Here is a 144,179-nt window from a genome sequence, read left to right as displayed (position 1 = left end):
TATCAGTTGTCTAGTACCCATAACACAAGCTTTAGCTAGCTTAACTTGGGACTAGATGGCGCTGTGTGAATTGTCCTGAGATTATTATTATTATCAGTTGTCTAGTACCCATAACACAAGCTTTAGATAGCTTAACTTGGGTCTAGATGGCGTTGTGTGAATTGTTCTGAGTTTATTATTATTATCAGTTGTCTAGTACCCATAACACAAGCTTTAGCTAGGTTAACTTGGGTCTAGATGGCGCTGTGTGAATTGTCCTGAGATTATTATTATTATCAGTTGTCTAGTACCCATAACACAAGCTTTAGCTAGGTTAACTTGGGTCTAGATGGCGCTGTGTGAATTGTCCTGAGATTATTATTATTACAAATTCCTGGTGAATTTGTCACGATGTGCTAACTGACCTGACCTCATGTTCTGATCATCCTCCACTAGTGCTGCCAGCGTATACCGTTAGCGCAGGCGGGTGCACCATTACATTATCTTTACTAATCTATACATACTTATAGTTGCAGTTTTTATTGTTTATTATTTTTAATTTTTTTCTTCTTTTTATGACCTTATTGTTATCACTAGTATTATTATTAATGTATGTATTGCATACGTTTTATTCCTTGGTGAGTGCATTGGTATTGTACTGTAATACTCACTGAGAGCATGTAATTTTATAAATAAATAAATAAATATAAATAAAATTGGAGTGTCTGTTTGTAATATTGATATAACCATTTTTTACTACATGCATATGAATAAAAATACGGTACATACACAAAAAACCTACTTTCAAAAATTTTTGTCTGTCTGTCTGTCGGTCTGTTTGTTCCGGCTAATATCTGAAATGGCTGGGCCGATTTTAACGGGACTTTTTTGGCAGGTAGCTGATGTAATAGGGAGTAACTTAGGCTAGTTTTATTTTAGAAAAAATAAAGTTAAATTCCACGCGGACGATGTCGCGGGAACAGCTAGTATTATAAATATGATAGGAATGTTTACCTTTTGTTACGCTTTCATGCAAAAACTACTGAACCGATCATCATGAAATTTTGTACACATGTTCTTCGAGGTATTATAATGAACATAGGATACTTTTGATTCAACGCGAGCGAAGCCGCGGGTAAAATTTAGTTGTCCTTTAAAAAAAACTTTATTCCTAAAAAAAGATTAGGTTAGGTTCATATTATATCATATCATATATTTTTTGTGTCTTACCGTCGTTTGCACGTAACGCCGCACCCATATACTAGTTTTAGAGGTCAAACACGAGTTCAAGGACCATAACGTTTATATATAGAATTATTTTAGTAATGTATCACTTGTTTATGGTGTTTGGGAATTAAAAATCATGGATAATAATGTAGAAATGGTAATTAAGAAATCCATATATATAAAAATGAATTGCTGTTCGTTAGTATCGCTAAAATATATACTAAAATTAGCCAAATCTATTATTATAGATTTGGCTAATTTTAGTCTTGAAATATTCGTGGAAGTCCCGGTAAGGTAAAATATAAAGAAATTGCATGTAAAATAGTAAAAACAACAATTATATTTTCCCATACAATGAAATGAAATGAAATGAAATAAATATTTATTGCTTAAAATGTAATACATATGTGGTTTTTAAGGTCTTTAGAATTAGTTTCACACATTTTGTCATTTCTGACATGCAACAGACAAAACAGATGTCAATGTTGGTTATTCTTAGTTAGTTTATATTAAGTACGTACATTATTTATAATATGATTATGTCAATTTCGTATTAATGAAATATTTATAGATTTCGTTAGATTTGCAGTTTGGATATCGTTAGTAGCTGTATATGATCTGGGGGGAGGGCAATGCAGTCTGAGATATACGCTTGGCCTAGTTTAATTGCATTATATATTTTACTAGCTACTTGCCCCGGCTTCGCTCGGGTGTACATGTATTATACATATAAACCTTCCTCTTGAATCACTCTATCTATTAAAAAAACCGCTTCAAAATCCGTTGCGTAGTTTTAAAGATTTAAGCATACATAGGGACAGACAACGACAGTGACTTTGTTTTACAATAATATAGCTTATACATCTGAATAAGGCTATAAATTTCAAGCGGGTTCCGATAGTCGCGGGTTCGATTCCTCGCGCGGCACAATCGTACTCATGAATACCATGTATACAATACCAGATTCATGAGTATGATTGTTTGTATCGGTCTGGGTGTGTTCTATGTATATTATGTATGTATTTACGCAAAAAAAATCTATGTATTTGTATCAGTTATCTAGTACCCATAACACAAGCTTTAGAAAGCTTAACTTAGGTCTAGATGGCGCTTTGTGATTTGTACTTCCTGACAAAAAAAAACTATTTTTTATGTGTATATTTATATATTACTGGCTACTCGCCCCGGCTTCGCCCGGGTGTACATGTATTATTCACATAAACCTTCCTCTTGAATCACTCTATCTATTAAAAAACCGCTTCAAAATCCGTTGCGTAGTTTTAAAGATTTAAGCATACATAAGGACAGACAGACAGCGACAGCGACTTTGTTTTATACGATGTAATGAAATATGTTTGTAAAACAATTGAAATTGCGTTTTTTTTTTAAGAAAGAAATACAAAAACGTTACGGATGGCCCGGACACTGCAATATGTAACTTTTCTTTATCATTATACATAGGATCTCAATTATACAATACCACAATATCTAATAAATGTTTCCGTAATAGAAATATATCATTCTTTAGTATAAAAGACGCCACAAACTGTGGTAAAAAAAAACAATCGTCAAATTCGTGCCTACAAACTGACAATACACTTTATAACCTACTACCTGTCGTACAATACAAAATGGCGTTGGATATTATTAAAAAAAAATATACCGCAGACTTACATTATTTCACTCACGGCTTTTGTAAATAAATCATCGATTAAATAGAAAAATGACACATTTCTAAATCAAAAGCTAGAATTGCCTCCATTTATATAAGTCAATTAAATTAACCACGCCGTCTTAATCATTATCTAAATTTTAAAATGATATATAATACTAGCTTTTGCCCGCGGCTTCGCTCGCGTTATTTTATCCCTTTAGGGGTGGAATTTATCAAAATCCTTTCTTAAGGGATGCCTACGTCATTGTAGCTTTATGCATGCAAAGTCTCAGCCCGATCAGTTTAGGGGATAGGGGAAAAAAGTTTGTATGAAACTTTGTCAATTTTAAACCGATCGGGCTGAGACTTTGCATGCATAAAGCTACAATGACGTCGCCATTCTCTAAGAAGGATTTTGATAAATTCCACCCCTAAGGGGATAAAATAGGGGATGAAAGTTTGTATAAATCTTCTTAGATATTTTGTAGGCACTAATTTTTTACACACGCTAAACAAAAGTAAAGCCGCAAAAACGACACCTAAGTAATAATAATACTTACTACTACGCGAGCGAAGCAAAAGCAAAAGCTAGTAAATAATATTTTTTAAGAACTAACAAAATTAATCGACGGCAAAGAGGGTAATCTGTACAGCCAAACATTACTGCTTCTAGGAAATCTGCTTATTATTTTTTTTAAAAGAAATTCGACAAGAATTTTCATGTATATTGGCGTCACATACAATCAGGTGGACTGTTTGCTCGTTTAATTACATAATGCATAAAATGAATTGATTGATAGCAAAGACATCAAAGCTGTACAGCCTAACGTTACTGCTTCTACGAAATCGTTGTTCTTGAAAAGGATAACGTCTATTGCAATCATAATGTTTTTTTTTTGTTTTATTTAAACATTATTCCTTAGTATAAAAGCTTGGCTCCCGAGGGAAAGTTGAATATATTGAAGCCATTGTCTACACTTCCGTCGGTCGGTCGGCGCCTAACCAACTTTGCATTGACAACTTGATATTTTAAAACCATGTTGCACTTTTGTTATGGCCGTGTCTTGTCCACTTGTGGACTCAACAATGACGTCTATTATCGTAGAAGGTTATTTCACTCACGGCTACTTACCGCGCTTTTGTAAATAAAGATTGTACACTATAGACTTCTGCTTTTATTCCTAATCCTTTTGATTGTAATCTCTATACATTATTATTAAACAATCATGGTATTATGGCCGCACCATAGACAAGAAAAATTGGAGGTACTCTGTGCAAATTTCCCTCTAATATTTTTTTTATTTATAAGATACTAGAAGTGCCCTCGGTTTCAAATCTCAGAGAAATCTATAGTCTATGTATTATTCTGATGTATAAACTATATTACTGTAAAGTTTCAACATAATCCGTTCAAAACTTTTTGCGTTTAAGAGTAAAAACACCTATTCATCGACACTCACTTTCGCGTTTATAATAAAGATTCCGTTTTTTTTTTCGGACTACTCTAATGCTGTTGGCCGCAGATGGCCTTTACAGCTTCACCGGACGAGTGCAGATGGCACTCCAAACCAAAGAAAGGACTTATGGAGCGGCTGAAGGCCAACTCCCGCCTGACCGATATGACTTTAGTCTGAGGGCACCGCTAGAATAGAATAGAATAGAAAATCATTTATTCAAATAAACTTACATTGAAGCACTTTTGAATAGTCATAACATTTTTTTTTTAATCTACCGCTCATTCGGAATGCTGTCTCATCACAAGAAGAACAAGCAAGAAACTTGTGTGTTGCTCTTTTAAATAATTTATTCTTACTTACAATTTAAGTTTAAGTGTGTGAATACAAACCACCGATTAGCACTAATTCAATGAAATAATAAAATAGAAAAAAAACATTCAATATTAGGAGTTCGAACCTCGGCTCAGGCCGTCGTAATTTCGATCCCCGTTTGAATTGGACGGGGGATCGATCGGAGGGGAACAATTCCGTCTTTATATTAATATCGTCTCAGTTCGTGGTTGTCACTCGACTTTATTGTCCCAACAGCCATCTGTCCTACGAGCTGTGCCAACTCATGAATAACCATTCCCGCCAAAAATCCACCATTTTGACATAGTGCTGTCAATATTTTGGCGCCAAACGTGACGCTGTGTAATATTATCTAATCTGTGGTGGAACTGACAAATAAACGAGTCGAATTACCAAATCATGAATGGCCATTCCCGCCAAAAATACACCATATTGTTATAGAGCTGTCAATATTTTGGCGCCAAACGTGACGCTATGTAATGTTATGTTATCTGTGGTGAATAAACGAGTCGAATTACCAAATCATGAATGGCCTCTCGATCGCATTGTATAGTTGTCTATGGAATCCTTTTTATTGTGAATTTGTGAGAATTCCATGTACTTCTGCTTATTGTGGAGTGTTGTAACTCGCGTGCGTTTACCGGAATGCGTTTACGGTTTTTTTTATATTGAATGAACATCCGGTGCGCATGCGTGATTGCCCAATATAAACAGTCAAATGAGCAACTAGTTTAAAAAATACCACCTACTGTTAATTGTTGGAATGAAAAGGAAAACATGCGAAGACATATTTCTAATGAACTAGCTGTACCCGCGACTTCGCCCGCGTGGAATTTAAAAAAGTAGTCTATGTTACTCCTCATTACAGCTACCTGCAATAAAAGACCCGTCAAAATCGGTCCACCCATTTCAGAGATTGGTCGGAACAAACAAACAGACAGACAGACAAAAATTGTAAAAAATACAATAACAGACTCTTATATAACTTTACTGCATACAGAGTATATTTATTATTATACTAGCTGTTCCCGCGACTTCGTCCGCGTGGAATTTAACTATATTTTTCTAAAATAAAAGTAGCCTATGTTACTCCTCATTACAGCTATCTGCAATAAAAGACCCGTCAAAATCGGTCCACCCATTTCAGAAATTGGTCGGAACAGACAAACAGACAGACAGACAAAAATTGTAAAAAATACAATAACAGACTCTTACATAACTTTACTGCATACAGAGTATATTTATATATTATACTAGCTGTTCCCGCGACTTCGTCCGCGTGGAATTTAACTATAATTTTCTAAAATAAAAGTAGCCTATGTTTCTCCTTATTACAGCTACCTGCAATAAAAGTCCCGTCAAAATCGGTTCACCCATTTCAGAGATTGGCCGAAACAAACAAACAGACAGACAGACAAAAATTGTAAAAAATGTTATTTTGGTGTATATACCGTATTTATATTCATATGCATGTAGTATAAAACGGTTATTTCAATATTACAAACAGACACTGCAATTTTATTTATATGTATAGATGTATAGATAACGAAAGGCCTCATATGGTAACATTATAAATGTTTGAATTTCTAGCCTTGTTCTATACTATAACACGTATGTACTATACATATAAACCTTCCTCTTGAATCACTCTATCTATTGTTGGAAACTGCATTAAAATCCGTTGCGCAATTTAAAATATATACATAAGCTAACACATTTCTGAGCACAATATCAGTCTTAGAAATTATATAACAAATATTTCCAACGACTGAATACATGTGATTTTTGAAGCAACTTCAAAAACAAAGTTAAATATTATTTAATGTAGAGTAGCTTTTACTCGATTGAGTTTTTTAATCAATTGCAATGTAATATTAAAATTGAAATAAAAAATAAAACATTTGTCTGTCTGTTTGTTTTCGCCAATATTTCGCCTATCTAATTCGCCAAGTAATAATAAAGTTATTTAAAAGAGCAACACACAAGTTTCTTGCTCATTCTTCTTGTGATGAGACAGCTTTCCGAAAGAGCGGTAGATTAAAAAAAATGTGATGACTATTCAAAAGTGTTTCAAGTTTATTTGAATAAATGATTTTCTATTCTATTCTAATCTATTCTACGGATCCTTTGCAGATAGCTTTACTAATACATAAATGAGGTATAACTTAGGCTAAACTTTTTTTTATTTATTCAATATCTCCATATACAGAGCTTTTCCAAGATCTTCTTTTTGTCTTTATGTCTGTATTACTGTTCTTTCTACATGTGATTTTTGAAAGCAACTTCAAAAACAAAGTTAAATATTATTTAATGTAGAGTGGCTTTTACTCGCTTAATGAGATTTTTAATCAATGGTCAGGTAATATTAAAACAACAGTGAAAATAAACAAATAAATAAATAACCCTGGACAATTAACAAAGCGCCATCTAGTCCCACGGTAAGCAGAGCTTGTGTTACGGGTACTAGACAACTGATATAAATAGTTAATTTTTTTTGTTAAATCCATGGATATTATACATAGAAAACACCCAGACCGATACAAACATACTGAAGAATAAGTTTCGCACCACGCGAGGAATCGAATCTGCGACCTTCGGTGAAAGCACCTATATTTTTTATAGGTTTCCTCCGCCTACATGGTGACTTACTTTTGTAAAATTTCAGTGTAATTCCTCCATTCGATTTACCTGAAACATTAGACAAATTTATAAATAGCTGTGCCCGTGACTTTGTCCGCGTTGGATAATGACCTCGAATAGCATTTTTAATTATTTAGGCTAATTATTTTACATAAAGACATACGTAGAAATACTTTAACAAGCTTTAAGAATAAGTTTAATCAAAAATAACGAATTTCTGTAAACTTTCATTCCCTATTTCATTTTACCCCCTTAAGGGTAAACTTTTTACAAGCTTTAAATGACATGTTTATTTATGTTTAACTAGCTACTCACCCTGGCTTCGACCGGGTGTACATGTATTATACATATAAACCTTCCTCTTGAGTCACGCTATCAATTAAAAAAAATCGCTTCAAAATCCGTTGCGAAGTTTTGAAGATTTAAGCATACATAGGGACGGGCAGACAGCGACAGCGACTTTGTTTTACACTATGTTCAAATTCAAATTCAAATTCAAAATATCTTTATTCATGTAGGTCTATTACAGACTCTTATGATATGTCAAATCTACCGTCAGTTCGTAATGATATCGAGATGAGAAGAACTGACAAGAAACTCAGCTCGTATTTTTTTCAAATAATAGTGGAACATGTTTATGATAAATACAGTTATTAAAATTCAAATTTGGGAGAATAGAGTGACCACCAGCATATGCTATCGCAAAGAACAAAAAATTTAATCAGTGTTCACAACCTGAACAGACCAGTCCCCACAAGCAGCACCCGTTCACGAGTATGACGTATGAGCCAGCCATCATTGTACTCAACCATATTAGAGGGAGCACATCAACCCGGCCCACCACGCCGCCACAAGTTTGAACTTTATAGCGAGCATGACTGTTTCAAGTTACTCCACTACGTCAATTATATTATTTACAGCATAGGCTGTACCGATCACAGTTTTCACCCATTACAATATTAAATTTACATTATTTAAATTACAATATGTCATTACAAAATTTATAATAAGTTTCTTGTAACTATTGTAACTGTACTATCTGATTAACAACCTATAACATAATATACAGTTAGGTATGAAACTTTATTATTTTGTTTCCATGAAACGGACCTTGTTAACAATTTTATGATACTGTTTCTTTTGTGCTACCTGCTCTTTATCGCACCATTTTTACAGGCAGTGGTCCTGTCTGGAAGTAATTGTATAGCTACTTTCAAACCCATTTTAACTCACTTCATAAAGCTTTTTTTTTTCAAAAACCGAAGTTAAACACTCTTCTAATAGTTGAAAAATATATTTATTAGAAAATATCATTACATAGTATAAAACAAAGTCGCTGTCGCTGTCTGTCCGTCCCTATGTATGCTTAAATCTTTAAAACTACGCAACGGATTTAGAAGCTGTTTTATTAATAGATAGAGTGATTCAAGAGGAAGGTTTATATGTATAGTACGTGTACACCCGGGCGAGTAGCCGGAGTTAGTAGCTAGTTATAGTATAAATGAATTTCTGAATGATGAACATTAGTTATTTACATATTGTTTATTATGGAATCTTCTATTCTAACAATGAAAACTGTAATCACTAAACATATATCTTTATTTTGTTGCCTTAAATATATTTGTACTGTACTTCCAACCATTACATAACTTTGAAAACTGTTATAATGTATTTATGTAATAAATATGACAATATATATATATATTCTCTACAGTTCCCTTCTGATCTCTATAATGTTATGTTTTTTACATTTTGGCGCCAAAGTTATTTCACCTTTTTAAAATGGACTACAGGCAACAGAATTATAATTTTGTACGCCTAAATGCAGAAAATTAAAATTTTTTTTATCGCAAAAGGGACAAATTATCACACTCATGTAATAGTAAGTGATTACCACCGCTCATGAACACTCGCAACACCAGGGAATTGCAAGTAGGCTGTCAGCTATTTAAAAAAGAACAAGCTCTTTTCTTGAAGGTTTCAATATCGTATCGGTTCGGAAATACCATTGCTGGAAGGTGATTCCACAATGTGGTTGTGCGGAGCAAAAGGTTTCTAGAAAACTGCACTGTGGAGGACCGCCATTCATCCAGATGATCAGGATGGTATTTCAGTTTCTGGCGGGTGGTACGGTGGTGAAACTCGGCAGCTGGTATTAATCCGAATAATTCCTCAGAACACTCCCCGTGATATATGCGGTAGAAAATGCACAGAGATGCAATATCTCGCCGCAGAACCAACGGGTCGAGTCTGTCACTTAGACGTTGATTACCAATGATTCTGGCTGCTCGGTTCTGAATGCGGTCAAATGGAAGTAGCTGGTCTTGTGGTAGATACACCAATTATATGTTTAGTAGATAGGGCGTCCCGTGTGCAATAGGGGAAGGTTTGCGTTAACTGTAACAGCGCAACCAAAGCTGTATGCTAAACCCGTAGACTACGACGTCGGAAATAAAAAAGTATCATTTTGAAATTACTTTACTTTGTTTATTTATTTATTTACTTATTTGCAGAATACAATGTAACAAGTAGGTCTTACAATATGAATATTCGTTCAATGTATTCAGCCTGTTAACAGGCGTGCAAAATTGATATACATTATTACTTTTATAAATTTAATTAATTTTTAAAATACTGTTTGATAATCTTGAAACCGATTAGGTGTGCGACGTAGCCTGGTGGAACGACGTGAAGATATATTTGCCTCAGCAGGAGATGAAAGTGCAGGAAATTGATCTGTAAGAGATTGATTAGTAGGAGATTCTTCTGCGGGAGATTGGTCTGTTAGAAATTGGTCAGCAGTAGATTGATCCGCATTAAATGATTCAGTTTCTGCGTTCGGGTTCTGTTCTCCTACAGGTTCATTTAACAAAGGAGGATTAGCAGGAGCCAAGTGCCTATTTGAAATTGTAGTTTCTCGACCATTCTGCAAACGCACTTGAGAATAATGCGGGTTTACATTAAGTAGCTCTACTTCTTCTACAAACGGATCGTACTTACTCTTCCTCACAAGATTTTTCATGAATACTGATACTTTTTCTTGATATACTTTTTCATGATTGGTCATTGGATGACCTTCGTGGATGAGAAAACATTCTCTCGTGGGGTGTGCACCCAGTACTGGTGCATAATAATGAACGAATGCAATGTAATGTCTGGGTAATAACTGACTCCCAAGCACTTATAGGTAGCTCAAGAGACATAAGTGATAGTTGAATAGTTTTCCATTCCAATAATCCCATTATAACGCTCTCTAATAAGTAATTAAATGTTTATATATTAAAATATGTCTCTTTGCGCCTGTATACCAATTTTCCTTTCCTTACGTCCTCTCCACATCTATCTCTTTCCTTGGCAAGGAATCTGAAAAGGACAGAGATGTTTCACTCGAGCCCGATCGGCTAGACTCGGGCTGTCGCACACGTAGTCACTCGGAGATCGTTGAATGATGGCTATCATAGTTTTTTCATCGGCATTAAAATTAGTATTTTGGACAATATATAGACTGATTTAGTATATTTTTGCATATAGACAATATTTGTGTTTTGTGAAGTGTCATAGTATGCTGGTGCAGCATCGTACAAGAACGAGAGGACGGCCGGCCTCACATCGGGAAGACATCGAGTAATCCAGGTACCTTGCCTCCTTTCATCCTAAAAATCAAATGTACAGTCCACTTTCCTATTTCCAATTTCATTTGCGCATTTAGACACCAATGTCAACAATTAATATTATTTTCTATGTCAAAAAAATTCTTAATACTATAAAAACAATTTTCTAATAGCCTAAAATTTTGCATTTTGACGTCAGTTGGTAATTTATTGTTAATTTTGATCATAATGTTGTAACTATTTTTTTCAAAGAATGCACTTCTATATATTGGTTTTAACAATTTGCTGAAATACCCTATAAATATTAGTTTTTAGAACATCTTCCTTGTCCGTATAACTAGAGTGTTGATTTATAATAACATTATGTCTTTAAATATTAAATCTTCTCCTGAAATTAAACTTCTGCCTCGATTCTGCCATGGCGTTATAAAGATTTGATTTCAAATCTTGTTCATCATCGATATAACTTGATTCTTCTCTTATTATATGAGTTTTTGCTTTAAATTCAACATTATTTGAATATATTTTGAATCTTTTCATTGAATTACCATTATTTAATTCATTTATATTCATTTTTGTAGTTTGTTCAACCGCTCTAAACTTCCACATTTCTTTATTAACATTCTTTAAATTGATATGGTTTGTAAATTTTACTTTCTTAGATTTAATATCGTTGAACTTATCAGATATTTTATTATGATTACGTACAGTATGTACAAGTTGGAATATTTTAGTTTTTGCAGTAGTTTTAGTAGTTGTAGTTGATTCTTCTGTATGTTCATTGATAGAATTAAGATTGTCTAGATTTTCGTTATTTGTTACAGTGTTTGCATGATTGCTAACAGTTATATGCTCTAATACATTGTTCTTATATTTACGATATTTTTTCTTACGTTTATGTTGTTTTTTCCTCTTCTTAAGTACATATTTATGTGTTTTGTGAGTTTTCTTTCTGTGATGTTTGTTGCTCGTGTGGCGTTTGAAATATTTCTGATATGCTTCAGGATGATTGTACTTCAAATGTTTCAGACGTTTTATGTACAATTTTTGTTTTCTTAACTGTTTTTCTAGTACTTTCCAAAATTTCTCTGCTCCTGTATCATAATTTCTTAATGGATTGGTTATTTCTTGTGTATTTCCTGAAAATAAACTTATTTATATAATTTGTATTCATGAGTATTCAATCAAATTTGCATTTTTCAGCAATAGATAGAGTGATTCAAGAGGAGGGTTTATATATAATGTAAGTCAAAGATTTGTAATGCAAACCCGGGACCGGCTGCAATTGTTTAGTACCCATATATAAACTCTGTATAATTTGGAACTAGACGATGGTAACCCAGGATAATCCATACCATTATCATGGGTGACCATTCTTATTGTGCTATTAATCTCATGAATGAATGAATATTTTTTAATTCAGATCAGTACTGAATTAAAAAATATTACTGTTGAATAGTCCACTTATATGTATAATTAGTATCTTATCTTATCACTTCTTTTATTTTTATTGAATTCCCGACATTTCTAATAATTTCTAATTTTTAGTTTAAAAATAAAACGTGGTAAGATCCCGAGAATTTCACTACCATAGTCCACTTGCCAAAGTAGACTGTAACAACAAGTTCAATAGAAGAGAAGCCTGAATGAAATGCAGACGTTTCTAATATTATAGGAAGAATAAGTTTTAAGTAAAATTTACCTGAATTCAAAAGCATTTCTTTACGATGTTTCAATTTATCTCTACGTAATTTAGGTTCATATTTGTTGTCAGTTGTATGTCCAGGATGTTTATCTGCAGTATTTTTATTATAACCAGATCTGGGTTTACGGTTTCTATTAAATGATTTAACAGTATCTGTAGTTGTGATTCTGTTATAATTGATAATATTTTTGTATTTTCTGTATACCTTTTCAGACCTTATATTGTTTCCATCTGAAGGTTTCAAAAAACTCCTCATATTATTAATATTACTTTCAAATCTTTCAGAATAACGAATAGTCTCTGTTCCATCTAAAAAAGGTTTCGAGTACCTTCTCATAGAATTATCACTTTCAGATCTATTATAAGTATGACTGGCCTCATTTAAGAGTGTTTTATTTATTATTAATGACTCATTACCTACACTTTTATTCGTATTATTGCTTATATCATTATATACTTCAATATTTTTTGTTTTGTTTCCTTCAGTAACGTTATTAACAGTAATAAGACCCGTCCTTGCACCTATATTCTTCTTAAATCTTCTCCCTGGCACTTCATTGCCATAGAAATGACTTTTAATGATTATATTCAAAGAATCTACCAGTACTTGTGCCGTTATAGTACCAGACAATCTGATATAAGGCTGCAACATTGCACGAAAAGCTTTAGACATCACTTGATATGCAGAATCAGCTGTTTCAGGATATTTGTCGATTTGTTCAAGAGCTGAAAGAAGGTTATCCGCTTCTTTAGGTTCGTATAAGCTGTCTATATAATCTACTATTGCGTTAAAGTCTTTTCCAAATAGTTCACGCCTGTTTATCATTCCATAGTGAAGTAGGATGGCTTGACCTGTGAAATTATCAAGTTATTAATTTTTTTTATAGCATATATATATAACACGACTCCATCGTGTTGTATTAATTTATAGACGACCTCGGTGGTCTAGCGGCCAAGCACACCGCTTTACGAACGATGGTCGCGGGTTCGCTTCCTCGCACGGCACAAACATTTATATTCATGAGTATGATTGTTTGTATCGGTCTGGGTGTTTTCTATGTATAATGTGTATGTATTTACAAAAAAAATATATATCTATGTATATGTATCAGTTATCTAGTACCCATAACACAAGCTTTAGCTAGCTTAACTTGGGGTCTAGATGGCGCTTTTTGAATTGTCCTGAGATTATGATTATTATTATTATTATGTATGACTATTATTATTATATACATACTCTTTAGATAATCTTTGGGCATGCCAGCTACGTTGTCGGATACTTTGATGAGAGCATCATTCATTGGTTGACGGAATCCCAACAGCACATTATCGTTGCTATGTCTGAAAACAAAAAGAAAAACACATATACCATCACGATCAGTCCCCTGTCCAATTCAAACGGGGATCGAAATTAAGATGGCCTGGACCACTAGCGGTGCCCTCAGACTGGCGTAGTATCTGTCAGGCGGGATTTGTCCTTCAGCCGCTCCATAAGTCCTTTGGTTTGGAGTGCCATCTGCACTCGCAGGTGCAGCTGTAAAGGCCAGCTGCGGTCAACAGCATTAGAATAGTCCGAAAAAAACTTAACGTCACGATTGTTGTGATAGATAATAATAATTATTATTCAAATTAACTCAATACAAGCACTTTTGCATAGTCATTTTTGGTTATACCACTCGGAACGCAGATTCGTCACTAAATGTGTTCGTCACAAAAGAATGAGCAAGAAACTTGTGTGTTGCTCTTTTTAATAAATGTTTTACTAGAGTCTTCAGAGTCATTGTGAACGCAGATTCATCACAAGAAGAATGAGCAAGAAACTTGTGTGTTGCTCTTTTTAATAAATGTTTTACTCGAGTCTTCAGAGTCATTGTCAACGCAGATTCATCACAAGAAGAATGAGCAAGAAACTTGTGTGTTTCTCTTTTTAATAAATGTTTTACTCGAATCTTCAGAGTCATTGTCAACGCAGATTCATCACAAGAAGAATGAGCAAGAAACTTGTGTGTTGCTCTTTTTAATAAATGTTTTACTCGAGTCTTCAGAGTCATTGTCAACTGTGGCTGCGGTGAATGCAACACTTGACCGGTCCACATTATTTCCCATATATTTGAATACAACGTAGCATGGAGCGAGTCCTCTAAGTCTACTGGTAGGGACTGATCTGCTCTGATAACTATAACTGATTAATTTTGTTATGTTAATTCAGAACCATGTAGGTCTATTACAAATTCAAATTTAAAAATCATTTATTCATGTAGGACATATCAGCCGCTTATGAACGTCAAATTTTTTACATTATAATTTTAAATTTTTCCCTACCGTCCAGTTCAGCATATGGATCCAATTGAGAAGAACTGGCAAGAAACTCAATTGAATATATTATTTTATTTGTTTCAAAGCCAGTTTATTTACAATGTATATATATAGGTGTCTATGTCTAACATTAAATGAAAATCCCGTGCATGAACAACGATTGCCATGCACGCTCATCATTCAAGTAATCGTTTAGTGAGTGGCTTTGCTCAGTAAATATGATTTAACAGATGTTTTGAATTTATTTAAGGGCAATTCCAGTATATCCTTTGGTACACCTTACAGACTCTTACGAAATGTTAAGTCTACCATCAGTTCAAAATGATTTCGAGACGAGACTAGATGGCGCTGTGTGAATGACGACCTCGGTGGTCTAGCGGTCTAGCACACCGCTGTACGTCCGATGGTCGCGGGTTCGATTCCTCGCACGGCACAAACATTTGTATTCATGAGTATGATTGTTTGTATCGGTCTGGGTATTTTCTATATATAATATGTATGTATTTACAAAAAAAAATATCTATGTATTTGTATCAGTTGTTTAGTACCCATAACACAAGCTTTAGCTAGCTTAACTTGGGTCTAGATGGCGCTGTGTGAATTGTCAAAAAAAAAAAGAGAAAAAGAATTGTCCAGAATTATTTATTCAAAATACTTACTCTCGTATCACTCGAGCGAAGTTGTTGCAAAGCCCGTAGAGATGTTTATCTTCCTTCCAAGCAGTTATATGGAACATCTTGATGATGAACGCAGAAAACACACCAATGTGCAATACCTTCATGTCGCTCTTTATTTTGGTCACGAAGGACGTTGCTGGTGCTGAAATGAGAAATAGAACAGTCATTCTCTTTATTTCGTAGGTGGCAAACAAGCATACGGTCCATCTGTCTGGGGTGCTGGGAACATAAACCTATTAAATATTTTAATTATTTTTTGTTCTGTAATCTAAATATATATAACTCAAAGGTGACTGACATAGTGATCTATCAACGCACAGCCCAAACCACTGGACGGATCGGGCTGAAATTTGGCATGCAGGTAGATGTTATGACGTAGGCATTCGCTAAGAAAGGATTTTGATTAATTCTACCGCCAAGGGGATAAAATAGGGGATGGAAGTTTGTATGAAACTTTGTCAATTTTAAACCGATCAGGCTGAAACTTTGCATGCATAAAGCTACTATGACGTAGGCGTCCCCTCAGAAAGGATTTTGATAAATTCTACCTCTAAGGGAATAACGCAAGCGAAGCCGCGGGCAAAAGCTAGATAGTGTATTTATACTCTAAATAAATAAGTAGTACCAATCTAAATTATTAATAGTATTTATAAATAAATGATGATGATTATTATTACTAGCTGTTTCCGCGACTTCGTCTGCGTGATATTTAACTTTATTTTTCTAAAATAAAAGTAGCCTAACTAAAAATTATTTTGTTCGTCTTAATTTATTCGTTCCAATAGGTACTGACCAGTTCAAATTAATACATTTACATTCTGCATCATCCCTTATTTTATCCCCATGGGGGTTGAATTTATCAAAATCCTTTTTAGGCGAACATCTTCATCATAGAAGCTCCAATCTTTAATTTCAGTTCAATCAGTTGAAAATCTAAGAAGATTTATACTAACTTTCATCCCCCATTTCATCCCCTTAGGGGTGGGATTTATGAAAATCCTTTATTAGGGGATGCCTACGTCATAGTAGCTTTATGCATGCCAAATTTCAGCCCGATCCGTCTAGTAGTTTGGGCTGTGCGTTGATAGATCTACGTCAGTCAGTCAGTCACCTTTGAGTTGTATATATTTAGATTAAATGACAGTTACGGTTTATCATCAGGAGGACAATTAGCAAATTTATTATTGCAGTTAAATTAAAAATCGTTTTATGTACCTGTTACCTGACTTGGCTCAGTCGGAGATGGAGGTATACCGTCACCTGGCATGTACACCACTCCTGGACCCATTGGCACTGTGTGATCAGCTATAAGACCACCTCCAGGTCCACCAGCTCCTGATCCCCAACCGGTTCCACCAAGCAGCAATCCTCCAGGACTTATTGTTGCGTATTCAGACACATTCGTTGTTAAAGTCTCAAATGTGCTAACTGTCGGAAATTCTAGATTCGGAAGTTCTTCAAAATCTTCATCACCAGATTTTGATGAAGTAATATTATTAATTGAAATATTATTTAGTGTGGTTTCGTCTATGTTAGCAGTATGTGTTGTTACATTGTTGCCTACTGTATTTGTTTCAACAGTGGGAGTCATATCAGTAGATTTAGCAATGTTTTTCAATATATTTATTAAATCATTGTCTACAGTCGACGCGTTTCTTTTATCAGGCATAACTTCAAAATCATATCCATAGTCAAAACCTTCATTCCTTTTATTTTTTGGTGTAGTTACCATAGAATTTAATTTATCAAACTGCGCAGAGAAATCATGATTTTCATGTTTAGTTATGTTGTTTTTAATTATATTATCAAACCCAAGTTCGAATTGTTTGAAAAATGTTTCTTCATATCCTATTGTATTATTATTAAAACGTTTAGCATGTTTTATTTTATCTGCATCTACATTATTGTTAGTTTTATTATTATTAATATTACTATCCTTAATGTCAATTTCTTGAGTCTTCTTATAACTAGCTATTTCTGATGTATGTTCTTTTACTTCAAGGCCTTTTATAAGAGAATAGTTTGTATAGTCATTGCTAGTTTTCTTATCAACGTATGCTGTATTATTTAGATCTATCCATTCTTCTCTATTAGCTGTTATGTTTTGGACAAGTGTTGTAGCATTGTTAATTTTATTTTCTTCTGTCTGTTGTCCATCTTCAACATTAACATGGTATTGTACATTATTGAATGTTACCGATTGTGTTATATTACCTGTTTCTTGTTCTATGTCTGTTAGAAATAATTCGTTAAAATTACTGGCAACCTTTATTGAGACCTTGTTTAAGTCAACTTTATTGTTGACTTAAACATATACCAATACTTAAAGAACTACCTATGAAGCCCTTTAAGTTAGCATTTAAGAAATGGTTAATTGATAAATGCTTTTATAATGTGCAGGAGTATTTTCAACGATGATCGACTACTACAACATATCCTCAGCGCTGTATAGAAGAAGCTCAACTTCAAACAGGGATTATTTCCTATAAATGACAACCATAAATAATAATAATAATCTCGGGACAATTCACACAGCGCCATCTAGACCCAAGTTAAGCTAGCTAAAGCTTGTGTTATGGGTACTAGATAACTGATACAAATACATAGATTTTTTTTTCGTAAATAGAGAAGAGCTGGCAGCTACCTCGGACAAAGAATTAGTCTAGCCATTTAAAGAGCGAACGCTGCCAGTATCTCCGGAACCTTGCCTACAGAGTTTTTGGCTTTTTGATAATATATTTTAGTAATTATATTATATTTATAAGAATTTTAATTTTAGATTCTTAGTTAGTTAGTTAGTTACACAATTAGTTGTACAATTAAGTTATATAAATAAATTTTCGTTCGTATATTAAAAAAAAAATTATGAACGAATGAAAATTTGTTGTTAACACTTGTTAAATTTAATACTAACGTGAATTTAAATTTCATTCTCAAAATGTAGCTGAATATAGAACTGTAAATTAATTTGTAAGAACATTGTAACCTATTAAAATCCTAAGTCTATTATTAACCTAAATCAGAAACAAAACCGAGATATACATAATTATAACACATAAAATAAAGACAAAATTGTCATTCCGAAAACAATAGACTAGCAAAATCTTTATATATTAATCAGGTACAGCTATTGAAGACAATAATGTACAATAAATTGCCATTAAGAAGTAGCCGATTTACCAATTTTAAAATTTAGAAGAACTATGAAGTAATTTTTTGAAATTAACCATTTTATTAACATCTGTGAATTTATGTTAAATTAAATAATAATAATAACTTAATAACAATGAAAATAAATGTTTTACAAAAGGCGGTCTTATCGCTATCAGCAATCTCTTGCAGACAACCCGGTGCTAACAGAGAGTATTTACATAAAGAGAGAAGGTAGGAGCCGCACTAAACACTCTATTTATTAAACAATTATAGATAAACATACATTTTATAAACGTAAATAAATAAACTTACACACCAATACATACATAGAGACATATAATAGGCTAATAGGCAGACAATCAGCTCTAAGCCTGGAAAATAAGATTTGTTAGGGAACCTACTCTCTGCTACCAAAATGTTAGGGAAAATACTATGTATATATTCATTCATTCATTCATAATTTAAGAGCTACGCTCTTGTCGGTGGAGCTCTTGCCACTTTCCACGATCTTCCATCATGCTCTTTAATCTTTAATTCTTGATACGACACGACTCCCATTTTGTCCTCAATTTGTTTGATGTAGCTATTCCTTGGTCTTCCCCTCCCCCTCTTTCCTTCTATTCTATTTTCCCCTCAATAATAATTTTCATGAAATCATCGTCCCGTATCTATATATATATATAGGGAAAAATATGTGTGGAAACGTCTGTCACGTACCTGTATGGTTCTGCGGATTTTTCCAGTTTCACAGTAGGTTTAACACAGTTCTAATTTATTTTAATTCACAACAAAATGAGCGCGCGCGTCAAGGCCGCTGTACGGTCAGTTCAGTACTAGGTAAGGGAGGGGAAGGAAAGATGCGGGAACACAAAACTAACGGACTCTAATATAATAATCTGTGCTTACGATGGTACAGGGTAGATTTTGAACAAGGTTCTTATATTCAAATCCATCTTAAGGCCTATATGGACATATGGTATAGAGCTATGGGGATCGGCAAGTCATTCCAATATCGAAATAATTCAGCGTTACCAAAGTAAGGTGTTAAAGACCATAACCAATGCACCTTGGTTGTAAAAAACCGGGAGGTGCATGACTACACAGAGATCCCAACGGTGCACAAAGAGATAAAACGCTTCTGTAAGGCTTACCGGTAAAGACTTCAACACCATACCAACCCTTTAGCAACAACTCTCTTGGACTCTAGGAATTACGTATGCAGGCTGAAAAGGTCACATCTGGCTACGATTTAAAACAGCAGATGTATATATAAAGAGGACCAAATTATTGGATGTCGTAACTCAAAGCGACAGATAACGAAAGCTATAAAATCTGATAAAAGCTAATCGCAGATAGATAAATGAGAAAAAAAAACCAATACATACAATATACATACATATACTACATAATAATGGACGAGAGGACGTGATATTATTCTATTATAAGGATAGATAATGCGATTTTAATAATGTTTGAAAAATGGCATATGATTGTGCTGATCGAATGGGAAATGGTAAGGAGTTCCAGAGACAAATAGCTTGTATAGTAAAAGAATCAGTGTAATATTTAGAAGAATGAGATGAGAAGGTAAGATAGAGGCTTCTTTAAATTTATTTATGTTAATCATTACTATTGAATTATAATTTTGTAACTGACCAGTTTTACATGCCAAATCTTATATATAAAATCCTCGTGTCACAGTTTTCGTTCCCATACTCCTCCGGAACGGCTTGACCGATTCTCATGAAATTTTGTGAGCGTATTGAGTAGGTCTGATAATCGGACATCTATTTTTCATCCCCCTAAATGTTCGGGGTAGTCCCCACTAATTTTTTTTTATTTTAAGGCAAAACAAAGTTTGCCGGGACAGCTAGTAAATAAATATGAATCTATTTAAAGCAAATATATAAATAAATAAAAATCACACCTTTTTCAGTACATGAAATAAACTGAAATATAAACTTTATCGAAACTATTGTAACGAGTTTCAGAATCATTGGATAAATACATAATACATGTAACTTTATAGTTTAAATTCAATTTTATAGCTTTTTATACTACATTTTATATTAAATCTTGAAAATGTGTTTCCTTTCAAATAATATATTTATTACAACAATATGTTTTGAATAAAATGAATTTCATTTTGATTTTAATATTTTATACAGTGTCAGGTACTTTTTTGAAGTTATCAAACTAATTGGGAAAGGAATATAAACAAACGTGTCGTGGCTGAGTAGTTATGTGTTTAATACTTACTTAGGTTGCGAATTCGAACCTGGTGGGAAAAAACAGTGTGACAAACTCTCCGGTGACGGATCACTGACGTCATAAAATACCTATAAGCCGTCGCTATATGTTATATACTACGATGTTGGCAAACAAGCATAATGCCTTTCTGGTGGTAAATGGTTACCGTAGCCTATAAACACCTAACTGTGTTACTTGGTCGTTGCCGACCCTAAGAAACCTTAATATACCCTTCTTGAAAAACCCCATGCTGTAGTTCTTAGCTCTTAGCTTAGCAGCTTCTTAGTTCTTAGTTCTTAGCTCTTATGTTTGCTACTAATTTGTCATGTAAATTAACTCATTTATAATTTTATTATTATATCTCAGAACCTAGGTTAGAAAGCAAGCTGATGGAGTCAGGCTCATCTGATGGTACCATAGTTTATAGAAACCTGAAACAACAGGGCTGTCGTTGCTGCTGCTGGTTTAAGAAACCTTCCTGAAAAACCCCATGCTGTAGTTCTTAGCTCTTAGCTTAGCAGCTTCTTAGTTCTTAGCTCTTATGTTTGCTACTAATTTGTCATGTAAATTAACTCATCTATAATTCTACTAATATATCTCAGAACCCAGGTTAGAAAGCAAGCTGATGGAGCCAGGCTCATCTGATTGTACCGTAGTTTATAGAAGCCTGAAACACCAGGGCTGTCGTTTGCTGGTTTAAGAAACCTTCCTGAAAAACCCCATGCTGTAGTCTCTCTTATTCCCACTACAATTATTTATTATATATATTATTATATATTATTTATAATTTTACTATCTTATCTCAGCTTCATACCTGAACACAGCTTAATAAGTAAGCTGCTGGAGAAAAAATAATTAAGAGAGATAGAGGTTCCCAAATAAACGACATTGAAAACCTCTTCTTTTGTAATGAGACAGTAAATACCGGCTACGGTAACCGTTTACCATCAGATGGGCCGTATGCTTGTATGCCACCTACGTGGTATAAAAAAAAGTAAAGGTCTAAGTGACAAAATTTACCTATATATTTTTTTTTCAGCGCAAGCCGAATCGCCCAAGCATAGAAGCGTGAACCTAGCTCTTGAAACTGTATTGGAGTTCAACAACAAACACGATAACGGCGATGTTAAAATTATAGACAAAATCAGAGGATTTCTAGACAGACTAAAAACCATGATAACCAATAACGAAGATTCCAGACGCAATTTGCAAATCGAACATATGAAATTTACTGATTTCATTAAAAATGCTATAGCCATTATAAGTGGGTATGAAGATGAGGATATAGAGGATACAGTGGCTGTTTTGAATGATGAAATTAGGAGATATCATTACAAGGGATGCAAATTTTACGAATTAATAGAAAATGGTAATGTCCGGAGATTTATAGCAAAAAAATTGGACAACATAAATGATATACCAGGCAATGTATTAAGAGACAAATTAAGTGACATTTCAATTGTATTCGACGATGATTCAATGAATGAGAAACAGAACAACATGTTAGATTTCATTAATTCATTATATGGTAAAGATTCAACACCAAAACTTAAGAATTTCCTTGAACATTTAAAACTATATAAAAGTAAATCGAAACGTGCAAATTTAGACCTAATTAGAATCATACGAGATGGATTAAGATCTGTTTTATTTGATCATTACACTAATCTCAATCGGAATGTAAAAAGGGAGCTGATAGTAAGACTTGATCTGTTTTGGAAAGATTATTCCAACGCTAGAGCACATAATATGTGGAATGCTAAAAATGCTAAAAATAAACGTGATGAACTTTCGAAAACAAGCAGTAAAATCAATATCAAAGATACTAAAGGTCTAAATAATAAACAGGCAAGTATAGTGACAAATAAGAAAATAAATCATTATATAAGTCTGTATCCTGAAACAATAACCAAAACAGAGAAACAAAAACTTTTGAAAAAGAAAACGACGTCTATAACGAAAATATACACATATTTTAAAAATAAAAAGAAGAAACATAAAAATGAAGTTAAATTTAAAGCACCGAAATTAGTAAAAGATATGGTTGAGGAGTTTGATGCTGTTGTTGATGTTAAAAGTGCAAGGAAAGAGAGAGAAAGATATTTAGACACCGATTCAAACAAGAGAACTACATTTACAGATATATGGAAATATAAGTGAGTAGAACTACATCTATACTATAGAAAATCTTTTGAAACAGCTACGAGATTTCTCAATTAGTCAAGCAGTTCAAATAGTCAAAATTTTTTTTATTTAAAAACCGTTATGTTTGATGAAAAATAATTGTCAATAATCCAATACTAGTATTATAAATGCAAAGAGTTTTTTTTGTACATTTGTACATAGACAAAATTAATCATACTCATGAATACAAATATTTGTAACGTGCGAGGAATCGAACCGGAAGTAAAGAGGTGCTAAAGCTCGAGGTCATCTGTATAGGTTGGTATAGGTTATATTTTATCTCAAATAAATGGACGAAGTGATATATTTAGTGATAGTATGTAATATTATGTTATCTGTGGTGATACGGTGAGGTTAACCAGGAAGGTTCCTAATGGAAACAATTGTGGTTAATCCTTGGCGAATTTGCCACCATGTGCGCTAATATTACTAGATTCCATGAAAGTAACATATGTAATTTTTCCACAGACTCGACAGAAAACCCAAAACACACAAATCTGCAAACAGTAAACAGAGTAATAAAGTAAGATTCAGAGCAACCACGCCATCTAGTGAGGGCATATCCATAGAAGTTACCAATCGTTACAAAGAGAAATCGTTTAGAAAAAGCAATGATAATATAACAGATGATAATATCACACTTGATAATGCTAAAACTAAAACACAAATCCCTAACAATTATGTTAGACGAATTGAAGAATTAGAAAAGGAATTAAACGCAGTTAAGAAACAAATGCTTGATAAGAATATTAATGACCTGATAACAACTAAGAATAATACATCACTGGAGTACTGGGTTAGTACAACAGAAACTCATAATAAAGATGCAATAGTCACTAAGAAATTAGCAACTGATAAATCAACCAACACAAATACTACAGATAGTATAAAAATGACTGAAAATACAACTATTCTACGAAACAACGAAATTGGGAATGTTATAGCTGCAAATAACACTAATGAAGATAAATCAAGTCCAGTATTACGAAGTAATTTAAATTTGAAATCTGATTTTGAAAGTAACGAAATTAAAATAGACAATGAAAAAGTTTCTACTAAAGACAGTGTGGCCATTACGAAAAATGAAACTACTACCATAACGTCATCTAAAGATTTAGGAAAGACAAATTTAAATGAGAGTTTTGAAGAAAACAAATTGTATGATGTTGATAAAATTCTAGAAACTGGTGTTGGTGATGACGATATAAATTCTAATTTAACGCCGTTCAATTTTGATTACAACAAGATGTTTAATGATTCGAAAGCACTGGATTTTGAAGATCCCGCCAAAAAGAGATTGGTACAGGAGTTAATTAAAAAAGATTTCAGTAGAATGTTTTCAAAGACAACGCCAGTCGGTGTGGAAAGTTTTACAAATGTATCTCTTATGTTCACAGATCCATTCGAAGATTTGGACAGAGATATCGACATTTAAAGTGATTAAAAAAAATATAATTTTATTTTTTTTATTTATACTATGCTCCGATCGAACTTTCGTTTTCGTTTTAGACCTAAAAATAGGGTTTGGCTAGGAAAAAAGAAAGGTTTTTTCGGTTAAAATTATACTGAAATAAGTTTATTTTTATTTTTAACTATTTTGTGCTGTATGTATATATTATTCTAGATTAAAAGTTTGCATAAATTTATCTATACATATAAATAAAATTGGAACGTCTGTTTGTAATTGAAATAACCGTTTTTCACTATATGCATATGAATATAAATACGGTACATACACTAAATTAACATTTTTGTCTGTCTGTCTGTCTGTTTGTTCCGGCTAATCTCTGAAACGGTTTGACCGATTTTGACGGAACTTTTTTTAGTAGGTAGCTGATGTAATAACGAGTAACATAGGCTACATTTATTTTAGAAAAAATCTTTTATTTTAGAAATATAAAGTTAAATTCCATGCGGACGAAGTCGCAGGAACAGCTAGTAATAAACATAGCAGCTAGTATAAATAAATATTTATTGCATTATTTATTTTATTTTATAATGTAATAAGGAGTAACTTAGACTACTTTTAGTTTAGAAAATGAATTTAAACTCCACGCAGACGAAATGTTTAGTTAGTTAAAAATATATTATTAAGAGGCCTTTCACATTTTTTGGCCTAAAAGCAGTGTCTTTGGGGTTCTGGTTCTAAGAAATTAAGAGTCGGATATACATTTTGATTCCTGAATTATATAGATAGATATCTAATCTTAAAAACAACATCTTTGAAATGTTAATTTTCTCTTTGTTAGTCTTCCTAATTTCTAAAATAGTTTATTCAAAAACGCTAAATGACAAAAGTTAGGGGTCGTCGTTCATTAATAAACAAACATAAATTGATATGATATCTTTACTAAAACTTGATAATTACTTTATAAATTGAGACAGCATCGTCTTTTTTTTTCATTTTCAACTTAAATATCTAAAAAATTGATCATAATTAAACCCGAAATTTCAACAAAACTTTGCCATAATCATTTCTAATTTTCTCATAAATACAACGAAATTTTTGCATAAAAAAAACATAATAATAAAGTTAATATACTTGTAAATTAGAAATATGAAAAAAAAATATAAGTTTCTAAGAAAAAAATAAAAAATAATAATAATTTAAAGTTGTATAAATTCCGTTGCGCCAAAAGTAAATTCTCAGTGCTGCGCTAGCGCTCGTCGAGGTAGGACCTATGCCATTTTTTACAACACCGCTAAGATAAGACATTCGTCAGTGAACATTAGTATAGAGCGACTAAACCATTTTGATAATTTAAGTAATATTTAATTATTTTTGCTAATATATACTTATTTCTACGAATATTAATTTAAAGTTGTTGTTAAATATATATATATAATATTTATTTTAGCATGCCAAGACAAAAGTACAGTTATGCTACAAATAAAACCTACCTACCCTGCTGGACTATGAAAAGCACAAGAGCATGGTATTTCGTCACACTAATGGCAATTAATTGTTAAAATTAAAAAAGATAACATTTTAGTATTTTTAAAAATAACGCTTATCTGAGAGAAAAATGTAAGAAAATGTAAACCAATTTTACTCTATGTTTATTTTGTAGTTTTTTTCTAAATTAAAATAGGGTTATTGTTTATAAAAATACCATTATTATTTTTACGTACATTTGTCTTGTGTTATATAGTGTATATCATCTAGTATGCAATGTGGATTGTAAATAAATTACCAAATTATATATAAATTATATTCCTTAATGTTTAGAGATATTTTATCCAATTTTATTTTATTTTACACAATACAGATATTTCTAAATTGCAGCTATTCTGTTATTATACTCGTTGGACTTTCATTACTGTACAGTTATGTCAAATAATTATGCGTGTTTGGGTGAAAAGTCAACAACATTATAAATGTTTTTATTTAGAGACTAGCTTTTAGCTCGCGGCTTCGCCCGCGTGAATATGGGATATATAGGTTATCGCGCGTTTAAAGATCCGTGTACAGTATTGGGACGTTATATATAAACCTTCCTCTTGAGTCTATCTATTCTGTCTATTAAATAACAACGAATCAAAATCTGCGTAGTTTTTTAAGATCAAAACATACATAGATCTATTACATGTGTAGATGATATTTTAACCGGAAATCTCCATTGAAGCCGTTAAAATGGTATTGGCAGATCAGTTGGAATCATCGGTATTCTTGGTATATAAGCTGGTTGCCCAGCTAACGTACCGGTTATAATGGTCTACAATTAAATTGTCTTTCAATTCTTTAGTAAGCAACATATCCAATGGGACGCCATTGCACATGTTCGGCGGGCTTAAATTTCATGACTGGATCAAGCTTTTGAGAAATTCCTTCCTCAAGTTTGAGCATTTAGTGTGGGAAATCACTATCTGTGCTTCCATAAAAATGAGCTCTCAAATTTGTCAGTAGTTTTAAACTTTCAATTAAAGTCCATAAGGGAGACGACGTTAATGACACAGAGAGTCTTTCAGAAATCTCCAGCAAAAGTAAGTCGCCTATATACATGAGCAGTACCTGCCATGTTCATATCAGCACATTGTTTCCCTCATGCGTTGCCATTCCTGAAAATTCGGGTATTATTCCCCTGTACCTTGTAAATTCACTACCATATATATACACAGGTAGTCTATATAGATAGATATACATATACACAGATAGTATACCCTGAGAAAGGTCATAGACTACTTTATAGTGCGAAAAAAGTATTGTAAGGGATTAAAAGCGGAGATGAAAGGTTGTATAAAAGTATCGTCATTGTTTAATTGAAACAAAGAAACTTTTTTAGGTTATAATCTAAATATATTTCCTTTATTTGGTCAATTTCATTATACCACGCTGACGAAGTCGCGGACACACCTAATATACATATAAGGATGGGACCTTTAAATCAAAACAAAGCCTTGAAAACACAACTATTATATATAAATAAAATAATTATTTGCTAAGTATAATATTTAGAACAAGTGAATATGGCAATAATGTATCCGACTCTTATAATAAATTATATTGTATCTATTAATAAATAAACTGAATTAATATGTAAGAAGAATTAATTAGTAAATTTATGTTATAGTAATTTCATCTTCCTGTCCTTATCCCAATTATTTGTTACTCATATTACTTAAGGTTTTGGCTTTTAGTTGTACAATCGGCCAGCATCCTGACATCAACCCTCTAGGAATAATATAATAAAAAAATATGGTCATTATTAGCACTTTGATAATTAAGATAAATCACGTTATTTAAAAAAATCCAATAAGTAGTCTCAGTTAAGTAGAAACATATCACATTATTAATTAAAATATTACAAGGATCAAAATGGTTCATACTAAATCCACACCGATTGCGCTACACGTTTATTTGCGTCTGTGTGCGTGTATTACTGTATGTGTGCGTAAATCCATGCGATTAAACCTAAAGTTGAGCGGCATCGTTTTGTAATAGGCCTCTTAAGGCCCTTTAAATAAAATTGATAACTCTACCTAATCAAATCAAATCAAAATATTTTTATTTGGGAAGGTCTATTACAGACTCTTATGTGTTAAGTGTACCGTTAGTTCTGAGCGCTTTCGAATTGAGACGAACTGACAAGAAAGTCAGCTCTTATTCTTTTGATATGATATTGTACATGTTCACAAAAATATAGATTCATTTTTTAAATCAATTAGAGAAATACAGTAACCACCAGTATATACTATTGCAATTTTGTGAAAAAGAAATTCTGAATGAAGTCTGTATCGACATCTGTAGGAAATATTTTAAAATCTAAATATAATCTACCTGCGCTATAGACTAGATGTCGCTAAGCGTCAATGTTAAACTGTTACATTTTATTAACAAAAAGTACTCCATATACCGCTTCAAAATTTAAAAATAAGTATTTACGGATATTTTATTTAAATACACTAAGTAACTCTTGAGATAAATAAATTTATAATAATTTCGTTATTCTTCTACAAAAGTAAAACACACTGAATAAATATTTTAATATTTTACTATGGCAACACGTTACCGAGCAATTAATGTTTTTGACACGCCTTCCATAACATAGTGTGCGATTTTAGTGATTATTTCATTTAAATTGTGTTTTAAAATCGATTTGATCAACTTATTTTAGTGCATTGTGACTTTTTCTATATTGTGGATATATTTACTGCCTAAATAGCCATTGTATTTCCGGAAATAATAAGGTAAAAGTACAACAATAAAGTTGTCAACGCATTATACTAGCAAATTAAGAAGTCCATATCTCTCATTAAGTGATAAACATAAAATAGGTTCATATAATTTTTTATCTTAATCGATAACCGTCCTACATAAAAAATTGTTTATTTACATGAGTTTTCTTATTTTTTAAGAAATTCTAATATGTTATTTGCCTTTTAGATTACAGTATAATATCATTTTAATTCCTATCTGTGATATTGTATTCTTTATTTGTCGATATTTCATAAATACTGTTAGGCATGAGTCATTCCAAAGGGAATTAAGTGTTTCCTAAGTATTTCTGAATAAGTACTATCTATATTCACGTTTTACTTTGTATTTGAGATGCTATACAAAGTCTGGACATGTCTATCGCGCGAAATTCTATCGGCAGAAACTTTATAAGTCGTGTTCCGATTTAAAAATTATATTAGTGCACCGTCAACAATCTTTCTCTGCACCACTCATGGTTGCCTAGTACATAACGGCGCGAGGTGATGTTTTTATGAATGATAATGGAATGGTGCACCCGCCTGAGCTAACGGTTTACGCTGGCGGGGCACCAGTGGAGGATGATAAGATGAGCATCAGGTCAGGTCAGTTAGCACATCGTGATGAATTCACCAAGAATTTATCATGGATTCCAGGGTACTGTGTGGAGTCAATCTGACATGGTACATTGCTAGCAATAAGATCATCAACATTACTAACAATCCCCTTCCCCCCTATGCACTATGTTTGTTGTATCTAAACTTTATAAGACGTGTTTCGGTTTAAAGATTATATTTGTGCACCGTCAACAATCTTTCTCTACACCACTCATGGTTGCCTGGTACATAACGCGGCAAGGTTAAGTTAGTTTAAGTAGTTAGTATACATACATATGTATACATTATTTTTGTGCTTTGAAGTTAAAGAAATAATTAAGTATGCCTGGAATATTACAGCGTATATAGGCACGAGAGATTAGACCTCTGAAATGACAGCAATTTAGAGGTTTTCAGCATATTCGTAACATGTTTTTAGCCATCTATATTGGCATTCAAGGTATATTATAGTTATCTATGACAACCTATGTGATCTAGGGGTTTAGCACAGCAACTTACTTCTGATGGTTGCGGGTTTGATTGCTCATACTGCACAAATATTTGTATTCATGAGTATGATTGTTTGTATGTGTTTTATATGTATAATATGTATGTATTTAGGAAAAGAAAAATATATCTATATATGTATCAGTTATCTAGTACCTGTAACACAAGCTTTAGCTAACTTAACTTGAGTCTAGATGGCTCTGTGTGATTTGTCCTAAGATTATTATCTATTGAAAAGCTTAAATCTTCAGTGTTGCCTCGCAGTTGGTTGTTGGAGCTAAGGGGTGGTGGTGGTGTGGATAATCCATCTTACATCAAGGTCATCAATTAACAGCCACCACTTTAAATCATTTGAGACCACTTTGTTTGCCATTTGAAATGTTAAAAAAGTGAAGTCCAAGGTGGGCAGAGATGATGAAAAATTGCATCCCCTATTTTATTTTATCCTCTTAAGGGAATTTTGTTTACAAACATTGAATGTCATATTTATTTACATATAATCAACTGCCTCAAAAATAAGTTTCAAGCTTCTAGCTTCAAAAATCACGAATTTACATAAAAACTTGCATCCCCTTCATTTTACACCCTTAATGGTACATTTTTTACAAACATTGAATGCCACATTTATTTATATTTAATCAACTGCCTCAAAAATAAGTTTCAAGCGTCTAACTTTAAAAATGACGATACTTCCATACAATCTTTCATCCCCCCTTTCAACCCCTTACAACCCTTTTTTAATCAACAGCCTCAAAAATAAGTTACAAGCTTCTAACTTTAAAAATGACGATACTTCCATACAATCTTTCATCCCCCCTTTCAACCCCTTACAACCCTTTTTTAATCAACAGCCTCAAAAATAAGTTACAAGCTTCTAACTTTAAAAATGACGATACTTCCATACAATCTTTCATCCCCCCTTTCAACCCCTTACAACCCTTTTTTACAACACATTAAAAAGTAGCCTATGTCCGTTTTCAGGGTCTAGAGTATCTGTATACCAAATTTCATTTAAATCGGGTCAGTAGTTTTGATGTGAAAGCGAGACAGACAGACAGACAGAGTTACTTTCGCATTTTTATATTAGTAACCACATAGTTATTTTGATGACTATTATTACTAATAATACTTTATTTATATTATAACTGGACAGACATTGTCCTGTCTTAACTATGAGTATTGAATTCACATTGATATAGTTAAAAAAAATACAGAACGCTTTCTTAATTTTGTTCTATCATAAAAATCTTCTGACAATTCCTCAGGTCCATAGGCTAGGGTCACCATTTACCATTAGATGGACCATATGCTATTTTACTACCAGTGTATAAAAAAATTAACTCAACAGAAAGTGAAATAGCAATATTGGCCAGCTGTTCATGAGTGATGCTGAGGGAAATAGAGTTTCATTTATGTATAGATTTAAGTACCTTAGTTTTGAAAGGAATTTCTTTTTTTATTTTATTTATGACTTGCTGTTCCTGTGACTTCGTCCACGTGGAATTTAACCATTAAAAATATTTTTCCTAAAATAAAAGTAGCCTAAGTCACTCCTTATTACATCAGCTACCTGCCAAAAAACTCCCGTCAAAATCGGTCCAGCGATTTCAGAGATTAACCGGAACAAACAGACAGAAAGACAGACTGACAATAATTGTAAAAAATATTATTTTGGTGTATGTACCGTATTTATATTCACATACAATCATACAATTTATTTACTTTAATACTTAAATATATTCATACCTTGAACAGTTGGCCGCTCTTCAAGTGTTGGCAGATATTGATGATATATCAAAAAACAGATTCAGCAGTAGATATCACTAGAGAGTTTACAGTTTATATTCCAAATGAAGAGACACTACTCACTAGCTCATACACATATCACTCACATATCACCATCCAATAGAAACGGGGACAGAAATTACAACAGCCTAAAGTTCAAATCTGTTGCTCTAGCCCTCAGACTGAAGTCACATCTGTCAGGCAGGAGTTGTCCTTCAGCCGCTCCATAAGTTCTTCCTTTGGGAATGCCATCTGCACTCGCCCCCTATCGTCCCGTGAAGCTGTAAAGGCCAGCTAACAATGCGGATAAATATTAGATAAGTTTGAAAAAGCACTGACACAGAAGTTCACATTATTTATAACAAGTTATGAGTATTTTATAATTAATTTATATTGACAACAATTGCAAAACGACACTTAATTAGCTGTCACGCTGAATCATATTATTTAATAAAAGGTTTAAACAAAAAGTTTCTAACCATTTTGTTATTTAATATCAACATCATTCATCTAAATATATATAACTCAAAGGTGACTGACATAGTGATCTATCAACGCACAGCCCAAACCACTGGACGGATCGGGCTGAAATTTGGCATGCAGGTAGATGTTATGACGTAGGCATCCGCTAAGAAAGGATTTTGATTAATTCTACCCCCAAGGGGATAAAATAGGGGATGAAAGTTTGTATGAAACTTTGTCAATTTTAAACCGATCGGACTGAGACTTTGCATGCATAAAGCTATTATGACGTAGGCATCCCCTAAGAAAGGATTTTGATAAATTCCATCCCTAAGCGGATAAATTAACGCGAGCGAAGCCGTGGGCAAAAGCTAGTTCATTCATAATTTAAGAGCTGTGCTCTTGTCGGGCCCCCGCCAACGTCCACGATCTTCTAGAAATAGAAATAGAAATTGGTCATCACAAGAACGAGCAAGAAACTTGCGTGTTGCTCTTTTAAATAATTTTATTCTTACTTTACATTTTTAAGTTTAAGTGTGTGAATATAAACTAAATAATGCAAATTAAATATTGTAATGGGTGAAAACTGTGATCGGTACAGCCTATGCTGTAAATAATGTAATTGACGTAGTGGAGTAACTTGAAACAGTCATGCTCGCTATAAAGTTCAAACTTGAGGCGGCGTGGTGGGCCGGGTCGATATGCTCCCTCTAATATTGTTGAGTGCAATGATGGCTGGCTCATCCGTCATTCTCGTGAACGGGTGCTGCTTGTGGGGACTGGTCTGTTCAGGTTGCGAACACTGATTAGATTTTTTGTTTTTTGCAATATCATATGCTAGTGGTCACACCTCCTAAATCTGAATTTAAATGACAAGTGAGTGACAAGAAAGTGTATTATTGTAAACATGTACAATATTTATTTGAAAAGAATACGAGCTGAATTTCTTGTCAGTTCTTCTCATCTCGAAATCATTCCGAACTGACGGTAGATTTGACATATCATACGAGTCTGTAATAGACCTACATGAATAAAGATATTTTGAATTTGAATTTGAATACTTTCTCACAAACGGCTGCTTACGTATTCGTCCTATTTCGGAGCGGCTCGTCTCGATCCGTTCCGTGCGAGCTTCGTACAGTGTGCTAGTCGCACGCACACGAACACCATGCCGAAGTTTGCCGAAGTCTGCCGAAGTCTGCCGAACTGAAACGACGTTAGACGATGCACGGCTTTTTATTATTTACTTATTTAATTAACAGAATATAAACTTACAGCTAATTGCCAACACGTTTATATTTTTGTTATACGTTGTTATATGTTATACGTGCTTTCAACGTCGCAGCGCTGCCGATCGGGGTGATGGGTGTTAGGTTTATTTTCGTTACGGAATTTCTTGAATCGCTCGCCGCGCTCAAAGCTCGCGATGAAAGCTATGCAATAGCTTGATATATAGAATAGCTTAGCAAGAAATTATGAATGAATGTAAAGTCGCCATAGACTTAAGTAAATAAAGATAGTTTTATCTTTATTTCCTCAAGTCTATGGCGACTTTACATTCATTCATCATTTATTTACATTCATTTCATTCATTCATTCAAGTCGTCATAGACTTAAGTAAATAAAGATATTTTTATCTTTATTTCCTCAAGTCTATGGCGACTTTACATTCATTCATCATTTATTTACATTCATTTCATTCATTCATTCAAGTCGCCATAGACTTAAGTAAATAAAGATATTTTTATCTTTATTTCCTCAAGTCTATGGCGACTTTACATTCATTCATCATTTATTTACATTCATTTCATCCATTCATTCAAGTCGCCATAGACTTAAGTAAATAAAGATATTATCTAAATTGGTTTTTGTACTAAGCTTTCGGGGAAACCTGCAAGTAATTGAAAAGAGTTTGCAGCATCACTCCGCAATATAAAGATGTTATGAGTGCAGCTAAAGCTATCCCTGTTAGCGTTAGAACACAAATTAGTTTTCTATTTTTATCTTTATTTACTTAAGTCTATGCTGACTTGCAATATCTTTATTTACTTAAGTCTATGGCGACATTACATTTGTGGCAAAACGCGGCAACACCGTTGCCTAGCTACGACAGAGCAATAAAATAACAGGCCTGTCATTCAAGACCGAATCGCCTTCTTGTACATACCTATATATTAATTGTAAATATTTCGTAATTATAAATATGTACATAACAACAATCTGGACTCATCATTTCACCTCCTTCTTTCCCGCTGTTGCTACAAGAACACAAATAATAGCGGTAACAACAAAGACGCTAAACATTCATTCATCATTTCTTTACATTCATTTCATTCATTCATTTCATTCATTCATTTCACGCGGCAACACCGTTGCCTAGTTACAATGTGAACAAGGAAAATCACAGCCTTGTCATTAGAATTATGTCATTTCTATTTCTAGTACAGTATTATCTTCTTCAGCATATACTAGTCCAGTTCTAGATGTATGCCTCTTGCTTAATTTTCCGGCTTCTTCAGTCTGCCACGCATCAGTTCCGCATCTTGTCCAGGTCGGATCTGCTGTCTTTTATGTCGTCCGACTTTCTGGCAGCTGGTATACCTACTCTTCTGTTTCCCATCCTAGATTTTCAATAAATAGGGGTTTTTCAAGAAGGGTATATTAAGTATTAAGTATATTAAGTTTCGGCAACGCGTGATACCCCTGGTGATTCAGGTGTACATAGGCTACGGTAACCGTTTACCATCAGATGGGCCGTATGTTTGCCGCGATGTGCTAAACATCTAGACTACTAAGTTATGATTTGCTAAAATATTTTAAATCTTTCAGACAATGGCGACTATGACAGACCCCTACGGTACTACGGGGACTCTCACGCTCAAGTGGGACCCCAAGAACCTGGAGATCCGGACCACCTCCGTAGAGAGGACCCTGGAGCCTCTCGTCCTGCAGGTCACCACGTTGGTGAACAGCAAAGACAGAGCTGCTAAGAAAAAGAGACGTAAGTATTGTAGAAATCTCCTTAAGAAGGAGAAATGAAGTTATTTGCAAAACATTGGTGCAGTAAATATTATGTTATCTATACATGTATATATATAAATAAAATTGGAATGTTTGTTTGTAATATTGAGATAACAAATTTTACTACATGCATATGAATATAAATATGGTACATACACCAAAATAACATATTTTTAAATTTTTGTCTGTCTGTTTGTTTCGGCTATTATCTGAAATGGCTGGACCGATTTTGACGGGACTTTTATTGGCACGTTGCTAATGTAATAAAGAGTAACGTAGGCTACTTTTATTTTAGAAATATTCGCTAATTAACTTTTTTGTTAAATTCCACGCGGACGAAGTCCCTACAGCAGTAAGAAATATTATTGATCAGCAATATTTACGATATAGGCATGCAAATCATGTAAAAGTGTTCGTTTTAGTCAAATATTCTTGGGCACTATAAATGACCAAGTGACAGCCAATTCTTTAGTTTGCATCTGAACAGTGAGATCTCAGTTCTCTAATCTCTCTTGGAAGATTGTTGTACACTTTGATTGCTATACAGTGTACATTTCTCTTATATAAGTCGTTCTGAGGAATTGTTCGGATTAATACCAGCTGCTGAGTTTCATCACCGAACCACCCACCAGAAACTAAAGTACCATCCTGATCATCTGGATGAATGGCGGTCCTCCACAGTGCGGTTTTCTAGAAACATTTTGCCACGCATAACCACATTGTGGAATCACCTTCCAGCAATGGTATTTCCGAACCGACACGATATTGAAACCTTCAAGAAAAGAGCTTATTCCTTTTTAAAAGGCCGACAACTTACTTGCAATTCCCCTGGTGTTGCGGGTGCTCATGGGCGGCGGTAATCACTTACCATCAGGTCAGCCGCATGCTCGTTTGTCGCAATGTTGTGTCTGTTAATTTCTTTAAATAGTCCGGATGTTCTCTTCCAAATGTCTAATATACATGACAATGGAAACAGATGAAAATTGAAGTCTATTTTTTGCATTGATCCCAGCCACGGATCTAGGACCAGCGATCTATGGACCCGTGTTGTCCCGGGTCCATAGGTCGCTGGTTCATATCCGGCCCGAAGGACCATAAAGATGAGCCTGCTGTGACACACACAATCTGGATGCTATGATGTAGAAATGATAACTCAGGACTGCTTTTCAACTTGATTTATTGAGTACACGATGATTGAGTGTGGACTGATGCTTGCTCGTGAGTATTTGGCGTAGTGAAGGGAGAATGGTTTTTTTTTTGTTTATGATAATGGAGTGGTGCACCCGCCTGCGCTAACGGTTTACGCTGGGCACCAGTGGAGGATGATAAGATGGGCATGAGGTCAGGTCAGTTAGCGCATCGTGACAAATTCACCAAGAATTTATCACGATGGTTTCCAGGGGGTACCACGTGGAGGTGGACGTAACATGGTACATTGCTAGAGGGAGAATGGCACATGTGGGTGTTATATGGACGCGGAGCGCTGTAAAATGCTGGCGGCTGTACGGTGACGTACCATACAGTCCATGCCCCAGGCGTCCAGTTCTCACCATTTTTGATGCATCTTTGACAACTTCACCAGTGATAGACGGACGTCAAGTAAATTGTGTTCAATGCATTTGAAAATGAAGACATCACTGTTAAAAAGCCACGATAATAAACAGAAATACTGATTGGCAAATTGTATATTAATATGTATATTGTAAGAATGTTGGCCTGAGAGGGGAAAAGATTTTGTCCCGCCTCGAAAGGAATGATGATCTGGGCAGTGACGTAGTTAGATAACCAAGGCCGCTGGTGCAAATAAAAGAATGGGCAGTTTTATTAAAACACACATATCGCTATCCATCAAATTGACAACACTGCCAACCCACAGATAGAATTTAGGGGAGTTCCGAAGGTATAACTTTAGAATTTCTCTCAACTGAGTTGCCATGATTAAAATCGGGTTGCAACCATATTTATTTCGAAAATGGGAGAAATTATCAAAAGTTCAGTTCGATCGAGATTTTCTGGTAAGGGTTCGAGGGTCCCCTGAGCTTGAGGGCCCCGGGACACTGCCCTGCCTAGCCCCTAGGTAGCTACGCCACTGGATCTGGCGCTAATTGATCCTTGCATTTAATCTATTGTGCATGTAGAGTGGAGACTACTAAAGTCGCCATAAAAGCTTCTCCCACAAGCACAGAAGTTAACTTTATATTTTTTTTATTGTGGCACAATGTTGGCAAACAAGCTTATGGTTTTTTTTTCGGACTACTCTAATGCTGTTGGCCGCAGCTGGCCTTTACAGCTTCAGCGAACGATAGGCGAGAAGCCCTCGGAAGGACTTACGGAGCGGCTGAAGGACAACTCCCGCCTGACGGGTACGACTTTAATCTGAGGCCACAGTTAGGGGTTCGAACCTCGGCTAAGGCAGTAATTTCGATCCCCGTTTGTTTTGGACGGACTCCATTATATATTGTGAACAATTGTGAATAAAGTTTACAAAGGTATCATTTGTGGTTTTTTTTTATAATTTTTTTTTTATTTCCACAGACAGCGGTCCGTGCCGTTGTTGATTTTATCTATCTCCATTAAAATTAATTATAATTTTCATTTATTAACGTTTTATGGTTTACCGCCCTATCTTATATATAAAATTCTCGTGTCACAGTTTTCGTTCCCATACTCCTCCGAAACGGCTTGACCGATTTTCATGAAATTTTGTGAGCGTATTGAGTAGGTCTGAGAATAGGCCAACATCTATTTTTCATCCCCCTAAATGTTAGGGGTAGTCCACCCCTAATTTTTATTTTTTATTTTAAGGCAAAACAACGTTTGCCGGGACAGCTAGTATTTATATATATATATAACAATTAGAAATTACATTATATATTATATGTAAATTACAATTAGAATCCGATCCAAAAACTATCAATAAACAAAATTAAAGCAACATTATATATTAATTCAAGTAATCTAAAATATATTGATTACAAAACATTTGTGGTTTGATAAAGAAGTATGATAAATTTAACTTTCATAAAAGTCAGTAATAAGTCGCAAATTTTTGTATTACATGACTTTAATAGTGGAAAAGGAGCGGGGTAAATATTATTCAGTATTATTTATAGACAATTAAATGATGAATGTTCATCAAGTCATCATAATCAGGATGATGAAAGCAGATTTTATCCTATCATCACTGTCAGGATATTTCTCTGGGAAGAGATGTTCCCTGTAATCCTTACTTAATATTATAAAAGTTAATGTTACGCTTTCACGCAAAATCTACTGAACCGATAATCGTGAAATTTTGTACACATGTTCTGGGAGGTATTAGAATGAACGTTGGATACGTTATATTAAAAAAAAAATGTATTCAATGCATGCGAAACCGGGTAAAAGCTAGTAATATTATAAAGAGGTAAAGCTTGTGAGTTTGGATGTCCAGGATTTTCTCCGGAACTATTGAACCGATTTTGACTATTCTTATAGTGTTTGATAGCCCATTTATCGAGGAATCTTATGAGCTATATCACATTACGCTACGACCAATAGGAGTCGAGCTGAGATAGGATATTGTTGCAGAAACGGGAAAATACTATGCAGAAGATGCGTGAGTTTAGCAAGTATATCTACTTGCTAACAAATTGCTCTTTTAGCATTCAATAGATATCTCAGGACTGTTCACACAGCGCCATTTAGGCCTAAGCTAAGCAGAGCTTGTATTATAGGTACTCAATTCTTCGCACATTACAAACATTTGTATTCATGAGTATGATTGTTTGTATCGATCTGGATGTTTTCTACCTATATTATGTATGTACTAAAAAAAAGTATCTAAGTATTAATATCAGTTGTCCAGTACCCATAACACAAGCTCTGCTTATCTTGGGCCTAGATGGCGCTGTGTAATTAACACAGCGCCATCTAGCCCCAAGATAAGTCTAGGGATATTATTAAATAAATAAATTATAAATAACCCTGGACAATTCATACAGCGCCTTCTAGACCCAAGTTAAGCTAGCTAAAGCTTGTATTATGGGCACTAGATAACTGATACAAATACATAGATATATATTTCGTAAATACATACATAGAAAACACCCAGACCGATACAAACAATCATACTCATGAATGTTTGTGCCGTGAATCGAACCCGCGACCTTCGGAAAAAAAGCTGTGTACTTTACCGTTAGTCGGCCGTTACTTAATTCAATTGTTTATCTTTCCAGCGGGCAAGTCCAAACGTGCCAGTGCTTTGGTGGCGACCGTGGAGAGAGCTACGGAGATCTTCATAGAACGAGGGCAGACCATCGCCTATGAGAACCCTGATATAACTGACGAGATGATGGCAGCAGTGGAGGAAGTCAGGAAAGCTGGTGAGTTTTATAATGAAATGGTACACCCTGGTATACGCTGGAGGCACCAGTGGAGGATGATACGATGAGCATGAGGTAAGCACGTCGTGAAAAATTGACCAGATATTTATCAGGATGATTTTCAAAGGACACAACTTGGAGGTCTACCTGATATGGTACAATTATTGTCAGCAATGGGGTCATCAGTACACAGTGGAGGAAGTCAGGAACGTTGATACATTTTGTAATGGATGATAACGGAGTGGTGCACCAGTCTGCCGTCCAGGGCCGCCGAAGACCAGACGCCGTGTTCATGGCTAAACAATTTAAGACAGTGGTTCGGGATTAGCACTGGATCCCTATTCAGAACAGTGGTGGATAAAATTAAGATCGCCAGGATGATCATCAATCTCCAGTAGGAGACTGCACATACAGAAGAAGAAGCTTCTGTCTGTGCTAACGGTATACGCTGGTAGGGTACTAGTGGAGGATTATAGGATGAGCATGATGTTAGGTCTATTAGCAGGTTGTGACAATCTAAGGATGTTTTCCAAAGGGGACCACTTGGAGGGCAACCTGATATGGTACATTGCTAGCAACGAGATCATCAGTCCACAGTGGAGAAAGTCAGGAAGGTTGATGAGTTTTTTATGACTTGTAGGAATGGTGTACTAGCCTGTGCTAACGGTATACGCTGGCGAGGCACCAGTGGAGGATGATAAGATGAGTATGATGTCAGGTCTATTAGCAGGTTGTGACAATCTAAGGATGTTACCCAGAAGGGGACCACTTGGAGGGCAACCTGACATGGTACATTGCTAGCAACGAGATCATCAGTCCACAGTGGAGAAAGTCAGGAAGGTTGATGATTTTTTTATGACTTGTAGGAATGGTGCACTAGCCTGTGCTAACGGTATACGCTGGCGAGGCACCAGTGGAGGATGATAAGATGAGCATGAGGTCAGGTCACTTAGCCAATCGTGACAAATTCACCAAGAATATATCACGATGGTTTCCAGGGCGAACCGCATGGAGCTCAACCTGACATGGTACATACATTGCTGGCAAGGAGGACGATAGTCCACATTACGAACAATCTGCTACCTCGGCGCGTGTAAACTTTGCTCTTCAGCACTTTTCTATAGAGCTGTGCACTGCATATGTGAAATGCGGGATCAATTTGTCGTTAGTAATATGTTACAATATTAACGGCTGAATGTACCATTAATATTATTTTATATCCAGATGGCCGATTATTTTTTTTTAATCTTTTGAAGGCGCGGCAATGAGCCTGGCCGCTCGCGAGTTCTCCGAGGAGCCGTGCGCGTCGGCCGTGCGGTCCGGCATGGTGCGGGCGGCGCGCGCGCTGCTGTCGGCCGTCACTCGGCTGCTCATCCTGGCCGACATGGTGGACGTGCACCTGCTGCTCTCCAAGCTGCGCACGGTCACTACACTACACCACAACACTCCACACCACTACACACCACACCACACCACACTACACCACACCACACCACACCACTACATACCACACCACACCACACTACACCGCACCACACCACACCACACCACTACATACCACACCACACCACACCACTACATACCACACCACACCACACTACACCGCACCACACCACACCACACCACTACATACCACACCACACCACACCACACCACTACATACCACACCACACCACACTACACCGCACCACACCACACCACACCACTACATACCACACCACACCACACCACACCACTACATACCACACCACACCACACTACACCGCACCACACCACACCACACCACTACATACCACACCACACCACACCGCACCGCACCACACCACTACACACCACACCACACCACAACACAACACACCACACTACTACACTACACACCACACCACACTACACCACTACACTCCACACCACATCACATATACTTCAAATTATATGTATAAACAAAATCCTATCACATTGTCTTTACACTCTCACACCCGGCAAACGTCGTTTAACCATGTATATAAAAAAATAAGAGTTTTACTACTAACACCCAAACCGATACAAGTAATCATACTCGTGAATACAAATATTTGCAACGAGTGAGGAATCGAACCCTCGACCATCGAATGTAAAACAGTGTTTTTAACCGCTAGATCACCAAGGCCGTGAATATTCTAGAAAAAGAATTAACATATCTGACCGTTATAATTGAATTGCAGGTAGAAACAGACCTAGATAAGCTGAAATCAGCATCATCCCAATCTGAACTAGTGGAGTCAGCTCGTCAGTTTGGAAGGTCAGCCAATGAGCTGGCGGCGCAGGCTGCCAAACGTCAGCAGGAGCTGAAGGAGCCCCGCATGAAGGATGAACTGGCAGCAGCCAGAGCAGTCCTCAAGAAACATTCCACTATGCTGCTCACAGCTTCCAAGGTATAGATGACTTCAAATGAAATTAAATCAAAAATCATGTAGGACATTTCAGCCGCTTATGAAAGTATTTTTTTTTGTATTAAATATTTTTCCCTACCGTCCAGTTCAGTATGTGGATGCAATTGAGAAGAACTGGCAAGAAACTCAACTGATTTTTTTAAAGCCAGTTCATTTACATTATATATTTAGGTGTCTATGTCTAACATTAAATGAAAACCCCGTGCATGAACAACTATTGCCATGCACGCTCGTCATTCAAGTAATCGTTTAGTGAGTAATAGGCTTTGCTCAGTAAATATGATTGAACAGATGTTTTGAATTTATTTAACGGTAATTTTAGTATATAAATTACTACTCGCCTCGGCTTCGCCCGAGTGTACATAAATTATATATATAAACCTTTCTTTTCTTTTTCTTTCTTAAAAAACCACTTCAGAATCCGTTGCTTAGTTTTAAAGATTTAAGCATACATAGGGACGGAAAAACAGCGACGGCGATTTTGTTTTATACTGTGTGATGATAATAACAATTTTTAATAATAATATAAATAAATATATACATACACTAGCTGTCCCGTCAAACGTTGTTTTGCCTTAAAATATAATAAAAATGTAGGGGTGGACTACCCCTAACGTTTAGGGGGATGAAAAATAGTTGTTGGCCGATTCTCAGACCTACTCAATACGCTCACAAAACTTCATGAGAATCGGTCAAGCCGTTTCGGAGGAGTATGGGAACGAAAACTGTGTCACGAGAATTTTATATATTAATTAATTAATACTAGTTGGTGTTGAACTTAGATCATAAAAAAATAGAATAGAATAAATATTTTTCGCAACATTTTAAAAGTTAAGTACCATCATCGATAAATTTAGTAATGGGTACATCACTACTGACTTTGTCGATGATGCTAACGATTGTGTCGACGATGGTGGTGATGACGAAGGCGGTGGCGATGATGATGCTGCTAATGATGATGAGTAATGTAGTCGCCTGTGGTAGGTGTACGTGGTGATAACGAAGGCGGTGGCGATGATGATGATGCTAATGATGATGAGTAATGTAGTCGCCTGTGGTAGGTGTACGTGGTGATAACGAAGGCGGTGGCGATGATGATGATGCTAATGATGATGAGTAATGTAGTCGCCTGTGTAGGTGTACGTGGTGATAACGAAGGCGGTGGCGATGATGATGATGCTAATGATGATGAGTAATGTAGTCGCCTGTGGTAGGTGTACGTGGTGATAACGAAGGCGGTGGCGATGATGATGCTGCTAATGATGATGAGTAATGTAGTCGCCTGTGGTAGGTGTACGTGCGTCACCCGGAGCTGGCGGCTGCGAAGGCCAACCGTGACTTCGTGCTGCGAGCAGTCTGCGGCGCCGTCGACACCATCTCCAGCGTCGCACAGGGCCGTCCGCTACCCAACGGTGACCACCACCTACCGCCGCGGTGGTAACACCGCACGGTATCGCTAAAAAGAATCCATTTATCGTATCTCCTCAGTTTCAAGACACTCTCCTTGATGTGAAGCCAAATCTCGAGGTCCTTGGCGTTGATATATCCAGTGACGTTCAGTTTTGCGGTCATTTGGAGGACGAGGCTAAAATAGCCTCAAAAAAGCTTGGTGTGCTCAGTAGAGTGGGACAGTATTTCACGGCGGCCCATCGCTTGCAATTATACAAGGCGCAGATCCGGCCGCACATGGAATACTGTTCTCATCTCTGGGCCGGAACACCACAATACCAGCTACTTCCATTTGACCGCATTCAGAACCGAGCAGCCAGAATCATTGGTAATCAACGTCTAAGTGACAGACTCGACCCATTGGCTTTGCGGCGTGATATTGCATCTCTGTGCATTTTCTACCGCATACATCACGGGGAGTGTTCTGAGGAATTGTTCGGATTAATACCAGCTGCTGAGTTTCACCACCGTACCACCCGCCAGAAACTGAAACACCATCCTGATCATCTGGGTGAATGGCGGTCCTCCACACTGCAGTTTTCTAGATTTTTTTGCCACGCACAACCACATTGTGGAATCACCTTCCAGCAATGGTATTTCCGAACCGATACGATATTGAAACCTTCAAGAAAAGAGCTTATTCCTTTTTAAAAGGCCGACAACGTACTTGCAATTCCGCTGGTGTTGCGGGTGCTCATGGGCCGCGGTAATCACTTACCATCAGGTGAGCCGCATGCTCGTTTGTCCCCTGTGTTATAAAAAAAAAATCCTGTCGGCCCGACACTACCGCAGATCGCCCCAAACATACCCATTCACAGATAACTTCATTAGAATATAGGATCATATACTGTTATTCTAACAGTTTTAGTGCCATACATTTTGTCGTAATTTATGTGAAAAACACCAAGAATAATTACCCTCTTTTTTGTGATTTCTCATCAGTACTATTCATGAAGACTTGCGCGTGATAGTGTGTAGTACAAGCAAGTTATTGTACTAACAATAAATAGTTCAATAAAATTCAAATCAAAATATCTTTATTCATGTAGGTCTATTACAGACTCTTATGATATGTCAAATCTACCGTTAGTTCGGAATGATTTCGAGATGAGAACTGACAAGAAACTCAGCTCGTATTCTTTTCAAATAAATGTTGTACATGTTTACAATAATACAGATTCATTTTTAAATTCAAACTTGGTAGACTAGAGTGACCACGAGCATATGCTATTGCAAATCAAATAGTCTTAAGTGTTCATTACCCGAACAGACCAGTCCGGACAAGCAGCTTTTTTAAAACCACTTTATCTACAGTGTACTCTATAATGACACTCACCTCGACCAGCTTGTTGGCGTGTTCTGTGAACACGATGGCGTATTCTTCTACTTCTTTCTCATTTCCGTGCAAGCTGCTTCCATCAGCACCAGGAGCGGCACGTTGGTCTCCAGGAAACTGGAAAATATATATTTATGTTCATTACATACCACCTACTTTCTTCTTATTTTTATTGTTCCTACTTTATAGTATTAATACTAGATTTAAAGACAAACTTGCTGTCCCCAAGTATCTTTTAGAAAAGTCAATAAATCTTTTATGGGAATGGGTATAAAATATATTATTAGTCTGCTGACGATGCTCTTCCTTCAACCCCAACAAACACCACCCCTAGGGTAGGGGTGCTCCAACCGCCTTTCCCCATCTTTTGTTTACGTGAGGAAAATCCCGCCCGTCTCAGGGGTGGAACGGACGGGTACTGTGAGACTCCTACTCCAAAAACCCCACGATACTCCTTGCCTCCATCCCCCAACCCCAAGCTAGTAGTCCCTGGTATGGTACAATATACTAAGTCTCAATGTACAGGTGGAGCGAGACCCCAGGCGGAAGGTCCGGGTGAACTGGCGCAAGCACTTGATGACTTCGATGTGAGTATATGCTCTTGTTTCTTAACCCATTAACGGTTGCTGTACTTAATTAAGAATAAAAATAGAATAGAAAATCATTTATTCAAATAAACTTACATTGAAGCACTTTTGAATAGTGATTACATTTTTTAATCTACCGCTCGTTCGGAAAGCTGTCTCATCACAAGAAGAACGAGCAAGAAACTTGCGTGTTGCTCTTTTAAATAATTTTATTATTACTTTACATTTTTAAGTTTAAGTGTGTGAATACAAACCACCAATTAGCACTAATTCAATTAAATACTCAAAAAGAAAAAATATTGAATACATAACCAACTGGTTAAACAATTAATAAGAGGAAATCAGTCATAGTGATTAGAGCAGACCAGTCCCTACAAGCAGCACCCGTTCACGAGTATGACGGATGAGCCAGCCATCACTGCGCTCGACCATATTTTAGGGAGCCCAATGACCCGGCCCACCACGCCGCCACAAGTCTGGACATTTTAGTGAGCATGACTACTCAAAACACTAGACCACGTCAAAGCTACTCACAATTGCCATCTGATAGTTATAGTATTCACATTTTACATAAGAATGCATGCGGCAATCAATACAATAACCGCTACGCTTTCATATTTCTAAAATCAATCATTCAATCAATTGAGTACAGACAAAAATATTTTTTTTCTGCACACATACTTGGTATTTTAATTGTAGGTTATTATTTTTAAAAGACAGTCAATCATTCAATTATTAAAAAAAAGGAAGCTGAGGGTACCTTCGAAAAAGTTAATATTACGAATTGTCAAAGTTTTAAATTTTAAAAGTCACTACAGGTAAGTTTTCACATTGTTATTTTATTTTATATTTAGATCTATTTTTTTGTAAGGATTCTAGTAAGGATATATATAGACATAGAATAGAATAGAAAATAATTTTTTATTCAAAAATGATTTCATCTTTTGTCTAAGACGTTAGGTATTACTTATAAATGTATGCAACCTCATTTTACTATATTATATAACTTTTAAAAAAGAACACAGAACACTAACTAAACTTGTCATTTTGAGCTAGGAAAAAACAAGATCCTTTACATGAGTACAAAATATTTATTTTATTTACAAAAGAACAAAAGGATAGTACAAACATCTTTCATCCCCCCTTTCAACCCTTTACAACCCTTTTTTCGCATTAAAAAGTAGCCTATGTCCTTTATCAGGGTCTAGACTATTTGTGTACCAAATTTCATTTAAATCGGTTCAGTATTTTGGCGTGAAAGCGCGACAGAAAGACAGACAAGAGTTACTTTCGCATTGTAGTAAGGATATATATGGACCAATATCTGTTCCCCACAGGAGAGAATGGTTATGGAGCCATTGGCTTATTCTGAGTTGCGTACGCGGCCGTCGTTGGAGGAGCGGCTCGAATCCATCATTTCTGGCGCAGCACTCATGGCCGACAGTTCTTGTACCAGGTATTATTTTTTTTTTATTTGTAACCGGCTTCGAAAATTTTGTTATAAATACAAGTTCATTTTTATGTAATTGTTTAAGTCAACAATAAATGTAACTTTTTATAGCAATAAATATGGAAACTTTTTATACATGGCAACACCAACGTTGCAGTGTAGCCATTACCGCAACAAGTGCTTTGTAATGTGTGCTCTTACAATTAAATAGTATATTTTCAACCACAACTGTTTTTCACTTCAACGCTAACAATATATTTGAACATACGTGTGGAGTGTGGACGGCCTCGGTGTAGCGCTTTTGTACGATGGTTGCCGGTTCGATTTGTCGCGCGGTGCTTTGTCTAGCGGTTTAGTACATGTCAATGTTTTAAATTAGCACTTACTTAATTAAACACATTGACAGGTAGAATTTATAAATAATATATTTATAAATTTTATATATTTGTTGTTTATATTGTATTTTTTACATTGCACTGAATAAAATTCTTTCTTTCTTTCTTTATAAATAAATAAATAATATCTCAGAACAATTCGTTTCATAAATAGTATTTACGAAAATAAAATATCTATGTACTTGTATCAGTTATCTAGTACCCGTAACACAAGCTTTAGATAGCTTAAATTGGGACTAGATGGCGCTGTGTGAATTGTCCTGAAAAAAGAAAAAAAAATCACACAATACCATCTAGTCCCAAGGTAAGCAGAACTTGTGTTATGGGTACTACACAACTGATATAAATACATGGATACATTTTTTTTTAATAAATACATATTATATATAGAAAACACTCAGACCGATACAAACAATCACTCATGAATACAAATGTTTGTACCGGGCGAGGAATCGAACCAGCGACCATCGGATAGTAAAGCGGTGTGCTAAACCACTAGATCACCGAGGCTGAATATTTAGGCTGAAATATTTCATTAATACGAAATTGACATATTCATATTATAAATAATGTACGTACTTAATATAAACTAACTAAGAATAACCAACATTGACATCTGTTTTGTCTGTTACATGTCCGAAAGGACAAAATGTGTGAAACTAATTCTAAAGACCTTAAAAACCACATATGTATTACATTTTAAGCAATAAATATTGTTCAAAATCTACCCTGTACAATCGTAAGCACGGATTATTATATTAGAGTCCGTTAGTTTTCTGTTCCCGCGCAGTTACTTCCCCTCCCTTACCTAATACTGAACTGACCGTATGGCGGCCATGACGCGCGCGCGCATTCGTTGTGAATTAAAATAAATTAGAACTGAGTGAAACCTACTGTGAAACTGGAAAGCTAACGAAGATATCTTCGAGACCCTGAAGCCCAAGAAATCCGCAGAACCATACAGGTACGAGACAGACGTTTCCACATATTTTCCCTAACAAATATTTATTTCATTTCATTTAGCCCACTGCTGTACTGCCGGTGGTGGCTGGTTCAGTTTCTCGCACGGTACAAACATTTGTATTCATGAGTATGATTGTTTGTATCCGTCTGGGTGTTTTCTATGTATAATATGTATTTATTTGTGAAAAGAAAATATATCTATGTATTTGTATCAGTTATCTAGTATCCATAATAAAAAATTGAACCAGCTATCTTAACTTGGGTCTAGATGGCGCTGTGTGAATTGTCCTGAGATTATAGATTAAATTTAAACTAACAGCAATGTTCATAATATTAATACTAGATTTAAAGACAAACTTGCTGTCCCCAAGTATCGTTTAGAAAAAGTCAATAGATCTTATAGGAACAGGTATAAAAATTTACAATAAGATGCCAAAGGATATACTGGAATTGGAATCATGTTTACTGAGCAAAGCCTATTACTCACTAAACGATTACTTGAATGACGAGCGTGCATGGCAATAGTTGTTCATGCACGGGATTTTCATTTAATGTTAAACATAGACACCTATATAAGTATACATTGTAAATAAACTGGTTTTAAAAAAAAAGTAATTCAATTGAGTTTCTTGCCAGTTCTTCTCAACTGGATTTATATACCGAACTGCACGGTAGGGAAAAAAATAAAATTAGAATGTAAAAATTTGATGTTCATAAGTGGCTAAAATGTCCATTACAAACTGAAGAATGAATGAATGAGAATGAAAGTCTAGTACAGACTCTTATGATATGTCAAATCTACCGTCAATTCGGAATGATTTCGAGATGAGAAGAACTGACAAGAAACTCAGCTCGTATTTTTTTCAAGTAATAGTGGAACATGTTTATAATAATACACAGTCATTAAAATTCAAAATTGGGAGAATAGAGTGACCACCAGCATATGCAATCGCAAAGAACAAAAAATTTAATCAGTGTTCACAACCTGAACAGACCGGTCCCCACAAGCAGCACCCGTTCACGAGTATGACGTATGAGCCAGCCATCATTGTACTCAACCATATTAGAGGGAGCACATCGACCCGGCCCACCACGCCGCCACAAGTTTGAACTTTATAGCGAGCATGACTGTTTCAAGTTACTCCACTACGTCATTTATATTATTTACAGCATAAACTGTACCGATCACAGTATTCACCCATTACAATATTAAATTTACATTATTTAAATTACAATAAGTCATTATAAAATTTATAATAAGTTTCTTTAATGTTATTACATTATCCATGTCAATGGGAAAATTATATGCCTCATAACAAAAGTTAAAATTGTAATTAAGTCCACACATTGTGGTCATTTAAGTAGTCGTTTATTTTATAATAAGATTTAGAGCAAAGTGTATTTTTTACATGTATCTTAATTAAAACACTATCTGGCAATTAACAAAATAAAATGTTAATTTAACGCTTCACATTTAATTGGCCGTTCCCGCCATTTTTACAATCAGGCTCTGTCAACTGCACAGAGTACGTTATGAACAATATTAATTATGCCAAAGACTATTGTTTGGGAAACTACTCTGCTACCAAAATGTTAGGGAATATATAGGGGGATTTAGTGTGTCTGGCGTACCTGTATGGTTCTGCGGATTTCTTGGGCTTCAGGGTCTCGAAGATATCTTCGCTAGCTTTCCAGTTTCACAGTAGGTTTAACCCAGTTCTAATTTATTTCAATTCATAACAAATGCGCGCGCGCGTCAAGGCCGCTGTACAGTCCGTTTGTTACTAGTTAGGGAGGGGAAGGAAACGCGCGGGAACAGAAAACTAACGGACTCCAATATAATATAATATCTGTGCTTACGATGATACAGGGTAGATTTTGAATAACTATATATACTACAATATTATACTAGCTGTGACCGCGGTATCACTCACCTCAAATTTATAGCCTCTATGTTATTCTGATGTATAAGCTATATTACTGTAAAGTTTCATTAAATTCCATTCAGTAGTTTTTGCGTGAAAGACTAACAAACATCCATTCATACTCAGAAACATTCGTGTTTATAATATTAGTAAGATCTACTTTTCTAATAAGTATGCCATTTAAAAAAAAAATAGCGAAGCTCGGTTGCCTGTTTATTTTATGGTTTGTTACAGAGACGAGCGCCGGGAGCGTATCGTGGCGGAGTGCAACGCCGTACGACAAGCGCTGCAGGATCTACTGCACGAGTACATGACCAACGTAAGTGTAACTCCGGCGATGGGGAACACCCATAACAATTTTTTTTTATTGTGATGATCTAGATGTATGGCGGTCTTTCCGCATACGTTTTTCTTGAAACTTTCTATTTATTTATTACTACTACGTTACACCCGCTACTACGTCCGCGTGGAATTTAAGTTTATTTTTCTAAAATAAAAGTAGCCCAAGTTACTCCTTATTACATCAGCTACCTGCCAATAAAAGTCTCGTCAAAATCGATCTAGCCATTTCATAGATTAGCCGGAACAAGCAGACAGACAAGAAATTCTAAAAAAAAATATTTTGGTATATGTACCGTATTTATAATCATATGCATGTAGTAAAAAAGGGTTATTACAATATTACAAACAGACACTCCAATTTTATTTATATGTATAGAGTTTTGTGTGGTGGTAAGACTGACGGTAATGATGGTAACATGCAGGCGGGGCGAGCCGAGCAGTCAGAGGGACTGGAGCGAGCCATCGAGAACATGTGCAGGAAGACCAGGGACCTGCGGCGACAGCTGCGGAAGGCGGTCGTGGACCACGTGTCCGACAGGTGACAGACACACAAATACACACAAAAGCAAACACACATAAACCCAGAAGCAGTTCAACAAACACAAGCAAACACACTTATACCCAGAAGCAAGTCAACAAACACAGAAAAAACACTCAAACACAGAAACAAACACTCAATCACAAGTAAATGTACACAAACACTCAAGCACAAGCAAACATGCACAAACACACACAAACTCAGAATAGAATAGAAAATCATTTATTCAAATAAACTTAATTTAAGCACTTTTGAATAGTCATAACAACTTGTTTTATCTATCAGAAGAAAACACACAAACTCAAAAGCACACAGTGGTACATAATGAATATATATTTTCCAGTTTCCTGGAGACCAACGTGCCACTCCTGGTGCTGATGGAAGCAGCTCGCAACGGAAACGAGAAAGAAGTAGAAGAATACGCCATCGTGTTCACAGAACACGCCAACAAGCTGGTCGAGGTGAGTGTCATTATAGAGTACACTGTAGATAAAGTGGTTTTAAAAAAGCTGCTTGTCCGGACTGGTCTGTTCGGGTAATGAACACTTAAGACTATTTGATTTGCAATAGCATATGCTCGTGGTCACTCTAGTCTACCAAGTATGAATTTTAAAATGAATCTGTATTATTGTAATTGATGGTGACAGAACTATGTACTATAGGATCCCTGGTCGTATGGTCGGACGGCGAAGTAAAAATGCTCGGTTGTTTGCACTTAGTAGGAAGGCACCTATCGGGTCGCTGTCTCGCCAGTGAATGCCGACCGCGCTCTTTATATAGACGCCCGACGGGTGGCCTTCCCTACTGCAACTGTACGTTGCGCGTGATTTATTATTATTAACAAAAATGATCTTACTTATATACAAACTCTGCTTATACTAATTACTTATATCTAGGGCAATAAAAACACTATGTTATATATTTTCTTGAGGATGACTTATTATACTAATTACAGCTAAAACTTATTTTCTAATTGATTCCGTCGTGTACAGTAATCATGTACAACATTTATTTGAAAAAAATACGAGCTGAGTTTCTTGTCAGTTCTTCTCATCTCGAACTGGCGGTAGATTTGACATATCACAAGAGTGTAATAGACCTACATGAATAAAGATATTTTGATTATTTTTTTCAAAAAGATATTCAGTTGAGTTTCTTACCAGTTCTTCTCAATTGAATCTGTATACTGAACTGGACGGTAGGGAACAAATATTAATACAAAAAATTGATGTTCATAAGCGGCTAAAATGTCCTACATGAATAAATTTTTGATTTGATATAAAATTAACTTATTATCTTTTCATATATGAAAACAAAGTCTTCGCCGCTAAAATACATATTCGCTTATATCTTTTACATCTCGTCACAGATTTTAATGCAGTTTCCAGCAATAGATAGAAATAGAAAATCATTTATTCAAATAAACTTACATTGAAGCACTTTTGAATAGTCATTACATTTTTTTAATCTACCGCTCATTCGGAAAGCTGTCTCATCACAAGAAGAACGAGCAAGAAACTTGCGTGTTGCTCTTTCAAATAATTTTATTATTACTCTACATTTTTAAGTTTAAGTGTGTGAATACAAACCACAAATTAGGACTAATTCAATTAAATACTCAAATAGAAAAAAATATTGAAAATAACCAACTGGTTAAACAATTAATAAGAGGATATAGAGTGGTTCAAGTGGAAGGTTTATGGCTTATTATTAACTGAAGAACACTATGAACTTAGAAATATTATAACCAATAGAGTATCGACTTAGTAGTCTAAATTACAAAACCAGAATGTATCTCTGCCTCTTTTTCGGACTACTCTAATGCTGTTGGCCGCAGCTGGCCTTTACAGCTTCACCGGACGATAGGTGGCGAGTGCAGATGGCACAAACCAAAGGACTTATGAAGCGGCTGAAGGACAAATCCCGCCTGACGGATACGACGCCAGTCTGAGCGCACCACTAGGGGTTCGAACCTCGGCTCAGGCCGTTGTAATATCGATCCCCGTTTGAATTGGACGGGGGATCGATCGGAGTGGGGCATGTCTGTGCCGGGAGAGCATCGTCTTTTATAGTCTCTCCCCTCTACACTTAATCTTCTCGCCAACAATATATATATCTAAAATTGTCCGTTCATCCGCAGGTGGCCAATTTGGTGTGTTCAATGTCCAACAACGAGGACGGTGTTAAGATGGTTCGCCACGCTGCCGGGCAAATTGAAGCACTCTGCCCACAGGTGAGGCAATATTGTCACCATTCTTTATTATTATTGTACACACATATAGTAATGAAATTATATACAATGAATGTAATGTACAAGGGTGAGATTATTTCTCCCTCTCTCCCGGGTCCTTGCCTCTCTCCGGAAGCCAGTCCGCCAAGCTGGTTTAAATTGGCCACTTTCCGATGAGTCTGGCCCGGGTCAACACATCAAGAGTGGACTGATCTCATTGAGCTCTCTATAAAAAGAGATTTCTTCCAGCAAACCTAGAAAATGTTATAGGGATAGAATATATCGTTGCATAGTATAAAACAAAGTCGCTGTCGCTATCTGTCTGTACCTATGTATGCTTAAATCTTTAAAACTACGCAACGGATTTTGAAGCGGTTTATTTTAATAGATAGAGTGATTCAAGAGGATTGTTTATATATATAATACATGTACAATCGTGCGAAGTCGGAGCGAGTTTTATATAAAGAATTCTCGTGTCACAATGTTAGTTACCATACTCCTCCGAAACTCCGGCTTGACAGATTTTTATGAAATTTTATATTCAGTAGGTCTGAGAATCGGCTACTATCTATTTTTCATACTCCTAAGTGATGTTGTTGATGAAATGATGAATGATAAGGGATGTTCACATATTTTTTTTGGGGTTTATCAAGAAGGATATATTAAAGTTTCTAAAAGTCGGTAACGCGTGACAACCCTGATCTTTCAGACGTTCATAGGCTATGGTATCCGTTTACCATCACGAGCCGTATTACTGTTTGCCACCAACGTGGTTTTAAATATATAGTCATGTTGCTGAAGTAGAATTCAGTTGTTGTTGAACTTCTTCAACGACCACAAACAACAGGAGAGCCATTTGTGCCGAGCGTGGCGGGTGTGAGCGTTGTGGTATATCACTGATATGATACTGCTTCTGGAGGTGGAGTTGTGGTGTACACATCGCTCAACTCACAGCAATGCTCCGGGCATTGGTGTAAGTAGAGCGATGTTGTGGCGAGCGTGGCAAGTGTGACGGGTGTGACGAGTGTGGTGGCCGCAGGTGATCAACGCGGCGCTGGTGCTGGCGGCGCGACCTCGTTCGCGAGTGGCGCAGGACAATGCGGGGGCCTTCGCACGAGCCTGGGACCTGGCAGTCAGGCTGCTCACGGAGGCAGTCGACGACATCACCACCATCGACGACTTCCTCGCCGTCAGCGGTCAGTACCACACACACAGGTCTGGGACCTGGCAGTCAGGCTGCTCACGGAGGCAGTCGACGACTTCCTCGCCGTCAGCGGTCAGTACCACACACACAGGCCTGGGACCTGGCAGTCAGGCTGCTCACGGAGGCAGTCGACGACTTCCTCGCCGTCAGCGGTCAGTACCACACACACACAGGTCTGGGACCTGGCAGTCAGGCTGCTCACGGAGGCAGTCGACGACTTCCTCGCCGTCAGCGGTCAGTACCACACACACAGGCCTGAGACCTAGCAGTTAGGCTGCTCACGGAGGCAGTCGACGACTTCCTCGCCGTCAGCGGTCAGTACCACACACACAGGCCTGGGACCTGGCAGTCAGGCTGCTCACGGAGGCAGTCGACGACTTCCTCGCCGTCAGCGGTCAGTACCACACACACACAGGCCTGGAACCTGGCAGTCAGGCTGCTCACGGAGGCAGTCGACAGTACCACAGGGGGAGAAAAGTTGTTACTAATCTGAACTAATTACTCCATCGCTAGCAATGTACCTAGTCAGGTTGACCTCCATTCGGTTTTCCCTCGGTGAATTTGTCACGATGGGCAAACGGACCTGACCTCATGCTTATCTTATCATCCTTCACTGGTGCCCCGCCAGCGTAAACCGTTATCGCAGACGGGTGCATCATTCCATAAACAACATAATAAAAAAAAGCACTCACCACGCACACACACACATAAACACACACACACATAAACACACACACACACACATAAACACATACACACAAAATATCAGCAGTCAACTTACAATGACTCACTATATTTATTTAATTAAAAGACCAATACACAAGTTTCTTAAGCATTCTTCTCAAGATTATTCTGCTTTCCGAATGAATGGTAGAATCGAAAAATATTACATGACGATTCAAAATACTTATGATTATAATTAAAATATAATTTTGTTTTCTATTCTATTCTGATCATTTCACTTTTTTTAAATTGTTTATTGCACTATAAAGTGTACAAGAGGAGAGCTTAATGCCATATAGTATTCTATACCAGCTAACCTTTGGATAGAAATAGAAAGCGTTGTAGGGCAGTGATGACGAAAATATGTGATAATAATACTGTAATATATAATAATAATAATAATATCTCAGGACAATTAACACAGCGCCATCTAGTCCCAAGCTAAGCAGAGCTTGTGTTATGGGTACTAGACAACTGATATATACATGGGTACATTTTTTTTTGTAAATAAATACATATTATACATAGAAAACACCCAGACCGATACAAACAATCATACTCATGAATACAAATGTTTGTACCGTGCGAGGAATCGAACCCACGACCATCGGATAATAAAGCAATGTGCTAAACCACTAGACTACCGAGGCTGTCATGTCATATAAATATACTTTGTATGCAGTAAAGTCATATAAGTCCCTTATTGTACTTAAAACCTTACGAAAATTCACTTTGTCTTTGTTTTTATTAAAGTTATATAAGAGTCTCTTATTCTACTTGATTAAAATCGCCACTTAATAATTGTTCTACTAAAAACCTTATTAACATGTTGAAATCTCAAATGATTAGTTATATTTTGTAATATTGCAATGTGTATGTACAGAGAACCACATCCTGGAGGACGTGAACAAGTGCGTGGTGGCGCTGCAGGAGGCCGACCCTGACTCGCTCGAGAGGACCGCAGCAGCCATTCGCGGACGAGCACACAGGTAACACTGCCACTCTCATCATCGTCACTGACACCGTCATCACCACCAGCGTCATCATCACTCATAACCCGCGCCGTCATCACTAACACCATTATCACCGGCACCGTTATCACCATCACCAACAGCACCAGCTCATCATCACATATCACATCTATATCACAGAAATCTCAATAAAAGTAACACTGACCACGCTGACCACTCTATTCTCCCAAATTAGAATTTTAATGACTGTGTATTATTGTACATGTACAACATTTATTTGAAAAGAATGCGAGCTGAGTTTCTTGTCAGTTCTCATCTCGAAATCACTCCGAACTGACGGTAGATTTGACATATCATAAGAGTCTGTAATAGACCTACATGAATAAAGATATTTTGAATTTGAACTTGAATTCATTTAAATATAAATTTACTCATCGAAATTTCTTCAAAGAGAAAATTGTAATTAATAACAATATATTTTACTTCCAATTAAAATTGAAATAAAATAATCTAACAATTTTTTTTAGAAATACAAATGTGTATAAAATTATACAAATAGTACTTTCAGAGTACAGGATTTCAAAAGAGTATGGTTTGCGAAAATAGAGTACAAAACTCAGTAAATGAGTATAGTTACACCCTACCTACATGAATAAAGTGTTGTGAATTTTTTTATTATACAGGGTGTGTTCAGTAGTAACACAGGAGATGGACAACTACGAGCCCTGTATATACACGAAGCGAGTGCTTGAAGCTGTCACCGTGCTCAGAGATCAAGGTTAGTGCAGTTTAGTTTACATACATTGTCATACATACATTAGTTTTTTTTTTAAGGAATGTATGTCAAATATCCTCGACTTGTATGGATAGCTTTCGGACTACTCCAATGCTGGCCGCAGCTGGCCTTTACAGCGTCACCGGACTATAGGAGGCGAGTGCAGATGGCACTACAAACAAGAGGAAGGACTTATGGAGCGGCTGAAGGACAACCCCCGCCTGATGGATACGACGCCAGTCTGAGGGCACCGCTAGGGGTTCGAACCTCGGCTCAGGCCGTCGTAATATCGATCCCCGTTTGAATTGGACGGGAATCGATCGGAGTGGGGCATGTCTGTGCCGGGAGAGCATCGTCTTTTGTAGGGTCTCCCCTCTACACTTAATAAGAAACTCAATTGAATTACTTTTTTTTAAAGCCAGTTTATTTACAATGTATATTTATATAGGTGTCTATGTCTAACATTAAATGAAAATCCCGTGCATGAACAACTATTGCCATGCACGCTCGTCATTCAAGTAATCGTTTAGTGAGTAAGGCTTTGCTCAGTAAATATTATTTAACAGATGTTTTGTGATAGTGGAAAGGAGTTTAATAAAACAGTTATTACATTATCAATGTCTGTATTTATTAGTTACAGCGTTACTTTATAGTGATTATTTACCACAATGGCACTTGTTGGTGGTGATCAGATTTCACAGAAATCATATTTGATATACACTTATAGTAAACTGGACGTTTCTCACGGAACTCTCTCTTTCTCTCTCTCTCTTATCAACCTCATTTTTGTCATTTTGAATTTGAAATTACTGCAAGACTTGATTTTTTGCACGTTTGTTATGAACAACTCAAAAACTACTCAGATACTGTTATAAATTTGACGCGATCTATATCTTATAGGTACAATTAGAAAAAATCACGAGATCTTACCACGATTTTTATTGAGTTCACGATATTACGAGTATAAAACTGTAAACTAATGAAATAAAACTGAAAAACACTATCAGAAAGTGTATTAAATGTACGTGAAGATACTGTGAGTATAGTTTGCCGAGATGAATATCGAGAGAGTTTCAATAGTAGCGACAAACGAAGATGTGTGAAGGTAGACGCATATGTCTGCTTATAAAAGATTTATTTACCATCTACCAGCTGGTCTTCAGTTTACCCGTGATCATGGCGGTCGAAACACTGCCGAAATATCAGGAACGTAGTAGAATAGTGACGTAGTTACCTAGGGGCTTGGCGGGGCAGTGCCCCGGTGCCCTCAAACTCAGGGGGCCCTCGAACCCTTACCAGAAAATCTCGAACGAACTGAACTTTTGAAAATTTCTCCCATTTTCAAAATTAATATGACAGGTTGCAACCCGATTTTAATCATGGCAACTCAGTTGAGAGAAATTCTAAAGTTATACCTTCGGAATTCTCCTAAATTCTATCTGTGGGTTGCCAGTGTTGTCAATTTGACGGATAGCGATATGTGTGTTTTGATAAAACCGTAATGTAGGGCCCCATTTTTTTATTTGCCCCAGGGCCCTTGGTTACCTAATTACGATGTCTTAATAAAACTGTAATGTAGGGTCCCGTTTTTTTATTAGCCCCAGGGACCATGGTTACCTAACTACGATGTTTTAATAAAACTATAATGTAGGGCCCCGTTTTTAGATTTGCCCCTGGGCCCTTGATTACCTAACTACGCCACTGGGTAAATTCCTGTGATTTTTTTTAACTCTACTTGTAATATTTTGTTGCTTTTCATTTTAAGATACATTAGTCTACAATGTAAATTCATACTATGTTAATATATACAAAAGTTGTAACCACCTGGGCGAGACCGGGGTGATATACTAGTTATGATTAAGGGAGATACGCGTTTATTGTTCAGGGGGTGGGGGGTGGGCGCGGATGTACTCCAGCGCTTTCAGGATCGCCTCCGGTATTGGTGGAGGGGTTGGAAGATGGGAACCCTGTAAATAATAATAATAGTTTTATAACCCCATCAAAAGGAGTTGTTAAGATTATATAAAATTTATATAAAATCTTTATATATAAAAATTACGTGTCACGTGGTTCGTCCGCGATGGACTCCTAAACTACTGAACCGATTGCAAATTTGATTTGCACATTGTGTGCAATTTGATCCAACTTGAAAGATAGGATAGCTTACATCTCAATTTATTGTCGCAATATTATTTTATTCAAGAACCTTAGACACAGCAACGCGTGGCCGGTCTGATAGTATATATATGAAAATTAATGATTGTTAGGTATGTTGGTACACCTGTGTGGCTGCGCCCACCATCAAGCTGTCTTATAATAAAGCAGTGCGATACGAACCCGTGTACGTTTCACTTGTCTTCACTACGCATATCTAACATTGGCGACGAGGTACCCACATATTGGCGGAATAAAAAGCAAAATGGCGACAACGCAGTTTGGTATTTTAAGTTGTTTCGACCACAATGTACAGACGTGGAAGACATATAAAAGTCGTTTACTACAATATTTTATTGCGAACGACATCAATGGACATACAGATGCCACGGGTAAGAAGAGGAAGGCCATTCTTCTTAGCGCACTCACCGAAGGCACGTACAAGCTGGCATCAGACCTAGCACTACCAAAAGACATTGGAGAGGTACCGTATGAAGAGATTCTGACGTTTCTGGATGACCATTTCACGCCAAAACGTATTGGATTTGGAGAACGCCACAACTTCTACACAGCTACGCAGCTACCCGGCGAATCCCATACACAGTGGGCAGCGAGATTGCGAGGACTGACAGCTCACTGCGGTTTTCTCAACGTGGAAGAGATGTTACGCGATAAATTTATCATGGGTATGCGTCCAGGATTCGAAAAGGAAAAGATATACACACAAGATCTGTCGGCCCTCACATTAGCAAAGGCCGTGGAACTAGCAGAGAACCTGCAGTGTGCCCGAGTGGCAGCCGCAGTCAGTGCGAGTAGTCTGGCAGCGTCCAGGGACGTCCTACCGGCTGACAGTCATATAAATCAGATTACAAAAACCAGAAATAACTCAAATACGGGTAAAGTGAAGTGCAGTGTCTGTGGTTACACAAATCATAAATCGTCCGAATGCAAATTTGCTAATTATCAGTGTAAAAAGTGTCACAAAAAAGGCCACTTGCGTAAAATGTGTTCAAAAGTGAATTACGTAGACGTGGATGGCGGTGACAAGAGTGATGATGATGGTAAGTTGTATCATATCCGATCATTAAGGGGAGAACCCATGGTGGTGATAATATTTATTAATAGCTTGCCATTCAAATTTGAAATTGATAGCGGTTCGGCAGTGACGGTGATTTCAGAATTTTATTATAATTTACATTTTAAAAATGTGCCGTTATCAAACGCTCGTAAACAATTGTCGACATATAACGGTAAAAAAATTGTATGTTTAGGAATATTACGGTTACCAGTAAATTATAAAACTCAAACACACGAACTGGACGTGCACGTGGTACGGGATGGTGGTCCACCGCTGTTAGGCAGAGATTTTATATCCCTATTTAAATTAGAGTTGAGCCCAGTAAATTTTTGTAACAAAATAGATTTATCCGTTAATCAGTTGCAACAACAATACCCCAAGCTATTTTCGGACAGCTTAGGTACATTTAATAAATACAAAATTAAGTTATTGCTGAAAGACGGTTCTAACCCTATATTTTTTAAGTCTCGTCCCATAGCTTTTGCATTACGAGACAAAATAGGGGAGGAAATTGATAGGTTAGTCAATTTAGGTATTCTAGTACCTGTAGAATACAGCGAGTATGCTTCACCTATAGTACCCGTCTTAAAGCGAAATGGTTCAGTTAGATTATGTGTGGACTACTCGGTAAGTCTTAATAAACAGTTATTAGTGGAACAGTACCCTCTTCCTACCATCAGTGAATTATTTTCAAAGCTGCACGGTGGAGTACAGTTCACAAAATTAGATTTATCTATGGCCTACAATCAGTTTTTGTTAGATGATGACTCACAAAGCTTAACGTGTATCAATACACACCGCGGCCTATATAAATATACTCGCCTGGTATTCGGTTTAGCAAGCGCGCCGGCTATTTTCCAACGTGCAATCGAAGGGGTGCTGGCAGGCATGGACGGAGTCATCTCTATGCTCGATGACATTCTCATAACGGGAAAGGACAGGGCAGAGCATTTAAATAATTTAAATACGGTCCTAGAACGTCTGCAAAATGTAGGATTAACGTTACAGAAAGAAAAGTGTCAATTTTTTATGGACGAAATCCAATACCTTGGCTACATAATTACCAAGGATGGCCTTAAAAAGTCACCAGATAAAATTAAAGCTATGGTGGAGGCTCCAGTTCCCACTAATGTTAACCAACTACAGTCATTTTTGGGGCTTATTAACTACTATAGGAATTTTGTACCTAATGCATCAAGTATACTTAACCCCTTATATGCACTATTAAAAAAGGGTTGTAAATGGGACTGGACCATACAACATGACATCGCTTTTAAATCAATAAAAAAGGCACTGACGTCAGAACAAACTCTAGCGCACTTCGATCCACACGCAAAATTGATATTAACGGTAGATGCGTCACCCAGTGGCTTAGGAGCAATTCTGTCACAAATTGCAGCGGACGGGATCGAAAGACCTATTTCATTTGCGTCGCGCACTCTAAACGCCGCCGAGAAACGATACGCACAAATCCAAAAGGAGGCAACGGCCATTATCTTCGGTGTGCGGCGTTACCATCAATATTTATATGGTAGATCTGTACCGTTTATAATAAGAACGGATCATAAGCCCTTAATTTCGATATTTGGACCATACAAAGGCATACCGGAAGTAACAGCGAACAGGTTGCAACGGTATGCGTTGTTTCTTAGTGGTTATTGTTATATTATAGAATATATACGTAGCGCTGATAACAGCGCAGACTACCTGTCTCGGGCGACCGTACCTGGCCCCGTCCCCCACCCGCCGGTGCTCCCGCCTCTGTCGTCCGCGCCTAGTAATATTAAGTGCGCGTGCACCGAACAGTGTATCTCTAACGAATGCGACGAGTTAACATGCGATAAGGCGACGTATATTTGTTTTACTACGGACGGCAGTATACCAATAACTCTGTCTAAGTTGCGAGAAGAGACTATGAAAGATGCAATTTTGAATCGAGTATTAAAATATATACAAAATGAATGGCCAGCTAAAATTAATGATATACGTCTCAAACCGTTTCACCTTTGTAGATCACAATTATCGTTAGAAAATGGGTGTATTATGAGAGGTCACAAGGTCGTCATTCCGGAGAGTTTATACACGATTATTTTAAATGAATTGCATTCTTCTCATTTAGGTATAGTCAAAACTAAGGCCGAGGCGCGGTCACGATTTTGGTTTCCAGGAATCGATCAAGCATTGGAAAGAATGATAGGATCATGCGATATATGCATTCAGTTACGGCCGTCCCCCCGCGCGCCCCCCCTCCTGCTGGGAATATCCATTTTCGCCTTTTGATAGGATACACATCGACTATTTAGGTCCAATAAAAGGTTGTACGTATTTAGTAGTAGTAGACGCCCACACGAAATGGGTTGAAATGTACAATATGAACACTAATACGACGTCCAGCGCAGTGATCGAAAAATTATGTGATTTTATGTCGAGGTATGGAGTACCAAAAACGCTAGCGAGTGATAACGGTACTGCTTTTTGTTCTCACGACTTTGAAAGCTTTTGTATTTCCAACGGAATATCACACGTCACATCGCCGGTATACCACCCTGCGAGCAATGGGCAAGCTGAAAGCTTCGTCAAAGTAGTGAAAAAGGGAATTAAATCATGTCTTTTGTCACGTTGTAATGTAAGAGAAACAAAGATTAAATTACTAAAATATCTCATGGATTACCGTAACTCCGTACACACCACCACGGGTTTATCGCCCGCTCAAATGGTATTTGGCCGTAAGTTAAGATCGCGACTAGATTTGATTAATCCAACATCATCATCACCCTCGTCACCGACCGTATCTAATCATGTACAAAATAAACAGTGTACGCAAATTAAGTTACACGCGAAAACTAAAACGAGGGATTTTAACAAAAATGATAGTGTGATGTATAAAAAATATACAAATAAAAATTGTTTTACATGGTGTAAGGGCATAATAGTTAAACGATTGGGTAAAGTGTTGTATATAATACAAGATACATATAGCCTAGAATGTGTCAAAAGACACAAAAATCAATTGTTATTATATAAAGGGAGTAGTAACAACCATGAGCAAAGTACAGATGGAAGTACGTACTTACCTAGTCCTCTGCCGTTGCCGCCGTCGTCACTGCCGCGGCCCCGATTGACGCTGCACCAGTCGTCTCCTCCACCTGCAATGACGTCATCGCTGCCGTCAACGCCTGTCCCCGTGTCACCGCAAGCAACGGGTTCCGATCCGTTATCACCTACCTTATTGCACCCGGAACAATTGGCATTATCGTACGAGTCGCCAGACTGGAGTTGCCGGGCCCGAGAGAGAAGAGCAGAAATTTATGAACCAAATGATTCGGCGCATTCAGAAGACCCTGCAGTGAATGATAGGTTGGGAACACAGTCAGATGATGATGACTTTCAGGAAGCGGAAAATATATGATGAATATTAAATACCCTGACGGTCAAACCATGAACGGCTTATTAATATATATATGTATGTATATACAACACCTTAGATATGCTCTTGAGTTAGTTGAACTAGTTCCACAATAATTACAAAATGTACAACTATTGTTAAAACTTTGATTTTCTTAATATTGTTTTTGTTTTTTTTATGGGTTTTGTAATAAGGGGAGGGATGTTAGGTATGTTGGTACACCTGTGTGGCTGCGCCCACCATCAAGCTGTCTTATAATAAAGCAGTGCGATACGAACCCGTGTACGTTTCACTTGTCTTCACTACGCATATCTAACAATGATAATCTCAGGACAATTCACACAGCGCCATCTAGACCCAAGTTAGGGTAGCTAAAACTTGTGTTATGGGTACTAGACAACTGATACAAATATATAGATATTTTTTTTTCATAAGTGCATACATATTATACATAGAAAACACCCAGACTGATAGAAACAATCACACTCATGAATACAAATGTTTGTACCGTGCGAGGAATCGAACCCGCGACCATAGGAAGTAAAGCTGTGTGCTAAGCCGCTAGATCACTGATGCCGTCAATCCTATTACGCGAAAGTTTGTGAGTGTGGATGGATATTTGTTACTCTTTCACGCAAAAAGTACTGAATTGGTTTTGATGAAACTTTACAGTAATATAGCTTATGCATAAGTATCATGCATCATGCATGATACTGCCAGTATCATGCAGTATAACACATAGTCTATATTTTTTATTGAAATTTAACGCCAGTGAAACCGCGCGCTCGGCTAGTATTGTTTTAAAAAGTAACAATGGATCAATTCAAAACAACATCAGTGTACTTACTTGGGGCTGGTACCCGTTCTCGTCAGCAATGTACTGCAGTTGGATGACCTCACCCCCGGGGGCGGTCCACTGCGCCTCACCCTGCACAGATTGGGCGGCGTTCTCCTGAAAAGTGAATCAAAGTAAGAAGCAAACTCGGTAATGTGGACTGTTAACCCCAATGCTAGCAATATACAATTGGGACATCTACGATTCCCTCTGGAAACCATCATTATAAAGTCCTGGTGAATTTCTCACGATGGGTTAACTGACCTGGCCTCATGCTCATATTATCATCCTCCACTGGTGCCCCGTCAGCGTAAACCGTTAGCGCAGGCGGGTGCATCATTCCATTATAATGCTTAAAAAAACTCGTTTAAATGGAGAGAAGGAGAATTGTTAGTAATGAGGACTATTGACCCCAAAGCTAGCAATGTAGAGTCAGGATCTCTACTCGATTTCCCCTGGAAACCATCATTATAAAGTCCTGGTGAATTTCTCACGATGGGTTAACTGACCTGGCCTCATGCTTATATTATCATCCTCCACTGGTGCCCCGTCAGCGTAAACCATTAGCGCAGGCAGGTGCATCATTCCATTATAATGCTTAAAAAAACTCGTTTAAATGGAGAGAAGGGGAATTGTTAGTAATGAGGACTATTGACCCCAAAGCTAGCAATGTAGAGTCAGGACCTCTACGCGATTTCCCCTGGAAATTATCGTCGTAAATTCCTGCTGAATTTATCACGATGGGCTTCTTAAGAGTTATGCTCTTGTCTTAAATAAATAGATCTAAAAACTAAGTTACTGACAGTGTTCCTCTAAGCTGATGTCCAACTCTTGCCTCAGAATCTTGGTATCCTTTCCACCATACATAAAAAAAACCACAGCTGGATTTTTTAAATGGGAGAGTGTTGTACTCACTGACTGGGTATTTTTTAACGATCTCTGATCCTGCATACAGATTCTATCCTCAGCCTCGTGTTGATACTGATAGTTAGCCTCCAACCCTTTACTAAGGATCTTAGCGCCCTTGTTCAAATCCTAGCTGAGGACATTTCAAGTCGGGGAGTCTTGTACTCACCGACTGGGCATTTTTCAACGAGCCCTGCTCCTACGCAGAGATTCCATTCTCGGTCTCGTAGGACATACTGGTAGCTGACTTCCAAACCGACGTCCAACTCCTGTCGCAGGATCTTGGCGTCCTTTCCACCACCTCAGCTGAGAATATTTCAAGTAGGGGAGTGTTGTTCTCACCGATTGGGCAATTTTTAACGATCCCTGCTCCTGCGCAGAGTTTCCATTCTCGATATTGTACACCTACTAATAGTTACCCTCCAGCTGGATATCCAACTCCTACTTTAGGATCTTGGCGTCCTTCTCCAGATCCTAGCTGAGACTATTTCAAGCAAGGGAGTGTTGTACTCACCGACTGGGCATTTTTCAACGATCCCTGCTCCTGTGCAGAGATTCCATTCTCAGTTTCGTACGCGTATTGGTAGTTGCCCTCCAGTCCGACGTCCAGCTCCTGTCTCAGGATCTTGGCGTCCTTCTCACCACCCTGGTTGAGGATGTGCGAGACATCGGCGGCAGCGTACGCCACAAACAGAGTCAGGAGTAGTAGTTTCTGTAGATGTGACATTAGAAATAGAATTACTCTTTGAATGAGTGAATGAAAGAATGAATGAATGAAACTCTTCATTGTTTCTCATACAGAAAATACAATTACATACATAATCTATACATCTATACATATAAATAAAATTGGAGTGTCTGTTTGTAATATTAAAATAACCGTTTTTACTACATGCATATGAATATAAATACGATACATACACTAAAATAACATTTTTTATCATTTTTGTCTGTCTGTCTGTCTGTCGGTCTGTTTGTTCCCGCTAATCTCTGAAATGACTGGACCGGTTTTGACGGTACTTTTTTTGGCAGGTAGCTGATGTAATAAGGAGTAACTTAGGTTACTTTTATTTTAGATTTTTTTTTATTTTAGAAAAAAAGTATCAAATTAAATTCCACGCGGACGAAGTCGCAGGAACAAGTGATGAACGTATAAAATGATAAAGAAAAAAACAAATAAACTAGACAAAGACAAAACTTTATTCAAATTAATAGAAATAGAAATAATCTTTATGATAATAAATAAATAAATTGCACAGCACCATTTAGACCCAAGTTAAGTTAGCTAAAGTTCGTGTTAGGGAACTAATTACATATAGAAAACACCCAGACCGATACTGTCTGTATAGGTGTATCATACTCACGAATGCTTGTGCGGTGCGAGGAATCGAATCCGCGACTATCCCAATTAAGTGATACAAACAATCATACTCGTGAATACAAATGTTAGTGCGGTGCGAGGAATCGAATCCGCGACTATCCCAATTAAGTGATACAAACAATCATACTCGCGAATACAAATGTTTGTGCCGTGCGAGGAATCGAACCCGCGACCATCGTAATTAAAACGGTGTGCTAAACCACTAAACCACCGAGTGATAGTGGAAAGGAGTTTAATAAAACAGTTATTACATTATCAATGTATATTTATTAATTACAGCGTTACTTTATAGTGATTACTATCTGTCCCTGCAAACGTTTTGCCATATAAATTAATAACGCTATAAAAAAATAGGGGTTGATGATAGAAGGGTGAAAATTTAGGATTGTATGTATTTTTGTATATTGTATCATAAAAAAACAGAAACTAAAAATTTTGTCTAAAAAATAAAATAAAAAATTTAGGGGTGGACTACCCCTAACATTTAGGGGGATGAAAAATAGATGTTGGCCGATTCTCAGACCTACTCAATACGCTCACAAAATTTCATGAGAATCGGTCAAGCCGTTTCGGAGGAGTATGGGAACGAAAACTGACACGAGAATTTTATATATAAGACCAGATTTTTTATACCACGTAGGAGGCAAAAGCATACGGCCCGTCTGATGGTACGTTTTAGGCAATGAGGCGAGCCACAAAATGGTTCGGGTCCCAGTTGGGCGGTTTTAGATTTGGATACTAACGAATTGAATATGTCTGTTACCCATTAACTACAAAACGGCTGAACAGTTCTTAATGCAATTTAACACGTAATAAGGTAAAAAGGGAGACGAAGTCGCGCGTAAAGGCTAGTACAGTAGTAAACAAACGAGTATATATTTTTGTTATTGTAAATTGCATAATCATTACATAGTATAAAACAAAGTCGCTGTCGCTGTCTGTCCCTATGTATGCTTAAATCTTTAAAACTACGCGACGAATTTTGAAGCGGTTCTTTTTATAGATAGAGTGATTCTAGAGGAAGGTTTATATCCTCAGGTTCATATATTTCTAGACGACCTCGGTGGCGTAGCGGTCTAGCTCACCGCTTTACGTCCGATGGTCGCGGGTTCGATTCCTCGCACGGCACAAACATTTGTATTCATGAGTATGATTGTTTGTGTCGGTCTGGATGTTTTCTATGTATAATATGTATGTATTTAGGAAAAAAAATCTATGTATTTGTATCAGTTATCTAGTACACAAGCTTTAGCTAGCTTAACTTGGGACTAGATGGCGCTGTGTGAATTGTCCTGAGATTATTATTATTATCAGTTATCTAGTACCCATAACACAAGCTTTAGCTAGCTTAACTTGGATCTAGATGGCGCTGTGTGAATTGTCCTGAGATTATTATTATTATCAGTTATCTAGTACCCATAACACAAGCTTTAGCTAGCTTAACTTGGATCTAGATGGCGCTGTGTGAATTGTCCTGAGATTATTATTATTATCAGTTATCTAGTACCCATAACACAAGCTTTAGCTAGCTTAACTTGGGTCTAGATGGCGCTGTGTGAATTGTCCTGAGATTATTATTATTATCAGTTATCTAGTACCCATAACACAAGCTTTAGCTAGCTTAACTTGGGTCTAGATGGCGCTGTGTGAATTGTCCTGAGATTATTATTATTATTATTATTATTACTATTATATATAATAATACACCCGTGGGAAGCCGAGGCGAGTAGCTAGTAACTGTATAAATTAAGTTAATGACCTGAATACAAACAGACAGTATATAGTTACGTAATAGTAATGATGCGAAGTGGCACATTTGTTAGTATTAAACTGTTTGTTCATATGTCTCAGTGCAGAAGCGTTAGCGATTTCTATGTACAGGTTTTGTAATTTTTTATGTAAATTGAATTTACTTCAAAGGTCGCGGGATGGTATTAGTGTTAAACTGTATGTTGTTATGTCACAGTGTCCATAACACAAGCTTTAGCTAGTTTAACTTGAGTCTACACACAGAATGGTTCGGGTCCCAGTTGGGCGGTTTTAGATTTGGATACTAACGAATTGAATGTCTGTTACCCATTAACTACAAAACGGCTGAACAATTCTTAATGCAATTTAACACGTAATAAGGTAAAAAGGGAGACGAAGTCGCGCGTAAAGGCTAGTACAGTAGTAAACAAACGAGTATATATTTTTGTTATTGTAAATTGCATAATCATTACATAGTATAAAATAAAGTATATTGTTATGTCACAGTGTCCATAACACAAGCTTTAGCTAGTTTAACTTGAGTCTAGATGGCGCTGTGTTTAATTAACACAGCGACATCTAGACCCAAGTTAAGCTAGCTAAATGAATACTAGATAACTGATATATATACATAGATATTTTTTTTTGTAACTACATACATATTATATAATAATCTCAGGACAATTCACACAGCGCCATCTAGTCCCAAGTTAAGCTAGCTAAAGCTTGTTTGGGTACTAGATAACTGATACAAGTACATAGATATATATTTTTTTTAGTAAATACACACATATTATACACTTCGATCTGACGGTAGATTTGACATGTACGACATTTATTTGAAAAGAATACGAGCTGAGTTTCTTGTCAGTTCTTCTCATCTCGAAATCATTCCGAACTGACGGTAGATTTGACATATCATAAGAGTCTGTAATAGACCTACATGAATACAGATATTTTGATATCGCTCCGCTCGACACCAACCTGTTACCCTAACACTTAATAACGCCAAAATGTCAACTAAGTCAGCCAACTTGCGTACAAGGTCCAGCTTAGAAAGGAATCTTGTCACATGTTTACAAATTTGTTCAATCACCTCGTTACACTTTGACCAAAGTCGGGTCAGCGTCAGCGTGGGTACCTCAGTCTCACCCATCCTTGTCCAGCATCACTATAGTAACCTATCCTTGTCTACCTTCACGTAGCCGAAGCCGCGGACAAAAGCTGCTATACTATATAACCTTACAATACTGTATATCGAGTAAGTTAACTCGCTTTCGGGTTAATACTAGCTATTACACACGACTTCACGTGGAATTAAAATAAAATTTCTAAAATAAATCTAGCCTAAGTTTCCTTTCCGCATAATAATTCGAAACCCCACAAAAGATATCACTTTTAATGCACTTCACAATAATATAGATAAGCTATCAATTTTATGTAGGAAACCGCGTGCACAGCTAGTATAGTTATACAAACTCTGGAACATGCACTGTACACCCGAGAGAAACCGAGGTGCGTCACTAGTGAACAAGTAAATCACAATACACTGTTCTAATGGAAAAAACATAAAACAATTAACTTTAGAATTTCATTTTTTTTAACACACGCGTCATGTCTTCGAAATGGCTTAACTTATTTTGATGAAATCATATATAAATATATAAAACAACTTTTATGTATTTTTCTTTATTGTATATTATGAATTTACCATGTCTACCTATCTATCTATCTATTTAAATAGTATTTGGTACACATATAGTCTAGATCTTGATAAAGTATAGGCTACTTTTAATGGATGAAAAAATGGTTGAAAGAGGTTGAATTGGGGATGAAAGTAAATATATAAAACTGATGTCTACCTATCTATCTATCTATTTAAATAGTATTTGGTACACATAAAATCTAGACCTTGATAAAGTATAGTCTACTTTTAATGAATGAAAAAATGATTGAAAGAGGTTGAATTGGAGATGAAAGTAAATATATAAAACTACTGTCTATCTATCTATCTATTTAAATAGTATTTAGTACACATATAGTCAAAATCTTGGTAAAGTATAGTCTACTTTTAATGGATGAAAAAATGGTTGAAAGAGGTTGAATTGGGGATGAACAGTTTTATATATCTATTTAAATAGTATTTGGTACACATATAATGTAGACCTTGATAAAGTATAGTCTACTTTTAATGGATGAAAAAATGTTTGAGAGGTTGAATTGGGGATGAAAGTAAATATATAAAACTACTGTCTACCTATCTATCTATCTATTTAAATAGTATTTAGAACACATATAGTCTAGACTTTGATAAAGTATAGGCTACTTTTAATGGATGAAAAAATGGTTGAAAGAGGTTGAATTGGGGATGAAAGCTTCTACGGAAGTACCATATTGTTAAAGCTAGAAGCTTGAAACTTATTTTATAACTAGCTGTACTTGCGACTTCATCCGCGTGGAAGTTAACTTTATTTTTCTAAAATAAAAGAACTTTTATGACATAAAAGTGGCCTAAGTTACTCCTTATTACATCAGCTAACCTGCTAAAAAAGTCCCGTCAAAATCGGTCCAGCCATTTCAGAGATTAGCCGGAACAAATAGACAGACAGACTGACAAAAATTTTAAAAAATATTAGTTTGGTGTATGTACCGTATTTATATTCATATGCATGTAGTAAGCAACGGTTATTTCAATATTACAAACAGACACTCCAATTTTATTTATATGTATAGTTTAAAAAAGGAGTAACTTAGGCTACTTTTATTTTAGGAAAATAAAGTTAAATTCAACGCGGACGAAGTCACGGGTAAAGCTAGTATAATATAAAAAAATTACGTTCATAAGCGCCTAAAATGTCCTACATGAATAAATGATTTTTTAATATGAATTGTGAAATAATTAGCCTAAACAATTATAAATGCTATCCAAAGCCACTATTTCCCGGACGAAGTCGCGAACACAGCTAGTATATATGTGTCACAGACTCACCATTTTGCAAATCTGCCACAGAGTAACTGCGCGCACGTCGGCCGCCCTTCGCTTATATAGAGATGCACCGAGGTCGTATATTTATTAAAATTCACGCTCAGAATGTGGATTTCTTGTTTGTATTTCTGTGACGCGAACTGGATCTCTAGAACTGTACTCACATGTGACTTTGGTTATAAATATATATAAATTACTAGCTGTCCCGGCAAACGTTGTTTTGACATATAAATTAATAACGCTATAAAAAAATAGGGGTTGATGATAGAAGGGTGAAAATTTAGGATTGTATGTATTTTTGTATGTTGTATCATAAAAAAAATAGAATCTAAAAATTTTGTCAAAAAAAAATTTGGGGGTGGACTACCCCTAACATTTATGGGGATGAGAAATAGATGTTGGCTCATTCTCAGACCTACTCAATACGCTCACAAAATTTCATGAGAATCGGTCATGCCGTTTCGGAGGAGTATGGGAACGAAAACTGTGACACGAGAATTTTATATATAAGATTAGCAATGGACAATAATGTAAAATTAACCTAGTTGTGGCACACTGATTTACTTACGACAGTCGCTGGTCTGTTATTATACAAAAGAGGAACCACAAGTTTCTTGCTCATTCTTCTTGTGATGAGTCTGCGTTCCGAATGAGTGGTAGAATCAAAATGTGACTATTCAAAAGTGATTGTAATGAGTTTATTTGAATGAAGATTATTTCTATTTCTATTTCTATATATTATTGGCAATAGACAATGATTTAGAATTAACCAAGGTTTAGCACACTTTTTTACGATAATCGCAGGTTCGATTCCCCTACGATGTAAACTATCTATAACTAAAAACTATATAGCTTTATTTTTCAAATTTTTACATCATTACATAGTATAAAACAAAATTTTTACATCATTACATAGTATAAAACAAAGTCGCTGTCGCTGTCTGTCCCTGTCTGCTTAAATCTTTAAAACTACGAAACGGATTTTGAAGCGGTTTTTTTTTAAATAGATAGAGTGATTCAAGAGGAATGTTTATATCTAAATATATATAACTCAAAGGTTACTGACATAGTGATCTATCAACGCACAGCCAAAACCACTGGACGGATTAGGCTGAAATTTGGCATGCAGGTAGATGTTATGACGGCATCCACTAAGAAAGGATTTTGATTAATTCTACCCCCAAAGGGATAAAATAGGGGATGAAAGTTTATATGAAACTTTGTCAATTTTAAACCGATCGGGCTGAGACTTTGCATGCATAAAGCTACTATGACGTAGGCATCCCCTAAGAAAGGATTTTGATAAATTCCACCCCTAAGGGGATAAATTAACGCGAGCGAAGCCGCGGGCAAGAGCTAGTATATAATATATGTACACCCATGCGAAGCCGGGGTGAGTAGCTAGTTATTTATAATACTATCCTGCAAACACCTCTCGGGGTTTGAATATAGATGAGTATCACCCAAGATTCACATCAGATCATGAAAATGGTTATTTCTATATTACAAACAGACACTCCAATTTAATTTATATGCATAGATTATAGTTTTTTCCCTACCGCCCAGTTCAGTATACAGAATCGAATTAGTAAACCGGCAAGAAAGTCAAAGTTATAGTCAGTTAACCTTAAAAGATTTGCGGCCTTATTACAAAAAGATAAACCTGGTTTAGCACTAGTAATAAACCATTCACCGATGTACAGCTTATTACAAAATGAAGTTTATCTCTAAACCGTGATTCGTCTCTGGTCTAAAGTTAGACCTGCGATGCCCCTAGTTTAACAGTGGTCTAAATGCAAAAAATCAAACTCAATTTTAAAAATTGTACTGTAAGTTGTAATATGTACATGTAATATGTAATAATTGTAATATGTAATAATAAGACCGATATTGTCGCGGACTTTTTTTTACAAATTTTAATGCGAATAATTCCGTCATAAATAATATTTGAGCAACACTTGAGTGTTTCTTGATCTATCTTCTTATGATGAACTGCTTTCCGAATGAGCGGTAGATTGAAATGTGATAAGTGCTTCAATGTACGTTTACTTGAATAAGTGATTTTCTATTCTATTCTTTTTCTAAGATCTTCGCCTGTCTAGAATTAGATTAGTTCTATATTGGAGCGTGTCTCTAAAGCTGCACTAGCAGGCTCCTACCAGATTTGTCTGGGCATGGAAACACGAACGGTTAAGGTGAGTGTTGACGTATGTGGGCAAGGGGCGTCTTTAATTTTTTTTTTTTTTATTTGGTTGTTTGGGCTATTGTCAGATGTGTAGCACCTGTAGTACTGCGACCTACATAGATCTATTGTGCTCGCCCTTTTCAAAGTTCGCTACCTAGACCCGTCAGGGACAAGAATTGAAGGATATTCTTAGGAGCGTCTTAAACCTACACCCAGGACACAAGTCCCGGAAACTAAGAGGCAGGGCCATCTTTCACCTATTAGAAATCCTGGGCACTTTAGGATAATGAGGCCCTTATGACCATAGTAATAAAGCACTATTTTGTTAGAATAGACAAAGTCAGGTTTGGATGACTCTTTAGAGATATACATGGGTATGCCCTGCCTTCAAAACCAGGCAAGAATAATTTTAAGTTGTTATGTGATGAGGTGCTCAAGTTCTTGGTAGACATTCATAAAAACTAACAAATATAGATATAGATACCTTCAAAACAAACTAGGCAAGAATAATTTTAAGTTGTTATGTGATGAGGTGCCCAAGTTCTTGCTAGACATTCATAAAAACTTTCAAAAACGAACGATTTCAACATAGTCGGTAAGCATTTGTTAAGACTGATTTTCAGGTCAGAGTAGAGTAGCTATCGGTTATCGTTTGGTAATGGAGTAGGGTGTAGGCTAAGCCCCAATCCATAGCGGGCACGTACCCAGTATGCCCATCGGGGAAGTGGAGCCTGCTGGGAGGAATTTCCCTCTCTGCCATAAGATGGATCCAGTACCCGCACCGTGAAACCATGGAATCTTAACTTCGTTTAAACCTTACTCCAGGATCACTATTATTATGACTACTATTGATATAAAAATAGTTACATTCATAATTAATACTAGATATAAAGACAAACTTGCTGTTACTATATCTATAGTATATCTATAGCCATCTGCTTCTTCCTTATCCCATTTGTTTGTGGTCGTCGTAATGTGTTTTCTCTTCCATTCATCTCTGTTCGCAGTCATCTCGTTATTCACTCACTTTCTTATATCATCTTTCACACAGTCCTTCCATCTCTTTTTCGGCCTTCCTCTGCCTAACCAAAGTTATGAGCAAATTATTTCTGTTACTAAGTATCGTTTAGAAAAAGTCAATAAGACTTAAATATATAAAAAATTAAAGTACCAAAGGATATACTAAAATTACCTTTAAATAAATTAAAACATCTGTTAAATCATATTTACTGAGCAAGGCCTATTACTCACTAAACGATTACTTGAATGACGAGCGTGCATGGCAATAGTTGTTTTTGCACGGGATTTTCATTTAATGTTAGACATAGACACCTATATAAATAAACATTGTAAATAAAATGGCTTTTAAAAAAAAAGTAATTCAATTGAGTTTATTGCCAGTTCTTCTCAGTTGAATCTGTATACTGAACTGGACGGTAGGGAAAAGTATTAATACAAAAAATACATGAATAATTTTTTTTTTATTTGATTTTATATTATACGATGCTGATTTTTGCCCGGGCTTCGCTAGCGTTAATTTATCCCCTTAGGGGTGGAATTTATAAAATCCATTCTTAGGGGATGCCTACGTCATAGTAGCTTTATGCATGCAAAGTCTCAGCCCGATCGGTTGAAATTTGACAAAGTTTCATACAAATTTTCATCCCCTATTTTATCCCCAAGGGGGTAGAATTAATAAAAATCCTTTCTTAGCGGGGATACCTACGTCATAACATCTACCCGCATGCCAAATTTCAACCCGATCCGTCCAGTGGTTTGGGCTGTGCGTTGATAGATCACTATCAGTCAGTCACCTTATATATATTTAGATTATGAAATTGTTTTTTTTTGCTTTCCATAAATTGAATTTACCTTTTGCTTTCCATAGACTTAATGTGCCATTTCTTGCGTCTTATTTATTCTAATTATTTCTCCGTGAAAAATATTGTGACAAGCATATGTGTAGTGAGTGTAGGTTCTCTTCTCCACCTTTATAGAATACTAGCTGTGCCCACGGTTTGACCCGCGTTAGGTTAGATTTCAATAAAAAATATAGCCTATATGCATGACTTATTACTGTAAAGTTTCATCAACATCCGTTCAGTTTATCAAACATCCATACATACAAACTTTCGCTTTTATAATATTACCAGCTACTCGCCCCGGCTTCGCCCGGGTGTACATGTATTATACATATAAACCTTCCTCTTGAATCACTCCATCAATTAAAAAAAACCGCGTCAAAATCCGTTGCGTAGTTTTAAAGATTTAAACATATATAGGGACAGACAGCGACAGCGACTTTGTTTTATACTATGTAGTGATGATTAAGTTAAATATAATGTTTTAACACACTGGTAACATTTGTAGAATAAAACTCATAAATCTTGACCAATAGTTAGACGAGCACTGTCCCTCCGGTGGGTCAAAAGTATTTAAGATTACATCAGTACGGTCGAAGTGCGCGCGCGCAGCCTTGACATTTGTAATGACAGCGCTATAAAGCCGCGTACACACTTGAATCTTTCAAGTCAAGTGTACACGCACCTTTAATTAACAGAGAAATCCGTCATACTCGTGAACGGGTGTTGCTTGTGGGGACTGGTCGGTTCAGGTTGCGAACACTGATTAGATTTTTTGCTTTTTGCGATATCATATGGTGGTCACACCTCCTAAATCTGAATTTTAATGACTGTGTATTTTTGTAAACATGTACAACATTTATTTGAAAAAAATACGAGCTGAGTTTCTTGTCAGTTCTTCTCATCTCAAAATCACTCCGAACTGACGGTAGATTTGACATATCATAAGAGTCTGTAATAGACCTACACGAATAAAGATATTTTGAATTGAATTGAATTGAAAAATAGAAGTAATCTTGTTAAAATATAAGAAATCGGTCTGTCTGGGATTTTCATTTAATGTTAGACAGAAACACCTATATATGTTAAGTCATTTATTGAGCAAAACCTATTACTCACTAAAAGATTACTTGAATGACGAGCGTGCATGGCAATAGTTGTTCATGCACGGGATTTTCATTTAATGTTAGACATAGACACCTATATAAATATACATTGTAAATAAACTAAACGGCTTTTAAAGAAAATCTGTTGAGTTTCTTGCCAGTTCTTCTCAATTGGATCTATATACTAAACTGGACGGTAAGGAAAAATTGTTTAATAAAATAAATTTGACGTTCATAAGCGGCTAATGTCCTACATGAATAAAATTTAGATACATTATTTTTGTAAACACATACAGGTAAATAACATACATAGAAAACACCCAGACCGATACAAACAGTCACACTCATGAATATAGATGTTTGCGCCGTGCGAGGAATCGAACCCGCAATCCATATGGAAGTAAAGCGGTGTGCTTAATTGCTAAACCACCGAGGCCGTCAAATAAAATGTATTTAAGTGAGTCTGTTGAATGTTTAATAGATTGTTTCCTCTCACGGTGTAAATATTTGTATTCATGACTATGATTGTTTGTATCGGTCTGAGTGTTTTATATTTATAACCGTACATAGTTGTATCCGCGACTACGTCCGCGTGGAATTTAACTTTATTTTTCTAAAATAAAGGTAGCCTAAGTTACTCCTTATTACATCAGCTACCTGCCAAAAAAAGTTCCGTCAAAATCGGTCCAGCCATTTCATAGATTAACCGGAACAAACAGACAGAAACACAGACAGACAATAATTGTAAAAAATATTATTTTGGTGTATATACCGTATTTATATTCATATGCATGTAGTAAAAAACGGTTATTTCAATATCACAAACAGACACTCTAATTTTATTTATATGTATAGATATGTATGTATTTATAAAAAAAAAACAATGTATTTGTATCAGTTGTCTAGTACCCATAACACAAGCTTTAGCTACCTTAACTTGGGTCTAGATGGCGCTGTGTGAATTGTCCTGAGATTATTATTATTTGAAATCAAATCAATCAATCTGCAGTCAGTTTAAATTTGTTTATTTATTTATTAATTTCATTGTGAAATCTCACACTGACTAAGTGGATGCTCAGCAAACAATTATTTTTGGATTCAGACCTTGGCTAACGTAATCACAATGTAATTATCCCCAAAATATATTATTTTATCATTAAAAACATTATGCAATACAGTACTACACTTAGCTCTCTTATACTCAATTAGCTGATCATAAATTCACAATACTATACCAAAATTTATTTTGGATTTATAAATGAATTAGAGATCAAAGCTAGCCATCTTCACTCTCGAGATCATCCTCTAACTCGCCTGTGAAAGTTTAACATTTTTTGTAACATTACTAAATGTTAGCTGCGACCCGGAAAGCACATACCATCCACATAGAACCCATAGTTTTGTCATCCACATGCACTATTTTTTTTTATAATCTCAGTACAATTCACAAAATGCCATCAAGACCCAAGTTAAGCTAACTAAAGCTTGTGTTATGAGTACTAGACAACTGATACAAACACATACATTTTCTATTCTATTCTATTCTGTGGATTGATAACCCCATTGCTAGCAATGTACCTTGTCAGGTCGACCTCCACGCGGTTCCCCCTGGAAACCATCGTGATAAATTCCAGGTCAATTTGTCACGGTGTGCTAACTGACCTGACCTCATGTTCTTATCATCCTCCACTGGTGCCCCGCCAGTGTAAACCGTTAGCGCAGACGTGTACACCATTTTATTATCATCAATAAAAAAAAATTCAATCATGTATCACGAGAGAGAGAGAGGGAATAAACCTCCGATCGATCTCCGTCCAATTCAAATGAGGATCGAAATTACGACGGCCTGAGCCGAGGTTCGAACTCCTAGTGGTGCCCTCAGACTGGCGTCGTATCCGTCAGTAGGGAGTGCCCTTCAGCCGTTCCATAAGTCTTCTTTTAGTGGCGGGATTACCAGATTGCGTTAGTATTCGACAAGGAATGGATCCTCGTGCCCTGTAACTGTTTTCTGACCTGGGGAAAACCCTCATGGAGTCACCGCTCCGGGGAAGGGCACTGCCAGACTCTAAGCTAAGTGTCCACTAGCTTTTAGGGCCGGTGTTGCCAGATCGCATTAATATTCGACAGGGAATTGTTTATAGGGCAGGGACACATGCCCTATAAACCTTTGATCTGACGAAAGTTCTCGTGAAAGCCCGCCAGTGCCCGTGGAGGTAAATTGGTGGAAAAACCCAAGGTGTCCACTCGATTTTGGTGTCCCTCCGATCAATCCTCTGTCCAATTCAAACGGGGATCGAAATTACGATGGCCGTAGCTGAGGTTCGAACCCCTAGCGGTGCACTCAGACTGGCGTCGTATCCGTCAGGCGGCAGTTGTCCTTCAACCGCTGTATAAGTCCTACCTTTGGTTTGGAGTGCCATTTGCACTCGTCCGCTATCGTCCGGTGAAACTGTAAAAGGCAGCTGTGGCCAACAGCATTAGGTAGTCAGAAAAGAAAAAACTCGATTTTCGTGCCGTGCTCGCGGGGTGTCTACCGGCTCCTCGGTAGACATACTGAAACCCAAGTAAGATTCTGGACTGAACTACCTGCCGAGGGTTTCTTTACACTACATTTTGGAGGTTTACAAAAAACGCATATCAAGTTTGTTAAGGTCTCGACAACGCGCTCATTACTCTCCTGGAATTTCAAGAGTCGATAGGCTATAAACCTTTACCATCCGACGGGCCGTATGCTTGATGACCTCTGTGATATAAAAAAATTCGCGTAAGTTACAACAATACAATTGTCACTGCAATAATAATCAGCAGTTAGGGACCATTCATAAGTTACGGCATGCGGATTTTGCGAGTTTTACATATTCTTGTCACAGTTCTTGTCACAGTTGGTCACATGTCACATTTATGCTATACCTCCTTGGTGTGACAACGTCACAAATTTTGTAATTTATATAGTTACGAGTTTAAATACTTAGATATATGTATGACAGTTAGGAATGAAATGATATTACGAGACAAGGACGGGGGAAGGATCACTTCCGTCCTTGTCACATTGGTCACATTTATGTCACATATATTATAATTGTAAACAGTTACGTGTAATACTTAGATAGATGTATGAAATTTTGAAATACCACGACGAAGTTTACGACAGCTTCCACCTCGTTGTAACGGCACGAGATGGGGGGAAGGTCACCCCTGTTTTTGTCACAGTTGGTCACCTTTATGTCACATATTTTGTAATTTAAACAGTTACGTGTTTGAATACTTAGATGTATTAGGTTTTAAAATGTCACGATACGAAGTTTAGGACAGCTGCAGTCTTTTTATTACGAGACAAGGCTGGGAGAGGGGTCTCCCCATCCTTGTCACAGTTGGTCGCCTTTATGTCACATATTTTGTAGTTTAAACAGTTACGTGTTTGAATACTTAGATGTATTAGATTTTGAAATGTCATGATAAACGTTTACTGCAACTTCCACCTTCTTATTACGTGACAAGGACGGGGGTGACGTCTTTCCCCGTCCTTGTCACAGTTGGTCACATTAATGTCACATATTTTGTAATTTAAACAGTTACGTGTTTCAATACTTAGATGTATAAGATTTTGAAATGTCACGACACAAAGATTACGGCAACTTCCATCTTCTTCACTTCATTCACAAAATGTCACACTATTTTTTTTTTTTACGATTTTTGTCTGTCTGTTTGTTTGTTCCGGCTAATCTCTGAAATGGCCGGACTGATTTCGACGGGACTTTTATTGGCAGGGAGCTGATGTAATAAGGAGTTACTTAGGCTACTTTTATTTTAGAAAATAAAGTTAAATTACACGCGGACATAGTCGCGGGTACAGCTAGTCATATAATGTATGGAGGGCCCCTTATGTAGAAAGCTGATTGCTTACGAAATGTATCCACCAAAGAGTTATCATAAATTACATATGACACGACAGAGATACGTGTCCAATTCCCAACCGGTTGTGAGGCGTCTTCATGAGTCACAGGTTCGAGTCTCCGTGTTGCATAATATCTGTTAAAGTTTCGGCAACGATTGTAAACGTTTTATAAAAAATTTAAGATGTAACCGGATATTTGTAGTCGTCATAATAATTATAAATTATAACCAGCTGTGCCTCCGGTTTTACGTGATATTCGACGGGCTCGGTGGTCTAGTAGTATAGCACACCGCTTTATTTTCGGAGGTCGCGGGTTCGATTCCTCAAACGGCACAAACGTTTGTATTCATGAGTATTATTGTTTGTATCGGTCTGGGTGTTTTCTATGTGTATTCTGTATGTATTAAAAAAAAGTATCTATGTATTTATATCAGTTCAAACTCTGCTTAGCTTGGGACTAGATAGCACTGTGTGAATTATATATAAACGAACAGATAGCGGCCACTACTTTGTTTTATACTATGTAAAATTTGATGATAATGTAATGGGGCACCCGCCTGCGCCAACGGTATACGCTGGCGGGGCACCAGTGGAGGATGATAAGATGAGCATGAGGTCAGGTCAGTTAATCCACCATGATGAATTTGTTCGGCACGGTGTAACCATGATATAATTAGCAACGGGGTTTTTTTATTGAATTAGTAACTAGTTACTCGCCCCGGCTTCGCCCGAGTGTTAAACATTCCTCTTGAATAACTCTAACTATTAAAAAAACCGCATCAAAATCAGTTGCATAATTTTAAAGATTTAAGCATACATAGGAACGGACAGATGGCGACAGCGACTTTGTTTTATACTATGTAATAATAATGTGCCTGCGCTAACAGTGTACGCTGGTGGGCACCAGTGGAGGATGATGAAGTAAGTGGGTGGGTCAGCGAGCCCACCGTCATGAATTTTCGGGGCACGATATAATCATCATCTACTTCTTCCTTATCCCATTTGTTTGTAGTCGTCGTAATATGTTTTTCTCTTCCATTCATCCCTGTTCGCAGTCATCGCGTTATTTACTGCCTTTCTTACCATATCTTTCACACAGTCCATCCATCTCTTCTTCCTTCCTCTGCCCTTATAACCATCCACATTCATATATAACACCTTCCTTAAAATATTATCCTCATTCCTACGCATTACATGTCCATACCACGATAGATTATATAGATTAGATAGATTCAACCTCTTCACTGGGTTCTAGGGCACGACACTTCCATAACATAATTAGCAATGGTGTTTTTAAGGGGATTATAATGTAATGGCACCCGCCTGCGCTAACGGTATACGCTGGCGGGGCACCAGTGGAGGATGATAAGAACATGAGGTCAGGTCGGTTAGCACATGGTTGTACATTTCAAAATCATGAATGTATTTATTGTGATAACATTTAGAAATACACTATCTGTCCCGGCAAACTTTGTTTTGCCTTAAAATAAAAAAAATAATTTTGGGGTGGACTACCCCTAACATTTAAGGAGATGAAAAATAGATGTTGGCCGATTCTCAGACCTACTCAATACGCTCACAAAATTTCATGAGAATCAAGCCGTTTCGGAGGAGTATGGGAACGAAAACTGTGACACGAGAATTTTATATATAAGATAAAGTAACTGACTATTCGGATATGTTCATGTACGGGCAGCACATGACTGCTTACTGTGCAATACACAATGTCCGACGCATGCATTTTCACCTCATTATATTTCTTTTAGTAATAAAAATCAGTGTTCGAGTAGCATTCAACCGAGGCAGTTCTATAACCCCTAAGCAATAGCAAAAACCCCTCATAGAAATAGAAATAGAAGAAATAGAAATAAGCTTTATTCAAATAAACTCATTACAAGCAATTCAATTTTAATTTTATATTTATATTATGTATGATGTATGTATATATATGACATATTACTATTATTATTCATGTCCATTCATTCTATCTCGCGCCATCCACCACCGTCTTTTCTCCTCTACCCAAAGATTGTCTGGAAGAAATCGCTTTAGCGATAAGACCGCCTTTTGTACCTAGCGTACCTTTCTGTACATTATGAATATTGTTTTTTTTTGTATTGTTTTTAAGGTGCAATAAAGACTTATAAATAAATAAATAAAAATAAATACAAGCACTTTTGAATATCATATTTAGATTCTACCACTTATTCGGAATGCAGATTCTTCACAAGAAGAAACTTGTGTGTTGCTTTTTTATATAGATGTCTTTTTATATAATAATTACAGTATAACAAGTAAGAGGCATGCGATAATCAACGTAGAAGTCGCTACGCATTCATTATTAGTGTAATCAGATAATATTGTCAGTGCTATGGATTTTAAGTTTTTCTATTAAAGCATTATTGTCGTTAACGAATTCTTCAATTTTATAGTAAGCTTTTTTGGTGACCAGCATTAGAGTAGTCCGAAAAAAACCTGGCATATATATTTTTGTAATACCTGTTAATGTTTACATTATCTATTAAAAAAAATTAATCGATGCAGTAATGTGATAACCGCAATCTACCCTTTACGAAATTGCTATGAACTTTGCACTTCCAAGCATTGAACCGACGACCGTAACAATCACATTTGTGGCTGGTGTAGGTCAAAGTTGAACGCTACGTAATTATATATGATTTTTACTGACCTTTTGTTAGTGTTTTTACTGTGTCATCTTTATTGTAATAAGTCTGGACAATTCACACAGCGCCATCTAGTCCCAAGCTGTCATTATAATCATTTACCTGGACAATTCACACAGCGCCATCTAGTCCCAAGCTGTCATTATAATCATTTACCTGGACAATTCACACAGCGCCATCTAGTCCCAAGCTGCCATTATAATCATTTACCTGGACAATTCACACAGCGCCATCTAGTCCCAAGCTGTCATTATAATCATTTACCTGGACAATTCACACAGCGCCATCTAGTCCCAAGCTGTCATTATAATCATTTACCTGGACAATTCACACAGCGCCATCTAGTCCCAAGCTGTCATTATAATCATTTACCTGGACAATTCACACAGCGCCATCTAGTCCCAAGCTGTCATTATAATCATTTACCTGGACAATTCACACAGCGCCATCTAGTCCCAAGCTGCCATTATAATCATTTACCTGGACAATTCACACAGCGCCATCTAGTCCCAAGCTGTCATTATAATCATTTACCTGGACAATTCACACAGCGCCATCTAGTCCCAAGCTGTCATTATAATCATTTACCTGGACAATTCACACAGCGCCATCTAGTCCCAAGCTGTCATTATAATCATTTACCTGGACAATTCACACAGCGCCATCTAGTCCCAAGCTGCCATTATAATCATTTACCTGGACAATTCACAAAGCGCCATCTAGTCCCAAGCTGTCATTATAATCATTTACCTGGACAATTCACACAGCGCCATCTAGTCCCAAGCTGTCATTATAATCATTTACCTGGACAATTCACACAGCGCCATCTAGTCCCAAGCTGCCATTATAATCATTTACCTGGACAATTCACAAAGCGCCATCTAGTCCCAAGCTGTCATTATAATCATTTACCTGGACAATTCACACAGCGTCATCTAGTCCCAAGCTGTCATTATAATCATTTACCTGGACAATTCACAGAGCGCCATTTAGTCCCAAGCTGTCATTATAATCATTTACCTGGACAATTCACACAGCGCCATAATACAAGCTTCTCATCTGCTTAGCTTGTATTATGGTACTAGACAACTGATGGGATATATTTAGATACATTTTTTTATAAATGTTTTTTGTTTGTAAATGTTTAGTTACGGTTCTATATAACTGTAACTAAACTTCAAAAAACATTTGACATTTTTAATTTTAAGTCAGCATGGAGTTCGTAGGATCTTTTAGTTTTACTATAAAACAAATATAAATTGATTAATCACTGAATGATTATGCAATAATGAAATCATTGGATACGCAGTAGTTTTGACGGTGACCTCGCTTGGAATTCGTTTGTTTTTAATCACATTTGAGTAATAAAATTAATATACCACATATCATGGTCAAGTTGACTGAAGATCATGACAGTGACCAATGTCTTGAGGTCACCAATCATCATTTGAAATTATATAATCAATCCTTACTAATATTATAAACTAGCTGTACCCGCGACTTCGTCCGTGTGGAATTTAATGTTACTATTCTAAAATAAAAGCAGCCTAAGTTACTCCTTATTACATCAGCTACTTGCCAAAAAAAGTCCCGTCAAAATCGGTCCAAGCATTTCAGAGATTAGCCGGAACAAACTGACCGACAGACAGACGGACAAAAATTGTAAAAAATGCTAAATGGTGTATGTGCCTGTACATATGCATGTAGTAAGAAACGTTTATTTCAATATTACAAACAGACACTCCAGTTTTATTTATATGTATAAATGTATTACCTAACAGGTACTATCATTGCAATAAAAAAAATGTACCAATTTTAATAAACTTAATTTTATTTCTATGCAAGCAGTTCATTTGATTCTCATCCAAAGAAATAATTGTTATAAGGATTGTCTTGTATCTGATATTCTGGTCCCTTGGTATCTATTGTTGGTGTCTGGGTCCCCTTGGCGCAGGTGTGGTCCCGCCAGGGTTCTACACTGAGCCGTTCATACTGTGAACAGTCAGTGTAGCGATTCCTGAAACATAATCATCATCATCAACTGCTTCTTTCTTATCCCATTTATTTGTCGTCGTAATATGTTTTTCTCTTCCATTCATCTCTGTTCGCAGTCATCGCGTTATTTAATTCCTTTCTTACCATATCATCTTTTACACAGTCCATCCATCTCTTTTTCGGCCTTCCTCCGCCCTTATAACCATCCACATTCATTTGTAACACCTTTCTTAAAATATTATCCTCGTTCCTACACATTACATGTCCATACCATGATAGACGATTACTCTTCAACCTCTCTGACACCGGCGCCACTTTCATACTTCCTCTAATGTATTCATTCTTTATCTTATCCATTCTTGTCACACCACACATCCACCTCAACATTCGCATTTCAGTTGCAGTTGATTCCTGAAACATAATGGTGATGATTTTTTTGGCAAGCTTTTTTTGGCAGCAAGCAAAATGTACAAGCTTATTTGAGAAGAATAATAGCTGATTTTCTTCTCAGTTCTTCTCATCTCGAAATCACTCCGAACTGACGGTAGATTTGACATATCATAAGAGTCTGTAATAGTTGGTCTTTGGTCTATTACAGACTCTTATGATATGTCATGAATAAAGATATTCGGAATTTGAATATAAAAATGAATCTGTATTATTGTAAACATGTTCCACTATTATTTGAAAAGAATACGAGCTGAGTTTATTGTCAGTTCTTCTCATCTCGAAAACACTCCGCCCTGACTGTAGATTTGACATATCATAAGAGTCTGTAATAGACCTACATGAATACAGATATAGCGAAGGTTATCCTCATCACTGTAGCGTTATATATGTTGTGATGAGGTGGCGCTACATAATATATTATTTATTGTAGTCTGTAGGTAGTGAGTATACAGGTAAAATGATTGCACTATTTATTAGACATTATTAAGTTTATTAGTAGTGAGCTACATGGCTTATTAATGTGGCGTACAGTCGACGCGGAGTCGGGACGTAGACTGATTTTACACTTAACTTTAATCTATGTTAGTGCAGACGTAAACTAATGGAAGGGTGTCAAGTGTCGACAGAAATATTACAAGTGTAGGCACACAGATATTTGTAATTTGATTTGATGGAAGGTCAAAAATAGTAATGTTCTTTAATAAACACGGAACGCCATCTAGTCTGAAGCCAAGCAGACATCGTGTTACGGGTACTAAACAACTAATATAAATACTTCTATTTCTTTGTAAATACATGGGAAACAACCAGACCGTTACAAACAATCATACTCGTGAATACAAATGTTTGTGCCGTGCGAGGAATCGAACCTGCGACCATTAAGTGGTGCGCTAAACAGCTAGACCACCGAGGTCGTCAATATTAATGGCCCCTTTCTGGACATCAAGGCGAGGGATTCTCTCCCTGTACCGTGCGAGGAATTGAATCCGCGACCATCGGACGAAAAGCGGTGTACTAAACAGCTAGACCACCGAGGTCGTCAATATTAATGGCCCCTTTCTGGACATCAAGGCGAGGGATTCTCTCCCTGTACCGTGCGAGGAATTGAACCCGCGACCATCGGAAGTAAAGGAGTGTGCTAAACCGGTACGCCACCGAGGTCGTAATAAAAATAAATTCTCACCCAGGTCCTGCTAGAAGGAAGGGGTAAGGTTGTACAGCGTCTACTTGGTCTCCGTGATCACAAAGAAACCTCGCCATTGACACGCCACGGATCTGTTTTAGTTGCTCTGAAAACATTATATTATCTATACATATATATAAAATTGGAGTGTCTGTTTGTTAATTTCATGATACACTTTTTATGGTTACTTTTCAAATTAAAATACGGGAATGTGTCTAGTACTTGTGTATTACGATGACATTAGAACATTGACATGCTGACAGCTGACTGAATTGCAACACTGTTTGTAATGTTGAAATAACTGTTTTTTACTACATGCATTTGAATATAAAAACAGAACATACACCGAAATAACATTTTTTTTAATTTTCGACCGTTTGTCTGTCTGTCTGTTTCGGCTAGAAATCATATGAAAATAACGATACGGTACGGTACATACACCAGAATAACATTTTTTACAATTTTTGTCTGTCGGTCGGTCCAGCCATTTCAGAGATTAGACGGAACAAATAGACAGTATTTGTTCCATCTAATCTCTGAAATGGATGGACCGATTTTGATGGGATTTTTATTAACAGGTAGCAGAAATAATAAGGAGTAACTTAGGCTACTTTTATTTTAGAAAAATAAAGTTAAACTCCACGTGGACGAAGTTGTGGAAACAGCTACTCAATTAATATTATTGGATTTCAATTGTACTGACCTTCAGTAAACGCCATCGGTCGATTAGGATGCTCATACCAAAACCGGTCGGCCCTTCTCCATCTTAACAACTGGTCGGTCATGATGCAGGCAAGAGTGGGCCCCATGACGGCGCCAGGCATCTGTCGTTCAGCTATGATCCCCACCATCAGTTCTACATCTTCGACACTCTCGTAGTTCATTCGGATTGCGTTAACTTGCTGTAATAATTAAAGAATCGTGTTCAATTCTTACTAATATTATAAATGCGAAAGTAACTCTGTCTGTCTGTCTGTCTTGCTTTTACACCAAAACTACTGAACCGATTTAATGATATTTGGTACACAGATCGTCTAGACCCTGAACAACTGATTCATTCATTCATTCCTAATTTAAGAGCTGTGCTCTTGTCGGTGGTGCTCCCGCCACCTTCCACGATCTTCTATCAGTCCCTTTAGCTGTTGATACGACACGACTCCAACTTGTTCTTTAACTTGCTTGATATAGCTGTGTCTCGGTCTTCCCCTTCCTCTCTTTCCATCTATTTTTCCTTCTATAATGTTGTTAATTAGTTCGTCGTGTCGTTCGTCGTGAACAACTGATATAGGCTATTTTTTAATGTAAAAAGGGTTGTAAGGGGTTGAAAGGGGAGTTGCAAGCTTGTATGGGAGAATTGTCATTTTCAAAGCTAGAAGCTTGAAACATATTTTTTAAGCTGTTCATTAAATATAAATAAAGGAAAAGGGTTGTATGGGGTTCAAAGTGAGATGAAAGATTGTGTGGAAGTATCATCATTTTTGAAGCTAGTTGCCATTGTCAGGTCACCCGTGACACTGCGACCAGTATAGATCATGTTGCTCGCCCTTTTCAAAGTTCACTACCTAGACTTAACTATATAACTTACGTCAACTGGCATCCATTTGTATAAGTCGTGGAAGGATTCGGCTACTGGCAGGCCACACAGCTGTCTGTAGCTGTTGTAAGGTCTGAAACCCATGTCGCGGCCCTTCATAATGTCGTTTGCTAGCACGTCTGAAGCCCTCTGCAGTGGACCTAACACCCTCTCGCCCATCTGTAAAGAAATATGCATAACTAACTGTATTCGCGACTTCGTCCGCGTGGAATTTAACTTTATTTTCTAAAACCAAAAGACATTTTCTAAAATAAAAGTAGCCTAAGTTACTCCTTATTACAGCAGCTACCTGCAAATAATGGTCCCGTCAAAATCGGTCCAGGCATTTCAGAGATTAGAGAGAACAAACAGATAGACAGACGTCTGTCTGTCTATCTGTTGGTTCCGGCTAATCTCTGATACAGTCTATCTATCTAATCTCTGAGACACAAATTGTAAAAAATGTTATTTTGGTGTATGTACCGTATTTATATTCATATCCATGTAGTAAAAAACTGTTATCTTATTATTACATTTGCCGTAAATTTAAAAGACCACTTACGTCAGGATCTATGGTGTAGTCTTCAGCAGCGCATGGTTGCCGGAAGCTCCCCTGCGTCATACCCTCCAAGGTGTTGTTAACGCGTAGGATTCCAGTCCGGAGTATCAGATCCACTGCCAACAGCTGATCGTATAACTCACCGTTTCTATCATATAAGCTGAAAAATTTTTTGAAATATAAATATCAAGTTTCAAAATTCTACCTTTAAAAATGACGATAATTATATACAACCTTTATTCTCCCCTTTCAACATTTTACAACCCTTTTTTATTTAATCAACAACCTAAAATGTAAATTTCAAGCTTCTAGCTTTAAAAATGACGATACTTCTATAAAACCCTTCATCTTCCTTTCAACCCCTAACAACGAATTTTTCTTTGTTTATATCAACAACCTAAAAAATAAGTTTCAAGCTTCTAGCTTTGAAAATGAGAGTACTTTTATACAAAATTTCACCTCTCTTTCAACACCTTACAACCCATTTTTCTTTATTTATATTTAATCAACAGCCCAAAAAATAAGCTTCAAGCTTCTAGCTTTAATAATGACGATTTTTCCATACAACCTTGCATCTCCCCTTTCATCCCTTAACAACCCCTTTTTACATTAAAAAATAGCCTATATCAGTTGTTCAGGGTCTAGACGATCTGTGTACCAAATATCATTAAATCGGTTCAGTAGTTTTGGCGTAAAAGCGAGACAGACAGACAGACAGACAGACAGAGTTACTTTCGCATTTATAATATTAGTAAGGATTGAACACGATTCTTTCATTATTACAGCAAGTTAACGCAATCCGAATGAACTACGAGAGTGACCATTACAACCCTTTTTCGCATTGAAAAGTACCCTAATGTCCTTTTTCAGGGTCTAGACAATCTGTGTACCAAATATCAACCCTATGTCCTTTTTCAGACTAGGTCTAGACGATCTGTGTACTGTGTACAAATATCATTTAAATCGGTTCAGTAATTTTGGCGTAAAAGCTAGACTGACAGACAGAGTTATTTTCGCATTTATAATATTAGTAAAATAAGATAGATAGATAGATAGATAGAATATACTTTATTTGCAACGTACAGTAAAGAAGAAGCACAAACAATATAACAAAGGACACATGTATCGTTACAATAAGGCGGCTTTATTGCTAAAAGCAATCTTTTCAAGGCAACCTTAGGGAAACGGATTGAAACATCGAACAGGTAGGTAAAATGACATGAACAAATAAGGATTATATCTAAAAGAAGAATTCTAAAATTTAAGTTTCTAAACTGATCCTATATCTACATACTTGACCCTGCCTTCTTGCAGCGTGTGGAACCACCTGTTCCCAACCATGTACTCGATGCTGACCCTCGGCTCCAGGGTCCCGTCGTAGTCGTCCACGTGCAAAGCGCCTGGGTATATCACGCCCCTACTTTTCAAGTAGTCGTAACCTGAATTTAGGGAAAGATTGTTAGTAATATGGACTGATAAACCCATTGCTAGCAATGTACCATGTCAGATTGGTCTCCTAGATGTTCCCCCTGGAAACCATCATCATAGATTCCTTGGGAATTTGTCACAAGAGCAACTGATCTCACTTCATCGTCATCTTATCCTCCACCACTGGCGTTCCGCTAGCGTAAACCTTTGCGCAGACGGATGCACCATTGCATTGTCATCCATAAAAAAACTGAATTGAGGGGTAAAGGGACTTCTTAGTGATGTGGACTAATAACCCTATTGCTAGCTATGTACCAAGTCAGGAGGTCCAAGCAGATCCACTTCGAAAGCATCGTGATAGATTCCTGATGAATTTGTCACGATGTGCTAACTGACCTGACCTCATGCTCATCTTATCATCCCTCACTGGGCGCCCTGTCAGAGCAAACCGTTAGCGCAGACGGGTGCACCATTCCTTTGTCATGTATAAAATGAATTGAGGGGATTGTTAGAAATGAAACTGTTAACCCTATATATGTTTCACAAGTATTGTATCACCAATATATACTATATTTGGATACAGATATAGTATAAATTGGTTGCAATGGTCTCACTGACCTGCCCTCGTACTCATCATACCATCCTCCTTATGACTGATGTAATTTGTTACTCACTTATCTGCCTTACATTTTGTCAACTTTGCTAGGCAGTTTGTACTCACACATTTTTTTTGTAAAAATGTAATTCTGAACAACATTTCCTTAAAAGAGCTAGTTTCTTGATTGTTCTTCTTAAGATGAGTCTGCGTTCCGAACGAATGGCCAACAGAAATCGTTAGCGCAGGCAGGCGCACCGATCCATTAAAGTAAATTTAAAAAAACGCCTCCATTGTGTCGTCTCTAGAAGTTCTAAATAAGAGAATATTATATAATTTTAAAGATTTCACTTATACATTGATTCAGAGTGGAAGGTCGAATTCTTCCGCCGCAAATGTCCAAAAATGTCCGCGATGGAATTCTACACTACTAAATATAAAACTACATTTAAACTTCTAAAACATAGACTCCACCCCAAAAAACTTGATTTGAAAATCGAAAACACTTCAATTTTAAACCCCTTTACGTGTATACGGTCCTCTAACTGACCAATAATCTGCGGCATCAGCTCATAGTAGATGATCTGCATGATTGCAGCAATGTTTATCTCCCTGGCCGTGTAGTACAGCTCGTCATCGTTCCAGCACGGATTGATGGTCTCCAGCTGACGAGCCAGGCTGTTGTGTTGCCGGAACACCCACATGCCGACTACATTGGGTCCCATGATTGCATTCATGCCATTGACAGCTGCAAAATACTTTATTTCAATGGTCAATCTCAAAACTGGGACTACTTTATTTGACGCCTCAGTTCCGATGGTCCCGGATTCGTTTTTTCGAATTTGTATTCATGAGTATGATTGTTTGTATCAGTCTGAGTGTATTCTAGGTGTATTATTTTTGGATATATTTTATGTAGTAATTTTTGAATTTTTTTTTATTTGCCAACTTATTACCCACTCAATACCACTGTTTTGGGTTGACTGGAAGAGATCTCTTCTGGGGTCCACATTTGGGCATATTGTCTCTAAATTATATTATATGTAATAAAAAAAAAAATAGAAATGTATTTAAGTATTATATTTCTATCAGTCGTTTAGTACCTGTAACAAGCTCTGCTTAACTGTGCTTAACAGCGCCATGTAGGAAACATGTCGGAACATTTCACCCAACCCCAAAGTGGGACTTTGGGGTTGGGTGAAATGTTCCGAGTTACTATTATTTTCACCTTCTGCTTCCTTCTCAACAGGCTACTTAACTGTGCAAATTGGATCAGTATAAGTAGTTTCTGAGATTAATGTGTCCGATCAAACAGTTTTTTTAATTTATTAATGTTTTTGATCTGGCTGCGAAATCTGTTATTCCAAAAGACCATCGGTTTTTATCACTTTACTCAATTTGCCAGAAAAAAATTCAAATGTGTCATGAAATATTTTCTTTGTAAAAAGGCTTATTATAAAATTGAAGAATTTCTAAATGATAATAATGTTTTTGTAGAAAATATCTAACTTAATATTCATAGCGCTGACAATGTTATCTGATTGAAGAGAGATTAAGTGCGTAGCGGTTTCTATGTTGATTGTCGCATGCCTAATCCTTGTTTTAAATTAAGTATAAGTAAATCAATATTTATTTAAAAGAGCAACACACAAGTTTCTTGCTCATTCTCATGAATCTGCATTCCGAATAAGCGGTAGTATCAAAAAAGGTGACTATACGAAAGTGCTTATATTAAGTTTATTTGAATAAAGATTATTTCTATTTCTATTTCCATCTACTCAGAAATAAGGGAAGTCAACTCACCCCCATTATGACATCTAGTCTCGTTCGGCTGTTCATTGTTGATGCAAACTGTCCCACCATCCGGGGGCCACTCCTTTCCCCTAATGTTGTCAGCCCTCATTCTACCCCCAGAGAACTCCCTCGCTTTCCTCGCTCCTGTCTCACCGTGACCATAGACGAACGATAACTCCAACATTGGTGCTGCTGCGTTGAGCTAGAATTTAGAAGTTTTATGTAACTGGAAACAGTCATCAGTTGGACGTCATGTATATACATGAACCATTCCAAGGAAAGACGTAGCCGATGGCAACCTTTTTGATAGTTTTATATATATCTTATATATAAAATTCTCGTGTCACAGTTTTCGTTCCCATACTCCTCCGAAACGGCTTGACCGATTCTCATGAAATTTTGTGAGCGTATTGAGTAGGTCTGAGAATCGGCCAACATCTATATTTCATCCCCCTAAATGTTAGGGGTAGTCCAACCCTAAATTTTATTTTTTTATTTTTTAGACAAAGTTTTTTTGTTTAGAAACTCTTTTGATATATTTAATGTTTTCTTGTATTCTCTAATCAAAATTATAAAAACAAAATTATATTATGTCACTTCACTCTCTGCCATCTTACCATTAAATACATTTTTCCAGTCATAAATAGTTTTACTACATATTTCTACTACACGTTTACATTCAGCCGCTTCCCTTGCCACTCGCGCTGCCGGAAATATTGCCGGGCGACAACTGAGCGAGAGGGCTGAATGTAAACATACGCTGCCACTTGCGCTAACAGTCCTTTGACTCGCGCACGAGAAACCGACAATCGAAGGGGTGCTGGGCAGCGCGAGTGGCAGCGTCAATGGCATGGGAAGTATCGTGTTTACACTCTCGCGCTGCTCATTTCCATGCTTACTTCCCTGCCTACTTGGGCTGAGTGTAAATTAGGCATCAGAATACAACAAAGGCCATAAATTTCACGCGAGTGAAATCACGCCCACCCCTAACAAATTAATATGAATACCAACCCTTTCTCCCGGCACGGTCATAGGAACACAACCAATCCTCTGATACGTGTAAGACCTCGTCAGATTCAAACATCTGATATCTGTCCTTCTCAAATGTATATCATCATCAGACACGTATATAGGTATACACCTAGGGTCCAAGTTTCCACCTGGTCGACAGCAGGTGTTAGTCAGTACCACGTAATTAATAGTATCGTGCACGGTGGTGACATCACTAACTACGAATACCACCATGTTGATCATCAGATGCGTGAACTTGGTGCTAGGTACCCGTCCATCAGACATTAGGTCGACTCGAAGTCGTCTCGCGTTTGGAAGAGGGTTTCCACTCCCAGCGGTGGTGATTCCACCGTCAGCAGCGTAGTTTGGAGGCAGCATACGATGGAAAGGCGTGATGCTGGCTCCACGGGATGGGTATTTGAAATTGTTGCAGGAGTGGTCCATTCGGCGGGGCTCGTGTGGATGACACTCTCTGACTTGCATAGCGCACCATCTGAAAGAGTATCCTTTTTTATCAAACTTTCAATTATTTACTCCCATAGGACATACAGCCTTTTAGGCTGCTCGTAACTGGGCGATCTTTACCGAAGTAGGGCTACCAGTTAAGGTAATATTAAAGTCTGTTCTATATCCACTCAGCTCTGAAATCTACATTTCCACTTACATAGAAAATAAAAAATAAACCGTATTCTAGTCGTTTAACGTTATAAACTATCGCTAAATTATCTAGATTGCTAGCTACATAAAAAGTCTAATGTGAACCCTATTTGAATATAGGCTTACGGTATAAGATTGCTTGCTCGTAGCTGTGCGACCCTTACTGCAGATGTCAGTCTAAGTCAGATCGCTAAATCATCAAAATTGCCAGTTTCTTAAAAAATCAAATATAGACACTATTCTAATAGATTTACGGTATAAGATTGCTTGCTCGTAGCTGGGCGACCAATACCGCTGAAGTCAGTCTACACTCTAACAGTAAAAATGTCACAGTAGATAGGTATGACACTATATTCCCCGTCGCTCTCGGTTCACTAAATTAAAGTCAAATATAGACCCTATTTTAATAGACTTACGGTGTAAGATTGCTTGCTCGTAGTTGGGCGACCCTTACCGCAGATGTCGGTCTACCAGTAATGGTGTCATAGTAGATGGCTCTGACACTTCAGACTCCGTCGCTCGCGATATAGATCGCTAAATCATGTAGATTGTCAGATAAAAACTCAAATGTAGACCCTATTCTAATAGACTTACAGTATAAGATTGCTTGCGTGTAGTTGCGCGACCCTTACTGCAGATGTCGGTATATTATTGGAGGTGTCATCTTAGATGGGTCTGATACTAGAGACTTCATCACTCGTGGATTCGATCGCTAAATCATCGAGTTATTTACCACTTACATAAAGTCAAATGTGGACCCTATTCCAATAGACTTACGGTATAAGATTGTTTGCTCGTAGCTGTGCGACTCTTACCGCAGATGTCGGTCTGCCAGTAAAGGTGTCATAATAGGTGCTGTTCGAGGTCATCTCAGGTCTGAGAGTGTCGCGTCGCTTGCAGATTCGATCGCTAAATTATCTAGATTCCAGCTACATAAAAATTCAAATGTTGACCCTATTCCAATAAATTTACGGTATAAGATTGCTTGCTCGTAGCTGTGCGACCCTTACTGCAGATATCGGTCTTCCAGTAAAGGTGTCATAATAGACGGGTGAGACACTAGAGACTTTGTCGCTCGCGGATTCTATTACTAAATCATGTAGATTGACAGATAAAAAGTTAAATATAGACCCTATTCTAATAGACTTACGGTATAAGATTGCTCGCTCGTAGCTGTGCGACCCTTACCGCAGATGTCGGTCTGCCAGTAAAGGTGTCATAATAGGTGCTGTTCGAGGTCATCTCAGGTCTAAAAGTGTCGCGTGCGCGCGTGGCTCCGCTCACGACAGCCATGAAAGCGGCCGCTACGACCGCTAACACTAACCGCATTTTCCTTGGTGTTTTTTACTGTGAAAGAAATTTAATAATAATAATTATTGTAATAATAATTGTAACGACTGTACCTGTAATACTAGTGTTAAACTTTACTAACAATTAATTATATTGATTATTTTTATCGGTCTGGGTTCCAAAAAACAGCAATATTCATAATATTTATGAATATTGCTGTTTTTTGGAACATACTAGATTTAAAGACAAACTTGCTGTCCCCAAGTATCGTTTAGAAAAAGTTAATAGGTCTTTTATGGGAATAGGTATAAAAATTTACAATAAGATACCAAAGGATATATTGGAATTACCCTTAAATAAATTCAAAACATCTGTTAAATCATATTTACTGAGCAAAGCCTATTACTCACTAAACAGGCAATAGTTGTTCATATAAAATAACATTGTAAATAAACTGGCTTTAAAAAAAAAAAGTAATTCAATTGAGTTTCTTGCCAATCTTCTCAATTGGATCTATATACCGAACTGGACGGTAGGGAAAAAATAAAATGATAATGTAAAAATTTGACGTTCATAAGCGGCTAAAATGTCCTACATGAATAAATGATTTTTGAATTTTGAATTTTACTTTCAATTCTATATGATGTATGTATTTATAAAAAAACATCTAAGTATGTACATCACTTGTCTAGTACTAAGTTCGGCTTAGCTTGAGATTAGATTATGCGGTGTGAGTTGTCCAGGTTTATTATTGTTGTTATTAAAAATGTTATTTTTATCGGTCTGGGTGCTTTCAATTCTATATGATGTATGTATTTATAAAAAAACATCTAAGTATGTACATCACTTGTCTAGTACCAAGTTCGGCTTAGCTTGAGATTAGATTATGCGGTGTAGTAGGTACCCCTTTTCTGGATAATAACATGGCCGGGAAGTGTTATTATATTTATCTTTAGATATGGTAGATAAAAAACAAATTGTTATGACTATTCATCATCATCATTGCCTTGCCTTTATCCCATTGTTAGTGGTCGGCGCAGTATGTCATTCTCTTCCACTGCTCTCTATCGGTCGTCATATCTAAACATACTCTTCTTTTATTCATATCATATTTCACACAATCCATCCATCTTTTCTTAGGGCGTCCCCTCCCTTTACATCCATCCACATTCATATTATACACTTTCCATAAGACATGATCCTTGTTCCTCCGCATAACATGCCCATACCAGCTCAATCTGTTACCTCGCAACTTTTTATAACCGGCCCAACTTGCATTGTTATGACTATTCAAAAGTGCTTAAATTAAGTTTATTTGAATAAATGATTTTATATTGTATTCTATTCTATTCTTGAAGTAACTTTATGAAGTAATGTCTGCGGTTTTCATTATGTATATATTCGGCAGTTGCCACTTACCACCAGGTAGGATATTAGCTTTATTTGAAATTTCAGTTATATAAATAAAATTGAAAAAATATATCACCATTCACAAATATTTAGTACTTTAACACATTGTAATAAGACTTGAAACTGAATGGCCGTGCGAGCGGCGCGGTGTAACAAATTGCTTTTTTGCCAAAAAACACAATCGTACTGAACCATGTTTCGTGTTAATAGTTACCACAGTTACCTGCAGTTAAATACATTGTTATTATTCTGCGTGTATGATTTGAACGTTTAAATCTATCCTAATTATATAATACTAGAGATCTGCCCCGGTTTTGTCCAGGTACTCTTATCTATTCTAATATTTTACGAGACGACCTCGGTGGTCTAGTGGTTTAGCACACCGCTTTACGTCCGATGGTCGCGGGTTCGATTCCTCGCACGGCGCAAACATTTGTATTCATGAGTATAATTGTTTGTGTCGGTCTGGGTGTTTTCTATGTATAATATGTATGTTATAACGAAAAAAAAATATCTATGTATTTGCATCAGTTGTCTAGTACCCATAACACAAGCTTTAGCTAGCTTAACTTGGGTCTAGATGGCGCTGTGTGAATTGTCCTGAGATTATTATTATTATCAGTTGTCTAGTACCCATAACACAAGCTTTAGCTAGCTTAACTTGGGTCTAGATGGCGCTGTGTGAATTGTCCTGAGATTATTATTATTACAGTAGTCTAGTACCCATAACACAAGCTTTAGCTAGCTTAACTTGGGTCTAGATGGCGCTGTGTGAATTGTCCTGAGATTATTATCAGTTATCTAGTACCCATAACACAAGCTTTAGCTAGCTTAACTTGGGTCTAGATGGCGCTGTGTGAATTGTCCTGAGATTATTATTATTATCAGTTATCTAGTACCCATAACACAAGCTTTAGCTAGCTTAACTTGGGTCTAGATGGCGCTGTGTGAATTATCCTGAGATTATTATTATTAATATAATTGTACACACAGTCGTACATATACAATTTTACTATATCATTTTGACTATATAAAGATATTATTGTAGTCTATATAATCAATTATATACTGTACTAGCTATACCTGCGACTTAGTCCGCGTGCAAATTAACTTCATTTTCTAAAATAAAAGTAGCCTAAGTTACTCCTTATTACATCAGCTACCTGCCAATAAAAATCGGTTCAGCTATAAAGATTAGCCAGCACAAACACAGACAGACAGACAAAAATTGTAAAAAATGTTATTTTGGTGTATGTACCGTATTTATATTCATATGCATGTAGTAAAAAAAGGTTATTTCAATATTACAAACAGACACTGCAATTTTAGTTATATGTATAGATGTATAGATAATACAAGTAATTAATTATATGGTTTGATTTGAAAACAATTAAACTATGAAGTTATTTTTTTTAATTAATTGCCAAATTGGTAACCAATTACATTGTAGTCTATACTGTATAATAATATTATAAAGCTGAAGAGTTTGTTTGTTTGAACGCGCTAATCTCAGGAACTGCTGAGCTGAATGGAAAAATAAATGTTTGGGGTGGAAATCCCTTATCACGTAGGGGTATGAAAAATAGATAGTAGCCGATTCTCAGACCTACTGAATATGCGTATCATTATATAGTATAAAACAAAGTCGCTGCCGCTGTCGATCCCTATATATGTTTAAATCTTTAAAACTACGCAACGAATTATATATTATTAATGTATTGAATAATAGGTAGAGTGATTCAAGAGGAAGGTTTATATATATAATAAATATAATACCCGTGCAAAGCCGGGCCGAGTAGCTAGTAAAATGTTATAAAAATCGTTCAATCCGTTTCGCATTAGTATGGTAACTAACATTATATATAAGACTAGCTTTTCCCGCGGCTTCGCTTGCGTTAATTTATCCCCTTATGGGTGGAATTTAGCAAAATCCTTAGGGGATGCCTACGTCATAATAGCTTTATGCACGCAAAGTCCCATCCCTATTGGTTGAAAATTGACAAAGTTTCATACAAACTTTCATCCCCTATTTTATCCCCTTGGGGGTAGAATTAATCAAAATCCTTTCTTAGCGGATGCCTACGGCATAATAGCTTTATGCATGCAAAGTCCCATCCCTATTGGTTGAAAATTGACAAAGTTTCATACAAACTTTCATCCCCTATTTTATCCCCTTGGGGGTAGAATTAATCAAAATCCTTTCTTAGCGGATGCCTACGGCATAATAGCTTTATGCATGCAAAGTCCCATTCCTATTGGTTGAAAATTGACAAAGTTTTATACAAAGTTTCATCCCCTATTTTATCCCCTTGGGGGTAGAATTAATCAAAATCCTTTCTTAGCGGAAGCCTACGTCATAACATCTACCTGCATGCCAAATTTCAGCCCGATCCGTCCAGTGGTCTGAGCTGTGCGTTGATAGATCACTATGTCAGTCACCTTTGAGTTATATATATTTAGATAAGATACATATAAAACATATTATTATTCTAGAGTTTCACTATTTACGATGTAGGAATGTTTTTCAAGTACTAGTAGTAAATAATGCTAATCGTTACCTTCCGGTTATAGTCGAATTACTTTCGTAACGGCTTCAAGGTTTTTTTTATAAATTAACTTAGATCTTAGATAGATTGTGTTGTGTGTACTAGACGACTGATGTGAATATAATAATAATAATCTCAGGACAATTCACACAGCGCCATCTAGACCCAAGATAAGCTAGCTAAAGCTTGTGTTATGGGTACTAGATAACTGATAATAATAATAATCTCAGGACAATTCACACCGCCATTGTGTACAGCTTGTGTTATGGGTACTAGATAACTGATAATAATAATAATCTCAGGACAATTCACACAGCGCCATCTAGTCCCAAGTTAAGCTAGCTAAAGCTTGTGTTATGGATACTAGATAACTGATAATAATAATAATCTCAGGACAATTCACACAGCGCCATCTAGACCCAAGTTAATCTATCTAAAGCTTGTGTTATGGGTACTAGATAACTGATAATAATAATAATCTCAGGACAATTCACACAGCGCCATCTAGACCCAAGTTAAGGTAGCTAAAGCTTGTGTTATGGGTACTAGACAACTGATACAAATAGTAATCTCAGGACAATTCAAATTATTATATATAAATATCCCTTCGTCTTGAATCACTCTATCTATTTAAAAAACCGCTTCAAAATTCGTTGCGTAGTTTTAAAGATTTAAGCATACATAGGGACAGACAGCGACAGTGACTTTATTTTATACTAGCTGTTCCCGTGACTTCGTCTGCTTGGAATTTTATTTTATTTTTCTAAATAAAAGGATTTTCCTAAAATAAAAGTAGCCTAAGTTATTCTCCATTACATCAGCTATCTGCCAGATATTTCAGAGATTAGCCGGAACAAACAGACAGAGACAAAAATTGTAAATAATGTTATTTTGGTGTATTGACCGCATTTATATTCATATGCATGTAGTAAAAGACGGTTATTTCAATTATTACAAACAGACACTCCAATTTTATTTATATGTATAGATGTATAGACTATGTAATCGTAATGAAGATACCAGTATAAGATAATGTTATGTGTATAGCCATGACAAGTGGTTCTAGTACATGTGTTGGTACCATGACCCTAGAGTACTGTGACACAGCGGCCGTGACACGAGGAGCTGTTGATTAGTGGTAGCATGTCCAACTATTGCGGAGTTTACAGCACATTTTTGCACACAACGTTAACCAAGTTAAGCCAGCTAAAGCTTGTGTTATGGGTACTAGATATCTGATACAAATACATAGATTTTTTTTCGTAAATACATACATATCATAATAATCTCAGGACGATTCACACAGCGCCATCTAGTCCCAAGTTAAGCTAGCTAAAGCTTGTGTTATGGGTACTAGATATCTGATACAAATACATAGATTTTTTTTCGTAAATACATACATATCATAATAATCTCAGGACAATTCACACAGCGCCATCTAGTCCCAAGTTATGCTAGCTAAAGCTTGTGTTATGGGTACTAGATATCTGATACAAATAGATAGATTTTTTTTCGTAAATACATACATATTATAATAATCTCAGGACGATTCACACAGCGCCATCTAGTCCCAAGTTAAGCTAGCTAAAGCTTGTATTATGGGATAACTGATACAAATACATATATATTTTTTGTACATACATACATATATCTAGAAAACACCCAGACTCATACAAAGAATCATACTCATGAATACAAATGTTTGTGCCGTGCGAGGAATCGAACCCGCTAGACTACCGTCTGTCAATATTCGTAATTCATTACCCACGTTCTCCACAATGCTACGACAACCACATGATAGACACTCCATCCACACGATGGTCTCGCACCCATACGATGAACCTCCCATCTACACTATGGACCTGGCAACCACACGAAGGACCCGGTGTCCACAGAATGAACACTTTACCCACACCATGGACCAATCACCCACACGATTGACCAGTCAGGGTGTACTCGGAACCCACACGATGGACACACCACCTACACGAGTTCCCCCACCCACACGTAGGATCCGCCACCCTCACGATGGACTCTCTACCCACACGATGGACCCTCCACCCTAACGATGGACCCTCCACCCTAACGATGGACCCTCTATCACACGATGGCATCTTCACCCACACGATGGACTCTCCTCCCACACTATGGACCATCCACCCTCCCAATTGATCATCTACCACACGATGGACGGTCTACCCACATGATGGACCCGCCACCCACACGATCTTTTCATTAATAGTGATCTGTCGTACAGTGAACATCCTTGAATCAGATTCTTCTTATAACTACGCACATTTGTGGACATTCCAATGTAATTATGAATTAGTAATGTTTATACTTAGACAGTTTTATTTCTGTTATAATTATACATATAGATGACTAATAAATATATTATTTTTTATTAATATTTATATTAAAAACTAACCTCGTAACATAATCGACGACCTCGGTGGTCTAGCGGTCTTGCACACCGCTTTACGACCGATGGTCGCGGGTTCGATTCCTCGCACGGCACAAACATTTGTATTCATGAGTATGATTGTTTGTATCGGTCTGGGTGTTTTCTATGTATAATAAGTATTTACAAAAAAAATTATCTATGTATATGTAGCAGTTATCTAGTACCCATAACACAAGCTTTAGATAGCTTAACTTGGGTCTAGATGGCGCTGTGTGAATTGTCCTAAGTTATTAATAACTAGCTGTGCCTGCGACTTCGTGTTTTATATATATAGTTTTGCCTTGACCAAATAAAGAAAAGGCAAAGAAAAAAGTCTCATCGTTCTAGCTTCAAAAATAACGAGTATCTCCCCTAACAACCTCTTTAGAACCCTTTTTTTCTTATTCAAAAGTAGCCTATATCCTTTCTCAGGGTTTAGACTGTGTTTCATTTAAATTGGTTCAGTACTTTTTTCGTAAAAGCGAGACAGACAGACAGATAGAGCTACTTTGGCATTTATAATATTAGTGTGTCTGTCCGTCCCTGTGTATGCTTAAATATTTAAAATTACGTAACGGATTTTGAAGCGCTTTCTTTAATACATAGAGTGTTTCAAGAGGAAGGTTTATATATGTGTACATGGGCGTACATGTATAATACATGTACACCCGGACGATGCCGGGGTGAGTAGCTAGTTAATCATAAAAGACACTAAAGTACGCACGATTGAAGGATCTTTGTCTACATTGACATGCACTTTTTTCCTGCTTGAAAGCCTATTTGCGCCTGAAAGTGTAATCTTCCTTTACACGGAGCTAATGGAAACTTTTTGAAGGGTGCAATAGTTTTTTATTGCTATTATTGCTATTGTTACAGTAATGTCAAAGTTTGCGGTACGCGTCGACGCGGCGGTCTCTGCTCTGGGAGGCGGCGCGGGCGCTGGTCTGGACGAGAACGACTTCATAGACGCGTCGCGACTTGTCTACGACGCAGTCAGGGAGATTAGGAGGGCCGTGCTGATGAACAGGGTGAGTTTGATGAGGGTGGTATGATGTACCTGCCTGCGGTAACGGTATACGCTGGCAGGGCACTAGTTGAGGGTGATAGGATGAGAATGAAATCTGATAGTATGGTGCAGTCGTTGTGCTAATGGAATCCGCTGGCGAGGCTCCAGTGGAGGGTGATATGAGAAAGAACTCTAGTGGTATGGTGCAATCGTCTGCGCTAACGGTATACGCTGACAAAGCACCAGTGGAGGATGATAAGATGAGTATGAACTTTGATGATATGGTGTATCTGTCTATGCTAACGGTATACGCTGGCGAGGCACCAGTGTAGGATGATAAGATGAGTATGAACTCTGATGACATGGTGTATCTGTCTATGCTAACGGTATACGCTGGCGAGGCACCAGTGGAGGATGATAAGATGAGTATGAAGTCAGTATTATTTTGTTTAATTCCACTACTATTAGCATGTGAGACTACAAATATTCAAAGGAGAAATAAGACCACTGCTCCTGGAAGCGTTACGATCTTTCCCACTAGTGGACACTCCGACTGTTATTCAGTCTAGACACATTTTGTGACACGTGTTTCGCCTCGGGCATATGTCCACCGCTAATGGAATCGTTACGACCATTATAATAGTGATCAAACTTCGACTCTAAGTCTAGAACCCCATATTGTGACACGTGTTTCGCCTCTAAACGAGGCATTATCAGCCATTGAATAGAGCTCGGGCATGTGTCCACCGCTACTGGAACCGTTACGACCATTACACTAGTGATCAAACTCCGACTCTTATTGAATAGAATAGAATAGAAAATCATTTATTCAAATAAACTTAATTTAAGCACTTTTGAATGGTCAACATTTTTTTTAAATCTACCGCTCATTCGGAAAGCTGTCTCATCACAAGAAGAATAAGCAAGAAACTTGTGTGTTGCTCTTTTAAACAATCCTTGTAAGTTCACATTTTACAAGTCGAAACGTGTGAGTACAAACTACCAACCAGCACTAATTTATTTAGACTCAAATATAAAAACACAATAAGATTAAATCAGTCGTAGTGATAAGAGTTGAGAAGAGAAGAGTTGAGTTGAATTGAGTCTAGGGACCCCATATTCCGACACGTGCTTCACCTCTAAAAGAGTTTCTCATCAGGCGTTGTTTGGATATAGTTTAGAAGCCTAGTTTTAACTGTTCGATGTCCAGACGCGGAATTAAACAAAATAATGCTAAACCATTAGCCACAGACTTCAGCAAAATAACACCCTAATTCGATAGACAATGAAGTCAGGTCAGTTAGCACGTGCTTTGGACAAGAATTTTGATGGATGTGAGACCTTCGTGGTCAATTCTTGACCTCAGTTCTACTACCACGAGATCAATCTGCAGATGAGACCTCGTGGAAGTAGATAAGGTCTGCGATGACGAGCAATGCGACCACCCCTTTATTGAGGGGGGAGGGGATTGTTAGTAATGTGGATTGATAACCCCATTGCTAGCAATGTACCTTGTCAGGTCGACCTCCACGCGGTTCCCCCTGGAAACCATCGTGTTAAATTCCTGGTGAATTTGCACTACGGGCTAACTGACCTGACCTCATGCTCATCGTATCATCCTCCACTGGTGCCCCGCCAGCGTAAACCGTTAGCGCAGGCGGGTGCACCATTCCATTATCAACCCTCAAAAAACCCCTTTATTGATAATTCCCTCTATGAAGAAAGAAAGAAAGAAACGTTTATTGACAACCATTATTGATATAAACATACATATAAACTATGCCACGTGTTTCAAGAGAACGGTAAAATATGGCAATAAAATTAAAGTATACCAATGCATCTTAGTACGCAAAAGTGATATGACGGGTGTCACATGATAACGTGATGTCCGTAGTGCTGTTCATGTATATAAACGACAGTTACCACTTACCATCAGGTGGACCGTCACTAATTTGTCATTATTCCTTTTGTTGTCATTTTGGTTTGGTGTAGTATATTATATTTCACTGGCCATATGGTTTGGCATAGTGCCTTTCTTCGGGCACTGGTGTATTTGTATAGATTATTGACGAAATCTTTTCCTACAGCAACCTCTGATAATTCTTATAATTAAATATAATATGACAATGCTGTTAGGATGAAGAAGAGCTAGACCCCGAGGATGTGGAACTAGATGAGCACTACACCCTGGAGACACGTAGTAAATGTGAGGGGGTCATTGAACTAAGTTTAGCTGGAATGTGTCGTGTTAACTATGTGTTAGTGGTGCTGTCTCTCTCGCTAGTAGGACGTGTGAAAGAGATAGGTTATAATAATTCGGTGGAGTAAGGGAGTGTTCGGTCTGATCTACAAAGTACCAATAGATTTTAGGTATACGTAAATATTATTTAAAATGGTATTGCAATTTATGAATCGACAAATTTCTATTAACACGTAAAATTATATTTATTTCTAAAAATAAATGTTTTTGTCACTCTATATATTAAAAAAACCGCTTCAAAATCCGTTGCGTAGTTTTAAAGATTTAAACACAAAGTCGCTGTCGCCGTTCCTTACATAGGAACGGACAGACGGCGACAGCGACTTTGTTTTATACTATGTAATGATATATAAAGTAAGAAGTCAGTAACTTAAATTGAGATTTTGATATTTATTCTTGTAAATTAATAAAGAATCTTGAAATAGATTAATTTAGAAAGAAAGTTCTGTTTAGTATGAAGTTATTTATTTCTAAAAAGAGGTTTATTGGTCCTACTGCTAGAAATATAAAATTTTATCCTCTCTGAAATATATTCACATCTCTTTCACACTCCTCTATATTAATATACGGCGTAAGAGAGACAGCTGTCTTGTGATTGTCTAAATAGCTTCATCTGCATTTTCATTCAATATTTATTTCAATACTTAGTGATTCAGTTGATTTCATTAGATGTAAGGGTAAAATTTTAGTATAGTTTTGTTGTAACTGTGCATGAAAACTGATTTCAAATAGAAAGAAAGAAAGAAAACTGTTTATTTGGTACGCTGAAAATAATTTTTAATATTAATTTACATTTTTAATTTTATATTAATAATTACAGTACCAAATAGGTCTCCGCTCAGCATATGTCATGACGGGGTGCCAAGACGCTGGTTTTCAGCGGATACCTTCATATATAATAAATATAATAATAATAATACACATACATACATAAATCTAGGCGGATAACACAATAAACATCTCTTACTAATAATATTAGTAAGAAAGAAACGCGGAAGTTTGTGGTTATAATTGAATAGTTCTTTGTTAATCTGAGGCTAAAACTTCTAAAAGACATAGATGGAATGTGTGAAAGAAGATATGGCTAGAAAGAAAGTGAATAACGAGAAGAATTTACAAAATCATTTATTCAAATAAATTTAACTTAAGCACTTTTGAATAGTCATAATTCTTTTTATCTACCGCTCATTCGGAGCTGTCTCATCACAAGAAGAACGAGCAAGAAACTTGTGTGTTGCTCTTTTAAATAATCCTTGTAAGTTTACATTTACAAGTCGAAACGTGTGAATACAAACTACCAACTAGCACTAATTTATTAATGTCAGATATAAATGCACTAAGATGACTGCGAACAGAGATGAATGGTAGAGAAAAACATATCACGACGACCACAAATAAATGAGATAAGGTAGAAGCATCTGTAATAGATGCACATGAATGTTTGACTTGATTTGATTTGATTTTATAAGGAAGCAGATGATGATGATGGTATTGATAGTGATGATGATAGTGATAGTGATGATGACGATATAGTACTCTACGTGTTAAACTCAAATATGAAATCGGTTTGCAATATTCTCACATAATTATGACTTGATGAGGTATGGAGTTAAGCAGATGATGATGATGGTGATAAAATACTCTACGTATTAAACTGAAATATGAAATCGGTTTGCAATGTTCTCATATAAGTATTATTATAGATTAGATGAGTAATGGGGTTATGCAGATGATTATGATGATGGTGATAGTGACGATGATGATGATATAGTACTCTACGTGTTAAACTCAAATATGAAATCAGTTTGCTATATTCTCACATAATTATGACTTGATGAGTTATGGAGTTAAGCAGATGATGATGATGATGGTGATAGTGATGATGATGATATAGTACTCTACTAAATCTGTTAAATTCAAATATGAAATCAGTTTTCAATGTTCTAATATCATTATGACATTATGCGTTATGGAGTTAATATAAAATAATGTGACATACGATCCTAAATACCCCATTGGTTGGTCACTAAATGTTGCATGCCCCCCTCCCCTAAATTCATTTTAAACCCCTTACTTGAAAATGGTGATTATTATGTACTAGCTACTCGCCCAGGATTCGCACGGGTGTACATGTATTGTATTGTATTATATATGTAAACCTTCCTCTTGAATCGCTCTATCTATTAAAAAAACCGCTCCAGAATCCGTTGCGTAGTTTTAAAGATTTAAGCATACATAGGGACAGACAGATAGCGACAGCGACTTCATTTTATACTATGTAATGATTCAGAAGGAGACTTGTAGATCGCGTTTGGTGACTCTGTTTCGAGTATAGTTGTTTTACAACAGGCAGGCCGTATGCTCGATTATGATTAATATAAAATTAGTTGCCAACTTTCAAGTAGAATGCTGATCTGTTTGCCTCTTAGCTGTTTTGTTTTGTGATTACCATCAGTCGGGCCGTATGCTCAACTATGGTTAATGTAAAATTTGATACCAATTTTTAAGTACATTAAGCAGCTGTCTTATGTTTTGTGATTATATTCGGCGAGCCGTATGCTCATTTATGAAAAAAAAATAATGCAAATTTTCAAATACTTGGTAGCGTTTTGTGATTACCATCAGGCGGGCCGTATGGTTAATTATGTTTATATAATGTAACGTCAAATTAATCACCATTTGCCGTAAGGGGTTTGTTCCATGTTGTGATAATGTGATAGTGCTATGTTATATGTTGCATGCTATATGTGTGTGTTTGCATGTGTCGTCGTATATCGAAAACTAGACGAGCGACGATCTAGACACGGATACAGAGTTCGAACCCGTCGAGGACATGACCATGGAGACCCGAAGCCGATGTGAGTATCTGGTCAACCGGGCGTCGCTCGTTTTTTTTTTTCTAATTTAAATTGCAAACTTCCAGACCTTATATGTGACGACCTCGGTGGTGTAGCGGTTTACTACGCCGCTTTACATCCGATGGTAGCGGGTTCGATTCCTCGCATGGTGCAAGTATTTGTATTCATGAGTATGATTATTTGTATCGGTCTGGGTGTTTTTTTTATATTATGTATGTATGTACAAAAAAATGTATTTATATCAGTTGTCTAGTACCTATAACACAAGCTCTGCTTAACTTGGGACTAGATGGCGCTGTGTGAATTGTCCTCAGATATTATTCGTATAATTATAAACTTATTTCACAATCCTAAATTCGCAGACAGTTAAGAATTTTCTACAATCCAGCCATTCCAGCCGTTTCAGAGATTAGCCAGAACAAACAGACCGACAGACAGACTGACAAAAATGATAAAAAATGCTATTTTAGTATATGTACCGTATATATATTCATATGCATGTAGTAAAAAACGGTTATTACAATATTACAAACAGACACTCCAATTTTATTTATATGTATAGATGTTTTAGGTGATGGAGGATGAGTTGTCTAAAATAATAATGTATTTTCACAGCGAGCGCTCACACTGGAGAGCACGGTGTCGACGAGTATCCGGACATTAGTGGTATTACCAACGCCAGGGTACGTACATGTCACAGTTTCTTGCACATAGTACACACGCGAGAAAATTGGAGTAAATATATATTTATTTTAATTATTTAACTTTAATGCACACAATACAATATATAGTTACAGTACATTTGGCGGACTTAACACTAATGCACACTATACATATTGTATTGTGTGCATTAAATTAAATAATTAAAATAGTTGCAGTACATTTGGCGGACCTAACACTAATGCACAGTATACATATTGTATTGTGTGCATTAAATTAAATAATTAAAATAGTACAGTACATTTGGCGGACTTAACACTAATGCACACTATACATATTGTATTGTGTGCATTAAATTAAATAATTAAAATAGTTGCAGTACATTTGGCGGACTTAACACTAATGCACACTATACATATTGTATTGTGTGCATTAAATTAAATAATTAAAATAGTTGCAGTACATTTGGCGGACCTAACACTAATGCACACTATACATATTGTATTGTGTGCATTAAATTAAATAATTAAAATAGTTGCAGTACATTTGGCGGACTTAACACTAATGCACACTATACATATTGTATTGTGTGCATTAAATTAAATAATTAAAATAGTACAGTACATTTGGCGGACCTAACACTAATGCACACTATACATATTGTATTGTGTGCATTAAATTAAATAATTAAAATAGTACAGTACATTTGGCGGACCTAACACTAATGCACACTATACATATTGTATTGTGTGCATTAAATTAAATAATTAAAATAGTTGCAGTACATTTGGCGGACCTAACACTAATGCACACTATACATATTGTATTGTGTGCATTAAATTAAATAATTAAAATAGTTGCAGTACATTTGGCGGACTTAACACTAATGCACACTATACATATTGTATTGTGTGCATTAAATTAAATAATTAAAATAGTACAGTACATTTGGCGGACCTAACACTAATGCACACTATACATATTGTATTGTGTGCATTAAATTAAATAATTAAAATAGTACAGTACATTTGGCGGACCTAACACTAATGCACACTATACATATTGTATTGTGTGCATTAAATTAAATAATTAAAATAGTTGCAGTACATTTGGCGGACCTAACACTAATGCACAGTATACATATTGTATTGTGTGCATTAAATTAAATAATTAAAATAGTACAGTACATTTGGCGGACCTAACACTAATGCACACTATACATATTGTATTGTGTACATTAAATTAAATAATTAAAATAGTACAGTACATTTGGCGGACTTAACACTAATGCACACTATACATATTGTATTGTGTGCATTAAATTAAATAATTAAAATAGTTGCAGTACATTTGGCGTACTTAACACTAATGCACACAATACATATTGTATTGTGTGCATTAAATTAAATAATTAAAATAGTTGCAGTACATTTGGCGGACCTAACACTAATGCACACTATACATATTGTATTGTGTGCATTAAATTAAATAATTAAAATAGTTGCAGTACATTTGGCGGAGTTAACACTAATGCACACTATACATATTGTATTGTGTGCATTAAATTAAATAATTAAAATAGTACAGTACATTTGGCGGACCTAACACTAATGCACACTATACATATTGTATTGTGTGCATTAAATTAAATAATTAAAATAGTTGCAGTACATTTGGCGGAGTTAACACTAATGCACACAATACATATTGTATTGTGTGCATTAAATTAAATAATTAAAATAGTTGCAGTACATTTGGCGGACCTAACACTAATGCACACTATACATATTGTATTGTGTACATTAAATTAAATAATTAAAATAGTCACAGTACATTTGGCGGACTTAACACTAATGCACACTATACATATTGTATTGTGTGCATTAAATTAAATAATTAAAATAGTACAGTACATTTGGCGGACCTAACACTAATGCACACTATACATATTGTATTGTGTCAGTTACCAGTCAACCAGACCCAAGTTAAGGTAGCTAAACCTTAACTTGGGTCTAGATGGCGCTGTGTGAATTGTCCTGAAATTATTATTATTATTATGTAACTATGACTATTTAAAAATACTTAAATTAAGTTTATTTTAAATAAATGATTTTCTATTCTATTCTATTCTTACGTATAGGAAGCCATGCGTAAAATGACAGAAGAGGACAAACGCAAGATCCTGCAGCAAGTGGAGCTGTTCAGACGCGAGAAGATGACCTTCGACAACGAGGTGGCCAAGTGGGACGACGCCGGGAACGACATCATCATGCTGGCCAAGCATATGTGCATGATCATGCTGGAGATGACAGACTTCACCAGGTCAGTACTGATTCAATTCAAAATATCTTTATTCATGTAGGTCTATTACAGACTTATGATATGTCAAATCTACCGTCAGTTCGGAATGATTTCGAGATGAGACGTCTCCACTAATATAGATTTAAGTTAAGTGTAAAATCAGTCTACGTCCCGACTCCTCGTCGACTGTACGCGTTATTAATAAGCCATGTAGCACACTACCTGTTACTGGAGCGGGAACACAACTATTTTAATAAAAACCAAATACTAGTAAAAATGTGTATTCTTCCCAAAAGGGCTCACAGCGAGAAGTAACAAAACAATATTAGTCAAAAGTGACATAAAAAATAGATATAAAAAATATAAAGTTTGTAAAAAAGAAAGCTCCACCGACAAGAGCTTAGATCTTAAATTATGAATGAATGAATGAATGAATAAAAAAGAATGGTAGACAAGCTGCCAGTAACACTACCAATAAACTTAATAATGTACAATAAATAGTGCAATCATTTTGCCTGTATACTCACTACCTACATACTACAATAAATAATATATTACGTAGCGACACATCATCACAACATATATAACGCTAGTGATGAATAACCTTCGCTATATCTGTATTCATATAGGTCTATTACAGACTCTTATGATATGTCAAATCTACAGTCAGTTCGGAATTATATCGAGATGAGAAGAACTGACAAGAAACTCAGATCGTATTCTTTTCAAATGAGCTTGTACATTACAAAAATATAGATTCATTTTTAATTTCACATTCAAATTTGGGAGAATAGGCATACCATATGGTAATGTGGTGGTGGTATATGCTATAAGAAAAGCAAATAGTCTAATCAGTGATTATATAATCAGCTCTTTTAAATAATTATAGTAACTTTACATTTACTGGATGAATGGCGGTCCTCCACAGTGCGGTTTTCTAGAAACTTTTTGCCTCGCACAACCACATTGTGGAATCACCTTCCAGCAATGGTATTTCCGAACCAATACGATATTGAAACCTTCAAGAAAAGAGCTTATTCCTTTTTAAAAGGCCGACAACGTACTTGCAATTCCCCTGGTGTTGCCGGTGCTCATGGGCGGCGGTAATCACTTACCATCAGGTGGAGCCGCATGCTCGTTTGTCCCCTGTATTAGAAAAAAAAAAATTAAGTTGAAATGTGTGAATACAAAATACCAACTAGCACAAATTTATTAGGCTCATAATATTAAATATACAATAAGATTAAATCTGTCAGTGATTAGAGCAGAGCAGTCCCTACAAGCAACACTCGTTCACGAGTATGACGGATGAGGTAGCCATCAGTGCGTGTCTCACCCCACCATTACTTGAGTGAAAATAATGTTTCAGGGGTCGTGGCCCTCTGAAGACCACGATGGACGTCATCAACGCAGCCAAGAAGATATCCGAAGCAGGCACCAAGCTGGATAAGCTCACCAGAGAGATTGCTGAACAGGTACAGAATTAATAAAATTACTAAATTTTTTATGGATATTAATGTAATGGTGCACCCGCCTGCGCTAACGGTATACGCTGGCAGCACCAGTGGAGGATGAGGTCAGGTCAGTTGGCACATCGTGATAAATTCACCAAGAATATATCAGGATGGTTTGCAAGGGGAACCGCGTGGAGGTCAACCTGATATGGTACATTGCTAGCTATAGGATTATCACACTCTTTACCCCTCAATTCAGGTTTTTTTTATGGATGACAATGGAATGGTGCACCCGCCTGCGCTAACGGTTTACGCTGGCGGGGCACCAGTAGATGATGATAAGATGAGCATGAGTTCAGTTAGCCCATCGTAAGAAATTCACCAAGAATTTATCACGATGGTTTCCAGGCGGAAGCGCGTGGAGATCAACCTGATATGGTACATTGCTAGCAATAAGATCATCAGTTCTCATTACTAACAAATCCCCTTTCCTCTCAAATTATGATATTTAATATTTATATATGCGACGAGTTCGGTGGGTTTTTTTTTATGGATGATAATGTAATGGTGCACCCGCCTGTGCTAAAGGTTTACGCTGGTGGGGCACCAGTGGAGGATGATAAGGTGAGCATGAGGTCAGGTCAGTTAGCCTATCGTGACAAATTTACTAGGAATTTCGCGTTGTGGGTTCGCGGGTTCGATACCTAAAGACTATGATGTGATACCTATTATAACTATACTATAACCTCGACCCTGGTTTGGTCACAGTGCCCGGAGTCGTCCACGAAGCAGGACCTGCTGGCGTACCTGCAGCGGATCGCGCTCTACTGCCATCAAATACAGATCACCAGCAAGGTGAAGGCGGACGTGCAGAACATCTCCGGGGAGCTGATCGTCAGCGGGGTGAGTCACCTTTCATGATGATGATGACGATGATTGATGATGATGATGGTGATGGTGATGATGATGATGGTGATGGTGATGATAGTTACTAAATTAATTTATATTTTGTTTAATTCCGCTACCGTTATCATGTGTGAGACCACAAATATTTAGCGCTGAGATCTGGAACCGCTACTGGAAGCGTTACGACCTTCTAATGGTGATTCATTCCCACACGCTGGAACCTAAGTGGTCTCGGACAGTGCGGTTTCAGAGGAGCTTCCTCCCGCGTAGACTTAGATTGTGGAATGAACTACCAGCCGAGGTTTTCTCACGAGACTACAGCATGGGGTTTTTCAAGAAGGGTATATTAAGGTTTCTTAAGGGTCGACAACGCGTGACACCCCTGGTGTTTCAGGCGTCCATAGGCTATGATAACCGTTTACCATTAGATGGGCCGTATGCTATCTACGTAGTATAAAAAAAATATTTATTTATGTAGGAACTTTTAGCCGCTCATGAACGTCGAATTTTTTACCTACCGGCCAGTTTATATATTTTTTTTTACCCTTGCCGTATTTTGTCGTCCAGTTCAGTATATTGATTCAATTGAGAAGAACTGGCAAGAAACTCTACTGAGTTTCTTTTTTTTAAAACCAAGTTTATTAACAATGTATATTTATATAGGTGTCTATGTCTAACATTAGTAATTCAATTGAGTTTCTTGCCAGTTCTTCTCAATTGGATCTATATACCGAACTGGACGGTAGGGAAAAAATATAATGTAAAAACTTGACATGTTCATAAGCGGCTAAAATGTCCTATATGAATAAATGATTTTTGAATTTGAATTAAATGATAATCCCGTGCATGAACAACTATTGCGATGCACGCTCGTCATTCAAGAGGCAGTATGTGGTTTTTCAAGGGTTCTTAAGTGACACTCGTGATACTTCTATTGTTTTAGGCGTCCATAGTCTACGGTAACCGTTTACCATCAGATAGGCCGTATGCGTATGCACTTTTGTAGTAAACATTTTTGAAGTTTGCTGAAAACTCTATGTTTGCAGTTGGACAGTGCCACGTCTCTCATCCAAGCGGCCAAGAATCTGATGAATGCTGTGGTTCTGACAGTCAAGGCTTCCTACGTAGCCTCCACAAAGTACACCAGGCAGGGCACCATCGCTGTAAGTATATCCTCGAAATTGATCGAGTCTCGCCCCTGACTTCCTGTCAAGAAGAAGAGACGCCACTACACATCCTATGTGGTTGTAGCCCACTTATGCATAAACGAAATATCTCCTTTGGAAAGTATACACTCTATCCTGAGGAGATAAAAACCTTAGATAAGAATATCCTTCAATTCTTGTCCCTGACGGGTCTAGGCAGCGAAATTTGAAAAAGGGCGAGCACAATAGATCTATGCAGGTCGCAGTGCTACAGGTCTACACCTGACAATAGCTTAAAACTCTCGATAAAAGAAAATAAAAAAAATGCTCGAAATGTATTTATTTACTAGCTATGCCCGCGAGTTTGTCCGCGTTTTAAAGTGACCTTGACCAAATAAAGTGGCATAAATACAGGCTATATGTTTCCTAAACAAAGATTTGTAGTATGCAATATGACCATAAAAAATTTCAATTACCTCCCAGACAATTATAGAAATTGGAACAATCATGATTATTTATGCACCGTGCGAGGAATCGAACCCGCGACGGAAGTAAAGCGACGTGCTTAACCGCTAGACCACCGAGGCTGTCAAATGTGCATGATGACTGAGCTTGCAATACAGCAACAGCTTGATTAACTGTAGTTATTATAAGAGTTAAAAATAACTGGGTACGGGTGAAGTCAGTAATATATGTTGATTTTTTTAAATTATAGTAATAAAGTCATTTACTCTGAAATTTTTAACTGTAATATACAAATTCTTTTTTTTTTTTAATTATATCTCTAATTTCAGTGTGCCTTTTGGCATAGGACTCCTCTAGCGACTTCCATTGACTCCTATCCTGTGCAATTCTTCTCCATTTTGTGTCCACAGTTGACTTCAACTCATCTTCCCATTTCATCATCTACCTTCCCCACTTTCGCTTTCCGCCTCTATTATTATATATTCATATAATATTAATATACTGTATACTGTATAATATACTGTATATGCATATAAAATTTCATAAAAATCGGTCAATCCGTTTCGGAGGAGTATGGTAACTAACATTGTGACACAAGAATCATTACATAGTATAAAACAAAGTCGCTGTCGCTGTCTGTCCCTATGTATGCCTAAATCTTTAAAACTACGCAACGGATTTTGAAGCGGTTTTTTAATACTTAGAGTGATTCAAGAGGAAGGTTTATATGTATAATACATGTACACCCGTGCGAAGCCGGGGGGGGGGGCAGATAGTAAACTATATTACATAAAATAATTTATATTCATTGTGACACGTGTAGTAAAATGAAGGAATCAACTGGGATAAGTTCACCATCAACTTCATACATTTCTGATAACAAAATACAAGAAACTTTTATAAAAACTCAACTAAATTAAGTTATTTTCTCTTTTATTATAATATACTTGTTGTTAGGGAATTTACTCTCTGCTACCAAAATGTTAGGGAAAGTACTATGTATATATATAGGGATAAATATGTGGAAGCATCTGTCACGTACCTGTATGGTTCTGCGGATTTCTTGGGCTTCAGGGTCTCGAAGATATCTTCGCTAGCTTTCCAGTTTCACAGTAGGTTTCACTCAGTTCTAATTTATTTTAATTCACAACAAATGCGCGCGCGTCATGGCCGCCGTACGGTCAGTTCAGTACTGGGTAAGGGAGGGGAAGTCAAAAGCGCGGGAACAGAAACTAACGGACTCTAATGTAATAATCTGTGCTGACAATGGTACAGGGTAGATTTGAACACTTGTAATAAACAAAAATGAACGATCAATTTCAATAATTTTCACATTACATTATCTTCTATATTTGTTTTATTTATAAATTAATTGCTGACTATACCCGTATATATAAATATCATATTTTAACGAAATTTATAATGCATTAATAATGTATTATGCTGGCTGGACAGAATTATGTAAGTATATATGTTATATGTCGCTGCTGTAATATATATATATACTAGCTTTTGCCCGCGGCTTCGCTCGCATTAATTTATCCCCTTAGGGGTGGCATTTATCAAAATCCTTTCTTAGGGGATGCCTACGTCATAGTAGCTTTATGCATGCAAAGTCTCAGCCCGATCGGTTTGAAATTGACAAAGTTTCATACAAAATTTCATCCCCAATAGGGGATGAAATTTAAAATATTATCCCCTTGGGGGTAGAATTAATCAAAATCCTTTCTTAGCGGATGCCTACGTCATAACATCTACCTGCATGCCAAATTTCAGACCGATCCGTCCAGTGGTTTGGGCTGTGCGTTGATAGATCACTATATCAGTCACCTTTGAGTTATATATGTTTAGATATATATATATATATATATATATATATATATAGTCGGTTAAATAGAATGGCAGTATACAAAAAGTACATTTTTGTTTTATCTTGTAGATAACCATTCAAAGTTTTAAAATTTATATAAAAGGAGGCAATTCTAGCTTCTGATTTTGAAAATTGATTCATTTTTCTATTTAATCTACGTTTCATATACGCTTCTGCATAATATTATTATTTCAAAACAATTCACACAGCGCCATCTAGTCCCAAATTTAGCTAAAGCTTGTGTTATGGGTACTAGATAACTGATATAAATACATAGATTTTTTCGTAAATACATACATAATATACATATAAAACACCCAGACCGATACAAACAATCATACTCGTGAATACAAATGTTTGTAATGTGCGAGGAATCGAACCTGCGACCATCGTAAAGCGGTGTGCTAGACCACTAGACCGCCGAGGTTGTCAGGCTTATATATATAATACATGTACTTCTTGGACACCTGAGCGAAGCCGGGGCGAGTAGGTAGTTAAATATAAAAGCTTACATTACATAAATTTATTTTATTACTAATTTTGTTTATTATTATAACATTTTATTGCACCAACTTATAAAGGACATGAACAAAATTAAAAACAAAAAAAATATGTATTTATGTAATTATTTGTATTTTAACATAAATATTGCACTTTATAAAGCTTTTATTTGTTGATTGTAGTTAGAAGTTAATTTTATTAATGATTTCAAAGGACTCCGATTAAAAATAAAGAATTTTTAATTCAATTGCTTAAAAATTAAATTGCAAGTTGTAAAAATTAATCTGGATTTTCGTAGTCATGTGAGAGCAAGCACATTTGAAAATAATATGAGCAGAGTCTCTCATTTGAAAATAATACGAGCTCGGATTTCATTGAAATATAACATTGTTAAGTTACATTTTTATATAGTAACTGCTCCCGCGACTTCGCGTGGAATTTAACTTTATTTTTCTAAAATAAAAGTAACCTAAGTTACTACTTATTAAATCAGCTACCTGCCAAAGTCCCGTCATAATCGGTCCAGCCATTTCAGAGATTAGCCGGAACAAACAGACAGACACAAATTGTAATATGTGTAATTTTTTTCGTGTATGTACCGTATTTATATTCATATGTATGTAGTAAAAAACGGTTATTTCAATATTACAAACAGACACTCTAATTTTATATTTATATATGTGTGTATAAATAAAATGAAGTCGCAGTTTCACTGTCTGTTCGCTTATATCTTTTAAACTACGCAACGGATTTTGATGCAGTTGTTAGCAGTAAATAGAGTGATTCAAGAGGAAGGTTTATATCTGCCTCCTTAAATTATGTACATGTGTAGATTTTTATGTAAATTAATTAAACTATAACAAAATTGTTATTATTTAATTATTTTGTACTGTATTAATGTATTTGTAAGATTTATTAAGTGGGTAATTTTTTTTATAGTATTTTTAATAAATATTCTTTATTTCACTTAAATACATTTGTAAGTATATTAATTACAACTAATGTTAACAAAGGAGGACTTATCACTAAAAGAGATCTCTTCCAGTCAACCCAATAGATTGTGGCATAGGAAGTGGTGAGTGGGTCAAAATGTGAAAATAATAATTAAATAAAAATATCATAAATAATTAAAACTAAACATAAAAATATAATGTCCAAAATACAGATACTAATACAATATACATAAAGATAATAAAAAATATATATTAATATATATATATGTACTTGAATACCTAAACAAAAAATTACATTTATAATAAATATATGATAAACATAAATATATTTAATGCCACATAAAAAAAACATTTTGAGGGTGTGCTTTATCACTTTGGGGTATAAAAAATAGATAATAACCCATCCTCAGACCTACTAAATATGCATATATTCATCAAAACCGATCAAACGAGTATCAGAGAATATATATTTATATGTAAACTCCATTTAACAGTTTTTTTTAAAGGACCTGAAACTCGACTTGCACTCAAATGAAATAATAAAATCATTTATTCAAGTAGGACATTCCAGCCGATTATATTTGCATTCCAATGAAATGAAAAAAATTAATGAAAACCGAAAATTAAAGAAAAATCATGAAAAAAATGATGAACTATGTTTGATATATGATGATATGTCAAGTTTTTTGTATTAATATTTTTCTCTACCGTCCAGTTCAGTATACAGATTCAATTGAGAAGAACTGGCAAGAAGCTTAACTGAATATAGTTTTTTAAAGCCAGTTTATTTACAATGTATATTTATATAGGTGTCTATGTCTAACATTAAATAATAAATACATACATATTATAGGCCGCCCATTGTTGCCTCTTTCCTTTCTCAATGTTATATGTTTATACATATAAATATATATATATATATACTAGCTGTCCCGGCAAACGTTGTTTTGCCTTAAAATAAAAATAAAAAATTTGGGGTGGACTAACATTTAGGGGGATGAAAAATAGATGTTGGCCGATTCTCAGACATACTCAATACGCTCACAAAATTTCATGACAATAGGTCAAGCCGTTTCGGAGGAGTATGGGAACGAAAACTGTGACACGAGAATTTTATATATAAGAAAAAATATATATACAAATGTTTGTTTTGTATTTTCATTTTTTTTTTATTAAATCACCAGTCGCCGATCGTGGTGTGGCGCATGAAAGCGCCGGAGAAGAAACCCCTCATCCGGCCTGAGAAGCCCGAGGAAGTTCGCGCTAAAGTCCGTCGTGGCAGTCAGAAGAAGCAGCCCAGTCCTGTACACGCGCTCGCAGAGTTCCAGAGCCCCGCTGAGAGTGTTTAAGGTATGTAGGGATTGTAGTGTGTGGGAAAGAGAGGTAAGTATGTTGTCTCTATTGCACACTGCTGGCGTCATGCAGCATTAAGCTGTGAACGGCAAGTCAGATGAAACCATCACAGTGGTTTCATTATTTGTTTTTTTTTTTCAATAAACAGTACAGGGAAGAAAGTTAAAGATACAGACAGATAAAATTACATAAAAATCGGTCAATCCGTTTCGGAGGAGTATGGTAACTAAAATTGTGACACGAGAGTTTTATATATAAGATTACTTATTCATACTTAATAAAGTATTTCGTTCTTCATCTGAGATAGTATTTCATTGTAGTAAATTTATTTTCTTTTTTCTTTCATTTCAGGCAATAAGGCGAGATGTAGTAATCGTCGAAATTATTTATATCCATAGGAATATTAGCTCACAACAATATTATTTTGTGATTATAATTATGTAGTTAAAACTCGTGTATTATTAATAATTCAATATTAAGGCCTGTTTCATATTGCACGGAGCGTGGCATTGAACTATATCTACTGGAGTAATAGAATGAAAACAAATTTATCAGCGATCAACATAGAAAGAATCTATATTCAAATAATCTTAATTTAAGCACTTTTGAATAGTCACAGTTAACCGTGTTTTAATCTACCGCTCGTTCGATAAGCTGTCTCGTCACAAGAAGAACGAGCGAGAAACTTGCGTGTTGCAATTTTAAATTGAAGATTATTTCTATTGCTGTAAATAAAAAACAAAACATATCTTTGTAATATTTCTTTACATGGATGTTCTTGTTTAATTTATATTATTATAAACGAGTTTCTCATTGTTTTACACATGTCTCGAGCGCTATGTAACAATAAAAAGTGGATAAAAACAATAGATCACGCGAGAACGACACGTTCAACCTGCTACGTACATTTGTCTATTGTATTGTACTGTCCTATATATATATATATATATATGATAAATGTGTGATGTAAACATGTAAAATGTACGCAATAATAAGTCACTCCAGTCTCTACAATACAGGCCTGCGAGCCTAGTGTAGAACTACAGTAAATTAAAATGTAAATGTGTATCATGAATAAATATTATTATTATTATTAAATATATATATATATATATATTTTAAAACCAAGTAAAGCATATACAATATATATATTACTTGGTTTTAAAATTAAACACTTAATGAGACTAGTACGGAATAAAATCGTATCGATGCTCGTTGTGTTTAATATGAAACAGTCCTAATCGGCAAAAATTGTATTATTTTGCCGGCATTTTTTATACTGTTACAATAATTATTGTAAAATTACAATTAAATTGCAATGTACACTATATACTAACAATGTGCTCCGACATTGCTCGCGTTAAAAGCTCTTCAGTTTTGTGTTAAGTGAAATACTTGTCCACATTATTATAAATTTTAAATTATATATTCAACCTAAGTGGTCTCGGACAGTGCGGTTTCAGAGGAGCTTCCTCCCGCGTACACTTACATTGTGGAATGAACTACCTGCCGAGATTTTCTATAGAGACTACAGCATGGGGTTTTTCAAGAAGGGTATATTAAGGTTTCTTAAGGGCGTCCATAGACTGTGGTAACTGTTTATCATTAAATGGACGCCTGTTTGAAAGAATATTTCTAAAGATGCCGGAAATAACACGTATCTTACTATACAGCGTTATCTGTCTATATACATATAATAAAAATAAAACTGTAGATGACTGTCTGTACATAAAAAAAGCCGAGTCAGGGAATGTTGCTGCTTCAAAAATCGAGTACGGTTTATTACCAGCTAAGGAGACTATCTTGGAATTCATTCCTGCTTTGGTGACTATTCTAAATGATAATCGTTCGTGTAAAAAATACAGTTATGTTTTATATGTCCTTTACACTAGAAATTTTGGTCACAGATCTATTCTATAAGGTATAAAGGTTGGTTAGGTTAGGTACGGTAGGGAAAAAAATTATAATATAAAAAATTTGACGTTCATAAGCGGCTAAAATGTCCTACATGTATAAATGATTTTTGAATTTGAATTTGAAAAAAGAAAATAGTTAGTACATAACAATAATAAATATATTTTTATATTTTAAATTACATACTGGTTTATATTAATTACACAGTACCAAATAGGTCTCCGCTCAGTATGATGATGAGGTGCTACGACGCTGGTATTCTGCAGACACCTTATATATCTATACATATAAATAAAATTGGAGTGTCTGTTTGTGATATTGAAATAACCGTTTTTTACTACATGCATATGAATATAAATACGGTACATACACCAAAATAACAATTTTTATAATTTTTGTCTGTCTGTCTGTCGGTCTGTTTGTTCCGGCTAATCTCTGAAATGGCTGGACCTATTTTAACAGAACTTTTTTTGGTAGGTAGCTGATGTAGAAGGAGTAACTTAGGCTGCTTTTATTTTTGAACAATAAAGTTAAAAACCACGCGGACGAATATAAATACGGTACATACATCAAAATAACATGATTTAAAATTTTTGTCTGTCTGTTTGTTCCGGCTAATCTCTGAAATGTCGGACCGATTTTGACGGGATATTTATTGGCAGGTAGCTGATGTAATAAGGAGTAACTTAGGCTACTTTTATTTAATTATTTCAGAAAAATATAGTACTGTTGTAAAATTCCACGCGGACGAAGTCGCGCGTACAGCTAGTAATATATATAATAAAATAATATTATACATACATAGATCTAGGCGGATAACACAGTAAACATTTACGACATACTACCATATATAAATAAATATCAAACATAACTACACTCTCAATCATTCATAATTTAAGAGCTACGCTCTTGTCGGTGGAGCTCTTGCCACTTTCTGCGATCTTCCATCATGCTCTTTAATTCTTGATACGACACGACTCCCATTTTGTCCTCAATTTGTGTGATGTAGCTATACCTTGGTCTTCCCCTCCCCCTCTTTCCTTCTATTTTCCCCTCAATAATAATTTTCACGTGGATGGTCATAAGGGCAGAGGAAGGCCGAAAAAGAGATGGATGGACTGTGTGAAAGATATGGTAAGAAAGGTAGTAAATAACGAGATGACTGCGAACAGGGATGAATGGAAGAGAAAAACAAATTACGACCACAAATAAATGGGATAAGGAAGAAGCAGTTGATGATGATGATGAATAATTTTCATGAGATCATCGCGCCGTATCAAGTGTCCCAACATTTTCTCTCGTCTATTTTCTATTGTGTTCAGTATCTGCCTTGTTTCTTTTACCCTGTGTGGTACTTCTACGTTTCTTACTTTATCCTTCCAGCTAATTCTTCCATCTTCCTCCAACACCACATTTCAAAAGCCTCCATTTTATAATGTAACTACACACTGAAACATAATAAACGTAATGTTCTGGTGACACTAGATGGCTGACACCTTGCAATCACCCTGCATTTAGAGTGCAAACACATCAGCACATTTTTCTAAGTGAAGAAATATTTAAATTTTTTGATACTCTGTTGTGTATAAAAATTGAAAATATTTGTGAAATAATTAGCCTATAATAAAAATGCTATCCAATGGCAGGATTCCACGTGAGCGAAGTCGCAGGCACAACTAGTTAAGTATATAAAAGTGTGTATGTACATTGCAATTAAGTTGATTTCCAATCGGCTATAAATTAACGAAAACTTTATATTAAGGCAGCCAAATTTGAATAGATGTCCCGTGTATAGTGGACATATATTGTATTTTAAACATTAAGTAGATAAATAATAATATAGTGTATTGTCCTGGCTTTGCTCCGGTGATTTTGTGTTTTGTTTCTGAATTTCTATTTTTTTTTACAAATAATTCAATACCAATATTACTCTCTGGTAATAGTAACCCTGGACAATTAACACAGCGCCATCTAGTACCAAGCTAAGCAGAGCTTGTGTTATGGGTACTAGACAACTGATATAATTACTTAGATTTTTTTGTAAATGCATCATTACATAGTATAAAACAAAGTCGCTGTCGCTGTCTGTCCCTATGTATGCTTAAATCTTTAAAACTACGCAACGGATTCTAAAGCGGTATTTTTAATAAATAGTGATTCAAGAGGAAGGTTTATATGTATGTATAGTACATGTACGCATATTGGTCTAATCTGCTTAGCTTGGTGCTAGATGACACTGAATTGTCCAGGTTTATTATTTATTTATTTAGCACGACCTCGGTGGTCTAGCGGTCTAGCACACCGCTTTACGACTGATGGTCGCGGGTTCGATTCCTCGCACGGCACAAACATTTGTTTGTATTCATGAGTACGATTATTTGTATCGGTCTGAGTGTTTTCTATGTATAATATGTATGTATTTACAAAAAAAATCTATGTATTTGTATCAGTTATGTAGTACCCATAACACAAGCTTTAGCTAGCTTAACTTGGGTCTAGATGGCGCTGTGTGAATTGTCCTGAGATTATTATTATTATTATATAAACAATAGGAGCCAGATCAGAAATCCTAATCCCCGCGCACTCAAAACTGTCGGAACGTAATAAAAAAAAAACAGTAGTTTGTAAAACTTGCCCAAAAACAGATCTGGCCAGGAAGGACCGAAGACCTTTTGAAAGAATTTTCTACCGGCCTCGTATTGACTACATTCGTCATTGTGTACTCAACCCAACGCCGAACTAGTTACAAATGATACAGTGGAGCCCTCTATAGGGCTCCTTTAAGTTGCTACGGTCCCCGTAACTGGACATTGTACATGTTTGCAGTATCCCCACGTATAAATTCAGCCCATATATACTTAGATTTAATTTAGTTTGAAATAATTCTAGATTTTAAGAAGTGCAGGCAATATTATGAACAATTTATATTAACTATTTAGAGGCACAATAATATAACTGTCCCCATTTGTAGAGATAACAGCATACGGCCGGCCTGATCATGTTTTTATTAAAATGGAAAACTACTAAACGAATCTGATGATGGTAATAATATGACTATCCCCATTTACAGCATATGGCCGGCCTGATGGTGTTTTTTTTTATAATTGAAATGATAACCTAACGAACCTGATGAAGAGTTCTTTTTAAGTAATGGTGCACCAGCCTGCGATAACGGTATACGCTGGCGGGGCACCAGTGGAAGATGATAAGATGAGCATGAGATCAGGTCAGTTAGTATATCGTGATTCACCAAGAATTTGTCGTGGTGGTTTCCAGGAACCGCGTGGAGGTCAACCTGACATGGTACATTGCTACCAATGGATTGCGAGCATCTGTATTCATGTAGGTCTATTACAGACTCTTATGATATGTCAAATCTACCGTCAGTTCGGAATGATTTCGAGATGAGAAGAACTGACAAGAAACTCAGCTCGTATTCTTTTCAAATAAATGTTGTACATTTTTACAATAATACAGATTCATTTTTAAATAAAAATTCGGGAGAATAGAGTGACCACCAGCATATGCTATTGCATTTTCGTCAAAAGCAAATCACTTAATCAGTCGCCGCAACAAGATGTGTTTTAGTGTAGTGTTTTTTTATAGTAACATAAAAAATTGTGATAATTTGCTCTACTATAGAAAATAATTTGTCAAACTTAATGGTTTAATAAATGCTATACCGGAGTAAATGGAACTTTACTAATTGTGCCTCTAAATGTGTTTTTTTTTTATTTATGAACTGTAGAAATTATATATAAATCCTAAACTCACCATTGCTATTTGTTAGAGTATTTTCGAATTTAAGAAGCTGTTCATATGGTTTATTTTCGAAATTTCCAGTACATATCAGATGATTTTATATAATTATTTTACATGACATTTTTATATGACGACCTAATTACTGTTTTTAGAATTAAAAATTGAATCACTGAACGATTGAAATCTAATAAAAATAGTTTTGTTGCTGCTTTCGGACTACTCTAATGTTGTCCGCAGCTGGCCTTTACAGCTTCACCGGACGATAGGGGGCGAGTGCAGATGGCACTCCAAACCGAAGGAAGGACTTATGGAGCGGCTGAAGGACAACTCCCGCCTGAATGATACGACGCCAGTCTGAGGTCACCACTGGGGTTCGAACCTCCGCTCAGCCCGTTTGAATTGGACGGGGGATATTTTGTTACTACATTTTTTTTTGACTACTCCAACTGTTGACCGCAGCTGGCCTTTACAGCTTCACCGATAAAATGATTTTATAATATATCTAAACAGAAAACGAAAATATAGCGCGTTGCAGGATCTGTACGGCGCCATCTAACGGCAAAAAGGTGAATTAATACCAACAATGACTTTTTATATTTATAGACTTAGTAATTATTTATTATTAGTAAATATAATCGATGTAATTACGAGGAAGTATTATAGTTCGCATTGTGATTGACAATTTTTTCAATTTTCTATAAAAAAAATGTTTTAAACTCAATAATTAAGTTACGAAATATAATAAATTGTACTTACAATAAAATTCTTTTATTTCTACCTGATAATGCTGTCGATTGTACCTACATACATCTCTAGAACGCGGGTTTGTATCCAGCTCGAAGGACCATAAATTATTTTTTCTCTAAAAACTCGACGGCCTCGTTGGTGTAGTGGTTTAGCACACCGCTTTACTTCCGTTGGTCGTGGATTCGATTCCTCGCACATTACAAACATTTGTGTTCATGAGTATGATTGTATCGGTCTGGGTGTTTTCTATGTATATTATGCATGTACTTACGGAAAAAGGAATGTTTTTGAATCAGTTGTCTAGTATCCATAACACAAGCTTTAGTTAGCTTAACTTGGGTCTAGATGGCGTTGAGTGAATTGTCCTGAGATTATTATATTATTATATAAACAATAGGAGTCGGATCAGAAATCCTAATCCTCGCGCACTCAAAACTGTAGGAACGTAATAAAAAAAACAGTAGTTTGTAAAACTTGCCCAAAAACAGATCTGGCCAGGAAGGACCGAAGACCTTTTGAAAGAATTTGCTACCGGCCTCGTATTGACTACATTCGTCATTGTGTACTCAACCCAACGCCGAACTAGTTACAAATGATACAGTGGAGCCCTCTATAGGGCTCCTTTAAGTTGCTACGGTCCCCGTATTGACTACCAGGGGTGTCACGTTCGCGTTGCCGACCCTCAAGAAACTTTAATATAAACATGTATTATATATATAAACCTTTCTCTTTAATCACTCTATCTATTAAAAAAAAAAGCACTTCAAGATCATTTGCGTAGTTTTAAAGGATTAAGGATACATAGGGACGGAGAGACAGAGATTTTAAAAATAAAATAACAACTTACAAAATACATTTTAATGTTTCAAACTTAATAAAGAAATTAACAACTATTATGATCCACAAATGACAACTGAGCAGGTACTAAATTAATACTAATATTATTTACCCGCGACTTCGTCCGCGTGGAATTTAACTTTATTTTTCTAAAATAAAAGTAGCCTAAGTTACTCCTTATTACAACAGCTATCTGCTAGATAAGCGTCCCGTCAAAATCGGTCCAGCTATTTCAGAGATTAGCCGGAACAAACAGACAGACAGACAAAAATTGTAAAAAAAATTATTCTGGTGTATGTACCGTATTTATAATCATATGCATGTAGTAAAAAACGATTATTTCAATATTACAAACAGACACTCCAATTTTATTTATATGTATAGATTATTGCAAAATGGCTATATTTCGACGGCTTCGGTGACCTAGCGGTTTAGCACACCGCTGTAACGGTCGCAGGTTCGATACCTCGCACCGTACAAACAGTATTCACGAGTATGATTGTTTGTATCGGTCTGGGTGTTTTATATGTATATTATGTATGTATTTACGAAAAAAATATCTAAGTATTTATATCAGTTGTCTAGTACACATAACACAAGCTCTGCTTAACTTGGGACTAGATGGCGCTGTGTGAATTGTCTACAGTTTTTATTATTAGTATTACGTGTCAATAATGTTGATTTTAAGGCCTTTGTTTGAAGTGGACGTCTTCCGGGCTGAAATGATGATGATGATGATGATGATGATGAAGCACATTTTATGGATTTACATACAAACTGGTTAATCTAATAGTTACAAGATATCACAAAATTCACACCAAAAATGTGAGTACGTAATGAGGTAGATTCTTGCTTTTGCAATATCATATGCTGGTAGTCACTGTATTCAAATTCAAATTCAAATTCAAATTCAAAATATCTTTATTCATGTAGGTCTATTACAGACTCTTATGATATGTCAAATCATTTATTATATAGATGAGAAGAACTGACAAGAAACTCAGCTCGTAATTTTTTTCAAATAATAGTGGAACATGTTTATTATGTCTCCCAAATATTAATTTAAATGAATCTGTATTACTATAAATATCTCATTCCGAACTGACGGTAGATTTGACATATCATAAGTCTGTAATAGACCTACATGAATAAAGATATTTTGAATTTGAATTTGGTAGAAAAAATGGAACAATTCTTGATACATTCTGCGTGCTCTGTGCTCTGGCGGTTTGACCTTACACCTTACTTATGCTGCTTCTATGATGCCTTATTAGCTTCTATGATTCTATGATGATAGCATAGCTGTGTGCCAAACCGCTGGACCACAAATCCGTCATAAAAAAATATTTATAGAGTTATAAAAATACTTATAATACTGCACAGCTATCACCAACAAACTGGAAGTATGTAATCTTATATATAAAATTCTCGTGTCACAATGTTAGTTACCATACTCCTCTCAAACGGCTTGACCGATTTTTATGAAATTTTATATGCATATTCAGTAGGTCTGAGAATCGGCTACTATCTATTTATCATACCCGTAAGTGATAAAAGTTGTCCATCCCTAACATTTTTTTTTTACAATTTTTATTTTATAATGGGCCATTAAAAATACAACTCCAATCAGCTACCTATTTTTCATACCCCTAAGTGATAACGGTTGTACACCCCTAACATTTTTTTTTTTATTTTATTACAATTTTTTTCTTTTATAATGTGACAGTAAAAATACTTACAAACCCAAATTTTCTCTAAAATTTCATAGGAATTGGTGAAGCAGTTTTGCTACAAACATTGTGACACGAGACTTTTATATATTAGATAGACCAGCTGACATCGCAAACGTTTTGCAAATGTAAATTAAAATCGCTATTAAAAAAAATGTGTTGATACCAACAGGGCGAAAATTTATGATTATATGTATTTTTCAGTGCTAAATTGCTAAATCGCTAAGTAACATTAAAAACAGATAAGTCAAATATTATATATTCAATTGCATTTTTTCTTATAAGTAATAAACACCTAAAACATTATTTGTAGTTATATTTGCAATAGCTAAATCATAACAAAAAATATATATGTCGAAAAATAAAAACAAATACTTAGGGGTTGACAACCCTTATCATTTAGGACTATGAAAAATGAAAGCAGCCGATTCTCAGACCTACTGAATATGCGTATAACATTTTACAAAAACTTACCCTTTCAGAGGAGTATGCTAACTAGCATTGTGACACGAGAATTTTATATATAACATTATTTAATCAATTAAGTTTCTCATTTATTCTCGTTGATTCAGTATCATGAGATTTCTTCTAGTGTTTGATTAGAAATATCATTTAAAATCCAACTCTAAGCAGATTTAGCGTTAAATTTACAAAAATAATTAAAAACGCCTCAAGACCCAATTTTTATCTTCTTACTGACGTGTTCTGATTCTTCTCCAAATGCAATATCTTCTAAATCTCTCTTCGAGTTTCTTCTTACATTACCATCTATATTCTCCTTGTCTTTCGTCTTCTTACCTTTACCTTTCGCTTTCAGATCGTTTTTAGGGTAATATTCTTCTATTTTATGACTGTTCTCTCCGCTCAATGGCTCCAATTCAATTGTTTCGTCCAAAACTTTGTTCTTTGGACGTTCTGAGTCTTCGTGTTTCTGTGGACTATCCTCTACAGTTACAATATCTTCTTCATCAGATTCTATTACGTTCCGCTTTGGTTTTGATTTGGAACTGCTTGCTGAGAAAAAGAAGAGAAACATTTTTTTTAATTTTGAAAATTATCTTTTTATGGCAAACAAGCATACGGCCTATCTGATGGTAAATGGCAGGGATGTTATGGATATGAAATATCCGATACGGATAGGTTTCGGATATAGGAATGATTATTATACCGGATACGGATACGGAAGTGGATATGAAATATATTTCGGATTATCCGTTAGTTTCGGATAATTTAGGTTACAGATAATAAAATAGTTACAAAACATATCTCAATTAGGCTCCGTCCCTATCTGATACTATCCGAAACTTTTATTTCGGATTCGGTTACGGTTACGGATATTTTTTATATCGGATATCCGACAGTTTCGGTTACGGTTACGGAGCTCCCTAACATACCTAGTAAATGGTTACCGTAACCTATGGACGCCTGAAACACCAGGGGTGTTCTTTGGCACAAGGTTCGAAATGATCGAAGGTTCGATTCCTTGCGCGGTATAAAAATTTGTATTCATGAGTATGATTGTATCAGTCTGGATGTTTTATAAGTATGCTATGCATGTATGTACAAAAAAAATGTATCTAAGTATTAACATCAGCTGTCTAGTACACAACACAAGCTCTGCTTAACTTGGGACTAGATGGCGCTGTGTTATTTGTCCAGGTTTATTATTATTATTAATCAGTTCGGTAATTTAGGAGATAACTTACCAGACGAAAACCCTATTACTCACTAAACGATTACTTGAATGACGAGCGTGCATGGCAATAGTTGTTCATGTACGGGATTTTCATTTAATGTTAGACATAGACACCTATATAAATATACATTGTAAATAAACTGGCTTTTAAAAAAAAGTCATTCAATTGATTTTCTTGCCAGTTCTTCTCAATTGGATCTATATACTAAACTGGACGGTAGGGAAAAAATTATAATATAAAAAAATGTACGTTCATAAGCGGCTAAAATGTCCTACATGAATAAATGATTTGTCAATTTTGAATTACCAGTGATATCATCTTCCGGCTCCATCTCCTTTCCATCTGTATCTTTGGTGATGAAGAAGTTCGTAATTGGTTTCTGCCACTTGGGTGTCTCCCGGGGACAGACTGGGTTACCCCCCGAGTAGCTCCGAGCTGATTTATCACTACTGCCTGTAGATTGCAAAAAATAATAATACTCAGTTTTCTTAGAGAAGAAAAACAATAAGTGATGGGCCGGGTCATTGGGCTCCCTAAAATGTGGTTGACCTACATAGATCTATTGTACTTGCCCTTTTCAAAGTTGGCTACCTAGACCCGTCAGGGACAAAAACATGGTTGGACGTTTGTTACTCTTTCACGCAAAAACTATACAACAGATTTTAATGAAACCTTACAGTAACATAGCTTATACATAAGAATAACATAGGCTTAGGCTATAAAAGCCGGGTGAATCCGTGGGCACGACTAGTAAAATATATGTAAGGATGATTCCCAGTTGATGGTGAATAGTGAGATAGAGCAATCTTCTCTACCTGTTTCTTATATTGTAACACCATGGAAAATATTATTCTCTACCTAATGTAATGTGAGTTGGACTCCATTCTCCGCAATAAGCCTCTCTTTTAGGCCATTATGCGTGTAGACCCAGACTACTAAAGTAGCCAGCCAAGCTCCTCCTAGAAGCGCAGAATACTCCTAGTGTCTTCACAGGCTTCACGGAGCGACCTCACCGTTCCGAGGATTTGTTTTCGTTGTGTGGCCACTGTAGCACTCCAGGATTACGTGAGCCGCCGTTTCTTCGGCTTCAAAGCAGCCCCGATGAAGGTAATGTCTGTAGCGCCTATTGTGTACAGGTGTTTATTATGATAAGGGACAGTGGCCCGATATTGTCCTTATCATTATTGTAAAAGGGACAGTGGCCCGTTATTCTCCATTTCATTATTTTGAAAGGGACAGTGACCCGTATTGTCCCTACCATTATTTTGAGGTTATGCCTATCTAGATTCAGTAGGCGTTTTATCATTGGTTTGTTTTAGTTTTATTCCCTACCTATTATTTTTATATTTACTACCATACTGACCTGCTGATGCACTGCTGTTGCTAGGTGGCGCCACACTGCAACGGGCCTTGCTGCTCTTTCCTGATGCCACTGGAGAAAGAAAGAATTTTATGAGAATTACTCTTTCCGTGATATAAATTGGCAGAGAATGGAGGAGGCTTTGCATAGGGAGGCCAAGAGAAATAAATAAAGAAACTACGAACAATATGAATATGTTTTTTCCAAGCATTTTTTTTTTAAACAACAAAAATAATTAAATTGAGGGTTTTTTTATTAATGATAATGGAATGGTGTACTCGCCTACGCTAAAAGTTTACGCTGGCGGGGCACCAGTGGAGGATATGACGAGCATGAAGTCGGGTCAGATAGCACATCATGACAAAATAACTATGAATTCATCACGATGGTTTCCAGGGGAACCGCGTGGTGGTCAACCTGACATGGTACATTGCCAGCAATTGGATTATGAGTCCACATTACTAACAATCCCCTTCCCCCCGACTTGTCTGGTTACATAATGCTACTTGCGAAATGGCAATTTACCGCAATAGTTTCCAGGGGAAACAGCGTAGTGGTTAATCTGACATGGTACAATGCCAGCAATGGGGTTATTAAACCACATTACTAACAATCCCATTCCCCCTGTTTCTTTGTATTTGTTGGAGGGTGGAGGGAGATCAAAGAAACTAAATTAAGACTTGAAATTGTAAATATATGGAAAAGAGTTTAAATAAATAAATCAATATGACAAGCTCGGTGGTCTAGCGGTCAAGCACACCGCTTTACGACTGATGGTTGTGCGTTTGATTCCTCGCACAGTACAAACATTTGTAATTATGCATATGATTGTTTTCTCTGACTGTGGCAAATCCGTTAGAAATTAATAATAATATCCCAGGTCAATGGATACTAGACAACTGATACAAATACATTTTTTTTTATTTGTTAGTAAATATATACATATTATATATAGAATACAAACAATAACCCTCATAAATGTAAATGTTTGTGTAGTGTGAAGAATCGAACCCACAGACCACAGAGGCTATCAAAAGTTGTCTAATGATATAAATACATACAATTTATTTTGTAATAGATACATGATATACATATAAAACACCCAGAACAATCACACTTATGAATACAAATGTTTGTACGGTGCGGGGAATCGAACCCGCAGCCATCGAAAGTAAAGCGGTGTGATATACCGCTAAACCACCGAGTCTGTCATAATTAATCACAATGTTTTCCAGATGGTAACAGATATTCTAAACTTTCAAGAAACATTGTATGCTCCATACATGGGAGATGATTACAGACGGTAGGTACAATGCGAACTACTAATAATCATGCCTACTCAATAATGTGGAAAAATATGGTCAAAATAAAACACACATTTCAGAGAAAAGTTGCAACATGACAGTATTTTTCAATTTTACCAACCTTTAGCTCCTACTGAAGCTTTAGTTCTAGCCATTTCTTTTTGATAATTATATTTATAATTCACACAATAGAACAAGTTAAATATAATTGTAACAAAATTAAAATAACAAATGTAACAGCTATAAAAACAGTACAATAAATTATTTGTCATCTGAATAAAAACGCGCGAAAATAAAAATAATAAAGCAGAACTTCAAAACAGTAAGTTCAGATATGTCATAAACATATTGTCAATGTCAATACAAAAAAGTTTGAATTTCAAGATAAATATGTAATGAAGAAAAAATAGGAAATAAAAGTTGATTTTACGCATGCTTCCTAACTGGAATACTCTGGAGAATCCGCTAAGATTCAGAACCGATTTTGATGGTAACATTGCAAATTACAATATAAATTTAGTTATAAGGCACATTGTACATAAATATATCTACGAACATATGCGTTACACATTTGTAAAAACAATTCCTATACATTAATAACAGTTTATAAATTAATAATATTAATTATTCTATAATTAAAATAAATAAATTTTATTATTTTAATTTTTTTTCAAATGGCAATTTTATTGATTTCTATCCTACAGAGGTAGAATGCCTTATTACGACTTTTCATAGTAATATCGTTTACATCAATTGAATTCAATTGTTCTGCCAAATTAAAAAAATACCTTATGCTTCGCGCATAAAATTGCTTTTCCTTTACTTTATAAATTAAATCCACAGTCAAGCTACACTGTGTCCAAATTCCATGAAAATTCTGTTCTATTGTTATTCTGTGATTGCTGTTTTAAATCTGTATCTAATCTACTCTTTTTATTTCTATTTATCTGTGATTTACTGATTTACCTTCCATTGAATTTTGATTGAGGTTAATTCAGTGCATCTAAATTCCGTTAATAATTATATTTTCTAATAGTAAATTTGTGATTTGTGAGATATTCTGTTTGCTATGTGATTATATTGTATATACACGATTGACAAGTTGCTATTAAGGTGAGCTCAAAAGCATTACATGGAAAGTTACGTTTAGTTCAACTTTCTCATCATCAATATTATACTATTCTTGTTGATAACTGATTTCAGCAACAGCCCATAAAAAAGATTTTTAATAATTAAGAAACCGTTCTAAATTTCTGTTCGAGATTAAGTTTATTGATAAGAAACTTAAGTAACAAGCCTACCCACAAACAAAACATGTTTTGTACCTCATCCATTGACCGATACCTAATTTTATTATTAAAAATATCAAATAAAAAAATATATAGCTGTTTATATCCTATTTCCAAATATGAAACACCTAAATTTAAAAAAATATAGAATTTTGCTTGAAGACACATTGGGTATGTTTATTTGATATTTTTTTTATTTGTAAATAAAGCTTAGGTAAAGCTTTCTCATCACAAGAAGAATGAGCAAGAAACTTGTGTGTTGCTCTTTTAAATAATTTTATACTTTTGCTATCAGAAAAATTAGACAGTTAACTGATACTGCAACAGCGAACTAGTATATTTTGGTTACTTCCATAGTATAATGTCGTATGGTATTGTATTGTGGGGAAGAGCGGCTGATGTAGAATAAATTTTTATATTACAAAAAAGAGCAATTCGTTCAATATATAATTTACCGTGTAGAGAATGCTTTAAAGAAACAGGTATCCTCACTGTTCCCTCTCAATATATATATGAAAATATTATGTATGTACACAAAAACTTGTGTGTTTTAATACAAGCTATCTTTTAAATCAGATTTTTTGAAGTTATTGGCTTTTTGAGATGAGGCCCCTCCAGTAAGGTGCCATCTCATTTACTTTCTTTCTTTAGATGTTGGCAAGACAGTTTTTTAATCTAGATGGACAGTTATTTATATCCAGTAGTTTTGAAGCAACTGGTTCTTATGCGAATCTGTGTTTATATCTTCAGGCTTTCTGTATCTCTTCTTTTACAGTTGGAATTTCTAGATGTGTATGTACTTCAATGTTTTTTATGAACCAAGGAGCTCTGGCTATGGTTTTTAATTTGTTTTGGATTTTCTATGTTAGGGTGTGAAGATCCCCATAGTTCCATTGCATATGTCCACACTGGTTTTATGAATATGAGGAGTTTGTTTTCCATTAATTTAGACAATCAGCCAGTACATGTCTTTAAGTTTTCTATCAGCTTGGTTTTTTTTTGCTTTTATGTGGTCTCTCCAAGTAAGTCTTCTGTCCAATATATAATATTTTACCACCGTTTGTTGTGGCAAAATAGTTCCATCTAAGGATACTGGTGTGCTTAATGAGAATGTGATATGGACCGACTTTGTGGTAAGAATTCTCCACATTCAACCATTCTTTAATTCCATTCACATGCTTCTGAAGCTCTGTAGATGCAATATGTGGGTCTCTATTACATGACAGCACTGCTGTGTCGTCTGCATATGTTGCTGTAATATATATTAGTAGAAGGTCAATATATATTGTGTACAATACTGGGCAACAGAACCCTGTGGCATTTTTATTTCAAAATAATCTGATAGTCATCTTCATACTTAACATGAAATATCCTATGTTGTATATAGGACTTTAAGGATATAAATGGTGTTCGGTAATAAATTTATAATATGTGCCTAGTGTTGTACATCCAAAAATCTCAAAAAATTGTATGTGCGACTCGGTGTATCTGTTCCGTAGTTCCATGATGTGCCCGGACAAATTGGTGTTCTGGTACTATATTTTTCTCCTCATAAATCTTTTCAAAGTATTTTTTCAAATAATTTGGATATTGCTGGTTTTAATATGACGATACTTCAGTGGATGGTTTTCCATTTAAGAACCATATTTATTATAGATACTTTCCACAATTGTAAAAAAATTGCACTCAGTACTGCATTAAAGAGAATTGTTAGTAAAGCTATTCTGTTTATAAAATAAATCGAAGCTACTTAAATTTTAGATTTATAGTCTTTCTACAATGTCTGTGGTACTTAATTACATAAATCAGCTTTATCTCTAGTTTTCCATGCTTCCATTTGTTTTTTTATATAATTTTTCCTCTTTATAAATTTAGTTATTTTCCACATAGTCATCTGATATAATGTCATCAATTTATCTTGGATTGTGTTGTTTTCGTTTTCTCTTAACATTATTTTTAATAGTTTTTGAGCTTTATTACTTTTTATTATAAATTTTCAGTTTTCTTTTTTCTGATATCATGATTTCTATATCTTGTAAATTTAATATTGATATCAGGTTTGTGACATACCACTGTTTCTTCTACATCTTCTTCTGTTTTTATCAGGTTTGTATTTTCAGGATATGCTGTAAATAATATAATTGATTAAATTTGTGCATAGTGGAGCAACCTGAAACAGTCATACCCGCTATGCCTTTTGTTATAAAGTTCAATTAAGTCAGGTATTTTATTTGGATCCGTGGTGGGGTTCTCCTGTGGATATAATATTAAGGGAGTTAGTGTCAATTGCCTTTTTTAATTCTCTGCAAATATGGTTGCAATGTATCAAAGTGTTTTGAAAAACTGATCGCATTTGATCATCAATTCGATGACGAGGCGGGGAGTAGATAGCGGCGATATTCTCCTGTGACACAACTGCTGCCTGCAGGTGGGATAGGTATTTAGGCATACTGTGTTGTTTAATATTTTCTTTAATAATTATTGAACACTGATTAAATATATATTGTTCTTTGTAACTTTTTGATCAGCATATGCTGGTGAGAACATCTATTTTTTTGTCACTAAGAAATAGCTCTATTCTCCCAAATATGAATTTTAATAACTGTATTTATCATAAACATGTTCCACTATTATTTGAAAAAAATATTTTGTGATTGTTTAATTATGATTTGTTCTAACAAATTTGTTCTTCTCATCTCTGTTTGATCATTCTCGAACTGACGTTTGTAGATTTGACATGTTTGGTGCATAAGAGTCTGTAATAGACCTACATGAATAAAGATATTTTGAATTTGAATTAGACCAGTGTTTTCCTATTATTGACTTGGTTGTATTTTCGTGCACGTCTCCTTGGATTCTATGTTGATTATCACCAAGACAGAGTGTGCATGTGGCTCTTACTTGCTATTCTGTAATTATTTATATAAAATTGTTGGCATCGGGCACACACAAGTTTCTTGCTAATTTTAACTTTTTGTGGTATGAATGCTTCTTGCAGCTGGATTGTTTGGGCAAATGTTTACAAAGAACATATTTAAGGGCTTTTTGTTTCTTCGAGAATAAAAAACCTATGACTATTTAAAAGTTTTTTTATTACTAGCACTTGTAAACGTGAGTTTATTTGAATAAATATTATTTCTATCCATAAAAAACTGTATATTCGGGTTATATAAGTGCTGATTTTCTTGGCATTTTGTTCTTCTTCGCAGTCTTCAGTTAAGTCCACTAGTAGAATACTGAATCTATTGGAGTCTGTAGTTTCCTTGTTGGTAGAGCACTCCGGGATTTGTGTATCATGTTAATTTTTCTCTTTGGGTTCCGTTGTTCTGGTACTCTTTGCCAGGGTGGAATTTATAAAATTTTCCAAAAGAAATATTGCATTTATGCATTAGTGGGCTACAACCATGTGCCCACCAATGTGTAGTGGCGTTTGCTCTTCAGTTTGGCAAAACTGCAAGCTTACGCTATGCCGCATCGTCACATTTTCAGAAGAATATCCTTTAATTCTTGTTCCTTGACGTTCTTTACGGTTAGTTCCTCGGTGTTAGCGAACTCATGAAAAACCCGGTGACCGCAATAGGTAAAAATAAATTAAATATGCCTAGTTATCGTCTCAAAAAAAAGTAAGTACATCTTTCATGGGACATTGTATACGTTTTTATAATAAATTGCCAGATAGTGTTTTAAATTTAAGTGAAGCCAAATTTAAGATACATGTAAAAAATACACTTTGCTCTAAAGCTTATTAAAAATAAAAAACTACTAAATAAAATGTGTGACTTAATTACTTTTAACTTTTGTTATGTATAATTTTCCCATTGACAATAATGTAATAACACGTTTTTTAATATATGCAATTTAAATATTGAATATAAAACTGTGACGGTACATATGCTGTAAATAATATAATTGATTTACATTTTTTACAAACTTTCGTCTGTATGTCTGTCTGTTTGTTCCATACGTCATACTCGTGAACGGGTAATCTTGTGAACACTGATTAAATTTTTGTTCTTTGCGATAGCATGGCAGGTCCCAAATATGAATTTTAATAACTGTATTTATCATAAACATGATCCATAAAAAAAATAAGGAGTCAATCTCGATATCATTCCGGACTAGATTTGACTTCATAAGAGTCTGTAATAGACCTACATGAATAAAGATATTTTGAATTTGAATTAGACCAGTGTTTCCCAACGTGCGTAGTGGATTCTATGTTGATTATCGCATGCCTCTTACTTGCTATTCTGTAATTATTTATATAAAAGAGCAACACACAAGTTTCTTGCTAATTCTTCTTGTTATGAATCTGCGTTGCAAATGAGTGGTAGAATAAAAAATATGACTATTTAAAAGTGCTTGTAATGAGTTTATTTGAATAAATATTATTTCTATCCATAAAAAACTGTATATTCGCGTTATATAAGTGCCTAGTAGCTACTAGCTTTTTGCCCGCGTGTCGTTTAATTTATCCCTAGCATTTATAAACAAAAAGAAATGTTTCATTTATGCTGACGATATTGACATAGTAGGCGTTTGCTCTTCAGTTTGGCAAAACTGCAGAGCTTTGTATCGCTCCCAAGAATATCCTTTAATTCTTGTTCCTGACGGGTTAGTTAGCGAACTCTGAAAAAAGGTGACCGCAATAGGTCTATGTAGATTGCAGTGCTATAGGTCCAAAAACCTGACAATAGCCCAATCCCCCAATAAAAATAAAAAAATCTAAATAAAATTGGAGTGTCTGTTTGTAATATTGAAATAACCGTTTTTTACTATATGCATATGAATATAAATATGGCACATACACAAAATAACATTTTCTACAATTTTTGTCGGTCTGTCTGTTTGTTTGTTCCGGCTAATCTCTGAAATGGCTGGACCGATTTTGACGGGACTTTTTTTGGCAAGTAGCTGATATAATAAGGAGTAACTTCGGCTATTTTTATTTTAGAAAAATAAAGTTAAATTCCACGCCGACAAAGTCGCGTGTACAGCTGATTCTACAGAAAACATTCCTTAAATAAAAGTGCTTATATTAAGTTTATTTGAATAAAGACTACTTATATTTCTATCTCTGTCTTTATACAGCAATACAAGATGTCTGACGATATTGATATAGAGGAGCACGATATCTTGGAGAACCCTCACATCCAGGACATACTGCCGCAGATTGTGAAGGTCAAGTCTGAACCTGTGGACTTGGATGATGAAGGTAACTGTAAATCTTATACTCTAACCATTAACTTTTTACCAGATGTAGACTGCAGTTACATATAACAGTAATAATAATAATCTTGGACAATTCACACAGCGCCATCTAGTCCCAAGCTGCAGCTGAGCTTGTGTATAACTCGGCTGCAGCTTGGCTATTAACTGATATAAAAACTGGAAAACACTCAGGAAAACAACAGCACAACAATCATACTAATGAATACGAATAGTTTGCCGTGTGAGGCATCGAACCTGTGACCATTAGAAGTAAGGCGGTGTGCTAAACCGGTACACTAGAGAGCCGTCGTTAAACTGTAACTAAATAATGAACTTTTTATCAGAAATAAGCTGCAGTTATATATAATAATTATAATAATAATAATCCTGGACAATTCACACAGCGCCATCTAGTCCTAAGTTGCAGCTGAGCTTGTGTTATGGGTACTAGATAACTGATGGGGAAACATGAGGACCTTTTCGAAGGATAGAGATCCTCTCACAACAACTACCAACAACTCACCTGCTTGTAGTACCAGTACTGACTGCAAATAGGCAATTTCCAAAAAAGAAAACTCACGTTTCACAGACAACTTTACAATCTTCCTTGGTAGTATGAACAAATGTTAGTAATAACAAATTTAATGTTCCAGATTTTGAACAATATGACGACTCGTATGACTATAACATTGGTGAAGATGATAGTCCCCCATCTGAAGACACCACAGAGCAGATATATCACAGAAGCAACAGGATTATATTAGGATCAAAACCAGCGGTAAGCAAATTACATTCCGAAGTCAGGGTACTGTTAGAAGACTGGAACGACAGACTGGAGAGTAGTATATGTTACTGCAGACAATGCTGCAGACTGTTTGCCACTCGCAACGGAATCGACGCTCATAACATGACCTACCATTCATTTCTAGTCCCTATAGATAAGGAAACAAATACTGCAAGAAAATCCACAACTCATATTACAATAGGTAATGTTAAAGTTAACTCAAATACAGCCAGGAAAAGTACAGGATTCAACTCAGTATTTTCAATGAATGTAGCCCGGAAGAGCACACAGCCAATTTTTAATGCAGCTAGAAAGACTACAGCAAGAAAAAGCACAGTTAACCTAAAACGCAAAGCAAATACAGCTAGGAAAAGTACAGGTGCAACATTGGCGACTACAGCGCAGGATATCGTTAAAAATATTAACAAACAAAATATAAAAAATGCTAAATATTGCAATCACTGCAATAAACATTTCTCAGACAATACAGAACTGATAAAACATTTGTATGAACTAATAATATCGAAACCTAATCCGGTTGATACAAAAAATATACAAAAAGAAGACCAACCATCGTCATCATCAGAAACGTCCGGCACTCTCGGGCATTACTATAGGTGTTCTATATGCTCATGTTATTATAGAAGTCTAACTACATATAATTCACATGTAAGAGCCAATCATAATGGTGTTTCATTAACGAATAAGGTTAGTGAAGTACCTTATGTACCAGTATGTTGGTTGTGTAACCAAACATTCAAACGGTTCGAAGGTTACAATTCTCATGTGCAACATATTCATCCCGATGTTTATAGGAAATATGCTGATAACGTCACCGCTAAAATCTTATGTTCAATTTGTAAAGGTACTTTTGAAAATTATTCAGAAGCGAAACGGCACATAGCGGATGTGCATCCAGAGTGTACTAGTAAGCATATATTTAAGATGTTCAAAGTTAAAAGTAATGTGAAAACACTTGATGATGATAAGGAAGCGTCTGTTAGTCATGTAAGCAGTAATGGAAGCGGTAAATTCAAATTCCCAATCCCCAAATCTGTTCTTTTCAAGTGTAACAAATGTGACACACATTTTTTAACCTGTGCGTCCTCTGTAGGACACGCCAGTTGGTGTCGCTTAAACTCAACATTTAAGGTATCCCCTGTCCCATGCGACAAATGCAAGCGATTATTCAAACCCATCGATATTGATGCGCATTATAAGCAGCATTCCGTTAATGATAAGTTCAAAGTTTATTTAATTCACGACCATATGCATTCTAGAGTCGCTTACCAATGTCTCAATTGCTCTATGTACTTCGATGAAAAGAAATTCATATGCCACTTGCAGAATGGCTGCAAAAAATCCAAACCGGTACGGTGTACGATTTGCAACATTAATTTTCATTCAAATTGTATTAAATATCATAAAAAGATTCACCACATTAGGAAATTTATACGCGATGACTTTATCCTAATTGATTTTATTGATGATCGGAAGATTTTGAAGAGGAAGTTAGAATGGGGTGAGGAGAATTCACAGAAAGTTGCTAAAAGGGACACGAATGATCCTTATGTTCTGCTATATTGTGATACATGTAAATGTTACTTTAGGATATCAACGACTCATAGAAATAGACAGTTGCATTTGGACGGCGAATGCAGAACTAGCATAACACATCAGTGTACGCACTGTGCCCTAACTTTTAGAACTTTTACTTCCTTGAAGTTGCATACAGAAAACCATAAAGAATCGATTGGTGAATTGAGCAATTACACATTTCTTAGACTCATTGACGAAGAGCCAATAGTGCCTCCTCAACCAGAGTTCCCTTATTGTAAAACTTGTAAAGTTTACATTTTAAAACAACGTGATCACATATGTAGACAGGAAAATGTAAGGAAATGTAACATGTGTTATAAAAGATTCTCAGAAACAACTTACAATCTTCATTTACCGTACCACAAATATAAGGTGAGAGTTAAGGAAGAGATGGATGAGATGCCTAAACTTATGGAGAAATATGAATCATTAACCACTACGTGGAATATTTTATACACGTGCGAATCCTGCGATACAACTACTGATTCGTACGACAAAGTGATTGAACACTGTCAGAATCATTTTAGCCATTTGGAGCATTACGGCGTGACAATAAGGAATTGCAAGGTGTGCGATTTTAACTTCGACGAACCATGTTATTTGAAGCATCTTGAATTACATAATGCTCATCACACCATAACTCGCGATTCGTTCAGGATCTTGACGTTTTGTTACTATAAATTGTTTTCTAAAGACTGGATGGAGCTGTTTCGAAGCTTGTCGACAATGCAGATCAGGCAAATCCAATCTAAAAGTATACACGTGGCCATTGACGTTAAAATGAGGCTGTTAGCAGATGGTTTTTCCGAATTAACAATATATAAATGTAAGAAATGCAACGTCTTCGTTGATCCGGATATAGTATCCGATCATGTACATACCAAATCTTGCGGCAATTCCAATCAGTATGAATGTTCTATATGCTATATACCGTTCACAACGTTTTTGGGGCAAAAGAAGCATGAAAAATTACATGAAATTTACGGTGAAGAGAAGTCGTTCAGAGTGGTTGGTTTTAATGAAATTCAGGATGAAAAAATCAATGAAACTTTGAGAATGCATAAAAATGAATCGGAAGGGAATGTTAAAAAGAAACCTGTAGATTATAAAGGGAAAGAGAAAGTACCAAAGGTATCAGATGACTTTAAAACTAAGAAGAAGTATATGGTTTACAAATGCGTTAAGTGTATGGTAGCATTGTTTAAAAAGAAACTAACACAGCATGTCTGTGTGGAAAATGTCAAAAAATGTAATAAATGTAAACAGTACATCCCATCTAAACGATATTCAAAACATCTAAGATATCACGAGTTAGTACCAAAATTCACTAATGCTAATTTAGTAATAGCACTGTTTGATCCTGATAAAGATTACGCAATAGTTCGCCAACCTAACATAAAAGCGATAGCACCAGATCGCGAAGATAATGCGCCAGCGACTAATTCATATAAAGTTTTTGAAGTGTATCAATGTCGTTGTGGCCTACACTTCAGTTCGGAAATCAGCTTGGGTATTCACATAGATGTGTGCTCTACGAAGAGTGTTATATCTAAAGAAAATTGCAGCAAATGTGGGCTGTTGTTCCCTACTCAGTCGTTAGTCAGCCATCTTTGCAGTCACCACAGCAAAGGTGAGAGCACTATTGTAGTTAAGAAATTCCTAACATTTTACAGGTGTGGTTTATGTAAATTATTATTCATCCACATGTCAACACTCACCAAGCACATGAAGACTTGTAATTCGTCGGCAACGCCAATAAAATGCTCTCCATGTAATTTGAATTTCCATAGTCAAGTCATTACTGCGCACAGAGCAAAACATCGTAGAGTAAAGAATCTAGAGAAGAGACCTTTTGAAATTATAACTATCGATAGAAGTGGTAATGTAATCGATCGATTCGTGAACGAGACTCGCAAAACCAATGCAGATAACAAGAACCTTAAAACATTGTACAGGTGTAGTCGCTGCGATGTTCATTATTTGACATTAAAATCTTTGAGATACCATATGGACATAAAACACATTATGCAAGGCATTAGCACCTGCGGTATCTGTCATTTGAAATTCAGTAGACGATCGCTACCAAACCATATGAGAACAC

The 144,179-nt window shown here is 36.0% G+C and overlaps 5 protein-coding genes across 5 annotated transcripts in view; 3 read left to right on the top strand and 2 right to left on the bottom strand.

Moving 5' to 3' along the window:
* The first annotated feature begins 28,715 nt into the window (after window positions 1–28,715).
* LOC131845366 (catenin alpha) lies at window positions 28,716–120,678 on the top strand. Its single transcript, XM_059194421.1, has 25 exons — window positions 28,716–28,892; window positions 35,079–35,250; window positions 39,488–39,634; window positions 40,891–41,057; window positions 41,836–42,045; window positions 43,355–43,475; window positions 45,374–45,435; window positions 46,773–46,891; window positions 50,403–50,487; window positions 50,933–51,048; window positions 51,392–51,509; window positions 53,189–53,281; window positions 54,318–54,474; window positions 56,089–56,194; window positions 56,860–56,954; window positions 102,989–103,140; window positions 108,164–108,236; window positions 108,852–108,919; window positions 111,037–111,218; window positions 112,567–112,672; window positions 113,420–113,554; window positions 114,604–114,720; window positions 116,623–116,628; window positions 119,676–119,841; window positions 120,196–120,678. The coding sequence occupies exons 2-24, from the start codon at window positions 35,082–35,084 to the stop codon at window positions 119,838–119,840; spliced, it is 2,769 nt and encodes a 922-aa protein (XP_059050404.1). The 5' UTR covers window positions 28,716–28,892; window positions 35,079–35,081; the 3' UTR covers window position 119,841; window positions 120,196–120,678.
* On the bottom strand, window positions 58,781–71,484 carry LOC131845365 (larval cuticle protein LCP-17-like). Its single transcript, XM_059194420.1, has 4 exons — window positions 71,450–71,484; window positions 65,845–66,042; window positions 64,437–64,541; window positions 58,781–58,918 (listed from the first exon to the last, which is right to left on the bottom strand). The coding sequence occupies exons 1-4, from the start codon at window positions 71,450–71,452 to the stop codon at window positions 58,826–58,828; spliced, it is 399 nt and encodes a 132-aa protein (XP_059050403.1). The 5' UTR covers window positions 71,453–71,484; the 3' UTR covers window positions 58,781–58,825.
* Window positions 59,257–63,622, top strand: LOC131845364 (uncharacterized protein K02A2.6-like). Its single transcript, XM_059194419.1, is given in 2 exon segments — window positions 59,257–62,435; window positions 62,437–63,622. Coding segments are annotated over 2 exon segments (4,221 nt in total). The 5' UTR covers window positions 59,257–59,370; the 3' UTR covers window positions 63,593–63,622.
* An 8,333-nt stretch (window positions 120,679–129,011) lies between the features above and the next one.
* On the bottom strand, window positions 129,012–133,464 carry LOC131845320 (PCNA-associated factor-like). The gene is made up of 4 exons (XM_059194369.1): window positions 133,317–133,464; window positions 131,895–131,963; window positions 130,838–130,984; window positions 129,012–129,848 (listed from the first exon to the last, which is right to left on the bottom strand). The coding sequence occupies exons 1-4, from the start codon at window positions 133,348–133,350 to the stop codon at window positions 129,505–129,507; spliced, it is 594 nt and encodes a 197-aa protein (XP_059050352.1). The 5' UTR covers window positions 133,351–133,464; the 3' UTR covers window positions 129,012–129,504.
* A 6,117-nt stretch (window positions 133,465–139,581) lies between these two features.
* The window catches only part of LOC131845292 (zinc finger protein Xfin-like), a 7,566-nt gene continuing 2,968 nt past the window's right edge, over window positions 139,582–144,179 (top strand). Inside the window, exons 1-2 of the mRNA XM_059194335.1 lie at window positions 139,582–139,699; window positions 140,349–144,179. The exon at window positions 140,349–144,179 is cut by the window's right edge and continues 2,968 nt beyond it. Coding sequence (XP_059050318.1) covers window positions 139,585–139,699; window positions 140,349–144,179 — 3,946 coding nt within the window. The 5' untranslated portion in view covers window positions 139,582–139,584. The remainder of the gene's footprint in view (window positions 139,700–140,348) is intronic.

The sequence above is a fragment of the Achroia grisella genome, unplaced genomic scaffold (genome assembly GCF_030625045.1).
Source record: "Achroia grisella isolate CSIRO2021 unplaced genomic scaffold, CSIRO_AGI_Agris_v1 utg461, whole genome shotgun sequence".
Lineage (NCBI taxonomy): Eukaryota > Metazoa > Arthropoda > Insecta > Lepidoptera > Pyralidae > Achroia > Achroia grisella.
The sequence above is the reverse complement of the archived record's forward strand: the minus strand, read 5'-3'. Positions and strand labels throughout refer to the sequence as shown.

Excerpts from the sequence above, each read along its gene's own strand:
- LOC131845366 (XM_059194421.1), top strand. The coding sequence starts at position 35,082 with ATGGCGACTATGACAGACCCCTACGGTACTACGGGGACTCTCACGCTC. Across the intron at positions 46,892-50,402 it reads GCCGACAGTTCTTGTACCAG|AGACGAGCGCCGGGAGCGTA; the intron begins GTATTATTTTTT and ends GGTTTGTTACAG. Across the intron at positions 108,237-108,851 it reads CATGGAGACCCGAAGCCGAT|CGAGCGCTCACACTGGAGAG; the intron begins GTGAGTATCTGG and ends GTATTTTCACAG.
- LOC131845365 (XM_059194420.1), bottom strand. Across the intron at positions 64,542-65,844 it reads CGTTGAAAAATGCCCAGTCG|GAGAACGCCGCCCAATCTGT; the intron begins GTGAGTACAACA and ends TTCACTTTTCAG. Across the intron at positions 58,919-64,436 it reads AGAACGGGTACCAGCCCCAA|GGTTCCCATCTTCCAACCCC; the intron begins GTAAGTACACTG and ends TATTATTTACAG.
- LOC131845320 (XM_059194369.1), bottom strand. The coding sequence starts at position 133,350 with ATGGCTAGAACTAAAGCTTCAGTAGGAGCTAAAG. Across the intron at positions 130,985-131,894 it reads CAACAGCAGTGCATCAGCAG|GCAGTAGTGATAAATCAGCT; the intron begins GTCAGTATGGTA and ends TGCAATCTACAG. Across the intron at positions 129,849-130,837 it reads GCCGGAAGATGATATCACTG|CAAGCAGTTCCAAATCAAAA; the intron begins GTAATTCAAAAT and ends TCTTTTTCTCAG.